The sequence below is a fragment of the Ovis aries genome, chromosome 1 (genome assembly GCF_016772045.2).
Source record: "Ovis aries strain OAR_USU_Benz2616 breed Rambouillet chromosome 1, ARS-UI_Ramb_v3.0, whole genome shotgun sequence".
Taxonomy (NCBI): domain Eukaryota; kingdom Metazoa; phylum Chordata; class Mammalia; order Artiodactyla; family Bovidae; genus Ovis; species Ovis aries.
Window position 1 is genome coordinate 102,071,623 of NC_056054.1, and position 144,179 is coordinate 102,215,801.

General features: G+C 42.6%; 2 protein-coding genes across 2 annotated transcripts; both read right to left on the reverse strand.

Moving 5' to 3' along the window:
• Positions 1–13,156: 13,156 nt before the first annotated feature.
• Positions 13,157–18,457, reverse strand: TCHHL1 (trichohyalin like 1). The gene is made up of 3 exons (XM_015092250.4): positions 18,403–18,457; positions 17,404–17,559; positions 13,157–16,705 (listed from the first exon to the last, which is right to left on the reverse strand). Exons 2-3 carry the CDS (start codon positions 17,539–17,541, stop codon positions 14,237–14,239), a joined length of 2,607 nt encoding a protein of 868 aa, XP_014947736.3. The 5' UTR covers positions 17,542–17,559; positions 18,403–18,457; the 3' UTR covers positions 13,157–14,236.
• Positions 18,458–37,801: 19,344 nt separating this feature from the next.
• Positions 37,802–87,747, reverse strand: LOC101120969 (trichohyalin). Its single transcript, XM_060396929.1, has 5 exons — positions 87,699–87,747; positions 86,275–86,432; positions 82,574–85,525; positions 43,698–43,862; positions 37,802–43,111 (listed from the first exon to the last, which is right to left on the reverse strand). Exons 2-5 carry the CDS (start codon positions 86,410–86,412, stop codon positions 38,828–38,830), a joined length of 7,539 nt encoding a protein of 2,512 aa, XP_060252912.1. The 5' UTR covers positions 86,413–86,432; positions 87,699–87,747; the 3' UTR covers positions 37,802–38,827.
• Between the last annotated feature and the right edge of the window lie 56,432 nt (positions 87,748–144,179).

Genomic DNA, 144,179 nt, shown 5'->3' on the forward strand with positions numbered 1-144,179 from the left:
TCTCACTGTTTCCATTGTTTCCCTATCTATTTGCCATGAAGTGATGGGACTATTGGAGAAGGCAATGGCACCCCACTCCAGTACTCTTGCCTGGAAAATCCCATGGACAGAGGAGTCTGGTAGGCTGCAGTCCATGGGGTCGCTAAGAGTCGGACACGACTGAGCAACTTCATTTTGACTTTTCACTTTCATGCATTGGAGAAGGAAATGGCAACCCACTCCAGTATTCTTGCCTAGAGAATCCCAGGGATGGGGGAGCCTGGTGGGCTGCCGTCTGTGGGGTTGCACAGAGTTGGACACGACTGAAGCGACTTAGCAGCAGCAGCAGCAGCAGATGGGACTATGGCATGCCATGATCTTAGTTTTCTGAATGTTGAGTTTTAAGCCAACTTTTTCACCCTCCCCTTTTATTTTCATCAAGAGGCTCTTTAGTTCTTTGCTTTCTGCCATAAGGGTGGTATCATCTGCGTATCTGAGGTTATTAATATTTCTCCCAGAAACCTTGATTCCAGCTTGTGCTTCATCCAGCCTGGCATTTCTCATAAGGTACTCTGCATATAAGTTAAATAAGCAGGGTGACAATATACAGCCTTGACGTACTCCTTTCCCAATTTGCAACCAGTCTGTTGTTCCATGTCCAGTTCTTTTTCTTGACCTGCATACACATTTCTCAGGAGGCAGGATTCTATGCCTAGGGAGCCAAAATCAGAGATTTGGAAGGAGCTCAGGGTGGGAGGTCAGGAAACCAGTGGCAGCTGACATAGGGCCATTGGTCCAAATGCACCCCTCCTGTGCCACAGGATGAAGAACCTTGTATCTGTCCTTGCAGCAGACAGATACAGCAGTGGGCCAGATATCATATGATGAACATACTTAAGCAGAACCAAGGAGTATGTGTTGAGTCTGAAACAGGGGAAGATGGTCCCACACAGGATAATAAGTCCAGCACAGGCTTGTGGGCTCTTTATCTCTTGGTAATGAAGTGTTTCAAGGCCAAAGGTCTGTTCTTGTGTAGCTGAGTGGAGGTTGAAAGACTGTGTGCCCAAGACTGCCTTTCCTAACAGGAGCTAAGTGGCCTTGGAAAAGTCATCATATTTTGCTGGGTCTCACTCAGCCTTTCTGCAGACTATGAGCTGACCTCTTTGTCTGAGGGTAAGGAATCCCTAGAAAGGAGTTCCTAACCTGTGTGGAGGACTAGTTGGTGAACTTCCTGAGATTTTATGCAACTTAAAAAAAATTTATTTTGCTGCACCAGGTCTTGGTTGCAGCATGTGGGATCTTTAGTTCCAGCATGCCAGCTCTCAGTTATGGCATGTGGGATCTAGTTCCCTGACCAGGGATTGAACCCAGGCCCCCTGTGTTGAGAGCCCAGAGTCTCAGGGAAGTCCCTATGCAACATTGTTAACAGAGGCATAAACAGAAGCATGGAGAGGTTAAGTAACTTGCCCAAGAAGATACTGTAAGTAAGTGGCAGACCTAGGGTTGATTGTTACCTGGACACAGTCTGACTCCTGAGTCCATAATCTTAACCACATCCCTTTCTGCCTTTATCCTTCATTTCCTCACTTCTTGAGCTTCCCTGATAGCTCAGTTGGTAAAGAATCTGCCTGCAATGAGGAGACCCCGGTTCGATTCCTGGGTCAGGAAGATCCGCTGGAGAAGGGATAGGCTACCCACTCCAGTATTCTTGGGCTTCCCTTGTGGCTCAGCTGGCAAAGAATCAGCCTGCAATGTGGGAGACCTGGGTTCGAACCCTGGGTTGGTAATATCCCCTGGAGAAGGGAAAGGCTACCCACTCCAGTATTCTGGCCTGGAGAATTCCATGGACTGTATAGTCCATGGGGTCACAAAGGGTTGGACACGACTGAGCTTCTTTCGCTTTCACTTTCCTCACTTCTCAGATACTTCTTTCCTGGTATTTTGAGGAAGAAGTGCTGATTTTTATTGACCTTTCCCATAATAACTAGTAGGAGTAATGCGCCTTGATGGGTATAGACACATTTTCAAGTGCTTTATGGGGAAGACTTGCTGTCCTAGGATTCAGTAATCACTCATGAAGATATGCCACTCTCTCAGAGACCCCTCAATTTAAATTAGTTATCCCTATTGATTTTTTTCTTATAGCACTCATTGCAGTTTGTAATTATGCATTGTTTTGTGTTAATTTTAAAAATGACTCTCTTCCTCTTTCAGACTCTACACTCTCTGAAGTCAAGAATTATGTCTGTTTTGCTCATCATTCTGTACCCTGTATACATAGTTCAGTAGGTGATTAATTATAGACTTGATAGATGAACAAAGTGCCTCCTATGGATTTGGACTACTGTGAGTCCAATGACAAATAGTAAATAATACACGTGTATTGAGTATGTACTAATGGCAGGTAGTTTACTGGGCACTTTCATGCATATTATTCCATGTATGCTTCTCACTGAAGTATAACATCTAAGTCATAAGTGTGTACTTGATGAATTATCACAAGTAGACACTCCCATGTAACCACCACCCAAATCAAGAAATAGAGCATAACCAATGCCTTAGACTGGAGTAGGAAGTGGCAGTCACTCCAATATTCTTGACTAGAAATTTCCATGGACAGATGAGCCTTGTGGGTTACAGCCATGGGGCCACAAAGAGTTGGACACAACTGTGTTATTGAGCACACACAGTGTCCTAGAAGTTATTCTCTTGCCCATATTCAACCCCTCCCTCCTGTCTAGTAGTACCATTATCCTGACTTCTAATACCTTAGATCAGCTTTCCTACTATTTGAACTTTATGTGAATACAGTCATTTAGTATGAATTTTTTGTGTCTGGCCTTATTTTACTTGACATCATGCTTATAAAATTATTCTACGCTTGGGAATCCTCCTGCACTATTGGTGGGAATATAAATGGTGTAGCCACTGTGGAGAACCATATGAAGGTTCCTTTAAAAACTGAAAATAGAGTGACATGTGACCCAGCAGCCCCATTCCTGGGCATGGATTCAGAAAAAGACCAGAACAAATTAAAAAAAAACAACATGCATCCCAATGTTCATGGCAGTGCTATTTAAAATAGCCAAAACATGGAAGCAACCTAGATGTCCATAGACAGATGAATGGATAAAGAAGATGTGGCATATATATATATATATATATATATATATATATCAGCTCAGTTCAGTTCAGTTCTGTCGCTCAGTCGTGTCCGACTCTTTGCGACCCCATGAATCGCAGCACGCCAGGCCTCCCTGTCCATCACCAACTCCCGGAGTTCACTCAGACTCACGTCCATCGAGTCCGTGATGCCATGCAGCCATCTCATCCTTTGTCATCCCCTTCTCCTCCTGCCCCCAATCCCTCCCAGCATCAGAGTCTTTTCCAATGAGTCAACTCTTCACATGAGGTGGCCAAAGTACTGGAGTTTCAGCTTTAGCATCATTCCTTCAAAAGAAATCCCAGGGTTGATCTCCTTCAGAATGGACTGGTTGGATCTCCTTGCAGTCCAAGGGACTCTCAAGAGTCTTCTCCAACACCACAGTTCAAAAGCATCAATTCTTTGGTGCTCAGCTTTCTTCACAGTCCAACTCTCACATCCATACATGACCACTGGAAAAACCATAGCCTTGACTAGATGGACCTTTGTTGGCAAAGTAATGTCTCTGCTTTTGAATATGCTATCTAGGTTGCTCATAACTTTCCTTCCAAGGAGTAAGTGTCTTTTAATTTCATGGCTGCAATCACCATCTGCAGTGATTTTGGAGCCCAGAAAAATAAAGTCTGACACTGTTTCCACTGTTTCCCCATCTATTTCCCATGAAGTGATGGGACCAGATGCCATGATCTTCGTTTTCTGAATGTTGAGCTTTAAGCCAACACTTTCACTCTCCTCTTTCACTTTCATCAAGAGGCTTTTAGTTCCTCTTCACTTTCTGCCATAAGGGTGGTGTCATCTGCATATCTGAGGTTATTGATATTTCTCCTGGCAATCTTGATTCCAGCTTGTGTTTCTTCCAGTCCAGCGTTTCTCATGATGTACTCTGCATAGAAGTTAAATAAGCAGGGTGACAATATTCAGCCTTGATGTACTCCTTTTCCTATTTGGAACCAGTCTGTTGTTCCATGTCCAGTTCTAACTGTGGCTTCCTGACCTCCATATAGGTTTCTCAAGAGGCAGGTCAGGTGGTCTGGTATTCCCATCTCTTTCAGAATTTTCCACAGTTGATTGCGATCCACACAGTCAAAGGCTTTGGTATAGTCAATAAAGCAGAAATAGATGTTTTTCTGGAACTCTCTTGCTTTTTCCATGATCCAGTGGATGCTGGCAATTTGATCTCTGGTTCCTCTGCCTTTTCTAAAACCAGCTTGAACATCTGGAAGTTCACGGTTCACGTATTTCTGAAGCCTGGCTTGAGAATTTTGAGCATTCCTTTATTAGCGTGTGAGATGAGTGCGATTGTGCGGTAGTTTGAGCATTCTTTGGCATTGCCTTTCTTTGGGATTGGAATGAAAACTGACCTTTTCCAGTCCTGTGGCCACTGATGGTTTTCCAAATTTGCTGGCATATTGAGTGCAGCACTTTCACAGCATCATCTTTCAGGATTTGAAACAGCTCAACTGGAATGCCATCACCTCCACTACCTTTGTTCGTAGTGATGCTTTCTAAGGCCCACTTGACTTCACATTCCAGGATGTCTGGCTCTAGCTGAGTGATCACACCATCGTGATTATCTTGGTCATGAAGATCTTTTTTGTATAGTTCTTCTGTGTATTCCTGCCACCTCTTCTTAATATCTTCTGCTTCTGTTAGGTCCATACCATTTCTGTCCTTTATTGAGCCCATCTTTGCATGAAAAGTTCTCTTGGTATCTCTAATTTTCTTGAAGAGATCTCTAGTCTTTCCCATTCTGTTCTTTTCCTCTATTTCTTTGCATTGATCGCTGAGGAACGCCTTCTTATCTCTCCTTGCTATTCTTTGGAACTCTGCATTCAGATGCTTATATCTTTCCTTTTCTCCTTTGCTTTTCAGTTCTTTTCTTTTCACAGCTATTTGTAAGGCCTCCCCAGACAGCCATTTTGCTTTTTTGCATTTCTTTTCCATGGGGATGGTCTTGATCCCTGTCTCCTGTACAATGTCATGAACCTCAGTCCATAGTTCATCAGGCACTCTATCTATCAGATCTAGCCCCTTAAATCTATTTCTCACTTCCACTGTGTAATCATAAGGGATTTGATTTAGGTCATACCTGAACCACTAGACCATTCAGGTATGACCTAAATCAAATCCCATATATATATGTATATATATATAATGGAATATTACTTAGCCATAAAAAGAATGAAATAATGTGATTTGCAGCAACACGAATAGACCTAGAGCTCTACTGAGTGAAGTAAGTCCCACAGAGAAAGATAAATAGCATATGATATCACTTATATGTGGAACCTAATGTAATGATACAAGGGAACTTATTTATAAAACAGAAATAGACTTACTAACATAGAAAGCAACCTTATGGCTACCAAAGGGGAAAGAGTGGATAGAGAGAGATTAGGAGTATGGGATTAACAGATAAATACTACTAAATATAAAATAGATACACAACAAGCAACATGGGCTTACTATATAGCACGGGGGATTGTATTCAATATCTTGTAGTAACCTATAATGGAAAATAATCTGAAAAATAATATATGTGTGTATGGTGACTCACTTTGCTGTACACCTGAAACATTGTTAATTAACTATACTTCAATAAAATATATATTAAAAATTACCAAACTTAAGAAATTTTGTTGCAATAATTTTTCATTATTGATGTATAATTGATACATAGCATTATATTTGTTTCATGTATACAACATAATGACTTGATATTTGTATATTGTAAAATGACCTGCCTCTTGAGAAACCTGTATGCAGGTCAGGAAGCAACCGTTAGAACTGGACATGAAACAACAGACTGGTTCCAAATAGGAAAAGGAGTACATCAAGGCTGTATACTGTCACTCTGCTTATTTAACTTATATGTAGAGTACATCATGAGAAATGCTGGGTTGGAGGAAGCACAAGCTGGAATCAAGATTGCCGGGAGAAATATCAATAACCTCAGATATGCAGATGATACCACCCTTATGGCAGAAAGTGAAGAGGAACTAAAAAGCCTCTTGATGAAAGTGAAAGAGGAGAGTGGAAAAGTTGGCTTTAAGCTCAACATTCAGAAAACAAAGATCATGGCATCTAGTCCCATCACTTCATGGTAAATAGATGGGGAAACAGTGGAATCAGTGTCTGATTTTGTTTTTTTGGGCTCCAAAATCACTGCAGATGGTGATTGCAGTCATGAAATTAAAAGACGCTTACTCCTTGGAAGGAAAGTTATGACCAACCTAGAGAGCATATTAAAAAGCAGAGACATTACTTTGCCAACTAAGCTCCGTCTAGTCAAGGCAATGGTTTTTCCAGTGGTCATGTATGGATGTGAGAGTTGGACTGTGAAGAAAGCTGAGCGCCGAAGAATTGATGCTTTTGAACTGTGTGTTGGAGAAGACTCTTGAGAGTCCCTTGGACTGCAAGGAGATCCAACCAGTCCATTCTGAAGGAGATCAGTCCTGGGTGTTCATTGGAAGGACTGATGTTGAAGCTGAAACTCCAATACTTTGGCCACCTGATGCGAAAAGCTGACTCATTGGAAAAGACCCTGATGCTGGGAAAGATTGAGGACAGGAGGAGAAGGGGATGACAGAGGATGAGATGGTTGGATGGCATCACCAACTCAATGGACATGGGTTTGGATGGACTCCAGGAGTTGGTGATGGACAGGGAGGCCTGGCATGCTACAGTCCATGGGGTCGCAAAGAGTTGGACATGACTGAGCGACTGAGCTGAACTGAACTGATCACCATAAGTCCTATCACCACACGTAATTACATAATTTTTTTCTTGTGATGAGAACTTTTAAGATATACTATCTAAGCAACTTTCAAGTGTGCAGTACTGTATTATTAACTATAGTCACCATGTTGCACATTACTGCTGTAGTTCTTTTAGTGTCCTTGCTGTATAATAGTCCTTTATGTGAATATAGTGCAAATTACTGGTTGATTCTTAGTTGGTGGGTCTTTTGTTTATCTCTTCTTTGGGGCTGTTATAAATGATGCTACTGCGAATACTTTTGAATTTGCCTTTTGGTACATTTCTGTTCAGTTGTATACTTGGGATGGAATTACTTGGCCAGAGGGTTTGCGTATATTCAGCTTTAGTCAGTATTGCCCTACAGTTTTCCAGAATGCTTGTTATATTTATTTATGCTCCTGCTACTGATGTGAGAATTCTAGTTGCTCTGTCTTTCTGAATGCACTTGGTATCATCACTTTTTAATGTCAGACATTGGCATGTGTGAGTGGTTTTCACTGTGGTTTAACCTGGTACTCTTCCCTGGTGGCTCAGACGGTAAAGCGTCTGCCTGCAATGCAGGAGACCTGGGTTTGATGCTTGAGTGGGAAAGATCCCCTGGAGAAGGAAATGGCAACCCACTCCAGTACTCTTGCCTGGAAAATTACATGGACAGAGGAGCCTTATAGGCTACAGTCCATGAGGTCGGCAAAGAGTCGGACATGACTGAGTGACTTCACTTCACTTTTACCTGGTACTCTAATGAGATTCAGTACCTTTTCACTGGCTTTTTTGATATCTTCTTTTCTGAAGTAACTATTTACATTTTGCACCGTTTTTTAGAAAAGAAATTAGGTTGTTTGCTACTTATTGACAAAATTCTACTCTTTTTTTTTTTTTTTAAATCCCTCACAACAGCTCTGTGAGTTGGCATAATGACATCTTCCAGGCAGATACTGAGGTCAAGGGATTGAATATGTTGTCCAAGGACACATGGAGTATTAGAGTATAAGAATTCTTCTTTATGTCCAGTGGCTTCTAATTTATTTAGTTAGGGAAGTAACACTCAGAGAACAATTAATAATACTAGCGAGTAAGTATTAAAATATTAATCTGGGTCTTGCAGGCCATGAGTGATACAGTAGTTAAAGATCAGTGGTAGAGGTAAGGTTTAGTCTAGGATTTTAAGGACAGTTATGAGTGAGGAATAGAGAGAAAATGAATATGTGTTTCAGGAAAGGTAAACCACAACAGCAGAGGCACGGAGACAGAAATAGTAATATGACCAGCACCTTGCCTTTGATTTTAAAAATTAACTAACTTTTACATTAATTAAATGTAGTGTAACGCTACAGCCTGCCAGGCATCTCTATTCATGGAATTCTCCAGGAAAGAATACTGGAGTGGGTAGCCGTCCCTTCTCCAGGGGATCTTCCCAACCCAGAGATCAAACCCAGCTCTCCTGCTTTGCAGGCAGACTCCTTACCATCTGAGCCACCAGGGGAGCCCAATTATAATTAGTTAATTTATTGAAGTATAGTTGATTCGCAAAGTTTAAGGTATACAGCAAAGTGATCCAGTTATATGTATATTCTTTTTCATATTTTTTCATTATAGATTATTATAAGATACTGAACATAGTTCCCTTTGCTATACAGTAATTCTTTGTTGTTTATCTATTATATATATATATATATATATATATATATATATATATATACTGTGTATCTTAGTCCCAAATTCCAAATTTATCCGTCCCCTCTTTCCTCATTGGTAACCATAAATTTGTTTTCTACATCTGTGAGTCTATTCTGTTTTGCAAGTAAATTCATCTGTATAATTTTTTTTTTTAGATTCTATATATAAGTGATATCACATTATATTTGTCTTTGTCTGGCTTACTTCACTTAGACACCTTGCCTTTGAATAATTCTTTGTAGGACTTTATAATTTAGTTATCTTATGCAGGACTGTATCTTTCATGAGGGCAGGGCCCATGCCTGTTCCATTCACCAGGGTTTAAGGAAGACTCTATTGAGATACTGTAGTGGAAGTGTACTGCCTGGAAGACAAGCCAGATTACTGGGGAGTGGTTGGCAATCTCAAGGATTATATCTTGTGAGCACTTGCATAGATTGGGTTGGAGTGCAGTCAAATCTGAACACGGTGAACTGAGACTTACCAGTGTGTAAGAGGTAATAATAACTTGGGTCAAGGATATGTTCTTAGAGGGAGAAAGTCCAGGAATAGAAATATCTTATTTCTATAAAGAATCTGCTATCTGGATGAGAAAGACCCACAAGAGAGGAAGGAAGGACCAGTGGAGTGAGCATTTCGGGGGCGGGGGGCAATTATCAGTGTCAACTGCTGAAAACATGGAGGTTAGCAATCTTTAGGCTTGTTGGGTGAAGAGCAATATCATCTTCAAAGGATGTAGGATGGTGGGAAAAAAAAATTGCCCTGTGTTAGAAATAGCATGGAGGTCAGAAATAGTGACAGATAAATGGATGGTTGCTAGAATAAAAAGAGGATGTTTAAAAGCTGTTGTTAGTTTTTTGATTTTTTTCAATTAGGAGAATAAATAAAATATGCTAGTACATAAAATATCCAAAAATAGAGAAATTTAGAAAGAAGGGAAGAAGATAAATTGTAATTGTCAGGAAGAGATGAGCATTGTAGATATCTAGATATATTTCCTCTCCATCTTATATAACTATCTTTAAATATAGTTGATATTATACTGAAAGCACAGATGTTGTCCTGTTTTTCCATGTGAGGAGTTTTCTGTATGAATTCAGATGCTTCATAAATGCACATTCTAAAGACTATGTAATAACCATCAAGGGTTAGTAATTTATATAACCTGCTGCTGCTGCTGCTGCTGCTGCTAAGTCCTTCAGTCGTGTTCGACTCTGTGCGACCCCATAGATGGCAGGCAGCCCACCAGGCTCTGCCGCCCCTGGGATTCTCCAGGCAAGAACGCTGGAGGGGGTTGCCATTCCCTTCTCCAATGCATGAAAGTGAAAAGTGAAGGTGAAGTCGCTCAGTCATGTCCGACTCTTTGCGACCCCATGGGCTACAGTCCACCAGGCTCCTCCGTCCATGGGATTTTCCAGGCAAGAGTACTGGAGTGGGTTGCCATTGCCTTCTCCATTATATAACCTACGCCCCTATTATTAGAAATTTGATTTTCTCTACTTTTTGTTATTGTAAACAATGGTGTTGTGAACATCTTTGTGAGGAAAATTTTTTCTATTAAAAATTTTTTCTTGTATGAAAAACGAAAAACCTCGAATAGCCAAAGCAATCTTGAGAAAGAAGAATGGAACTGGAGGAATCAACCTGCCTGACTTCAGGCTCTACTACAAAGCCACAGTCATCAAGACAGTGTGATACTGGCACAAAGACAGAAATATAGATCAATGGAACAAAATAGGAAGCCCAGAGATAAATCCACACACCTATGGACATCTTATCTTTGACAAAGGAGGCAAGAATATACAATGGATTAAAGACAATCTCTTTAACAAGTGGTGCTGGGAAAACTGGTCAACCACTTGTAAAAGAATGAAACTAGAACACTTATTAATAGCATACACAAAAATAAACTCAAAATGGATTAAAGATCTAAATGTAAGGCCAGAAACTATAAAACTCCTAGAGGAGAACATAGCCAAAACACTCTCTGACATAAATCACAGCAGGATCCTCTATGACCCACCTCCCAGAATATTGGAAATAAAAGCAAAAATAAACAAATGGGACCTAATTAAACTTAAAACTTCTGCACAACAAAGGAAACTATACGCAAGGTGAAAAGACAGCCTTCAGAATGGGAGAAAATAATAGCAAATGAAGCAACTGACAAACAACTAATCTCAAAAATATACAAGCAACTCCTGCAGTTCACTTCCAGAAAAATAAACAACCCAATCAAAAAATGGGCCAAAGAACTAAATAGACATTTCTCCAAAGAAGACATACAGATGGCTAACAAACACATGAAAAGATGCTCAATATCACTCATTATCAGAGAAATGCAAATCAAAACCACAATGATGTACCATTTCATGCCAGTCAGAATGGCTGCGATCCAAAAGTCTACAAGCAATAAATGCTGGAGAGGGTGTGGAGAAAAGGGAACCCTCTTACACTGTTGGTGGGAATGCAAACTAGTACAGCCACTATGGAAAACAGTGTGGAGATTCCTTAAAAAACTGGAAAGAGAACTGCCTTATGACCCAGCAATCCCACTGCTGGGCATACACACCGAGGAAACCAGAAGTGAAAGAGACACCTGTACCCCAATGTTCATCGCAGCACTGTTTATAACAGCCAGGACATGGAAGCAACCTAGATGTCCATCAGCAGATGAATGGATAAGAAAGCGGTGGTACATATACACAATGGAGTATTACTCAGCCATTAAAAAGAATACATTTGAATCAGTTCTAATGAGGTGGATGAAACTGGAGCCTATTATACAGAGTGAAGTAAGCCAGAAAGAAAAACACCAATACAGTATACTAACGCATATATATGGAATTTAGAAAGATGGTAATGATAACCCTGTATGCGAGACAGCAAAAGAGACACAGATGTATAGAACAGTCTTTTGGACTCTGTGGGAGAGGGAGAGGGTGGGATGATTTGGGAGAATGACACTGAAACATGTATAATATCATATTAAGAAACAAATCGCCAGTCCAGGTTCTATGCATGATACTGGATGCTTGGGGCTGGTGCACTGGGACAACCCAGAGGGATGGTACGGGGAGGGAGGAGGGAGGGGGTTTCAGGAGGGGGAACACGTGTATATCTGTGGTGGATTCACGTTGATGTATGGCAGAACCAATACAATATTGTAAAGTAATTAACCTCCAATTAAATAAATTAAAAAATAAAAATAATAAAAATAATAGGTTTAATAATTAAAGATTATTAATTGGCTATCTTATATTTCTGATTACAAATGTAGTATATTTTAATTATAAAAAACTTGGAAAATGAAGAAAATGTCAGAACAGAAAATAAACATTGTTTGTAGTTGTCCTACTTAGAGATAACTACTGTTGGAATATTGGTCTCATGCTCTGCCTATTCATTCATTTATTAATCTTTGAATGGAATCATTATCTACTATTTTATAATCATTGAAAGTTTGGTATTTTATGAACCCATCCTCATTTAATTAAATAATATGTTACCTCATAATTATTAATGGTTTTTGGCATTCCACAGTATCTAGTAACCGTAAGTTAATTTATCATCCTTCTGATGATGGATATTTAGGTTATTTCTGGTTTTTGCTATAGGTGGTGCAGTGGTAAAGAATCCTCCTGCCGATGCAGAAGCCGCGAGAGATGCGATCCCTAGGTTGGGGAGATAACTGGGGGTAGGAAATAGCAACTTGCCCCAGTATTCTAGCCTGAAAAATTTCATGGACAGAAAAACCTATTGGGCTGAGGTCGCAAAGAGTTAGACATGACTGAGCAACTAAACACACACACACACACACACACACACACAAAATATGCTATGAGATATTTTATGCATATTATTGAATTTCTTTCTGGGAAGGTTGTGCTTATTTATACTTCTATCAGTTGTATTTCAGAGTTTCTGTTTCCCCACACTCTCACTTTCACTGTGTGGTTATTAAAAACAAACAAACAGACAAACAACCTATACTAACTTGATAAGCAAAAAAGCCATTAAATTTACATTTTTTTGTAGTCTAGTGAAGATTTCATACATTTATTGGTCATCAGTATAGCGTCTTGGATTAATACATTATTCATAACCTTTGTCATTTTTGCGGTCCCAGATGTATATTGCCAAGTTGTTTGCCAAAAGAACTGATTACTTTATGCTCTAGGATACATTTTTCATTTTTGTGAATTGTCTTGAGTCTGTTTTTCATTTAAGGTATATTTTTTCAGGTAGGGATATACCTTCATGTTTGAAGGTAGAATGAAAAGATCTGAAAATGTTGGAAGGGGAAGAAGTTTAGGGGAATTATAGATTCCAGAGTGGAAATGCAAGAAAATTGAGCCTTGAAGGAATGGAATGCAATGGAGATGGGGTGTTATTGCCACAGGAAATGTTATATGATGACTATTTTATTTCTTTCTTAGGTCATTACTAGGCTCTGTGAACATAATCCTTTAATTAGTCATTTAAAAAAACAGAAATCACTAAGATTGTTTTTGTTTCTGATCAGTGCCTCCAAGGCTAGGTGGAGAATGAAAGAAAAAAATGAACCAACAAAAGATATTGCTCACCCGGTTATTTAATTGTTAATTTTAATACAATGCCCTCAGAAAACCATATGGATAAGCATTTTGTAAAATTAGTGCATGGTTGTTTACAAGAACATCTTACAGAATCAAGTATATTTTGGATTTGTATTCTCTCTCTTCATAATTATTCTGATTGCTTATTTGAGCCAGAAACTGTGAAAAGGATATCTAGAGGAATAGAATTTAATGAATTTACTCAATAAGTAAATGAATGAGTGAATCTATGGCATAGATTTAGTTGCACTTGGACATGAGCAAAGAGTCAGCAATCTAGTTTAATTGGGTGTTAGGAAATCATAATGATTTTAAGTTATGGTGATAAAGGATTATTTTGAGGGATAAAATTTTTAGATAAATTTGAAATTTATGTAGGAAATGTCATGATGCACAATAATGCATCTATGAATTAAAGATACTTTACAAGACAGTAGCACAGCCTCATACTTTCTACTGTCACATTATAAAAAAATCAGTGAATCAATTGAAGAACTTGATGTTTATTGAAGATTTGGAAAAGATTTTTCTATTTTTAATAAACAGGTAAATTGTGATAAATGGTTGCATGGGAAAGTCTGTTTTTGCACTTGGAAGTAGATTCATGTGGTACAATGTTTGTTTGGTATGCCATTTCTTTGCTGGTAGCTTCTGCTGATGAATATTTTATAATTTTCTCTTGTAGAAATTTAGGAGGACTTCCCTGGTGGCACAGTGGTGAAGAATCCACCTGCCAATGCAGGAAACTTGGGTTCAGTCCTTTGTTCGGGAAGATCTCCTGGAGAAGGAAATGGCAACCCACTGCAATATTCTTGCCTGGAAAATCCCATGGACGGAGAAGCCTTGCAAGCTACAGTCCATGGGTTCGCAAAAGAGTCGCACATGACTTAGAGACTAAACAACAACAACAGCAGAAATTTAGGAAGGGGATTTAAGGGATTATTAATCTTCATCTGAATGTGTGAGTATGAGCATTGAGAGTGACTGGGAGGGAAGAAGTCTGGGGCTTGTTTAGATGTATGAGGTTCCTTGGAACTTCTCGTGGGATGGTGACAATGATTCATTGCTTTGGAGTGCTTTCTTCCTGTTGTGGTTCTAGTTCCCCTCTTTGAGGGTGACTCTGCTTATCTTCCAAGGTCTGGGGAGCTAATATTTGCTGTGCACCAGTAGGATCCTCATCAGGCAGAAACTCCCTGATGTACTTTTGTAGTGCTTGTCTGTCAATAAAAAAGACAAGACAGTCTGAGCTGTCATTGGTGAGGGATGCACTCAACTGGTTTCTGCAGATCTCTGGGCTTGATACACTGGCTGTCTGAGCTTGATTTTGATGCTCCCCTTGGGTTACGTCTGTTTGCTGCAGCATCTTCTCCTGCGAGACCTCGTACAGGGGACCCGAATGTTCTGCACCTCTCTCCAGCAAACAGAGCTCTTGGTCTCTTTGCATCCTCTCTTCAAGGCCTGACTCAGAGACTGAAGGATCATGTTCTTTCGTAGATAGATTTTGTTCTCCTGCCACCTGTTGGGGGCTTTCAATCTCCTCCTCCAATGTCGCAGGGTGTGTCTTTTGGGAGACTGCATTGTTCTCATCCAGACTTTTTACTAAATCCTCCTGGGTCTCTAGGGCTCCATCTTCCTCTTCTTTGGTACTTGGGCTCTGGACCTTTAGCTCTTTTCTACTGTCTTTCTTTGTGGGGAGTTGCCTTACAGAAAGCTGGTTAGTGAAGCCTGCATTTGGAGCAACCGGGATCTCTGGCTCCAGGGACTTTCTGTTTTCATCTCTCCCTATGAACACCTGTGTGTTGGGGTGTCCCCTGGGCTCCACAGCTGGGCCTAGACCTGTGGTCCCTGAGCCCTGACCCTTGTGCTCCTGTGCGTGTTCCTCCGTGACCCGCTCATCCTCTCCTCTGACTGCCAGCACTGCCTCCTGAATTCTCTTTTCCTCACTCAGTGCTAAGTGTTTCTGAGTTTCTGGGTTATTACTGTCACTTCCTTGCACAGACCCTCTGAATGGGTTTGCTTGACTTTGGGAATCCCCTTGCACAAACAGATCACTTGTCTCTGAGTTGCTGTCACCATCCTCTGTAGTCAGGCTGTTGGGGGTTTCAGGAGACCTCTCATCATTCTGTGTGGCCACTGGCTCAGGACCTTCCCCCTGGTAGTCATCATCTTCCTTGACCAACTTATCATGAATCTTGGTGATCATCTTATTTTTTTCTCCAGATTGGTTCTCAGGTGGGGTCAACTCCCGTGTTCTTTCTCTTGTTCTTGATGTCCCTTCTGCTTCAGGGGCATTTTTACTGTTCACAAGTGCTTCTTCTGTGCCTTCCTCAGCATGTCTTGCCTCTTCTCCTGGGCTGATGGCTCCTTCAATTTCAGAATCTTTCTGTTCTCCTCCTTCTGAGTTTAACTCATGTGTCTCAGAATCTTCTCCAGCATTCTTTTTTTTCGATGATTCCTGGAGTTCATGATACTTCTTATCTTCTGTTGGCTCTTCCAGAGCTGGTGGCTGAATTTTTTCCTCAATTTGTTTCTGCCCTACTGTTTGATGGACCTCTGGACCTCTTACATCTTTCCTTTCTACTCTAACCGTGGGTGTTTCTGGAACATTTCTGTTATCCCCTTGGACTGACAAGTCCCTTGTTTCATATTCTTTTTCTTGTATGGGTGGTTCTGGAGTCTCAGCTGTTCTACTGTCATCCTCGGGAGCAGCTGATTTCTGTGTCTGAGATGGTTTCCAAGCAGCAGCTTGTTTTGGCAGGCTGATATGGTCTGAACTGGGCTCATCTTTTCCCTGTACTGATGATTCTTGTGCTTTAGGGTGTTCCTTAACACCCTTCTCTCCTGCCTCTTCCTGATCCTCAGATGATCCACCTGGCCTCTGTGTGGTTTCTCCCAGTGGAGAATGCAGGATTCCCAAGCTCCCTTCCTGTTCTCCAAACCATTCTCCTGTCTCAGTGCCACTTCGTTTCCTGGCTAGTATATCTCCCTTCTGGAGACTCTCCTTATTCTGTCCCTCCCCCTTTGTGCGACTGCTGATCTGTTCTGATCCTGCCATTGGCTTACTTGTCTCAGGTTGGGTTCTACTGTCACCTGTTGCTGATACATCTTGGGCCACTTTCTGGCTCTGTTCATCTCCTTTCAGATGTTGGTTCTTGGAGTCACTGTGTTCAGACGTTTCTACTGGTAGTTTGTGAGCTGTGGTATGTCCCTGTGGGTCCACCCTATTGTGTTCAACTGCTCTCTCTTCTTTTAGGCTGAGATGAGTTGATGATGCCGTTCCTGAAGGAAGCACCACTTTGTCTTGAGTTTGTGAAGTTCCTTCTGTCCCCTGGTCAGTTCCATTCATCACCTGAAGACCCATACCATGTGGCCTCCCGTCTGGTTCCGAGTTTAGTAATGACTGTATGTCAAGGTAACAGAAATTCAAAAAGCTGAAGATTGCAAGAACAAATTCATCAAAGCTGATGGCACCATTACTGTCAATATTCAGAAGATTCAAGTTGCTCTCCACAGCATGGGTGGCACATGGCTGCATGGAAACACAATGAAAAATCAGCCTATTTATATGTGGTCAAGTGCCCTGAGTGTCTGCATGTTTTCCAAGAACCCTCTTTTTTGATTCTATTCCTCGTGAACTTAGGAAATTTCCTCCAAATGTGTGTTTGTGTGTGCTTAGTCATGTCTGATTCTTTGTAATGCCATGGACTGTAGCCAGGCTCCTTTGGAATTTTCCAGGCAAGAATTCTGGAGTGAGGTGCCATTTCCTACTCCAGGGGATCTTTCTTACCCAGGGATCAAACCCATATCCCTTGTGTCTCCTGCATTGGCAGGTGGATTCTTTATCTCTATCGCCACCTGGGAAGACCCTCCCCAAAGAAGGTTGATTCTGGTTACCATTTTTGATCAGAGAACTATCATTAAGAAGGAGCATTCATATCAATTGTGAGTTGCATTTGGATACATCTAAGCTCATGACTCCTCTCAGATGCCTACTTTACAGAAGCAATAGTCCCAGTGTTGAAAACCTCATTTCCTCCTAGAATTAATGACCAAGCAATTGCACAGAGTAGGGAAATGAGATTGAAAAAAAGTTTGTTCAAAAGTCAGTGGGTACTGAGAGCTGGTAACCAAATGTAAAATGGCGAGGGATTACATATGCCCATTTCGCTTGTATTTTGGAGAAATGGCAAGTGGAGAAGAATTTCCATAGCTCCATGAGCACTTCACCTGAAAAATGTCCTCAAATTCGCTCTGGATGAGCTGTTGCAGCTCTGTGCAGGTCAGCGTCGCTGCGCCACCATCCTCCCTGGCGTACTTGTGGAATGTCTCAATTACACAGAGGATGTCTCTCAGGAGCTGAGGCATCTTTACAAACTCAGGAGACTGTGGGAAAGAACAAACACAACCCACTTTCTAGGGTAGGTCCTTCAGGAAGGAGATACCAGATCGCCCTTCCTTCTGTCCCTCCCCCAGCTCCACTGACATCATCTGTTCTATTCTTTATCTTAAAATTTATGCCAGATAATGTGGTGAGATAGGATTTTTGCACAGATAAACATTAGAAGAGATACTTCTCCCTACCCTGCAGAAAATAGAGACACTCATGTGTTCAGAGAAAGCTTTATTGTAAAAGGAGAGTAGAAAAAGAACTCAAATGTAAGTACTAAAATGTACAAATGAAGCCAACAGAGTGGTACTAATCATTTCAGCATCATCTGAGACTGGCCACCTGTTTTCCTCCCACCTTGGCTCAATCTAGCTCCTCATTGTAGCAAAGTATAACTTTTAAGTTAGGAAAAACTTCCAGAGGAAAGAGAAGTAACACAGAAAATCAGCCTCCATTTATGCAGGCCAAGCAACATGTTTTTGCCAAGAAGATGTGGCTCCATGAACTCACTGGTAAAACAGAGTCTCGACCCCTTAGTCATTACTCATCATTTAAATGATCCTATATTTTAATATAGGTCTGAGTCCTGTGTCTTATTAAATTGTATTCATACATATGTCATACAAATAGTTTATAGTTTTTTTAAAACGAAAATGATCTATGAAATTCCTGAGGCAAAAAATGCAACTGGAGCTCTCAGTTTATTATTAATAATTGTCAACCTAGAGTTAAGAGTGTATTTCTTCTGAAATTCTCATACATTCTCATACAATCTCATACAAGAATAGCAGCTGAGATTCTAAATATGGTCAAGCAGATAGATAGTCTCTGAGACTTACCTTGTTCTTGAGTGAGAGCAAGTGGAATGTGGGGCAGTGGCTGTGAGCTGACAGGAGGTGCTCAAACCTTTTATTGAGTCTCTAATTGCACAGTTAGGAAGGAGACACCCTCCGGGTCTAAAGCCCTGATTCATCACCACCAAACCCAGTCTCCCCTCCTTCTCTACTCTCGGCTTGTTTTATTTTTATTTTCTTCTTTAGGCACCTTCAGTTAAATAATGGTTTTAGACTCATCTGAAGGAAGGGGAAAGGGTATTTTCTTGTTTCATTTATTGGCTTTTGCAGGTTATAGTTTTGGGGAATCTTTGGGGTGGTTGTTGGCTGTTTTTCTTAACCTAAAGACACACTTACATTTCTGTTTGACAAATCACAGGGCTGGCAGGGACCTCAGAAGTCATGATTCCTCTTTCTTCCCACAGGATGGACTGTATCTGACCTAGCCTGGACATATGAGTGTCAATCATGTGTTTAAAAATAGAGGCTCCAGTTCACCATATGACAAAAGTGGAGATACCAGTTGAATTAGATGTTTCTATGTTCTGTTCTCCTTGCCCAAAGGCAGCATTAGGAAAAAATCTGAGTGTGCAGAATTTTGCTTACCTAAGATGTGCTATTTTAAAAATGTGATTGATATCTACTCTTTAAAGGCACTTTTACAATCCAAGGAACTTAGAAATGAGCATCCATATTACTGTGTTCTTTCTGTTAAAGGGAAAGGGAGACAGAAACCATCAGGCTGACAGGTAGGAGAGAGCCCAAGATGCTAAGGTGGCAAATTTGGGATTACCTCCTATATCTGCATCCCTCTTAGTGGAGACTACTTAATTAACAGGAGAATTGGGTTCAGCTTTTTTGATACTTAAAAAGAGAATAGAGGATGTTTCAAAACATTCTTTTCTGCTTGCAAAAGGATTTTAGAAATAGATTCATGTAAACAAGTGTAAAGGACAAAGACCAAGATAATGGAAAGGTTGAGATAAAGATAATTATAAGAGAAGATTGAGGCTAAGGCAAGCATTGATATTGAGCAAAACCTTGTTCTGATTTTCTTGATAAACAAGGCAAGTACAAGGGAGAATGTTAAACATAAACACGGCAAGCAAGATAAACAAGGCAAGAATGTTGGGGTGAAAAAAATCCACACTGATAGTTTCTACCTATAAAAAGTATTTCTTAGCATTCTCCCCTAAAAGGGAGAAGAATTCTACTGAGAATTGGGATATCATGCAAATGTCATCTTAATTCTGATCAGTCAACATCCCCTGAGTACCAGCTGTTTCTCAGACACTATGCCAGCCACTGGGGTATTTTAAGTTGAGTAAGTTTTATATCCCTGTCCTGGAGTTCAGGAGCCAGCCTCATGAGAAAGGATTCAAGGAAACAGTTATGTTCAAGGCTGTATTGAAGACTTGGGGGAGGAAGTATAACTGTTTTGAAATATTTGAAGAATTTCCATAGGGATGAGAAATGAGGAGGGACAGAAAGGAACTAATGTTCATTGAACACTTATGACCTGTCAGGTGCTTACATGGGCAGTTTTACGTAATCCTCATTGTCCTTTTGGGTAGTCATTATCCTCTTTTAACAGATAAGGAAGTTTAACTCTTAGTTGTTAAGTAACTTGCATATGGTCACGTACCAAGTAAATTGCAAAGCCTGAATCAGAGTTGAAACCCTTCTAGACTAAATTTCTCTGAGCCTGTGATGTCTCCATCATCTTGAGTTCCTTATTCTGTGTAATGCCAGGGAATAGAACTAGAATCAGTGGTTGAAACTTTCTACAAAGCAGACTTTATTGACATGTACACACTGCTATATTTAAAATGGATAGCCAACAAGGACCTACTGTATAGGACAGAGAAATCTGCTCAATATTCTGAAGTAATCTAAGTGGAAAATAATTTGAGAAAGAATAAATACATGTATATGTATAACTGAATCAATTTGCTGTACACTTGAAACTAACAATATTGTTAATCAACTATGCTGCGCCTGCTGCATGATTGCTTCAGTTGTGTCGGACTCTGTGTGACCCTGTGGACTACAGTCCACCAGGCTCCTCTGTCCATGGGGTTCCCTAGGCAAGAGTACTGGAGTGGGTTGCCATGCCCTCCTCCAGGGGATCTTCCTGACCCAGGGATCAAACCCAGGTTTCCTGAATAGCAGGCAGATTCTTTAGCACTGCACCATCAGGAAAGCCCCTAATCAACTACACTCCAATATAAAATAACATTTTAAAAAAGCAGACTTAATTCTTAAGAACTTTTTAAGGGGTAGTTGTCTGATAGTGGTATAGGCTGCCTATAAAGTAATGAGATTGCTGTCACTAGACCTATTTAAAAAGAGGTATTATCATAATCCACTGACCAAGTTTTAGGAGAAATCCTGCCAAAGGAAGAGGTGAGGCTGAAGTGGCTTACAGTGAAGGACACAGAACTCTTCCAACTCTAAATGTCTATGGTTTTAGGTTACAGTTTCTATTTGGAAAATCAGCGTTGGATATGCCTTGTCTTGGCGTCGTCCTCTTTGGGTTGATTGTGTCTGGGACTCTCTGTGCTTCCTTGGACCTGGATGTCTGTTTTCTTTTCCCAAGTTAGGAAAGTTTCAGCTATTTTGTCTTCAAATAATTTTTCTGCCCCGTTCTGTCTCTCTTTTCCTTCTGGGACCCCTACACATGAATGTTAGTATGCTTGATGTTGTCCCTGAGGTGTCTTAAACTGTCCTCATTTCTTTTTACTTTTTATTCTTTCCTTCTGTTCAGTGATTTTCAGTGCTCTGTCTTCCAGTTCACTCATCTGTTCTTCTGCATCATTTAATCTACTGTTGACTCTTTCTAGTGTATTTTTTATTTTAGTTATTGAATTTAAAATTTTTCAATTGAAGTATAGTTGATAAAACAAAATAATGCCATTTAAAGCAATGCAGATGCAAACAGAGATGATCAGTTATTGTATTCTTCATCCTTGTTCCTCTTTATATTTTTTAACTTTTTGTTAAAAACCTCTAACTTCTCACTGTGTTCATCTAGTCTTCTCCCAAGTTCTTTGAACATCTTCATGATCATTACTTGAACTCTTTGTCTCTACTTCACTTAGCTGTTCTTCTAAGGCTTTATCTTGTTCCTTTTTTGGAAGTCTATCTTCTGTTGCCTCATTTTGTCTAATTTGTTGTTTTTGTCTCTGTGTTTGGTAGGTTGGTTATGTTTCCTGATGTTGGAGAAGCAGCCTTTTGTAGGAAATGTCCTATGTGTCCAGAGGCACACTCCCCTCTGGTCATCAGAGCTATGTGCTCAGAGGTGTCCCTATGTGGGCTGCATGGATCCTTCTGGTGTGACAGGTGACTGCTATGGGTGGTCTGGTAGCTGTTGCAGGTCCTTGGTCTGGTTGGCCTTGCCTTGTGTGAAGGCTGCCACAAGCTTGTTGGCAGTGTGTCATGAAGCAGCTGGCTATAGAACCCACTGGTTGGTAGAGCCAGGTTCTGAAGTGGGTAGTTGTGGGGCCAGGGTTCCTAGATCCAGTGTCAGCAGCTTGCTGGTGAGTGGGGCCGGTTCCTGAGACCATCTTGGCTGTTGGGTCAGGATGTTCCAGAGCTAGTGCTGGCCCACTGACAAATGAGGCTGGCCAAGGGGTCCCAGCACTGGTGCCAACAGGCTGATGAGTGGGACTGGATCTCGGAGCTAATAAGCTAGAGGGAGGATTCCAAGATAGTGCTTCTCAGCACCAGTGTCTCTGTGTTAGAACAAGCACCCCCAAACGGCTGCTGCCAGTGTCTATGTCCCCAGGCTGTGCTTCAGTTGCCTCTTGCCTCTCTGGGAGGCTCTTTAAGACCAGCAGGAGGGTCTGATCCAGGGTCATGTCAAGTTACTGCCTCTGCTGTGGGTCCTGGAGCATGTGAAATTTGGGATGTGGTTATTAGCAGTGAATTATCTATTTCCCACAGCTGTCTGGCTCTCCTGAAAGTAAGCCCTGCTAGTCTTAAAGCTCTATGCTCTAGAGGCTCATTTTCCTGGTTCAGGACCCTGGGGCTAGGAAGCCTGACATGGGACTGAGACCATTTGCTCCTTGGAGAGAACCTCTACCATTCTGATTATCCTCCTGTTTGTCAGTTGCCTACCCTGTCATTCTCATCAATAATTGTCCTGTAAATAGTTGCAATTTTGGTGTGCTAGTGGAAGGAGGTGAGCTCAGGGTCTTCCTATTCCACCATCTTGGCCACTCTCCTTCCCCAGAATGTGTTTTGAAGCAGTGATGGCAAATCTGACTGTCCAAACCTGGGAAACTCTGCACTCGGAATTAGTAGGAATAAACAAGGTGGGGGTAAGAAGTAGGGCTTTAAACAGGAAAGTAATTGAATGTTTATGTAAGGAACTTACGTCTCAGCAGTCATTCCCATACCCTTCCTCCAATTTAGAACATAGAGCGTAGACATTTGGTCATATATTATTCTGTCTTCCTAGCAAAACCCTACATGACTGGTCTCTAAAGAAACTGAACAAACTTTCATAAATGTAGACTCCTTGAGGGCAGGACTCTATGTCTACTTTTCCACTTTATCTCTAGAAGCTGTAAGAGTACCTGGACTATAGTAGATGTTTTGCCAATATCTGTTGACTCAATAGACTGAAAGCTAAAGTGTCTAGTACAAAAATTAATGCTCCAGGAAAACGTTGTCATTTGTATTGAGGGGTGGGATTGAGTGCAGTCTGATGGCCGTTTACTTGCAAATTGATAGGCTTCTCCTCTATCCTGCCATAAATTTCCATTCAAGGAAGAGAGCTGGTGTGTAAACAGACCTACTTATGCAAATCAGAAGATTTTATTGATATAAAGGGGTAAGTAAGAACATTTAGGCATATGAATAAATCCCGTTACCTTTTTCAGGGGATCTTCCCAACCTAGGGATTGAACCCAGGTATCCCACATTGCAGGTGGATTCTTTACCAGCTGAGCTATGAGGGAAGCCATGAATAAATCAGTAGCACAAAAGAGAAAGAAGGAAATAAACAGACAAACTGACCCCAGAGGAAATAGATAACAATTCAGGAAGTGAAAGAGAAGTTAAAAATGCTAATTAATATCTCTTAAGAGATTAAATGAAACTAGATTAGGATGTTCTGAATATCAATCAGAAAACAAAAATAAGAGAATAAAAAGTATTTTAGATTAATTATAACTCTTTAGATGAACAAAAAGCAATAGAACTAAGAACTCAAGTTGACAAAAACTTCTAGAATAGCATCATCTAACAGAACTTTAGATATTTGCACTGTCCAATTTGATAGCCACTAGTTATATGTAGCTCAAAATATGACTAGTGTGACTGGGAAACTAAATTTTAGATTTTATTTCATAATTTTAAATTTAAACACAAATGGTCACATTTGGCTCATGACTACTACATTGGACAATATAGTTTTAAAATATAAAGTATGGAAATAAAAAAAAATGTAAACAGTGGAAGAGAAGAAATATACATAATCAACTCAGGAGATCCCACTATCAACTAATAGGAACCTCAGAAAGATAAGACATAAAAAAAGATTAATATGTCAAGGAATGAATAGATTTTGTAGAGACTTCAGATCTTAAAAGAGCCTCAAAATATTCCTCTACATATATCCTTGGAAATTTTAGAACACCAAGGAGGAGAAAAAGAAGGGTCCAGTATCTTGCCCAAGGCTACAAAGCTAGTAAGTGGTAAACCCAGTGTTTGCTTTCAGGCAAACTTGCTACTATGCTTGTGTGCTTAACATAACAATGTAGACATTCCCAAGTGTTAGAGTCTGTATGTGTAAAAGGCATGATATGTTTGGTTGTGGTTAGCAGACCCAGTTATTGTTAAGGGTGGGCTTCCCTGGTGGCTCAGACGGTAAAGAACCTGCCTGCAATGCAGGAGACCCAAGTTTGATCCTTGGGTCCAGAAGATCCCCTGGAGAAGGAAATGGCAACCCACTCCAGCATTCTTGCCTGGAGAATCCCATGGACAGAGAAGCCTGGTGGGCTATAGTACATGGGGTCGCAAAGAGTTGGACATGACTGAGCGACTAATACCACCAACACCAGAAATGTAAAAGTGTAAGTGATACTGTCAAAAGTTGCTAGAAAAAGAAACATACTTTTATTGGAAAGGTAACAGGAATTAGAATAATGAAAATATTAAATAATGACAAAGGGAGAGAAGAAGAAAGGTAGTGAAATCATTTAAATCATCACCTCTTATAGTGGAAATATCATTTAAAACTGATAAATTTTATGCAAGAAGTTACTGCCAGAAAAATCTTAAATATATATTTAAGAGACTTTTTTCTCTGAGGAATGGGACTGGGGTTAAAAAGATTTGAGCCAGAATGATTCTTATAAACTGTCAATCTGGTTTATCATTCCCCTGCTTAAAAAGACAATAATATTTTGTTGTTCTCAAGATAAATACAATATGGCTTACCAAGCCCTTGTAACCTTTCTAGCCTTATCTCTTACCATTTATCCCTGATATTCTAAGTTCTGCTGCTGCTGCTGCTAAGTCGCTTCAGTCGTGTCCGACTCTGTGCGACCCCATAGACGGCAGCCCACCAGGCTCTGCCATCCCTGGGATTCTCCAGGCAAGAACACTGGAGTGGGTTGTCATTTCCTTCTTCAATGCATGAAAGTGAAAAGTAAAAGTGAAGTCGCTCAGTCGTGTCCGACTCTTTGCGACCCCATGGACTGCAGCCCACCAGGCTCCTCCGTCCATGGGATTCTAAGTTCTAGTCAGATTTAATTTGACTTCCTTGAACCCATAGTACTCTCTTGCCTCCAGTCTTTGAATAAGAATTTCCCTCTATCTGGAAAGCTATTTCTTTTCCTCTTTGTGGGATAGATTCCTAACTATTCTCAAGTTCCAGTTTAAACATCAGTTCCCTTGGGAAAACTTTTCTTGATCCTGCTAAACAGAGTAAGAAGATATTGCTGTTCTCATAAACTGTGTTTTCCTGACCTTAGCACTTAGAGCAGAAAGTCTGACACTTGTTTCCTTCTCCCACTTCTAACCATCTTCTCTCCTCACCCATGGTCAGAAATGAAATCTGGGGATTGGCTTGGTCATGACCAACTCATGAAACTAATGTGAGGACATTTTGTAAGGTGCTCCATGGAAAAAGGGAGGTACAGGAAAAAGGGAGGTACAGGCACTCAGCATAATAAGGTCAATGTTATTATTTGATAAGAAATAGATTCAAAGTAATGGTAATAGGAGGAGTAAAGTTGATTCATTTACCAGAGAAGGAGGCTCTCAAAATGAAAATAATCTTCATGCTCATGAGTTGTATTTGAATTCAAATGCTTATGAGAAAACCAGCCAAAGCATGAAATGGGAATCTCACCATTGCTTCTCACTACATCCCCCCACCCCACCCCCAGCACCATGAGACCACCATCCGCCTTTCCCTTGACCTACCCGTGCATTCTTACCCGACTAGGGTCATTGACAGATACTAAAACTAGTGAAGTGAAGTCACTCAGTCATGTCTGACTCTTTGCGACCCCATGGGCTGTAGCCTACCAGGCTCCTCCCTCCATAGGATTCTCCAGGCAAGAGTACTGGAGTGGGTTGCCATTTCCTTCTCCAGGGGATCTTCCCGATGCAGGGATCAAACCCAGGTCTCCCGCATTCTAGACAGATGCTTTAACCTCTGAGCCACCAGGGAAGCATCAGAAAAAATTGAGGGGGAAGAATCATGAAATTCTGTAATGCCCAACATTGAGGAATTTTCAGTATATAAGAAAGGACTTAGGGCTTCAATATTCAGAAGGGAGAGATGGCATTTTAGATGGGGATAAGAGGTCTTGGACAAAAAGAGCTATTATGGTTATATTCATTCATTCATTTACCAAATAGTTATTGAATGCCTACATTATACGTCTAGTTCTCACAACTCCTTGAACCAAGTTTCTTTGCATGCAGTTCAGAAGGCTTCATAGGCCCCAGGAACTTTTGAAATTCTAGGCAAAATTTTGAGAGTGTTTATTTTTCTAGCAAGACAGTCCACATATTCCATCAGCATATCATAGAACTCTATCACTCTTTGTCTGTTATGGAAAGAATATACAAAATAAAGAATCCCAAGTTGTAGTCTCTGTTTTCAAGATATTTTCAATTTGGCAGGTGAAGCAAGTATAAAGCCAGCTAAGGTAGAATATTATAATCAATAAATGAGGAGTAAATATAAAAAGTCTTATGATCAATGAAGAGAGAGATCATGTCTGTTGGGGAGATTAGGAAAGATTTAGGGAAAAGGTGGGACTAAACCTGAGTAGAAATTATCTTAATTTAAACTGAATAGAAATTATCCAGGTAGACAGAGAAGAGACAGGCATTCCAAATAGATAAAATTATGCTAATAAGTCTCTAAAGTAAGGACAGTTATAGGATGTCCTAATTATGACAAATAGTCTAGTCTGGTTTAATACACGGTTAGCTCTTGGAGTGTTGTGGGGGTCAGAGTATAAAAGGTGGCTTATCTCTAGAATATGGAGAGCCTTAAGGCCAAGCTGAAGACCTCAGATTTTATCTTTCAGAAAATGCCAATTTTTAAAAAAAGGGGGAGTGATGACAAACAAATCAGAATTTTAAAATTTTTGGTGATTTGAGTGCTTGCCATTGATGTCCTGAGGGTTCAGAAAATGATAACCTACTCAGAAATCTTCCCTGGTGGCTCAGACTGTAAAGTGTCTGCCTACAATGCCTACCATGCAGGAGACTCGGCTTCAATCCCTGGGTCAGGAAGATCTCCTGGAGAAGGAAATGGCAACCCACTCCAGTATTCTTGCCTGGAAAATCCCATGGATGGTGGAACCTGGTAGGCTACAGTCCATGGGGTCGCAAAGAGTCAGACACGACTGAGTGACTTCACTTCACTTCACTTCGCTCAGAAATCTACCTCTTGGGTTAGTTCCAGATTATTGCATGTGACTGTCAGCTCTTTTACTAACAAGTAAACAAGTGCTTATTACATATTACACAGATCACAATCTTCAGCAGATTACAGTCCCAGTACACTTGCTGAACAAACTCATAATTATATGACTGAATGAAAATATTAGCAATGTGTAGTTAGTGCAAAAGATGGAGCACAGATGGCTTTATATTTAACTAATGGCCACTGACTTTTAGTTTGAGTGGAACCAAGTTCCAGGACTTTGTTTTCTCAGAAAAGAGTGGGATTAATTAAATGCATATGTAAATTTCATAAATGAGGGGACAATAATTTTGGGTAGTACTAGGATCACAGAAAATGGGGGTAGTTTAGAGTCTTCTCCCTCATTGAACAAACCTGGGATGATAAGAAGGTGCTCTGGAAGAATATGGGAAACAAATGAGAGATCAGTTCTGACTGGATAGAAAGAAAAGAACTTTGATGCTGAAATTAGGGTCTAATGATCACCTTCATTAGTTAATTCTTTTCCTTGTTTTCTGTTAGCTAAAGGTAGATGTTGGGATGAGGGATTATTTGAGTTGCTTTGAGAGTAAGCAACATTTGAATAAGCCAAATGTTAGAATAAAAGTAATTATTTTAGTCCTGAGGATAACCTTGGTGGTGGCTATTTCAGTCTCATAATTTGGAATATGAAACAGTGGAGGCCCAGACAACTTAAGTGGCTTGCAAGAGAACACGTGGATAGTAAAGTGAAGAAACAGACCGGAATGACTACTTCACCACTGTATGCACATTGCTTAGGATGCCTGGCACATAGGAAATGCTCACTAAATATTTGTCCAATTAATAGCTGAGTGAACCCCAGGCTTCTGATTCCTTGTAGCAATCGTTCCACTGTACCGTATAAACTAAGGGAGATTTAATTAAAAAAGAGTGTCTTTGAGCAAGCAGGACCTGGTTGTACCTGTACAATGTCAAAGGATAAAGATGATCACAATATAGGTAGATTTCCCTAGAAATATAATCTCATCTTCCATGGTATGTTTGTTTTCTAAGGCTGTTATCACAAAGTGCCAAAGACTGGTTGGCTTAACCAACAGAAATTTATTTTCTCAAAGTTATGGAGACTAGAAGTAAAAAGTTAAGGTGTTAGTCGAGTTGATTTCTTCTGAGAGCCATAATGGAAGGATCTGTTCCTTGCTTCTACCCTTGGCTTATAGACGGCTATCTTCTCCCTGTGTCTATACATCATTTTCCCTTTGTCTGTGTTCATTTTCCCCCTTCTTATAAGGACACTCAATATTCATATTGGATTAAGGCCCCACCTATTGACCTCATTTTAATTTGATTACTATTTGAATATTATATATCCAAATACGGTTAGATTCTAAGGCACTGAAGCTTAGGACTTCATCATTTGAAACTTTGGTGGGGGGACATAATTCATAAAACATGGAGACCAACTTTTCCATCACACAGCATAATAAACCCTCAACCCCATTTTCCACATCAGCCAAGGTGATGTTAATAGAGCTCCCAGTTTATAGTTCAGTTCAGTTCAGTCATTCAGTCGTGTCCGACTCTTTGCAACCCCATGAATCGCAGCATGCCAGTCCTCCCTGTGCATCACCGACTCCCGGAGTTCATTCAGACTCACGTCCATCGAGTCAGTGATGCCATCCAGCCATCTCATCTTCTGTCGTCCCCTTCTCCTGCCCCCAATCCCTCCCAGCATCAAAGTCTTTACCAGTGAGTCAACTCTTCCCATGAGGTGGCCAAAGTACTGGAGTTTCAGCTTTAGCATCATTCCTTCCAAAGAAATCCCAGGGCTGATCTCCTTCAGAATAGACTGGTTGGATCTCCTTGCAGTCCAAGGGACTCTCAAGAGTCTTCTCCAACACCATCAATTGATGCTCCAAAAGCATCAATTCTTTGGTGCTCAGGCTTCTTCACAGTCCAACTCTCACATCCATACATGACCACTGGAAAAACCATAGCCTTGACTAGACGGACCTTAGTCGGCAAAGTTATGTCTCTGCTTTTGAAAATGCTATCTCTGTTGGTCATAACTTTCCTTCCAAGGAGTAAGTGTCTTTTAATTTCATGGCTGCAATCACCATCTGCAGTGATTTTGGAGCCCCCCAAAATAAAGTCTGACACTGTTTCCACTGTTTCCCCATATATTTCCCATGAAGTGATGGGACCAGATGCCATGATCTTCGTTTTCTGAATGTTGAACTTTAAGTCAACTTTTCACTCTCCTCTTTCACTTTCATCAAGAGGCTTTTGAGTTCCTCTTCACTTTCTGCCATAAGGGTGGTGTCATCTGCATATCTGAGATTATTGATATTTCTCCCAGCAACCTTGATTCCAGCTTGTGTTTCTTCCAGTCCAGCGTTTCTCATGATGTACTCTGCATAGAAGTTAAATAAGCAGGGTGACAATATACAGCCTTGACGCACTCCTTTTCCTATTTGGAACCAGTCTGTTGTTCCATGTCCAGTACTAACTGTTGCTTCCTGGCCTGCATACAGATTTCTCAAGAGGCAGGTCAGGTGGTCTGTTATCCCCATCTCTTTCAGAATTTTCCACAGTTTATTGTGATCCACACAGTCAAAGGCTTTGGCATAGTCAATAAAGCAGAAATAGATGTTTTTCTGGAACTCTCTTGCTTTTTCGATGATCCAGGCAGATGTTGGCAATTTGATCTCTGGTTCCTCTGCCTTTTCTAAAACCAGCTTGAACATCAGGAAGTTCATGGATCACATATTGCTGAACCTAGCTTGGAGAACTTTGAGCATTACTTTACTAGCATGTGAGATGAGTGCAATTGTGCAGTAGTTTGAGCATTCTGTGGCATTGCCTTTCTTTGGGATTGGAATGAAAACTGACCTTTTCCAGTCCTATGGCCACTGCTGAGTTTTCCAAATTTGCTGGCATATTGAGTGCAGCACTTTCACAGCATCATCTTTCAGCATTTGAAACAGCTCAACTGGAATGCCATCACCTCCACTAGCTTTGTTCATAGTGATGCTTTCTAAGGCCCGCTTGACTTCACATTCCAAGATGTCTGGTTCTAGATGAGTGATCACACCATCGTGATTATCTGGGTCGTGAAGATCCTTTTTGTACAGTTCTTCTGTGTATTCTTGCCATCTCTTCTTAATATCTTCTGCTTCTGTTAGGTCCATATCATTTTTGTCCTTTATTGTGCCCATCTTCTCATGAAATGTTCCCTTGATATCTCTAATTTTCTTGAAGAGATCTGTAGTCTTTCCCATTCTGTTCTTTTCCTCTATTTCTTTGCATTGATCACGGAAGAAGGCTTTCTTATCTCTTCTTGCTATTCTTTGGAACTCTGTATTCAGATGCTTATATCTTTCCTTTTCTCCTTGGCTTTTCACGTCTCTTCTTTTCACAGCTATTTGTAAGGCCTCCCCAGACAGCCATTTTGCTTTTTTGCATTTCTTTTCCATGGGGATGTTCTTGACCCTTGTCTCCTGTACAATGTCACGAACCTCATTCCATAGTTCATCAGGCACTCTATCTATCAGATCTAGGCCCTTAAATCTATTTCTCACTTCCACTGTATAATCGTAAGGGGTTTGATTTAGGTCATACCTGAATGGTCTAGAGGTTTTCCCTGCTTTCTTCAATTTAAGTCTGAATTTGGCAATAAGGAGTTCATGATCTGAGCCACAGTCAGCTCCTGGTCTTGTTTTTGTTGATTGTATAGAGCTTCTCCATCTTTTGCTGCAGAGAATATAATCAATCTGATTTTGGTGTTGACCATCTGGTGATGTCCATGTGTAGAGTCTTCTCTTGTGTTATTGGAAGAGGGTGTTTGCTATGACCAGTGCATTTTCTTGGCAAAACTCTATTAGTCTTTGCCCTGCTTCATTCCTCATTCCAAGGCCAAATTGCCTGTTACTCCAGGTGTTTCTTGACCTCCTACTTTTGCATTCCAGTGCCCTATAATGAAAAGGACATCTTTTTGGGGGTGTTAGTTCTAAAAGGTCTTGTAGGTCTTCATAGAACCGTTCAACTTCAGCTTCTTCAGCATTACTGGTTGGGGCATAGACTTGGATTACTGTGATATTGAATGGTTTGCCTTGGAAATGAACAGAGATCATTCTGTCATTTTTGAGATTGCATGCAAGTACTGCATTTTGGACTCTTCTGTTGACCATGATGGCTACTCCATTTCTTCTGAGGGATTCCTGCCTTCAGTAGTAGATATAATGGTCACCTGAGTTAAATTCACCCATTCCAGTCCATTTTAGTTTGCTGATTCCTAGAATGTCTACGTTCACTCTTGCCATCTCCTGTTTGACCACTTCCAATTTGCCTTGATTCATGGACCTGACATTCCAGGTTCCTATGCAATATTGCTCTTTATAGCATTGGACCTTACTTCTATCACCAGTCACATCCACAGCTGGCTATTGTTTTTGCTTTGGCTCCATCCCTTCATTCTTTCTGGAGTTATTTCTCCACTGACTTCCAGTAGCATATTGGGCACCTACTGACCTGGGGAGTTCCTCTTTCAGTATCCTATCATTTTGCCTTTTCATACTGTTCATGGGGTTCTCAAGGCAAGAATACTGAAGTGGTTTGCCATTCCCTTCTCCAGGGGACCACATTCTGTCAGACCTCTCCACTATGACCCGCCAGTCTTGGGTTGCCCCTCGGGCATGGCTTAGTTTCACTGAGTTCGACAAGGCTGTGGTGGCTGCCTGGGCGCAGGAGGGCCTAGAGGTCATCCCACGCTGAAGGTCAGGAAGGGCAGCAGGAGGAGATACCCCTTATCCAAGGTAAGGAACAGGGGCTGTGCTTTGCTGGAGCAGCCATCAAGAGATACCCCACGCCCAAAGTAAGAGAAACCCAAGTAATGGTAGGTGTTGCAAGAGGGCGTCAGAGGGCAGACACACTGAAACCATACTCACAGAAATCTAGTCAATCTAATCACAGTAGGACCACAGTTTATAGTTAATAAGAGTCAGTTCTTAGGCAGGTTGATAAGTCCGAGGTCCCCGAGGAGGAGAAAGGGGTCTAGGGCTCTCAAAGCGGAAATAGGGGTCTGGAATTCTCAAGGAGGTAGAAAGGACAAACATCTTTTTTTCTCTACATTCCTTAGTCCTAGTCACATAAAATGTTTTTTTTTTTTTTTTTTCTCTTTAAGCCAGGAACTGATGATTACACAACAAACAACTCAGTTTAAACTCCGTACTAAGGATTATGTAAAAACAATGTATCCTGCTTGAGGACAGTTTCTCCTTCCTGAAAACCTTCTGGCTAATCCTGTTATCTTAAAATGTAAATTATGGGAGTGGGTCTAGTAAGATTTTTACAACCTTGAGATATTCTTTTGATTTATTATAATAACTAGTTAAAAAGTATATAACTCTCTTAGTTAACACTAGTGAGGGGGACATTCTCCATCCCCCTTTTGATGTCTGTGTCAGAAGCTTTCTCTGTCCCTTTTTATACTTTAATAAAACTTTGCTATACAAAAGCTCTTGAGTGATCAAGCCTGGTCCTTGGTCCCGAAGTTAAATCTTCTTCGGAGTTCAGGAATCTGAAGCTGTTCACCTTAAGCTATCAGTTAAGCAGCCAATTTCCCAAAAGCCTCAAGGTTCTTCCCATGCATGTTCATTATCCTGGTGGAGCAGGAGGGTTGCCTCCCAGCATGTTCTCCTGTCAGCATGCTAAAATAAGAGCCATGGGGCATAGGCTGGCTGATTTTTTTTAAAGTACATGCTATTATAATTGTGAAACAATTGTGAAACAATACTTTCTTCTTTGGAAATTGGCTCTTTCCTCATCTTGTGAAGTGCTGCAAGAAGTGTGAAGGACTTTAATTATTTTTATCATGGTTATTATGTTGAACTGTTACTTAGAAGCATCCTGGGGTTGGAATTTATAAGGAGGCTCTGGAATGAGTGTCTACTGAGAGGACCCTGGGGAAAGCCAGTGAGGCTCTTTCCAGGGTTTCTGTGAAGATTCTTAGTAAGTAAAAGCATACACTTAAGAGGAAAGTACTTTTGTATTTAGAAATCATTTGAAAGAGATGGCTCTCCAAGATAGTACCAGGGGATTCCCAAGATTTGTCTTTAGTGGGCATCTGCTATTTGTGTTAAAGTGAGAGAGAAGCTCTTGCTCCTTGAAAAAAGTGCCACCTTACTCTATCAGAATGATACTCAGGAGCCATAGGCTTAGCTTTCTTGTCTCCACCATTGACCAAAATGTTGTGTCTACCTTAGAAAATCTTCTCAACCATGACCCTCAAAATTAGAAATGGTACTTCTTGGATTTATTCCTAGTTACCAAGGTGTGACTATTAAATATAGATTCCAGCAGGTGGAACAGGGGTATTTGGATCTTTAGATGGCAGTCTGATGCTTTTGGCCTGATTATTAGTAAGCACCTTCTGACTAAGTCACCTCATGGATTGTGTTGCTTAAATCAAGAGGTCATTTAATTTTTGTATTGCCGAGCTGAAGTTTCAGGCCATTTTCTTCTGTTGACTCATCAGACGTCAGAGACCAAGAAGCTGCTGTGTTCTTAAGAACGAAATATTAACAAATACTGGAAGTACTATTATTTGTCATGAGCAGTGTGTCACCACCAGAAAGTGTTACTAAAAGGTATGTGAGATATGGCTGCTTGCTGCTTAAAAGCCAATAAACAGGCCAGGTTTGTAGAAAGTAAAGTTTGCTCTTTTTCAGATTCTGGCAACTGGCAGTGGGGGTGGTGGACATCTGTCCAAAGGCCGACTGCCCCCACTGGCAACCAATGGGGCAAGAGCTTTTATAGACAGAAGTGAAGGGTGAGGGGAGTATACGCAGAACAGCACAGTCATCTCTGACAGTCATCTTCAAATTGGCATTGATGGTCTGACCAGCATCATGCTGGTTGTTTTAGATATAGTTATCTTCAATTCCAGGATCCATTTGTTTCCATTTCTTTGAGGCCAGTTGTCAGAATTGTGGCACCTTATGTCATGGCTAAAGTCTGGTCATCATGTAGTTAACCTCTCTACCTGGTGGGGATTTTGGTATCTATAATACAGCTCACAGGATATGGCTCAGAATATTATCTAAAACTCTTGAGAAGGAATTAAAGGTCTTTGACTATGCTTCAGTTCAGTCACTCAGTTGTGTCTGACTCTTTGTGACCCCATGGACTGTAGCACACCAGGCTTCCCTGTCCATCACCAACTCCCGGAGGTTACTCAGACTTATGTTCATCAAGTGAATGATGCCATCCAACCATCTCATCCTCTGTCGTACCCTTTTCCTCCCGCCTTCAGTCTTTCCCTGCATCAGGGTCTTTTCCAATGAGTCAGTTCTTCGCATCAAATGGCCAAAGTATGGAAGCTTCGGCTTCAGCATCAGTCGTTCTTATGAATATTCAGGACTGATTTCCTTTAGGATGGACTGGTTAGATCTCCCTGCAGTTCAAGCGACTCTCAAGAGTCTTCTTCAACACCAGAGTTGCTGCTGCTGCTGCTAAGTCACTTCAGTTGTATCCGACTCTGTGTGATCCCATAGACGGCAGCCCACCAGGCTCCCCCATCCCTGGGATTCTCCAGGCAAGAACACTGGAGTGGGTTGCCATTTCCTTCTCAAATGCATGAAAGTGAAAAGTCAAAGTGAAGTTGCTCAGTCATGTCCGACTCTTAGCTACTCCATAGACTGCAGCCTACCATGCTCCTCCATCCATGGGATTTTCCAGGCAAGAGTACTGGAGTCGGGTGCCATTGCCTTCTCCATACCTGAGTTAAAAAGCATTAATTCTTCAGCACTCAGCTTTCTTTTTAGTCCAACTCTCAGATCCATACATGACTACTGGAAAAATTATAGCTTTGACTAGATGGACCTTTGTTGGCAAAGTAATGTCTCTGCTTTTGAATATGCTGTCTAGGTTGTTCATAGCTTTTCTTCCAAGGAGCAAGCATCTTTTGATTTCATGGCTTCAGTCACCATCTGCAGTGATTTTGGAGCCCAGAAAAACAAAGTCTGACACTGTTTCCACTATTTCCCCATCTATTTCCCATGAAGTGATGGGACCAGATGCCATGATCTTAGTTTTCTGAATGTTGAGCTTTAAGCCAGCTTTTTCACTCTCCTATTTCACTTTCATCAAGAGGCTCTTTCGTTCCTCTTCACTTTCTGCCATAAGGGTGGTGTCATTTGCATATCTGACATTACTGACATTTCTCCCAGCAACCTTGATTACAGCTTGTGCTTCCTCCAGCCCAGCATTTCTCATGATGTACTCTGCATCAAGTTAAATAAGCAGGGTGACAATACACAGCCTTGACACACTCCTTTCTGGATTTGGAACCAGTCTGTTGTTCTATGTCCAGTTCTAACTGTTGCTTCTTGACCTCCATATAGATTTCTCAGAAGGCAGGTCAGGTGGTCTGGTATTCCCATCTTTTTAAGAATTTTCCACAGTTTGTTGTGATCCACACAGTCAAAGGCTTTGGCATAGTCAACGAAGCAGAAGTAGATGTTTTTCTGGAACTCTCTTGCTTTTTCTGTGATTCAATGGATGTTGGCAATTTGATCTCTAGTTCCTCTGCCTTTTCTAAATCCAGCTTGAACATGTGGAAGTTCTTGGTTCAACTCAGCAGTGGCCACAGGCCTGGAAATGGTCAGTTTTCATTCCAATCCCAAAGGCAATGCCAAAGAATGCTCGAACTACTGCACAATTGCACTCATCTCACATGCTAGTAAAGTAGTGCTCAAAATTCTCCAAGCCAGGCTTCAACAATGCATGAACCTGAACTTCCAGATGTTCAAGCTGGTTTTGGAAAAGGCAAAGGAACCAGAGATCAAATTGCCAACATCTGCCTGGATCATCGAAAAAGCAAGAGAGTTCCAGAAAAACATCTACTTCTGCTTTATTGACTATGCCAAAGCCTTTGACTGTGTGGATCACAATCAACTGTGGAAAATTCTGAAAGAGATGGGAATACCAGACCACCTAACCTGTCTCTTGAGAAATCTGTATGCAGGTCAGGAAGCAACAGTTAGAACTGGACATGGAACAACAGACTGGTTTCAAATAGGAAAAGGAGTACATCAAGTATTGTCACCCTGCTTATTTAACTTCTATGCAGAGTACATCATGAGAAGTGCTGGGCTGGAAGAAGCACAGGCTGGAATCAAGATTGCTGGGAGAAATATCAGTAACCTCAGATATGCAGATGACACCACCCTTACTGCTGAAAGTGAAGAGGAACTAAAAGCCTCTTGATGAAAGTGAAGGAGGAGAGCAAAAATGTTGGCTTAAAGTTCAACATTCAGAAAACTAAGATCATGGCATCTGGTCCCATCACTTCATGGGAAATAGATGGGGAAATAGTGGAAACAGTGTCAGACTTTGTTTTTCTGGGCTCCAAAATCACTGCAGATGGTGACTGCAGCCATGAAATTAAAAGATGCTTACTCCTTGGAAGAAAAGTTAAGACCAACCTGGATAGCATATTCAAAAGCAGAGACATTACTTTGCTAACAAAAGTCCGTCTAGTCAAGGCTATGGTTTTTCCAGTGGTCATGTATGGATATGAGAGTTGGACTGTGAAGAAAGCTGAGCGCCAGAGAATTGATGCTTTTGAACTGTGGTGTTGGAGAAGACTCTTGAGAGTCCCTTTGACTGCAAGAAGATCCAACCAGTCTATCCTAAAGGAGATCAGTCCTGGGTGTTCATTGAAGGACTGATGCTGAAGCTGAAACTCCAATACTTTGGCCACTTCGTGTGAAGAGTTGACTCATTGGAAAAGACCCTAATGCTAGGAAGGATTGGGGGCCGGATGAGAAGGGAACAACAGAGGATGAGATGGCTGGATGGCATCACCGACTCGATGGACATGGGTTTGGGTGGACTCCGGGAGTTGGTGATGGACAGGGAGGCCTGGCATGCTGCGATTCATGGGGTTGCAGAGTCGGAGATGACCGAGTGACTGAACTGAATTGAAGCTTGGCTTGGAGGATTTTGAGCATTAACTTTGCTGTCATGTGAGATGAGTGCAATTGTGTGGTAGTCTGAACATTCTTTGGCATTGCCTTTCTTTGGCTTGGGATGAAAACTGACCTAATGATTACCTTATTATTATTTGGTCTCCTTTGACTGTTGTCCTTTGTTTCTATGTGTTCTCATTTCTCTGATTAAACTTCTTTGACCAAAGTTTTCCACAGGCAAAAGGCAGGACATGTTCCATTTCAAAAGAACAAAGACAGCTGCAGAGTCAAGAATAAAAATACTTGGAAAAAGAATCCTAACTTGAGCGTGGAAATATTATAACATTCACTCTAATAGAGAAAAAAGTGGTTGTGGAGAATAGTTTTTTTTTTTCTTTTTCACAATTAGACATCAATAATAGTAACCAAATACCCTTAAATGACTGGAAAGTTATGTCAGTTCCCAGACCATTAAATCTTGAGTTATGGTTTGATGCACAGTTAAAACAGACAAAAATAATTGCCAAAATATTTATTATTAATTTTTTACACAGTCCAATTATTTTAACATGTCTCCAAGGTAGTATCAGTAGGGCTCAAAGGATTGTGGGCTGACAGGGCTTGTCAAAGGTCCTCAAGGGACTTGCCCTTCTGTCCACAAAACTTCCCTTTTCCCCACCCCCAAATGCTCTGTGATCTCTTGTTGGCTCTAGAGCAAGACAGATGTTTACAGGATCCTGAGCAGGTCCCTTCTCAGCTAAAATTAACAAAGGCAGTAATATTCTCAAGCTCATCCAAGACTGGGGGAAAGGAACTGAATGCTACAGACTACAGCAGACATGGTTTTAAAGTTTGAACTCTGGAGTTGTTTGAGAAACGCCTTGCTTTTTGCTTCATGATATTTTAAGTATTTATGGAATTAAATGGAAAAGAAATCTAATTCCAAGTCTTAAAGATAATTCTTCCAATTATGGGCTGAATTCAGAGACTTTTTCTGGAGAAGCCATTCTTCCTGCACTATTCAGGGGTTCTTGGAAAAATTCGGTCCCCTTGCAGAATCTGTGCTAATTATGCCACAAAAAGTGGGAGGCTATTTGGAGATAAATATTAACATAATTTAGGCCCAGGAAGAAATATCAACTTGAACATAAAAAATATCTGAGCTCTCTATAAGATGGATCAACAATAAAAAAGCTGACCCATTCTTTTGAATCTCAAATGGACACAATATTTTTGTTACTTCTGAAAGCAATGAATGAACGTGTTTCCCAAACAAAATTCCTTAAACAAATTAAATGGCTTTTATGTTTTTTAAAAATGCACACCAAATCTGCACCAAAGAGCAAAGACATCCTAAAGAACTATTTAAGGAAGAATAAAAGGCAGAAGTACAAAGCACATGAAAAAGTATAGATTAAAGATTTTGTAAAAAAGAGTTAGTCTAACACCAGAGTTTTCCCACAACCAGAGTCATTTGGTACTCAGTGATTCTCATTTTCCTTTGCTCGAAGCTTCGGCAGATGTCGGGATTTGGCAGCATCTCCTAAGGGCGGTACTGAGACCTCTGCTCTTGGATGTACTCGTAGAGCGGACTGGAGCGCACTGGGGCACTGGCAAACTGCCGCTTGCCAGCCTCCAGGACCTGCCGGCGGCCCTTGTCTTCCTCCCACACTTGGCGGCGGCTCTGCTGCACGTCGCGCTCTTGGCGACGCTTCTGCTCCTCCTGCTGCTGGCGGCGGAGCTGTTCTTCTTCCCGGAATTTCCTCTCCCGCTCCTGGCGGCGTCTCTGCTCTTCTTGCCTCAATTCTTGTTCCTGACGACGCCTCTTCTCCTCCCTAGCAAACTGCTCCTCCGCCCGGTACTGCTGGTCTAGCTGCTGCCGGCGCCTCAGCTCTTCCTGCTCCTCGCGGTGCAGCTGCTCTTCCTGCTCGAGGAACTTCCTGTCCTGCTCCTGGACGCGGCGCTTTTCTTCCTCTCGCTCGCGCTGGAGGCTCTGCCCTTCCTCGAGGAATTTCCTGTCTCTCTGCCTCTGACGTCGCTGTTCTTCCTCTTGCTCGGCGCGCCTCAGCTGTTCCTCCTGGGAGAAGACCCCCTCAAGTTCCTGACGGCGCAGCTGCTGTTCCTCCCTTTCTCGCAGGAGGTGTTCTTTCTCATGGAACTTCCTGTCGCGCTCCTGGCGGCGGAGCTGTTCTTCGCTTTCTTTCAGGAGCTGTTCCTCCTCACGGAACTTTCTGTCGCGTTCCTGGCGGCGCAGCTGTTCTTCCCTTTCCTGCAGGAGCTGTTCCTCCTCACGGAACTTTCTGTCGCGCTCCTGGCGGCGCAGCTGTTCTTCCCTTTCCTGCAGGAGCTGTTCCTCCTCACGGAACTTTCTGTCGCGTTCCTGGCGGCGCAGCTGTTCTTCCCTTTCCTGCAGGAGCTGTTCCTCCTCATGGAACTTTCTGTCGCGTTCCTGGCGAAGTTGTGGCTCGCGCTCCTGGCGGCGCAGCTTTTCTCTTTCTTGCAGGAGCTGTTCCTCCTCACGGAACTTTCTGTCGCGTTCCTGGCGGCGCAGCTGTTCTTCTCTTTCTTGCAGGAGCTGTTCCTCCTCATGGAACTTTCTATCGCGCTTCTGGCGAAGCTGCGGCTCGCCCTCCTGGAGGCGCAGCTGTTCTTCCCTTTCTCGCAGGAGCTGTTCTTCGCGGAATTTTCTATTTCGTTCTTGGCGTAGCTGTTGCTCGCGTTCCAGGAGGCGCAGCTGCTGTTCCTCTTCGCGGAACTTTCTGTCGCGTTCCTGGCGGCGCAGCTGTTCTTCCCTTTCCTGCAGGAGCTGTTCCTCCTCACGGAACTTTCTGTCGCGTTCTTGGCGGCGCAGCTGTTCTTCCCTTTCCTGCAGGAGCTGTTCCTCCTCACGGAACTTTCTGTCGCGTTCTTGGCGGCGCAGCTGTTCTTCCCTTTCCTGCAGGAGCTGCTCTTCCTCACGGAATTTTCTGTCTCGTTCCTGGCGGCTCAGTTCTTCGCGGAATTTTCTATCTCGCTCCTGGCGTAGCTGTTGCTCGCGTTCAAGGCGGCGCAGCTGCTGTTCCTCTTCCCGGAACTTTCTGTCTTCTTCCAGATAGCGTATTTTCTCCTCTCTTTGCCCTTTCAGCAGCTGTTCTTCCTCTCGGAATTTCCTGTCTCGCCTTTCGGTTTCCTTCTGCTGCTCTCGCTCCAGCAGTTGTTCAGCTGGAAATTGGCTGTCACGCTTTTGCCGGCTCCTCCACTCTTGCTCGCGTTCTCTTTTCTCTTCTTGTTCATCCTGCAGGGGGCGCAGATCCTGCTGGAATTGACTCTCCCGCACCCAGGAATCATCCAGTTGCCGGCTCTTTTCTTTGTTCTCTCGGTGTTTGGAGTAAACCCTGCTATTACGAACTTCGTTTTGGTGCTGATCATCATCCCGGAATTGCCTCTTCCTGTCCAAGCGCTGCAGCTCCTCCTCCTCTAGCTGTCTCTCGAGCTCCTGGCGCCTCCTCTTCTCACATTCCTCTCTCTGCAGCTGCTGCTCCTTTCTGTGCAGTCGCTCTTCCTCCCGCAGCAGCTCCTCTTCCCGATATTGTCTTTCCCGCTCTTGGCGCCTCTTCTCCCTCTGCAGCTGCTCCTCTTCCCGCTGCAGCTCCACCTTCTCTAGATACTGTCTCTTCTCGCGATCCTCTCTCAGCAGCTGCTTCTCTCTCTGCAATCGGTCTTCCTCCTGCTGCAGCTCCTCCTCGAGATACTTCCTCTCGCGCACCTGGCGCCTCTTCTCGCGGTCCTCTCTCTGCAGCTGCTCCTTCTCTCTCTGCAGTCGCTCTTCCTGCCGCTGCAGCTCCTCCTTCTCGAGATACTGCCTCTCACGCTCCTGGCGCCTTTTCTCTCGTTCCTCTCTCTGCAACTGCTCCTCTTCCTGCAGCTCCACTTTCTCTAGATACTGCCTCTCGCGCTCCTGGCGCCTCTTCTCGCGTTCCTCCCTCAGCAGCTGCTCCTCTTCCTGCAGTCGCTCTTCCTGCCGCTGCAGCTCCTTCTCGAGGTACTGCCTCTCGCGCTCCTGGCGCCTCTTCTCGCGTTCCTGTCTCTGCAGCTGCTCCTCCTCCTGCAGCTCCACTTTCTCTAGATATTGCCTCTCGCGCTCCTGGCGCCTCTTCTCGCGTTCCTGTCTCTGCAGCTGCTCTTCCTCCTGCAGCTCCACTTTCTCTAGATATTGCTTCTCGCGCTCCTGGCGTCTCTTCTCGCGTTCCTGTCTCTGCAGCTGCTCCTTCTCCTGAAGCTCCACTTTCTCTAGATATTGCTTCTCGCGCTCCTGGCGCCTCTTCTCGCGTTCCTGTCTCTGCAGCTGCTCCTCCTCCTGCAGCTCCACTTTCTCTAGATATTGCCTCTCGCGCTCCTGGCGCCTCTTCTCGCGTTCCTCTCTCTGCAGCTGCTCCTCCTCCTGCAGCTCCACTTTCTCTAGATATTGCCTCTCGCGCTCCTGGCGCCTCTTCTCGCGTTCCTCTCTCTGCAGCTCCTCCTCCTCCCGCAGCTCCACTTTCTCTAGATACTGCTTCTCGCGCTCCTGGCGCCTCTTCTCGCGTTCCTCTCTCTGCAACTGCTCCTCCTCCCACAGCTCCACTTTCTCTAGGTATTGCTTCTCACGCTCCTGGCGCCTCCTCTTCTCGCGTTCCTCTCTCTGCAGCTGCTCCTCCTCCCGCTGTAGTCGCTCTTCCTCTCTCTGCAGCTCCACTTCCCGATACTGCCTTTCTCGTTCCTGGCGCCTCTTCTCCCGCTGCAGCTTCTCCTCTTTAAGCCGGAGCTGCTCTTCCTCCCTCACCTGCTCCTGTTGAGCTGGCTTGGCGTACAGTGTGTAGCGGCGTCTCTGGCTTTCCTCCTCTAGTTGCCACCTCCAGTTTTGGTCGTAGCGTTGCTCTTGCTTGAGTCGTTGCCTCCCCTGGTCTTCTTGAAGGCTCTGCACCTCCTCGCGGATCTGCTGCTCCTGCTGTCTCTCAAGCAGCTCCTGCTCCTGGCGGCGGCTCTGCTGCTCTTGCCTGTGGGGCCTGGAGTAGACTTTGCGCTGACGGGCGTCGGCCTCGCTTTCTAGCTGCCACTGACACCTCGAGGTGCGGCTCTCGCCCCGCTCACTGATCTCTTCCTGCGTCGCCTCATCCTGCTCTTGCCTTAGCTGCTGCTCCCGTCTTTCCTGCTCCTTGCGCCGCAGCTCCTGCTCCCGCCTCTCCTGCTCCAAGAGCCGCTCCTCGAGCCCGCGCTTCTGCTTTTGCAGTTGCTGCTCTTCCTCCAGACGCTCCCTCTGGAGCTCCTGAGTCTCCCGCTTTTGGAGCTGCACTTCTTCCTGGCGCTCGCGCAGCTCTCCTCTTTGCCGCTGTTGCTGTTCCACCTGGAGGCGCTGTCGCTCCCGTTGCTCCTGCCTCTCGAACCTTTGCTCTCGGTTCAGAAGCTCCTCCAGCTCCCGACCCTTGGGCCTTTGCTGCAGCTCTTCCTCCCCACCATACTCTTCTTGTTCTCGCCTTTGCAGCCTCTGCTCACGTCTTACTTGCTTCTCCCTCAGCTCCTCTTCCTCAGCGAGCTCCTCCAGTTCCTGCCTCTTCAGCCTGCGTTCTTCTAGTTGTCTGTCCTGGGGCTCGAATCTCCTTTGGTCTTCCCTCCTGCGATCTTGTAACGGGTTTGCCTTTCTCTCACACTTGGCTTCTTTCTCATTTAGCCCCGAGGCCTGGCCGAGAGCATAATAACAAGCTGCAGCCACTTTGAAAACGATTGCGAGGAATTCATGGAAATCGATTAGCCCGTCACGGTCGCGATCCTGAAGTTCCAGGACTAGGTCTACAGTTTCTGGGTCGTGTGGTTTCTGAAAAAGAAATAAAAACTTTTACAATGTGCTATTTACAGGTAGTAAACTTCCACACACACACTGTATATTTTATAATATGTTGGTACTCAAAAGACATTAAGAACAATTAGAGAAACAGTTGTATGGAGTCTTGTACGCATGTAAAAGGTGAACAACCTAATTTTAAAGCACACATTCGTTGGAAATTTTTGCATCTTATTTAATGCTGATCAAAAGAAAACAAGTTATAGCTGGGTAAATAAGAATGAATTCATCCTCAAGAGAGAAAGCAGTGGAAATTTATGAAGATTTGCAGCAGCCATTTCTGTCTGAAATAGCCAGTATGCTGATTTGATTTTTATCCCATGTTTGAAAACAGAACAAAACATTTGCAGAAATGCCATTTTACTAGAGAAGAGCCTGATTAAATAATTATGTAACTAATTAATTACCTTCAGGCTCAGACATAAATGGGGAATATGGTGTAGAACTGTCATGGCAATAAATGAATATAAAGTCACCATTCCTTGCTCTGGTCTCTCCTGAGAAGAAATTTCATAGCTCTAAATCAGTAGAGAAATTTCCTTTTCTTGTTATTTCTTACCCGAAGGATTTCTCCAAATTCCCTCTCAAGGAGATTCTTCAGGTCTTTCTTGCTTAGTGTTGTCCCATCACAATCATGTGAGGCATATTGATTGAAAATTTTAGTGATATTAAAGATGCTTCTCAGAAGTGGAGACATTTTTTCTTCCTTCAAGTTCCAGTAAACCTAGAACAATAAAATTGGATTCAGAGTCAAACTCTGTTTCTGATCTTGGGGAGGCTTTCTCCACAGTTTCAGGCAGATCCCTAAGTAATTTGACTTTACCAAAGTATTTTCAACTGGGACTTTCAAAGCATTTTATCTTTGAATATGGCTCAGTTGGTAAAGAGTCTGCCTGCAACACAGGAGACCCTGGTTCTATCCCTGGGTGGGGAAGATCCCCTGGAGAAGGAAATGGCAACCCATTCCACTACTCTTGCCTGGAGAATTACATGGAAAAGGAGCCGGGCAGGCTACAGTCCATGGGATCACAAGGCTTCGGACACAACTAACTGACGTTCACTTTCATGTAGTGCTTATAAAAGGGAAGAGATCCTGAAAAATTTCAAGTCAGGGATGCATCTCAGGCTATCCTGTAGTTAGTTTTTGGTTTTCTACCCAGTTTGTATTATCCATATCCTTTCTCTTTCTTCCTATTCCCTAGTGTTTTTCAAATCAGACAGTGAAGATTGTAGATATTTAGATTTGATAGGTTACTACTGATAAGAATTTTTCTCTAAAATTGAGCAAAGAGGATAGGTGATAACCAAAAAGTGAAGGATCTTAAAATGGATAAAGTGAAGTTGCTCAGTCATGTCTGACTCTTTGCGACCCCATGAACTGTAGCCTACCAGGCTCCTCAGTCCATGGAATTTTCCAGGCAAGAGTACTGGAGTGGGTTGCCATTTCCTTCTCCAGGGGATCTTCCCAACCCAGGGATCAAATCCTGGTCTCTCGCACTGCAGGCAGACATTTTACCATCTGAGCCACCAGGGAAGCCTGTAAATTGCCTGTGCCATGCAGTGCTGTCTAAAATGGATAAGTAAACCTAATTGTAGCAGCAAAACATCTGGTGGTAACTGGAACAATAAAAAGGGCATGTGGGTTATTTCCTAACTGTATATAGTCCTTTAGAAATCTAGAAGTATAATTCGTAAGTCACCAGCTCTTAAGTACTACTTCCTAGTCAAAGGTGGTATTGTAATATTTATATATATCAATTCAGAAAACAAAGTTCATGTTATTAGCCTTAATTCTTATGTATTACAAGTATTCAATCATTGTAAGTTTCTGTTAGGTGCTTTCTGACTGGCTGCCAGATTTGGTGAGTCAGACTGAACCTGGAAAGCTGGCTTCTTTAGTTGCTTCTCAACTTCAATACCTCAGGTGCCATAACCACATGAACATAGTCCATATTGGGTAGAAGCAATAAATAAAAGAGAACTGAGGGCTGGCAAACTTTTTTTAGGAAGATGAGCCACATCAGTCATATATGACCATCCTCCAACTCCGACGTCCGAACAAACTTATAGAGTTAAGTGCTCTATAGAGAGATGACATGGAGTTAGTAGGAATTAGGTATATCTGTTGGAGAAGGCAACAGCAACCCACTCCAGTACTCTTGCCTGGAAAATCCCATGGACGGAGGAGCCTGGTAGGCTGCAGTCCATGGGGTCGCTAAGAGTCAGGCATGACTGAGCGACTTCACTTTCACTTTTCACTTTCATGCATTAGAGAAGGAAATGGCAACCCACTCCAGTGTTCTTGCCTGGAGAATCCCAGGGATGGGGGAGCCTGGTGGGCTGCCGTCTATGGGGTCACACAGAGTCGGACACAACCGAAGTGACTTAGCAGCAGCAGCAGCAGCAGGTATATCTGTAAGATACTGATGCCATCTGTCACATAGACCCTCCTTAACCACTGCCCCCCAACATCTACAACAGCTGGAAAATGAAGAATCATACGGAAGAACATGATCCCACCGAATGGGACTTACCCACTTCACCAGAGGAAGAGGTCAAGTGCTCGCTGACACTGCTGGCAGGTGTACTGAACAGCTGGGAGCTGGGCCTTTTATAGAGGTTTTAATTGTGCCCCGAAGAGCAACTTAGAAAGGAGACACCCACTCTGTGGGATGGCCTGATTCATTCCTAAACAAGCCCAGCTCCACCTCTGTCTCCACGAATGACTTGTTTATCTTGCTGTTTGCTCACGTAGCTCTTTGGCACGAGGTTCACAGACCATTCCTCTTGACAGAGTACTGGCTCCACCTAACATGAAAGGATAGAATATTTGGCAGAATCTCTAATTTTTCTTAACTGTTAAAATTAAATAAAGAAATTCATGTTCAGAATCTTAGTTAATTGGAATTTCATTACAAAGTAGTGACCTGTAAACCATTTACTTTATAAAAGATATAAATTCTAGGCTGAGGTTAAACAAAAATTTTGGCATAAACTAATGAGACCCAGATGATTTCTTTCCGGGATATGACAGTCCATGGGACTGCCTGAGGCCATTCTAGGTCAACAAGAGTTTTTAAGGAACTAGTTTTAATTTCTTCTCTAAAAATGCTGGTGGGAAAACATTTGCATCTATATTCTTTGGTCTTATGATTTTCCTACAGATTGGAGATCATGTCCTTAATAAATAATTTTGAAGGGTACTTAAAAATATGTTTTCATCAAATTGTTCATAAGAGAACTTGAAATCTGTGAAATTTTATTATTAGTGATATTCTATCTAAATGAAATTTGCTCATTTCTGTTCTCATTAGCATACTGATGCACCTGGAGGAAAAGAGCTGGTGTAATGCATTATTGCAGATATAATCATCTTGTTCAGCCCCAGTTACTGATGATTATGACACCTAAACACTTGAGTCTGGTTCTCGTGGAAGCACATTAAGGTAATCAGTCATTCTGACCCATTATGTCTGTCAGGGCTTTCTCAACTCTGGCGATTATTTGCACATGTCAGCATTATTTTATTGTAAGAACCTGAATTTTATCCCTGGTTGATTCTCACCCTTACATTTCAGCCAGTATGAAACTTTGGTTTGTAAAAGGTTCATGGAGACTATTAAATGATTCAGTGGTTTTTGGCATTTCTCTCTCTTCCTTTGTCCAACAGAGGCAAGTATAGGTTTTCTGAATTTTGATGAGATTTTGTAGGATCCTCCAATGGAATATGAAGATTTGGGACCTAAGTCCTGATGGCTGTATTTTAATGTTCAAGTTGGTCTGAATGATAGTGATCTTGAATTCCATTCGTCCCTTCCCTTGTTGCTATCCTGGAAGTGGGGTGAGGAGGAAAGTGGAATTGATTGGCAATGGGAAGACAATTGTAAGCCTGGCTCAATTCTTCATCCTTAAGGACATCAGCTTCAATGTCTGTGATCTAAGGGTTCTCTTAGAACTGTCACCATTTCTTGAACTCAGCAAACTTGATGTAGCAGCTCCTTAGTGAAGAATTAAGATATCTCTTTCTGACTTCTATTTAGGGTTTTATAGAGTTCTCTTTGGAGAAGGCAGTGGCACCTCACTCCAGTACTCTTGCCTGGGAAATCCCATGGACAGAGGAGCCTGGTAGGCTACAGTCCATGGGGCCGCTAAGAGTCGGACACAACTGAGCCACTTCACTTTCACTTTTCACTTTCATGCATTGGAGAAGGAAATGGCAACCCACTCCAGTGTTCTTGCCTGGAGAATCCCAGGGACAGAGGAGCCTGGTGGGCTTCTGTCTATGGGGTTGCAGAGTCGGGCACGACTGACGCGACTTAGCAGCAGCAGCAGCAGCAGCAGCAGCAGCAGCAGCAGAGTTCTCTTGATCTTTGAATTCTAAGATGGAATCATCATGACCACTATATACACTGTAACCACAAACCATCACAGAACCTCTATATCTCACAGAGGGTAATAGCCGTTTTTATAGGTGTCTTTCAAGTAATTCCCTCGACAAACCTTGCCTTATGTCTGATTCTGTTTTTATCTGCCTGTGTGATCTGTTACAGGACCTCAGCCCAGGTGGTGGGATGCATTTGTATAATTTCATTACACTCCTATAGTCAATACACACAAAAAAGGACTGGACATTTATTAGGTTCTAAGAGAATAAAGGGGACATATTAATAATCTAGTGGATCTTCCCTATAGCTCAGACGGTAAAGAATCTGCTTGCAATGCAAGAGACCCGGGTTTGATCCATGGGTCAGGAAGATCCTCTGGAGAAGGGAATGGCAATCCACTTCAGTATTCTTGCCTGGAGAATCCCATAAGCAGAGGAGCCTGGTGGGTTATCGTCTGTGGGGTTGCAAAAAGTTGGACATGACTGAGCAACTCACACGTCAATCATCTAAAATAGTTGAACAAGCAGAAACAAATATAGAAGCAAACCCAAAGGGAAGATGCTTCTGAACATCCTTGAGAAAGTTGCTGCAATTGCATTCACAGTAACAGAAAAAACCCTTCACCATTCTGTATGACTCTAAACCTTAAATTCAGTGGTGGCTCTCTTCAGTTCAGTTCAGTTGCTCAATCATGTCCGACTCCTTGCGACCCCATGGACCATAGCTCACCAGGCTCCTCTGTCCATGGGATTCTCCAGGAAAGCATACTGGAGTGGATTGCCATTCCCTTCTCAGTTCAGTGGCTCTCTTACCCAGTTTGTTTTAAGTCAGTACAATGTGAGAGAAAATATTTAAAAACCTGAACACCTAAGAGAACACCTAAGAGAACTAGCCTCTCTTCCTTGCTGTTCTCAGTCCATTATCAGAAACACTGTTCCGTTCAGTTCAGTCGCTCAGTCGTGTCTGACTCTTTGTGACCCCATGAATTGCAGCACACCAGGCCTCCCTGTCCATCACCAACTCCCGGAGTTCACTCAGACTCAGGTCCATCGAGTCAGTGATGTCATCCAGCCATCTCATCCTCTGTCGTCCCCTTCTCCTCCTGCCCCCAATCCCTCCCAGCATCAGCGTCTTTTCCAATGAGTCAACTCTTCGCATGAGGTGGCCAAAGTACTGGAGTTTCAGCTTCAGCATCATTCCCTCCAAAGAAATCCCAGGGTTGATCTCCTTCAAAATGGAGTGGTTGGATCTCCTTGCAGTCCAAGGGACTCTCAAGAGTCTTCTCCAACACCACAGTTCAAAAGCATTAGTTCTTCAGTGCTCAGCTTTCTTCACAGTCCAACTCTCATATCCATACATGACCACTGGAAAAACCGTAGCCTTGACTAGACGAACCTTTGTTGGCAAAGTAATGTCTCTGATTTTCAATATGCTATCTAGGTTGGTCATAACTTTTCTTCCAAGGACTAAGCGTCTTTTAATTTCATGGCTGCAGTCACCATCTGCAGTGATTTTGGAGCCCCCAAAAATAAAGTCAGACACTGTTTCCACTGTAAGCAGGTTCAAATGCTAAACTTTAAAATTAGATTTGATATTCTCCTAATGAAATAATCCTCATTGTTATATAATGTTCTTGTATTTAAGAGTATCATTAGTTTACAATATTATTTTAAAAGGACCTCCTGACATAATGCTTAGATAGGAAATTATTTTCTTTGCTTTCTTGTTCCTTAAAATGTTGGTAAATGTCAGAGAATGTAGAAAATTATCAATTCCTAACTTATTCATTCATTTTATTTTTGAAGACCAACTTGGAATCCTTGAAATGTGGCAATGTCACTCATTGTGGTTCATTAAAAATGTTTTTTTTTTTAATCACCTGAAGATCTCTATATTCTTTGTAGGCAAAAAGTCTCTTTATATTTATTTTATAGACTGGAGACTGAGAGGTCAGAGAATGTCACCGACTGGCCCAAGAATGATCCAAGTGCCTGCGCTCAGTTCTGCAAAAATGTTCCTCTTTATCAAGGGTTAATGATGGTAAGTTCAGAGCACAGCTGCAGTGTTGTACTGTTTCTTGGCTTTGAGATTTGAACTCTTTAAGAGGAATTGAAAAGAGATTATAAACTTTATATCATTCAGATGCTTTATAATTATTAGATCAATCATGAAGCCTCATCTGTGCTAAAATCTTTGTGTGTGGAGCTCTGTTGGAGTAACAGACAGAGAACTGAGATGGTCTTAGGTTTTTCCAGAGATAGAGACCACAGAACCCATTTTCTCGACCCAGAAAAAGTAGATAATATATTTGACATTCTGTGTCATTCTAGCAGAACCTGGGTCTGTCTTGGCCTTATTGGAAAAACCACCAAAATGAAAATTTAGGTAAAACAGTGAAAATTCTACTGTCATCCTCAGTCTAATGGGCTTCTCCAAAACCCAGTGTGAGCCATGATGTGGATTCTGGGAAAATATCTAAGTAGGATAATTTTAGATGGCTTTAAAGAAAGTAAGTTTCATTGGTAAGTTCTCTAAACATTTCTTTAGTGAAGACATTTTTTTAAAAAAATTGTATGGTAAACCTTTCAAATTTTCCTGTTGTTTCTTTTTATTCAATGACCTATCCCCTGGAACCCCACCTCTGCCAGTCCAAAACCTAATATATTTTCTCTGAGGCCCCACACAAGTTCCATCTACTCCCAAAACCTTGCTTGACCTTTATACATAATGATCTTACAATTGAAATTTTTTTCCAGAGCATGCTTTAGTTCAGTTCAGTTGCTAAGTCATGTCTGACTGTTTGTGACCCCATGAATCGCAGCACACCAGGCCTCCCTGTCCATCACCAACTCCTGGAGTTCACTCAGATTCACGTCCATCGAGTCAGTGATGCCATCCAGCCATCTCATCCTCTGTTGTCCCCTTCTTCTCCTGCCCCCGATCCCTCCCAGCATCAGAGACTTTTCCAATGAGTCAACTCTTCGCATGAGGTGGCCAAAGTACTGGAGTTTCAGCTTTAGCATCATTCCTTCCAAAGAAATCCCAGGGCTGATCTCCTTCAGAATGGACTGGTTGGATCTCCTTGCAGTCCAAGGGACTCTCAAGAGTCTTCTCCAACACCACAGTTCAAAAGCATCAGTTCTTCGGTGCTCAGCCTTCTTAGTCAGCATCATATAACCTAGCACTGGTTAATATGTAATTTCCATACTTTTCTCTAATTTAATGAGTGCTTGTTTTGTCTTCTTCATTAGGTTTTAAGTTCCTTGAAGGCAATGCTGTATCTATTATTTCTACTAAGTGTTTAGTAAAATCCTTGCTGATATGGAACAGTTTTATTGCATTACAGCAGTTTAAATGGCCAGCAAGTCAGAATGAGATGAGTGGCTTGATTTGAGATGGAGTTCTGGCAGTTGGGGTGGTGGCTTGGGGATGAGGGCATACACCATAATGGGAGTCAGCCCTCCTCTGGCCTCTCTCTAGTTTCGCCACTTTACAGGACAGATGACAGAGAAGCATTACTCCATCCCTTTTGGCCTTCCCCCCCGTGCCCATCACTTCACCCCCTGTTAAACAAGAAGCTGATATGAATCCCTTCCTCAGAGGGGGAGCTGTGATAATTACAGCTTGTAAAGCATTTTGTGATTCTTAGATATAACAGGGCTAATTATGATCATTAATAATTCTTAATTTTTATCTTCTTCAAGGTAAATTATCCATACTTTAATTATACCCCCACCCTGGTGATAATTATACCTGAGAGTCAGCAGACGCTTTCATCTTACATCATGCGTTACATGGTGATGGGGCATGAGTGCTCACAGAGAGCGCTTCCACCTTGGGCCCTCTCCTGATGGCACCCAGAGGAGCGGAGGGTTCTTGGCTTTCTTTGTCATCATGCTGGCCATAGATTGGCAAGTGATTTGTTTAATCTGTTCTGTAATTGTATCTTTGTCTTAACCAGCAGGACAGAGCTTTGGAACTTGTCAAAAGACACACTGAATGGGAAATACAAACTTAATTTTTGTAATATGGTGAACATTCTCTGCATGAAGGAAGCAGATGTTTTTGATCAGACTCTGGAGACTTTCTGATATCTGTTATAAAAACGTTCACAGCTACCATGTGAAAGAAGGACCATAGTTCCTCAAAGGTAGAGGTACATGTGACATTCTCTATTCTGGGACTTAGATCTGTTTCTGATAGAATGGTAAGTCACTCTTTGGGATGAGATAAGAGGATATAAGTCTAGAGAACTTCAAAAATTATTTTGAGAGAGAGGTTTTGTTTCAGACAGCAAAGCATAACATAAAGGAGATTAGGAGCTGAGGCTTCACACTCAGCAGATGTTTTAGGTCATGGGACTAAAAGTCATGGCCTCTCAGATGTGGAAAAGAGCACTGTCAGCACAGGCACTGCCAGTCTGGCTTGGAATGTTTTCTCCAGGCGCTAGTGTTCAGTAATCACTGTGTCATGATAAATTTATTGAGTCCTAATCTCAAGTGTTTCAGTGTCCTGAATCACACCTTATGTCTGACAGAAGGATGGCGATGCAATGGGGATGGAATGGGGTTCAGGTGATGATCAGAATTTTTAGTGGCTTTCATCTGACCCTTCCCTTTCAAAGGGGCTCATGCTTCTCTGGATTCCACCTTCCCCTTCCTCTCCTGCATCCTTCTTTTAGTTGCTTTCCTTTCCTCATTTCTTTGTGTCTTCTCCTTTAAAAAAATTCATTTTCTCCATCCCATACTCAAAGACACTCTGGTAGAGAAATAGGATCGGGTTGAAGGGACTTCTTGAGGAGGGCACAAGGTAAGGTCCCCTTGCTTCATGTGAGAATCTGAGTGAGTTCATAGCATTAGTGGAGGAACTGAAGTCAGGCTGTGTGTGCATTTCTCTGTTCTTCCTGCAGTAGCCTCTTTAGGTCCATAAGCATTTACTGAGTGCTTCCTATATAACAGCATCCCTAATTCTACTCCAGGAATGGTGCAAGGCACTTCCTCCCAGAAGGTACTCCAACCCTGCCCCGATGGAGTGGGACATATTGTGATATGAAAGTTTTAATTCCAAAGATGAGGCAATATTTGTTTGTATTTGCAGCTACTGTATGCTAAAAATTTTTCTCTAAAGGGCATACAAAAAAAAAAAAAAACAATAACAGTGGTTACCTGTAGGGAGAGAGGTGGGGAAGTATCTTTTTACTGTGTATTTTCTTATACATTTTGATATTTGAGCATGTGAATGTGTTACCTATTTAAAATGTAAATACATTAAAAAGAAAAACAAAAGTTTAATTCCAAGAGAAAAGAGATGAAACAAAGAGAAGATAAATAGCAGAATAGTATCAGAGATTTAAAATTTTATTCTAAGATAAAAAAGAGCAGACATAGGAGAACTTCTAGGAGTCAATGTTTCTAGAAACAAGAGTATATTTTCTTTACTCATTTTATATTGTACCTGATAGAATGCATGCATGCTTATTGCTCAGTCATATCTGACTGTTTGTGACCCCAAGGACTGCAGCCCATCAGGCTCCTCTGTTCATGGGGTTCTCCAGGCAAGTATACTGGAATGGGTAGCCATTCCCTTCTCCAGGGAATCTTCCTGACCCAGGGATCAAACCTGGGCCTTCTGCATTGCAGGTGGATTCTTTATCATCTAAAGAATCTCAGGATTCTTTAAGCCACCAGGGAAGCTCACCTGACAGAATATTCAGAGAATTTTTTTTTTAAAGTGCAGTGAAACTAAATACAATTTTAAAGCCTTTAAACTCACTAAAGTGATTGTACATAAGCTTTTTAGCTATTCTGTCAAATGTAATTGGAAATTTTCAAATATTTTTCTTTGAGGCTTTTCCTTATCTGCAGATGGAAAGTAGATGCTGCTTCTCTGCGTGACTGACTAAACTCTATCTACCCCTGGGCTCAGTTGACTTGCTGTCAGCTTTCAGCTGAGGGTTCTTCAGTAAAGTCTCATCTATAACCACATTGTTTGAGAGCATTTCCCAAATTACAAGAAAAGTGCTTCTGGCAGCACAACTTGGGTCTTTGAATTGAATCACTTCCTCTATCAATTCAGTTGCTCAGTTGCATCCGACTCTTTGTGACCTCATGGACTGCAGCATACCAAGCTTCCCTGTCCATCACCAACTCCTGGAGCTTGCTCAAACTCATGTCCATTAAGTTGGTGATACCATCCAACTGTCTCATCCTCTGTTCCCTTCTCCTCCTGTCCTCCATCCTTCCCAGCATCAGGGTCTTTTCCAGTGAGTCAGCTCTTCACATCAGGTGGCCAAAGTATTCGAGCTTCAGCTTCAGCATCAGTCCTTCCAGTGAATATTCAGGACTGATTTCCTTCAGGATGGACTGGTTGGATCTCCTTGCAGTCCAAGGGATTTTCAAGAGTCTTCTCCAACACCACAGTTCAAAAGCATCAATTCTTCTGTGCTCAGCTTTCTTTATAGTCCAACTCTCACATCCATACATGACTACTGGAAAAACTATAGCTTTGACTAAATGGACCTTTGTTGGCAAAGTAAAGTCTCTGCTTTTTCATATGCTGTCTAGGTTGGTCATAGCTTTTCTTCCAAGGAGCAAGTGTCTTTTAATTTCATGGCTGCACTCACCATCTGCAGTGATCTTCCTCTATAGGTGTTACAGATGTGGAATAGTTACAACTTCTCATAGGGCACAAGTTAGTTTTTCTGACATTAATATAATCTTCTCTTTCATTGCCAGTATATTTCAAAATTAGATCTTGGGGTCCCTTTTGTACATTCCAGGGTGCATAAATTTTTGAATGTCTCTGACTGGAAGTCCTGGAATAGTGATTGTGATTCATATACCCCAACCTGTCCCATGAATATCCACGGTGTCTTGTGTGCATGCATGCTAAGTAGCTTCAGTCAGGTCCAACTCTTTGTGAATATGGACCATAGCTGTCAGGCTGCTCTGTGCATGGGATTCTCCAGGCAAGAATACTGCAGTGGGTTGCCATGTGCTCCTCCAGGGGATCTTTTGGAAGTTGCATCACTTATGTTTCCTGCATTGGCAGGCGGGTTCTTTACTAGTGCCACCTAGAAAGCCCCCCACAGTCTCTTACTATGCAGCTAATCAAAACTTTCACTAAACTTCCTGTTAAATGGAAGGTACTACACTAGGTTAAAGGGAGCATTATAGCACTGGCAAAGATACCATCCTGGGCATTCAGGGAATATGAAGTAATTGTAAAGTCTGGTTATAATACATAAGCGTTCTACAGGTTAAAGAAGGAACGTACCACTGCTGGTTAAAGAATCAGTTTGAGAGGGGTTTTGGGAGGAGATGGGGCTTATTCAGCATAAGTTGAGTGGATATCAAGCAGGTCAAGTGGGAGGCATTGCAGGCAATGTGAGGCAAGCTGGGAAATAGGAATGGGTAAAGTATATTTTAAGAAAAGATGGCTGACCTGTCAACTATCGTGGAGAGTTTATTACTCTCCACTATGGTGGAGATAAATGGCTATGTCTCCTTGGTCCTTTCAAGGAGTGACCTTATAGAGAGACGTTTGTTTCAACCATCCATCCATCAATTCATTGAGGAAGGAGTTGAATATAGTAGGATGTAGGTTCCACGAACCTACATATCTGTTTTGTATGCTGCTGTATTTCCAGTGCTTTGCATGAAGCAAGTACTCAGGAAATATTTGTTTATTGAAATAATGATAAATTACATTTATGTGTTATACATAAGATGACATAAAAATTCCATGATCAGAAAATAATCCTAAAAGAGTGCAGAAGAAGTCACTTTTTGATGGCAGATTAGGAAGAAGAGGGTGGGTAGAAAAAGAGTATGTGAGAGAAGTCTCAATGGACCATTGATAGGAGAAAGGACACAATTTTATTATTTTTTAAATCTCGGTCTGTGTATGGAATAGGTGGCTGGATTGTCAGGACACAAGTGGTGGGAGTAAGGATGAGGAGGGCAAGAGTAGTGACATTAAAATGAAGATCCTAGTTCTTTCTACCTTGGGCTGTGCAGTGCTTTCTTTTGAATATTAAAACCAAAGGTTGTACATGAGTTCCCAATCACACCCATGGCCGATTCATGTCAATGTATGGCAAAACCAATATAGTATTGTAAAGCAAAATAAAGTAAAAATAAAAATTAAAACAAACAAACAAACAAAAAAAACCACAAAGGTTGTGAAAAAGAAATTATTTTTGCCAAGGGACTGGTTTCATATCTATATCTTAAAAAGAATTCCAAGAGTACCACCTGAGTCACTTTGAGCTTCCTCTGCTGTTATTATGCAAATGAAGACTTGAACAAGCAGAATTTGCTTCAGTGAGGAAAACTCCCTGGGGCACCAACCTAGGCAGGCTAAGTGGACTGGTTTTGTCCATATGTAGACAATAATTCATGAAGGAAGTCTCATCTTTTTAATCCAAGCATCTGCCATCGTTTAGCTTAATCTTCTGCATTCAGCATCATATAATCAAATCAGTCTAATCAAAATTTAAAGCAATTTTTAAATTGTAGTACAGTTGATTTACAATGTTGTGTTAGTTTCAGGTGTACAACAAAGTGAATCAGGTTTACATATACATATATTCACTCTCATTTAGATTTTTTCCCCATGTATGCCATTATAGAGTGAGTGAAGGAAAGTCTCTCAGTCGTGTCTGACTCTTTGCGACACCATGAACTGTATAGTCCTTGGAATTCTCCAGGCCAGAATACTGGAGTGGGTAGCCTTTAACTTCTCCAGGGGATCTTCCCAACCCAGGTGCCCTGCACAGGAGGCAGATTCTTTGCCAGCTGAGCCACAAGGGAAAGCCCCATGCCATTATAGAGCTACATGTAAAAGAATGAAATTAGAACGTTCCCTAACACCAGACACAAAAATAAACTCAAAATGGGATTAAAAACCTAAATGTAAGGCCTAAATGTAATACTATAACACTTGTAGAGGAAAACCCAGGCAGATCACTCTTGGACATAAATCGTAGTAAGATCTTTTTTGATCTACCTCCAAGAGTCATGAAAATAAAGACAAAAGTCTAAATCAAAATTTATTAAGCATTGGTCCAGGTACTGAGAACACAAACATGAAGTACTGATACCTCTGTCCTACATCTCCAGTTCAGTGGGGGCAGTGACAGAATGGTGAGAGTCTGTTTTTGTTTTTGTGATCATCACCATCATCACGGTTGCCATCACTGGAAACCATATGTGATAGTAACTGCTGTCTGTTATTTAGTTCTTAACCAATCCTTTGTCGTAAGCATGATTATTTTCATTTTATAGATGGGGAAACTGAGACTTTGAGATGTTAGGCGACTTACCTGAGTTCAAAGAAGTTGGCAAGTGGCAGAGCTGGAATTTGAATCCTGATCTACTTGGATTCTGTATGGGTACCCATACTCTGTACCATCAGTACTATTGCTTTAGTCCTTTGCTGCCAGTGTGGAGGTGACAGTACTTTGATATGGAAAGTGCCAGTTATAAGATCTCTTTACCACCTCCATCATAGTTCAGCTGACGCTTTGTCCCCTGTGATGTGATTAGGACCAACACATGCTGCACAGTGGGGCAGTCCTTTGCAGTGGGGGTCAGTTTTCATGCAGGCGGTCTCCTCAGTCATAGTTATACAGAAGTTCATGATCTTTGATAGGAGGTTGGGAAAATCTTGTCTCCAGTGAAACGTGATGCTGATTAGACCAAGATGACTTGGCTTCAGCTATGTTTTTCACTTGACAACTTGGTATGAAGAAGCCAGACTTGGCCAAGACCAGTTTGTGCAGCTAAAGGAGGCACTGGGGGTGAGAATGTCCTGTTATCAGATACCAGAGCAGTGACTACTACTTGTCATGTGCAGACCTTGCAGAATTCCAGACACAGCTTGATTATAATTATTAAGATTTTATGGGACACTGAATGTATTGCAAAGCGTTTTACAGTCTTCTTTTTATGAGGTGTCCCCCATCCAGCCTATTCTGATGAAAGGGCTGCTGTCTCCACTTTTCAGATATGGAAACAAGGCCATGTCGAGGTTAACTTCTCTGCCAGACATCACTCAGTGACTGAGCTGGGCTTTCAACTTGCTGATTTGGTCAGATGTGGTCTGCTCCTTTGGGCCAATCTGTTGATGTGGGAACCATGGAAATTTAGAGCTGATGAAATAATAATACCTTGGGGGTCTGGAAGGTATTGATAGTAGGCTATATTCTTTGAAATTTGATTTGTCTTCAGTGTGAATTTTGTTTTTCATGGCCAGAATTTGATGAATCAAAAGTAGAAGAGCTCAGTCATTCCTATTCCCCTTCTGAAGTTCTCCCTTTTTTAATGTGTTAACTTTTCTTCTGTTCTCCATGAGAAGAAGTTAGTCTTAAATGCATGATTTCAAGTTTCAGGCACTTAGAGAAGGGTCCAGGTGGTAGGTGGTTAAGATCATGCTGATTACAGCCCACATGGAAAGCTCAAGATAGCTGTCTTTTGCTTGGATATGGCATTATGATACCTTTTGATTAGTCAAAGTACTGGTTTCAAGTATTTAGGTACTTGAGGTGCTATCATTAACTAAACTTAGGAATCAGGGGTTAAGCAAATTGAAAGAAGTTATTTATTTATTATTCTTATACAGCAGCGCTTCTCAAAGCCTCATGTGTATTGTGAGTTTCCAAAGGAGGACTCCAGTGTAAATGTATCTGAAACTCATGGGCCATCAACTCCAGTTTTTCCCCTTGACCTATCCTCTTGGTAGTGACATTCCATAGAATATCCCTGTGGAAACTCGAGCTGAGAGATTCTCCAGCATATTCCATTCAGACAGGCAGCGCTACATTCCCTTCCTTCTTTATGTGGCTCTTCGTGGGGGTTCATTTTGTCCTGTGGAGTTATGGGAAGAGAGGAAATACTCCCTTAAGAATTTTCATGGGAAACAGGTGAACTATCTTCCTTAACGCATGAGCCTTCTAGACATGAGCTTGTACCCAAGACCAGGAAATGAACCAGACATCTTCTGAACTGAACTTTTCTTTTTGGCCCTGGTCATTATGCCACCTGTAATGTAATAAGAGAGTTTTGATTACAGGTTATGTGTTTGGATGATAGTTACTATAGAGGTCTTGGGAGCATAGATCAAGTAGATTGTATCAAGTAGATACTATGAGCAATATCTTAAAATAATTTATACCAATAATTTTTTAGCATACTAAGAATAGCCTCGTTATCTCCACCAAATTTCTTTCCATAACTGTGTATTTGTATCTTTTTCGTACATAGTAGGGTCAGGGTGTAAGAATGTGTTATCTTTGTGCTCATTTGCTTCAGTTGTGTCTGATTCCTTGTGACTCCATGGATCGTAGCCTGTCAGACTCCTCTGTCCATGGGATTTTCCCTGCAAGAATACTGGAGTGGGTTGCCATGCCCTTCTCCAGGGGATCTTCCCAACTCAGGAATTGAACCCTCATCTTCTGAATCTACTACATTGCAGGTGGATTCTCTTACCCTTGAGCCACTGGGGGAAACCCCAGTGTCTTCTTTAGGAAAAGTTAATTTTTAGGTAGATTATGGCTGCTTACATGGTAAGTTGGGAGCTGTGGAGAGTCCCTGTTGTGGGCCCAGCTCAGACTTTGGTCTTCTCTATAACCTTAGGTGAGTCAAAGTCTCTGGGCCCTGGGTGTCTGTCTATGAAATTAGGATAATGACTCCCGCTTCCTCCCTCCTTCCTGGGGATGAGGGTGGTAGACCAAGTGAGATCATAAATGGTGAAGAGCTTTGAACTTACAGAAAAAAAAAAAAACAAGAGAATTTTTAAGGACCTCCATGTTCTTTTCCTTCTTTTGACATCTAAATATAGAATCCTGTGAGCGGAGCCAGGAAGAAAGAAGTGAGGTCAGGAAGAAAGCCCTGTGTGTGGAACTACCCAGTATGTAGAACTTCCCAGCGGCCTTGACCAGACTCCTGTTTTCACAAAGTGTTACGTGGAACATTGCCCTCCTTGAAAACACTGTCAAATGTTGTGAGGTTTATGCTTTTTATGCCTTGTCTATCAGTTGATAATCAGCTTTTGTTACTGTGGGATATTCAGTCTGGTTATTTTATGTATTTCTACAATATGTCAGGATTCAGGTAAAATCTTTTCATTAAACCTTGTCAGACACCTGCTTGCTGAAGTTCAGACACATTTGCTGGATATTCATCCTGTGGTTGGCTTTTTTTAACTGTGTGCTCAGGAAGTCTAGGACAGGTGCCTTAAGCTGTTCTTTTACTGAGATCATCAGATCTGGCATCTCAGTAGCCTTTTGCTGTGAGGAGTCCAAACCTTTTCAGCTTTTTGCTGTGCTTATATTTTTACAGTGCCCATTTTTCCTGAGGACAGATGGAGGCAGAACTTGGAAGGACTGGCCGGAGGCCACAGGGTGACTCATGAGCACAAGATGGATGTGAGTGAGAGATTCTCCTCCCCTAATCTCACTTCCAGACCCTACACCATCCAGCCCATTTCCTCCCATGAAGTTGCCTGCTTGGAAATCGGGTTCCAAGGCTTTCTTGTTGCCTCCTGCCATCCACTGTGAGTCTTTGATGTATTTCATTTATCTAAGGCACCATTTAGCCCATTATCTCCTGTGGTTCTCACTCAGTAGCAAAGAATTTCCCACCTCTCTCTTTTCTACTTAAGCCCTAGTATAAGTCTTTGTAAGTACAGCTCTGTGTCAGAGCCTGGGGATAATATCTTACAGGTGTAAGTGCAGAATGGTTAGGAAGGGAAACTATAATTTATAGAATGCCTTCCACTTGTCATGCTCTCTACTAGATACAAAAACAACACAATAAACCCTTGAGTGTGGTATTCATATTTTGCAAGTGAGGAAAACAAGGCATAGAGAGGCCAAGCGACCTGCCCAAGGTAACATGACAGTATACTTTCCCACTATGCTGTACCCCTTTGGGTTTTACTAAAAACTCTTTGGTGGTCACACTTTCTGATATTCATATAATTTTAGTTTCTTATATTTTATAGTGATTTATGCCTTTAGAAAGTTTTCACAGATTTGATTTTGTTTTATGCTTGAAACAGCCTTATGACATAGGCAGCACAGGTAATAATATTACTGCTTTTTAGATGAAGATGCTGATATTCATGAGGTTTAGTGATTTGCCCAATATCTCACCATCTGATGACCAATCTATACCATATAATCTATTATCAAAATATTCTTCTTCAAATACTACTTTTATTATGCACTTTTTGGATTGAACAGCTTATAGTGGCTGCCTATTGCTAAATATACAGTTGTCAGTCAGTTGTTTCAGTCCTCCTTGCCAGCCGACCTTCTCCATCCATCCATCATTCATTCAAAAGCCTTAATTATATACTTGTGATGTGCAAAGAACTGGGGATACAAAGAAAAATAGTACATGGCCTGGCCCTTGAGGAGATTACCTTGTGGTCAGGAAGTCATGCAGGTCAACCCATTATGTTAATCCAGGATAATAAAGGTTATGATAGTGTTGTCATGGGAACACATGGAAGGGGCACCTCACCCAGACAGTGGGCTCAAGGAGGGCAGCTTAGAGAAGGTGCAGCTTGTGCCCAATCCTGTGGGACAAGTTGGGTGTAGGGTGTGAGATAGGGAGGGATAGAGGTGAGGTTGGGAAGGTAAAGCAGGGGAGATCAGGAAAGACTCTGTATGCAAAGGTAAGGAATTTAGACTTTATCCCATGGACTGTGGAGAACCATTATAGGATTTTAGGCAGGAGATGACATGATGACATAGATAGATTTGTATTTTAGAGAGGTCACTGTGGCAGAAGCATTGAGAATAGATTGGAAGAGGGCTAGATAGGAGATAGCAAAGTCATTTAAGTATCCACCACAGTGAACTAGATGAGAAATGGAGGCCTGACCAAAGGTATTTATAGTTGGGCTGAAGAAAACATTTGAATCAGAAAGATTTTAAGAAGTAGAAATCCGTAAGTCTTGCTGGCACATTGGATATAGTAGATGAGGAACAGGAAAGAATCAGGAGAAGGTCTGGGTTTTTGGCTTGAGCAGATGGACAGAGAGTGGGACTGTTTTCAGGGAGAACAATGTGAAAGGAAGAGTTCCATTCTGAGCACATGGAGTTTGAGGTGCCTGTGAAACACTGGGACAAAGAAGTCCAAGAGGTGATAAGACATACAGGTTTGGAACTCAGGAGAGAGATCGGCTGGAGATGGGCTTGGAAGCCACTGGCAGAAGTGCAATGACTGTCCCCTCAAGGAGAGATGGGACTGACTGGGGAAGTGTGTGGTACAGTGGTCCTCACCCTTGGCTGTGCATTAAAACTATCTGGAGGAACTTTTTAAAAAAAAGTTTTAATTGAAATATAATTGATTTACAACACTATATTAGTTTCAGCTATACAACAAAATGATTTAGTAATGTATATATATATTCTGTTTTATCTTTTTTTCCATTATAGGTTATTACAAGATACTGAGCGTAGTTCCCTGTGCTATATAGTAGGTCCCTACTGTTTATCTAATTTATATATAGTAGTAGGTATATTTTAATCCCAAGCTCCCAGTTTATCCATCCCTTTATTTCCTTTGGTAACAATAAATTTGTTTTCTATGTCTATAAGTGTTTTGTTTTGTATATAAGTTCATTTGTATCATTTAAAACATTACACATATAAGTGATATCATATGATACTTGTTTCTCTCTGTCTGATTTACTGCACTTAGTATGATAATCTGTAGGTCCATCCATGTTGCTGCAAATGGCATTATTTCATTCTTCCCTAAGGTTGAGTAATATTCCATTATGTCTATCTGCCACACCTTCTTCATCCATTCCTCTGTTAGGGACATGTAGATTGCTTCCACGTTTTGGCCATTGTAAATAGTGCTGTCATGAACATTAGGTTGCATGTATATTTCTTTGGATATATGCCCAGGTTTAAGATTGCTGGACCATATGGTAACTCTATTTTTAGTTTTTTTTTTAAAAAATTTTTTATTTTTACTTTATTTTACTTTACAATACTGTATTGGTTTTGCCATACATTGACATGAATCCACCACGGGTGTACATGCGATTCCAAACATGAACCCCCCTCCCACCTCCCTCCCCACAACATCCCTCTGGGTCATCCCCGTATTTTTAGTTTTTTAAAGAACCTCCATACTTCACTCCATTGTGGCTCCACCAATATACATTCCCATCAACAGTTTAAGAGGGTTCCTTTTTCTTGGGGGAACTTTCAAGAATCCAGATAGCCATGGATCACAACATGCTGCTGCTGCTGCTGCTGCTAAGTCACTTTAGTCGTGTCCGACTCTGTGCGACCCCATAGACGGCAGCCCACCAGGCTCCCCCGTCCCTGGGATTCTCCAGGCAAGAACACTGGAGTGGGTTGCCATTTCCTTCTCCCATGCATGAAAGTGAAAAGGGAAAGTGAAGTCGCTCAGTCGTATCTGACTAGTAGCGACCCCATGGACTGCAGCCTACCAGGCTCCTCCGTCCATGGGATTTTCCAGGCAAAAGTACTGGAGTGGGGTGCCACTGCCTTCTCCGGGATCACAACATAGACCTGTAAAATTAGAATTTCTGGGAATGGACTCTAGACACCAATGATTTTTTAGAACTCTCTTGATGATAAAGTGGCCACTAAGGTTGAGAAGCACTTGGCATAAGGAAGGAAGAGTGAGAAAAGGTGACAAAAAGGGAGGAGAAGCTCATGAGGGAGCCTAAGAACTTTCCTGAGAAGTGGGAGAAGCTGGATAGAAGGGGATTATGGATGCTTAGGGTGTGAGAGCTCAAGAAGAAAGGAGTGAGTACCCCTCTTCTACATAATCTTCAGTCACTTCCTAAAGTGGCCCTTTCCTTAGGTACGTGCATACTAAGTTGCTTCAGTTGTGTCTGACTCTTTGCGACCCTATGGACTGTAGCCCACCAGGCTCCTCTGTCCATGGGATTCTCCAGGCATGAATACTGGAGTGGGTTGCTATGCCCTTCTCCAGGAGATCTTCCCAACCTAGGGATCGAACCCACATCTCTTATGTCTCCTGCATTGACAGGCAGATTCTGTACCACTAGAGCCACCCGGGAAGCCTTCCTATAGGTACCTACTCTGTTTCCTATCTCCTGCATTTAATACTGCACAGATGCTTATCTGTGTCTCTATTCAACCTCTACCTGATGTCCAGGATTCCTGCCCTTTTCCATTTCATGTCAGTCCGCGTCCATTCCGTGTATCAATATGAGACTTGGTTCAAAGCTCTTCCTCCAAAGATCTGGTTAATTTTATAAGGTTTTGATTATTCCTATTTAGAGAGTCCCTTATGCATTTAGTTGTTTATCAAAGATGGCCAGCTGTGGAACAGTGCAGAGTCCTGGACTTAGACTCTGTGGATCTGGGTTCAAGTCCTGGCTCTGCTGCAAGTTAATGTTTAGAACTTTCCAAGGATCTAATTAGAGCTCCTTAGTTTCCTTACCTGCGAGGTATTTAAAGTTATAATTACTTTGAAGAATTGATAGAAGTTTTATGTGGGAGAATATAAGAGAGCTATACATGTGTTATAGCATCAGTTCAGTTCAGTTCAGTCGCTTAGTCGTGTCCGACTCTTTGCGACCCCATGAATCAACAGCACGCCACACCTCCCTGTCCATCACCAACTCTGAGAGTTCACTCAGACTCGCATCCATCAAGTCAGTGATGCCATCCAGCCATCTCATCCTCTGTCGTCCCCTTCTCCTCCTGCCCCCAATCCCTCCCAGCATCAGAGTCTTTTCCAATGAGTCAACTGTTCGCATGAGGTGGCCAAAGTACTGGAGTTTCATCTTCAGCATCAGTCCTTCCAAAGAAATCCCAGGGCTGATCTCCTTCAGAATGGACTGGTTGGATCTCCTTGCAGTCCAAGGGACTCTCAAGAGTCTTCTCCAACACCACAGTTCAAAAGCATCAATTCTTCGGCGCTCAGCTTTCTTCACAGTCCAACTCTCACATCCATACATGACCACAGGAAAAACCATAGCCTTGACTAGACAGATCTTTGTTGGCAAAGTAATGTCTCTGCTTTTGAATATGCTATCTAGGTTGGTCATAACTTTTCTTCCAAGGAGTAAGTGTCTTTTAATTTCACGGCTATAGTTGCCATCTGCAGTGATTTTAGAGCCCCCCAAAATAAAGTCTGACACTGTTTCCACTGTTTCCCCATCTATTTCCCATGAAGTGATGGGACCAGGTGCCATGATCTTCATTTTCTGAATGTTGAGCTTTAAGTCAACTTTTTCACCCTCCTCTTTCACTTTCATCAAGAGGCTTTTTAGTTCCTCTTCACTTTCTGCCAGGCTTCAGCAATAGGTGAACTGTGAACTTCCAGATGTTCAAACTGGTTTTAGAAAAGGCAGAGGAACCAGAGATCAAATTGCCAACATCCACTGGATCATGGAAAAAGCAAGAGAGTGTTATAGTATAGGGTAGTATAATTAATTTTTACACTCATCAGTAGTTGCTTTGCAATCACCCCAAAGTCTGTATGTGTGTTTGTTTGATTTTCTAACTGGATTATAAACTCCTTTAAGTTTTAACTTTAAAAGCATCTGTTTTGTTTCTTTTCCGCCTCCCTAAAAGTGGCTTAGTGGGATATTGAGATTCTGAGGCAAGCACACATTTGTAGGCTCATGCTGGTTAACCAAGTGCAGCATCCCTGAGAATGTTGCTCCCAGGTAACAGAACTTCAGGATCATTGCACAGAGACCAAGAGTTAGAAGACAGCCTGCACAGACATGGGAATATCTTCTGGTCCAGATCTGCAGGCTCCAAACACGTAAGAGATAAGTCTATGTGTGTGCAGGAAATGGGAAAGGATCGAGGTAAAATCATCTGATGGCTCTCTTCAGCTTACTCTGAGGAAAATCCAAATCCTTCAGCCTACCAGACATGACTCTACAGAATGACCTCTCTGACCTCATCTCCTGTGATGCTCTCCTTACTTATTTTGCTAATCGCTTTTACCATTCTCTGAACATACCCAGCAACATGCTGCCTCAGAGCCTTTGCAGCTGCTGTTCCCTCTGCTTGGAATGCTCTTCTCCAGATATTCATTGGTTTCTTTCCCTTACCTTATTTAGGTCTATGCTCCAATATTACTTTCTCAGGAGACCTACCCTGATCACCTTATTTAAAATTGTGATGCTCAACATTCTTTATCTTCCTGCATTCCTTCCCCCCACCATGTTATCACCTGTCATTATCTGATGTAATATGAATTTTACTAATTTATTTCCTATTGTCTCTCCATTAGGATGTAAACTCTACAAGAACCATGTTTTCTGTGTCTTTTAAACTACTGTATCCTTGGAGCCTAGATGATTCTTGGAACATAGTAAGTACTCAATATTTGTTGATGAATGAGTAAATTAGGAAATGAATAACTTTTGCTTATCAATGGCCAAGATATTTTGAACTGGTAGAGACTCATTTAAGTCAAGGTATCTAGCTTTTTTTCCTTACTCTAGTTTCTTGTTGGCTTCTTTATAAGGTTTTATTTAATCAAATTATCATGAAAACTCATTAATTCCTATGGGGCAGTGGCTCTTTAGCCTTTTGGCTTTTGTTTGTATTCTCTTAAAAGGAATAAATCCTAAAGAGGAGTTCTCTGAATCTTAATTCAAGCTCGCTCCTCTTACATCTCCTGAATGTGGTCCCTGGCCTTCTGAAAATTCCTACCTGCTTTTGGAAGAAATTTTCTAAAAGTAGCCAGTTCTTCCTTTGAACTTCAAAGACAAGAGGAGAATTAGAAAATATGGTTTATATATATGTCAGTTTAACTCTCTGATGAGATTGATAGTGTTGGAAGTACAGATGGTTTCTAAAAGAGTTGGATGAAATTTCAGAAGCTAAAGCACAATGAGCTACTAGTGAAGGGGTATTTGAATGTGTGTGGACACTATTCTTTCTCTCTACTGTTTTCAGAGCAAGCATACAACCATGGCTGTGTGAATCATTGATCCCACTCAGGAGAGCAGCTGCGATGCGATTCTAAAGCCCTTTGGTTCTGTGCTCAGACACACGAAGGGATTAAATGTGAGGTTTGATTTCTTTTATTTCTTCTCTGACTCACCACAAACTCATCCAGCTATACCACAGGTGAGAGTAAGGCACAGAAGTGACAAGATCTCAGAGCTTTTTTTTTTTTTTTTAAAACCAGGTCCTGACCGAGGCTGTGAAACCACTTGGCAAGAAGACCAAGGTAGAGATTTCTGGGTTATCTGGGAGGTTGCACCCTTACATTATAGAATCATAGACCTGGATCATCTAGTTCAACTTGGAAATCATCTAACTCAAATCTCAGTTATTGTAAAAGTTCGTCTGCAGTTATCCTGACTAATGATCATGCAGTCTTTTCTTAGGCAAGGTTAGTGATGAGGAGGGTTCTACCTCCTAAGGCAGTGGACTCTGGGTACTATTAAAATTGAAAGAGAATTTCTTTTTAACTTGGGTAAAATTATCTTCTTTTTAACTTGTGCCTCCTATTGGTTCTAGTCTTACTCTCACCAGCAGTGTAGAATTATCTCTTATTCTATGTGGCAGACTCAGATAGTTGCCAACGCCTCTAACATCCTTTGGGCTTCCCAGGTGGCCGTAGTGGTAAAGAATCTGCCTGCCAATGCAGGAGACCCAAGAGATGCAGGACTGATTCCTGGGTTGGGAAGATCCAGTGAAGGAAGAAATGGCAACACACTCTAGTATTCTTGCCTGGAGAATCCCATGGTCAGAGGAGACTGGCAGGCTACAGTCCATGGGGTTGCAAACAGTTGGACACGACTCAGCGTCTGAGCACAGCACACAGCTAACATCCTTTAAGATTTCTTTAGGAGAAAAGTCTTCATTACACTCCTGTGGAAGAATTCCAGATTGCAACGCCTGTCAATGTCTGGTCTGAGCTGTGCAAGGCAGAGAGTTCTATTTCCTTCTATTAATTTAACCTAAAATACTTTAAGGCATTTTAAAAATTAAAATTAAAAAAACTTTAATTGTGATAAAATACATATAACATAAAATTGCCGTCTTAATTATTTTTAAATGTTTAGTAGTGTTAAGTACGTTCACATTGTGTACAACCAATCTCTACTACTCTTTTCATCTTAGAAAACTGAAACTCTGTCCCTTTTAAAGTGTAATTCCCCACTTCCTTCTCCCCCTGGATCCTGGCAGCCATTGTTCTACTGTCTTTTTCAATGAATTTGACTACTCCAGGTATTTTATATGAGCGGAAGCACACAGTATTCATCTTTCTGTGACTGGCTTATTTCACTTAGCATAGTGTCTGTAAGGTCTTCCTTGGTGGCTCAGAGGGTAAAGCGTCTGCCTGCAACATGGGAGACCCGTGTTCTATCCCTGGGTTGGGAAGATTCTTGGAGAAGGAAATGGCAACCCACTCCGGTACTCTTGCCTGGAAAATCCCATGATCGGAGAAGCCTGGTAGGCTACAGTCCATGGGGTCACAAAGAGTTGGACACGACTGAGCGACTTCACTTTCACTTTCAGTGTCCTTAAGTTTCATCCATGTTGTAGCAAGTGCCAGAATTTCCCTCCTTTCTAAGGGTGAATAATATTCCATCATTTATGCATTCATCCATCCATGAATACTTGGATCGTTTTTATCTTTTGGCAAACGTGAATGTTTCTATAACACTAGTGTATAGTTATTTCTTCCAGACCTTGTTTTCAGTTCTTTTGGGTATAAACCCAGACAGGCAATTGCTGGATTATATGATAATTATATTTTTATTTGTTTTGAGGAACTGCCATACTGCTTTGCATAATTGTTTTTCAGTTTTACCTACATAATGATATTGCACATGGTCCCAATTTTCCCACATCCTTGCCAATACCTGTTGTTTTCTGTTTGTTTTTTTTTAATTTAAATTTTATTTTTTATAGTAGTATTTTATATCCTAATGGATATGAGGCGGTATCTCACTGGGCTTTTTAAAACTTTTTTTATTTTTCGACATGTACACACCACTGTATTTATATGTGTATTTCTGGCTGCACTGGCTTTCCATCGCTGCATGCGGGCTTGTTCTAGTTTGGAGAGAGGGGCGCTCCCTGGTTGTGCACGGGCTTCTCACTGCAGTGGCTCCTCTTGCCGCAGAGCACAGGCTCTAGTGCACAGGCTTCAGTAGCTGCAGCTCAGGTCTCAGGTGCGGCTCTCAGGCTCTAGAGCATGGGCTAGTAGATGTGGGGCACAAGCTTAGTCGCTCAGCGGCATGTGGGCTCTTCTCTGACCAGGGATTGAACCCATGTTCTCTGCCTTGGCAGGCAGATTCCTATCCACTGCACCACCGGGAAGTCCTCCTTGTGCTTTCTTTTTTAAATATTTAATTTAAGAGTAGTTGCTTTACAGTATTTTGTTGATTTCCGCCATACCTCAACATGAATCAGTCATAGGTGCTTTTGATTTGCGTTTCTCTAATGATTAGTGAGGTTGAGCATCTTTTTATGTACTTGTTGTCTGTTTGTATACCTTCTTTGGAGAAATGTTTCTTCAAGTCTTTCACACACTTTAAAAATTAAAATATAGTTGACTTACAGTGTTGTGTTAGTTTCTGGTATACAGCAAAGTGATTCAGCTATGTATATAGACGTAGTCTTTCAGGTTCTTTTCCAAATCTTTTTCAGGTTCTTTCCCATTGTATGTTAGCAAGTATTAAATATAATTCCTTGTGCTGTACAGTAGGACCTTATTGTTTACCTGTTTTATGTATATAGTGGTGTGTATCTGTTAATCCCAAGTTCCTAACTTATCCCTCCCCTCACCTTTTCCCATTGGTAACCATATCTTATTTATTTTTTGGCTGCACCGGGTCTTCATTGCTGCATGAGAGCTTTCTCTAGTAGTGAGAAGAGGGAGCTACTCTTTAGTCACTGTTCACCGGCTTCTCATTGTAGTGGTTTCTCTTGTGGAGCACAAGATCTAGGGTGAATGGGCTCAGTAGTTGCAGGTTCCGGGCTACAGAGTGCAGGCTCAGTGGTTGTGCTGCACAGGCTTAATTGCCTCATGGCATATGGGATCTTCTGGGATCAGGGATTGAACCCGTGTCATCTGCATTGGCAAGTGGACTCTTAGCCATTGATTCACCAGGGAAACCCTATTAGCTTGTTTTTTATCATATACTTTTAGATTGGATTGTTCGAGATTTTTGTTGATTTTTAGGAATTATTTTTATATATACTAGATATTAATCTCTTACCAGATATATGATTTGCAAATATCTTCTCCCATTCTATGGATTATCTTTTCACTCTGTTGACTTTGTCCTTTGATGTGCAGAAGTTTTGAATATTCATGTAGTACAATTTATCTATTTTTACTCTTCTTGCCTTTACTTTCGGTGTCATGCTTCAGACTGTTTTATCTTAAAGCAATCACAGTTTCCTGCTCTCCTGTTATGATTACAATCAATGAAAAGCCCTGATCAGATCTGTTATGCCTACTGCTGTTAAGCCTGGGGACTGTCATTCTACCTTCTCAACATTTGTTTCTCTAAAGTCTACTCACCCTTCAGTTCAGTTCATTTCAATTCAGTTCAGTTCAGTTGCTCAGTCGTGTCCAACTCTTTGGGTCCCCATGGACTGCAGTATGTCAGGCTTCCCTGTCCATCACCAACTCCTGGAGCTTACTCAAACTCATGTTCATTGAGTGGGTGATGCCATCTAACCGTCTCATCCTCTGTCATCCCCTTCTCCTCCTACCTTCAATCATTCCCAGCATCAGGGCCTTTTCCAGTGAGTCAGCTCTTTGCACCAGGTGGCCAAAATATTGGAGTTTCAGCTTCAGCATCAGTCCTTCCAATGAATATTCAGAAATGATTTCTTTTAGGGTGGACTGGTTGGATCTCCTTGCAGTTCAAGGGACTCTCAAGTCCATCACCACAGTTCAAAAGCATTAATTCTTTGGCATTCAGCCTTCTTTATAGTCCAACTCTCACATCCATACATGACTACTGGAAAAACCATAGCTTTGACTAAATGGACCTTTGTTGGCAAAGTAATGTCTCTGCTTTTTAATATGCTATCTAGGTTTGTCATAGCTTTTCTTCCAAGGAACAAGCCCCTTTTAATTTCATGGCTGCAGTCACCATCTGCAGTGATTTTGGAGACCAAAAAATAAAGTCTGTCACTGTTTACATTGTTTCCCCATCTATTTGCCATGAAGTGATGGGACCAGATGCCATGATCTTAGTTTTCTGAATGTTGAGTTTTAAGCCAGCGTTTTCACTGTCTTCTTTCACTTTCTTTTTTTTTTTCTCCATTAAGAGTTTTAATTTATTTTTTATGTATTTATTTATTTATTATTGTTAAAAATTTTACTTCAATCAAATATAATTTAAGAAACCTATGAGAAATAGTCTATTACATTTACCTTTTTCACAGCCTAGTCTTTTTTTTTTTTTTTTTTTTTTACTTTACAATATCGTATCTTTCACTTTCACCAAGAGGCTGCCATAAGGGTGGTGTCACCTGTGTATCTCAGGCTATTGATATTTCTTTTGGCAATCTTGATTCCAGCTTGTGCTTCATCCAGTCTAGCATTTCTCATGATGTACTCTGCATGTAAGTTAAATAAGCAGGGTGACAGTATACAGCCTTAACATACTCCTTTCCTGATTTGGAAGCAGTCTGTTGTTCCATGCCAGTTTTAACTGTTGCTTCTTGACCTGCATACAAATTTCTCAAGAGGCAGATCAGGTGGTCTGGTATTTCCATCTCTTTAAGAATTTTTCACAGTTTGTTGTGATCCACACAGTCAAAGGCTTTGGCATAGTCAATAAAGCAGAAGTAGATGTTTTTCTGGAACTCTCTTGCTTCTTTGATGATCCAATGAATGTTGGCAATTTGATCTCTGGTTCCTCTGCCTTTTTGAAATCCGGCTTGAACATCTGGAGGTTCGTGGTTCACATACTGTTGAAGCCTGGGTTGGAAATTTTGAGCATTACTTTGTAGCATGTGAGATGAGTGCCACTGTGTGGTAGTTTGAGCATTCTTTGGCATTGCCTTTCTTTGGGATTGGAATGAAAATGGACCTTTTCCAGTCCTGTGGCCACTGCTGAGTTTTCCAAATTTTTTGGCATATTGAGTGCAGCACTTTCACAGCATCATCTTTTAGGATTTTATCAACTGGAATTCCATCACCTCCACTAGCTTTGTTGATAGTGATGCTTCCTAAGGCCCACTTGACTTCACATTCCAGGATGTCTGGCTCTAGCTGAGTGATCACACCATCGTGATGATCTGGGTTGTGAAGATCTTTTTTGTATAGTTCTGTGTATTCTTGCTACCTCTTCTTAATATCTTCTGCTTCTGTTAGGTCCATACCATTTCTGTCCTTTATCGTGCCCATCTTTGCATGAAATGTTCCCTTGGTATCTCTAATTTTCTTGAAGAGATCTCTAGTCTTTCCCATTCTGTTGTTTTCCGCTATTTCTTTGCATTGATCACTGAGGAAGGCTTTCTTATGTCTCCTTGCTATCCTTTGGAACTTTGCACTCAAATGGGTGTATCTTTCCTTTTCTCCTTTACTTTTCAGTTCTCTTCTTTTCACAGCTATTTGTAAGGCCTCCTCAGACAACCATTTTGCCTTTTTTTTTCTTGGGGATGGTCTTGATCCCTGTCTCCTGTACAATGTCATGAACCTCCGTCCATAGTTCTTCAGGCACTCTGATTATCAGATCTAATCCCTGGAATCACCCTTAAAGGCCAGGCCAACTGATTCTTCCAGCAAGAAACCCTCTGTCTAGCATTCCCCACTGGGATAGAGTTTTTTTTCTCTTGGTCCTTGTGCTTGATTGCAGGCCTCTCAGAGTGTTCTATGGATTAAGCGTACTGATTTATATACATTACACCTCTCAGTAGACTGTGAGCTCCTCGGGGGCAGGGATAATTTTGCATATCTGTGTCCTCTACAGTACTAGCATTGTGCCCTGTGTTTAGCAGTTCTAGCCCAGACTGGTTGACATGGCAGTTACATTCTGTTCCACAAATTACGGTACTCATTGAGTAGGCTCTTTTCATTGGGGTAGATAGAAATCAAATAATTTAAAACATGGATTTTAGAGGTCAAGTCTGGATTTGAATTTTGTTCTTGTCACTCACAAGATGCATGACTTTGGGGGAAGTTCTTTAATCTCTCCATGCCTTGGCTTTCTCATCTATAAAGTGGATAAGATGAAAAGCACCAAATTTACTAGGGTTTGTGAGAGGATAAAGCATGTGAGCACTCAGCATTGTCCCTGGGGACGCACTCAGGGGAAGCTAGTGATGTGCTCAGGGAGAGTTAGTGATGGCTATTATTTTTTTTTACCTGTATCTGCAAACAATTGTTAGTTCTCTTAGACCCATCACAAGGTGTTGTGATTGTCTTCCTGCTGCAGAAATCGTGAATTCTTGATGACAGACACCCTGCCTCTGTATCCCCCAGTGACCAGCACAGTGTCCAGCAAACTTAAGTCATCAGTGTTCGTTGGGTGAATGAATGAATCTGAGACTTTTGAACAGCAGCCCCCACCTTATATGTATGGAAATATTGCTATTATTAGTAGGTATCACACTGTGGGGTCTTATAAATGCATACTATCAATGATTTATTTGGTTTTAGGGAAGTATGTGGAAGACAGTGTGAAAGACAGACTTGTAAATTATGAACTTTAAAATAAGCAGAATGAATTAGAATGCCACAAGAGGATTGATAATACTAGGAACAGACAGGTGGAGGTGGCTCAGATGGTAAAGCATCTGCCTGCAATGCAGGAGACCTGGGTTCGATCCCTGGGTTGGGAAGATCTCCTGGAGAAGGAAATGGCAACCCACTCTAGCACTCTTGCCTGGAGAATCCCATGGACAGAGGAGCCTCGTAGGCTACAGTCCATGGGGTAGCAAAGAGTCGGACACGACTGAGCAACTTCTTTCACTTTCACTTTCACTTTCAAGGTAGGTGTGGGGGATGGCTTTATGGAGATGACGTTTGAAGTAAGATTTTAAGAATGAGTACAATCTTGGTTAAATAAATCCACCTGCTTGTTTAAATCCTAATCAACCACTAAAATCTAAGATAGATGCTTCCTCTATCCTGAAGATACTTCTTTTGCCCCACCTGCACATATCTTCCCTCTTTTGAGCATCCATGGTGCTTTCTTTCTTATCATCTTACCACCTGCAGTTACAGTACTTAATCTACATGAAGTGATCAAAAAATTTTGTGCATTGAATCATAGCATCTTTACTTACATGCAAGGGCTTCCCTGGTGGCTCAGAGGTTAAAGTGTCTGCCTCCAGTGCGGGAAACCCTGGTTTGATCCCTGGGTGGGGAAGATACCCTGGAGAAGGAAATGGCAACCCACTCCAGTATTCTTGCCTGGAGAATCCCATGGACAGAGGATCTTGGTAGGCTACAGTCCACGGGGTCACAAAGAGTCGGACACGACTGAGTGACTTCACTTCACTTCACTTCACTTACTTACATGCATAGCTCAGCCTTTGCTCTAACCCTGACTAGTCTGAGCTCTTTTAAGGCAAGGGTTGTATCTTTGCAGTTCTCTAGTGCCTAGAATGGGGAAGGAAATGGCAACCCACTCCAGTGTTCTTGCCTGGAGAATCCCAGGGACGGAGGAGCCTGGTGGGCGGCCATCTATGGGGTCACACAGAGTCGGAGACGACTGAAGTGACTTAGCAGCAGCAGCAGCAGTGCCTAGAATGTGCCAGGTACCATGTCAGGTACTCTGCAGATCCTTACAGCCACCCTATGAAGAAGATATTATTATCAGAATTTTTAAATGAAGAAACTGAGGATTAAGTAATACAAAAGTTGAGTAGTTGGGTCAGGATTGGAACTCACTTCTGTTGGACTCCCAAACTGCTGCTCTTAACTGAGTGGCTACTACATGATGCACTGTACAGTTGGGGGGGATAGCTGCTGTAGTAGAAACTGGTGACCAGTACATATGACAAGAGTCTTACTTGTTCACTGGGCAGAGGGTGCCAAACTGTGACCGGATTAGCATTTGTCATTTTTTTTCCTAGCCATCTAAGAACACAGGGAAATCCCCTGGTCAGAGGAGCCTCTCTGTCTACAGTGCATGAGGTCTGGAAGAGTCAGACACTGCTTAGCAACTAAACAGCAGCAAGGACACAGGGAATCCAGTGATCAGTAGGTGGCGCTAGAACCCCATATGATTGTATAATTTCTCCAGTTTGCTTCCAAAGTATAGTGCGAAGTTGTCTAGTTAAGTTGGAGTCTAGGTGGCATATTGGGGTATTGTTGGCAACCAGGTTGCAAATGTAGACTGCAGCCAGATCACAGAGGGCTTCTGTGAGCATTCAGTTGACACAAACACTTATTGGGCATGCACCATGATCAGCCAGTTTGTGTGCATGCGTGCCTACCTTGCTAAATGTTACAGAGAAAAATCAAGGCATGCAGGTAACAAATTTCATTTCAAAGTACTATGTGATAAATAAAAAATACTATGTGAAAAATCAGATCAGATGGGCACTGTCTATGCCACCCCACTAGGGTTGCTTTATTATACTTTACTATAGAGGGCTGCAAACTCTGAGTTCCTGGCCCCCTCCCTGCCATATACACACTTTATTCAGAGGCATCTTGGTTGTTCCATCATCTTCAAGCCTTCCATGTTGGAAACTTGCTTCTCTCTCATTGCCTTATATGGTAAAGGAGAAGGGTAGAGCAAAATCATTTTGAAGCGACCACTGTTTTTGATGTAGAGGGTACAGTGGCAAACAGGACAAACAGAATCCTTGTTCTTGTGGGCCTTAAGTTCCAACTGAGGGAAGATGACTATAAACAAGGAGTATGAAAACAATGTACCAGATATGAAAAGTGCTGACAATAGTGACAAAAAGAAGAGGATGTAGTTGAGAGTGATTGGAAGACTATTCTTTAAGATTAAAAGTTAGAGAAAGCTTCTCTGAGGAGGTATACTCTTTAGCTGATACCTAGATGAAATAGGAAGGCAGCCATATAAATCGGGGAGATGCCCATTCCAGACCAAAAAAAAAAAAAAAAAATTAGCTGCTCTAAATAGGAACCAGCTTATCCTACCAGAATCAAAGAAAGAAAGAAGGCCAGAATGGTTGGTGACTGTACAAGAGAGTGTCGAAAAATGAGGTCTGGAAGAGACCCAGCGTAGAAAGGCCCTGGGAAGAATATTGACTGTTATCGTCAGCGTGGTGAGAAACTGTCAAGAATTTTAAGCAGGGGAGTGACATGATGTGGTTTACATTCCGCAGAGGAGTAAGGACTTGCATCAGGAAGCTATTGCTGTATCCCAGGAGAGAGATGGTGGTGATGGGGGTGTTAGGACTAGACATGGCAGTGATGGTGAATTTGCTGCTACTGCTGCTAAGTCGCGTCAGTCGTGTCCGACTCTGCGCGACCCCATAGACAGAAGCCCACCAGGCTGCTCTGTCCCTAGGATTCTCCAGGCAAGAACACGGATGGTGAATTTGGGCCACCCTATATTTTGAGACAGAAACAAAAGGATTTGCTGATGAGTTTGATTTGGGAGGAAGGAATGATTACAACAAAGTATATACCTTAGGTTTTTGCCTGAGCATTGTAGATGGTGCTACCGACTTACTAAAATGGAGGACATTAAAGGAGAAACAAGTTAAATTGAGAGTTCTGTTTGGGAATGCTAAGACTGAGATGCTATTTAGAGGTCCAGGTGGAAATGCCAAGTAGATTATTGGAGAATATGTGAGCCTGGAGTTTAAGAAAGACGTTAGAGATGAAGATTGGAGATCCTCAGAAATACTGACACATTTAAAGCCAAAGGACAGGATAAAATAGCCCATAGTTAGAGGAGAAAACAGCTCAGGAGTCAGTCCCAAGGGGGAAGAAAGTTGGGCTGCAGTGAAATAAAGAACAATTTTCTGCAGGGGAATGATGTCCCTTTGTAATTTAGTTATATTTGGAGGAAGCGCTGTGAGTTATCTTCACAGTTTTCCTGATTTGCTGAGTTTGAGAATAGATGGTGCTTAAGAGGGACAGTCTTCATTTTCAGTCGAAAAAATTTGGAAGGTTGCTCTATGGTTTAGATCCAGACAGCTGCTTTTTTTTTTTTTTTTTTTTTTTAAATTTTGCTGATGGCAGAGCCTACTTCTGGTTAGCCTGTAACACATTAAAATGTTTCTCCTCCCTCCTTTCACTCCCTCTTAAGGGCAGACCCCCACTCTCATCTTTGGTTTTGGGCTCAGCTTAGATAGCCCTGCAGTCTGCCATGTTCCAAGGTCTGCATGGGCTTAGATTGTACCTGTGATGGGGAAGTTCTACAGATCAAGTTCATCTAGTTCAATTCAGTCGCTCAGTCGTGTCTGACTCTTTGAGACCCCATGGACTGCAGCACCCCAGGCCTCCCTGTCCATCACTGACTCTTGGAGCTTGCTCAAACTCATGTCCATCTAGTTGGTGATGCCATCCAACCGTCTCATCCTCTGTCATCCCCTTCTCCTCCTGCCTTAAATCCTTCTCAGCATCAGGGTCTTTTCCAGTGAGTCAGTTTTTTGCATCAGGTGGCCAAAATATTGGAGTTTCAGCTTCTGCATCAGTCCTTCCAATGAATATTCAGGACTGATTTCCTTTAGGATTGACTGGTTGGATCTCCTTGCTGTCCAAGGGACTCTCAAGAGTTTTCTCCAACACCATAGTTCCAAAGCATCAGTACTAAAGTGCTCAGCTTTCTTTATAGTCCAACTCTCACGTCCATACATGACTACTGGAAAAATCATAGCTTTGCCTAGATGGACCTTTGTTGGCAAAGTAATGTCTCTGCTTTTTAATATGCTGTCTAGGTTGATCATAGCTTTTCTTCCAAGGAGCAAGTATCCTTTAATTTCATGGCTGCAGTCACCATCTGCAGTGATTTGGAGCGCCCCAAAATAAAGTCTGTCACTGCTTCCATTGTTTCTCCATCTATTTGCCATGAAATGATGGGACCAGATGCCATGATCTTAGTTTTCTGAGTGTTGAGTTTTAAGCCAACTTTTTCACTCTCCTGTTTCACTTTCATCAAGAGGCTCTTTAGTTCTTCTTTGCTTTCTGCTGTAAGGGTGGTGTCATCTGCCTACCTGAGGTTATTGATATTTCTTCTGGCAACTTGATCCCAGCTTGTGCTTCACCCAGTCCAGCATTTTGCATGATGTATTCTGCATATAAGTTAAATAAGCAGGGTGACAATACACAGCCTTGGCGCACTCCTTTCCCAATTTGGAACCAGTCTGTTGTTCCACGTCCAGTTCTAATTGTTGCTTCTTGATCTGCATACAGATTTCTCAGGAGGCAGATCAAGTGGTCTGGTATTCCCATCTCTTAAGAATTTTCCACAGTTTGTTGTGATCCACACAGTCAGAGGCTTTGGCATAGTTAATAAAACAGAAGTAGATGTTTTCCTGGAACTCTCTTGCTTTTTTGATGATCCAACAGATGTTGGCAATTTGATATCTGGTTCCTCTGCCCTTTTGAAATCCAGTTGGAACATCTGAAAGTTCTCGGTTCACATGCTGTTGAAGCCTGGCTTGGAGAATTTTGAGCATTACTTTACTAGTGTGTGAGATGAGTGCCATTGTGTGGTAGTTTGAGCATTCTTTGGCATTGCCTTCTTTGGGATTGGAATGAAAACTGACCTTTTCCAGTCCTGTGGCCACTGCTGAGTTTTCCAAATTTTTTGGCATATTGAGTGCAGCACTTTCACAGCATCATCTTTTAGGATTTTAAATAGATCAACTGAAATTCCATCACCTCCACTAGCTTTGTTTGTAGTGATGCTTTCTAAGGCCCACTTGACTTCACATTCCAGGATGTCTGGCTCTAGCTGAGTGATCATACCATCATGATGATCTGGGTTGTGAAGATCTTTTTTGTATAGTTCTTCTGTGTATTCTTGCCACCTCTTCTTGATACCATCTGCTTCTGTTAGGTCCATACCATTTCTGTCCTTTATCGTGCCCATCTTTGCATGAAATGTTCCCTTGGTATCTCTAATTTTCTTGAAAAGATCTCTAGTCTTTCTCATTAAGTTGTTTTCTGCTATTTCTTTGCATTGATCACTGAGGAAGGCTTTCTTATGTCTCCTTGCTATCCTTTGGAACTCTGCACTCAAATGGGTGTATCTTTCCTTTTCTCCTTTACTTTTCAGTTCTCTTCTTTTCACAGCTATTTGTAAGGCCTCCTCAGACAACCATCTGGCCTTTTTGCCTTTTTTTTCCTTGGGGATGGTCTTGATCCCTGTCTCTTGTACAGTGTCACGAACCTCATTCCATAGTTCTTCAGGCACTCTATCAGATCTAATCCCTTGAATCTATTTGTCACTTCCACTGTATGATCATAAGGGTTTTGATTTAGGTCATAGCTGGATAGTCCAGGAGTTTTCCCTACTTTCTTCAATTTAAGGCTGAATTTGGCAATAAGGAATTCAGTTCATGATCTCAGCCATAGTCAGCCCCTGGTCTTGTTTTTGCTGACTGTATAGAGCTTCTCCATCTTGGGCTGCAAAGAATGTAATCAATCTGATTTTGATATTGACCATCTGGTGATGTCCATGTGTAGAGTCTTCTCTTGTGTTGTTGAAAGTGAGTGTTTGCTATGACAAGTGTGTTCTCTTGGCAAAACTCTTGTTAGCCTTTGCCCTGCTTCATTTTTGTACTCCAAGGTCAAATTTGCCTGTTACTCCAGGTATCTCTTGACTTCCTACTTTTGCATTCCAGCCCCCTATAATGAAAAGGACATCTCTTTTGGGTGTTGGTTCTAGAAGATCTTGTAAGTCTTCATAGAACTGTCCAACTTTAGCATCTTCAGTATTACTGGTTGGGGCATAGACTTGGATTACTGTGATATTGAATGGTTTGCCTTGGAAATGAACAGAGATCATTCTGTCATTTTTGAGACTGCACCCAAGTACTGCATTTTGGACTCTTGTTGACTATGAGGCCTACACCTAACTCCGTCCTTATATTAGCTGTTTCTCTCCATCCCAAACATCTGTCCTGCCAGTTTTCCTCTCATTTTCTGCTAAGAAAACTTTGTGGCTCCTACTAATAACAGAAAGAAAAAATCCCAGATAGAAAGGCTTCATGGTAGATTTTGAGGTCCTCCATGATCTAGCTCACTTTGCCCTTTCAGCTTTGACTCTCTGTAGTGTCTGTTTGTATACCTCTTGCTTCATCAAACTTTCCTGGGCTTTCCTTTGCTATATTTACTTGTGCTGTTTCCCAGCCTGGTTGCCTTAATTGCTCCCATTCTTTACTGCCTGGCTCACCCACTGAGAGCCTCCATGACCCCTGAGTCGCTTCCAGATTTTGAGACCATTCACCCTGGTTTATTCTCCACCCTCTACTTTAGCTTTCTGGGGCGAGTCTAAGTTGTGGAAAACATTTGTGAAGAAGACCCATCTTACCTATGAACAATTATGCCATTTAAACAGCAGCCAGCATATGGGCCTCCCCACTGAGCTTAAGTCCCAGGACAAGCTGTGACTTTTCTCATCCCCTCTCTCCTAGGATCATGGCCCTAGTTTAGATGCTTTCCTGATAAAGCCTTTTAAAAACCTTTTCAAGCAGAGCTACTCCCTTCTTGGTGTCATGACAGCAATTTTCTTGTACTTGGGACATTTTTGTCTTATTTAATGGTTTTTTTGCTGTACACATATTTCTTGCTATTAGATAGGAATCTTCTTCAGGAAACAAATTGTTGTTATGAGTTTTTATATCCTTCCTATGGTGAAGATGATCTGATAGTCCTCAGTATCCATTCTTATCTACTTCTGTGTTTCCTAGACTCCCTTATTTTAGAGTTCTAGATGTGAATTACATTTTATCAGGTGATTTTACATGATATTTGGAAGATACTGTGATTTGGGTTATTTCTGTTGGCAAATAAGGTTATGGAGTCATGGATGTTGATAGGTAATTTCGGCAGTAATGTGAGGCCACTTCTGGATTCCAGCTTTCTCATTCCTTAACTGCAGCACTGGTGATGTATTGAACCCAATAGTTCCAGAAATTGCTCCCCATTTTTCAATGATTCAACCCATATAATTCTGGGCACTAATTCCCCTTTTGATTAAAATATCCAAAGAGGTTATTTTTCCATTCACTTACTGAATAAGGGTCTCATCAATTTCCCTTGTCTATTACTGCATAATAGATCAGAAAGCCCTAATAAATTTTCAGTTGAATTTATTCTGAAGTCAGACTAATTTTCTCCATCTGCCTATCTATTCAACAAATGATGAGGGCCACTAAACTTCAGTGGAGGCACTAAGTGCTAAGTAGTATAAGTTTGAGTGAGATATGGTCTTATTTCCAGGTTGGTAGAGGAGATAATTACTATAGTGTAACAAATGATATCACAGGAATGAGTAAAAATTTAGGGGAAGGAATGCTTGGAGTATCCAGGGAAGCTGCCCATAGGTGTGATATTTTAGCTGGGACACAGAGGATGCTGAGGTTTTTGCCAGACTGAAAGAGGGGGGAAGGTATTCCAGGCTGTGGAATTGTATATTAAAAATATGAATTATGGAAAGTCTATGGTATACTAAGAAAAAGTATTAAATGCTCCTTGGAGGAGTCTTTCATGAGATTAGGCTGGGTAGGTCATCTGGTTAGATTGTGGAGGTCCTGGGTGCCATGCTAAGGAGTATGAACTTTATTCTCAGGTCACTGAAGAGAAGGGAGGTTAAGGTGGTGGAATGGAGAAGTGGGAAGAGATTTAAGAGGTGTGGTGGATGTTGAGTTGGCAAGACTTAATGATCACTTGCGGGCTTCCTTGGTGGCTCAGATGGTAAAGAATCTGCCTACAATGCAGGAGACCTGAGTCCAATCCCTGGGTCAGGAAGATCCCCTGGAGAAGGAAGTGGCAACCCACTCCAGTATTCTTGCCTGGAGAATCCCATGGACAGAAGAGCCTGGTGGGCTACAGTTCATGGGGTCGCAAAGAGTCAGACACGACTGAATAACTAAGCGCGCACACACACAATGATCACTTGAATATGGAGCTGAATGAGTGGAAGGGGTCAAATTTGACTCCTCTGCAGGGGAAGGAACTGAAGATGATGTTTAGATAAGTTCCTTTTGACTCCTTGTTATTTGTTTCTTATTGATTCTTATTTTTTTAAGTGCTCAGGAGCTCAAAGAACAAAGAGATCTTAAAAGTGGAGAAATGATTTCTTATCCTTGGAAAATGCCCACAAGTGAAGATAGGATGGCCCCATAGTGAAGAAGGAAAAGAGTCACTGAGGTTGATGCTCACCAATCATTTATTGGGTATTTTAATACAATTCCATAGACTTTCTCATGAAAGGTTTTCAGGCTCCAGGAACTAGGGATCAACAGTGTTGGCTTGTTGGAATCTGCAAACAGATGAAATGTTTGCTGTTTCATGTGATCAGAAACTAAAAGGCATCAAACTGGAATCAGTCCAATCAGCTCTCATGATAGCTCAGTGGCCAGTCTTGATGAGGGGTAGAGACATGGGCATGGGGGTGTTGTGGACGTCTAGCAGCCTCTCACTGTATTTCATTTTAGTGTAGGCTACGACGCTTGCAATCCTTGATGGTTTAGCCACAAGAGCTCTCTAAGTCCTGGTGTCCTCTCCTCAGGTTATAATGTGTATCTTCAGAATGCCTTTCCTGTTTCTGAACTTTTGAGTGAAATTCCTACCTTTCAATGATCCAATCCTGTCCCACCTATGCAGAGAACAAACCAGGAAATGATTTAAATCCCCAAATTAATCAAAATTGGGATCTGATTATTTCACCCAATTTACCACTCAGATTTTACCCAACCAGAGCACTCTGGAATTGCTGATCAAAGAACTGAAATGCCCTAGAAGTGAATACTAGTTCCTAAAAGCATCCTTGTGGTTAGATAGAGTAGAGGAGAGAATGAAGATACACGTTTTAAATTTCTTAAGCAGAAGTAAGGATGGACTTGATGTGTAGATTTCTTCCTTGGCTTCGTGTTGCTTTAGCTCTTGGTGCAATGCACAGCCTAGTGCCAAACCCCTTTCTGCTCTTGTACGTAGTCATAGAGTGGATTGGGAGCAATAGTTGCCTTGATAGGGTGACTTCCACCCTGTTCTCTTCTTTGGGGCCTCCCAGCATTCTGGGTTGGATGGAAGGCCAGGTCACTGCGTCTTCCTTGGGAGCTTGGACTCTGGCCATCTTCATTCTTATGGAGTTTTTCTCTGTTGGCATATCCTTGCTGGGTCCCTTGGGACTGTTGATACTGGGACTGTTGATACTGGGACTCTTGATACCTTTCTTTATCCTTATGGGTTTGCTGATCCTGTTGTTGTCGACAGTTTTGATCCTCTTCATGGGTTTGCCTGTCTCGTGTCTGATGGGTCTGCTCATCTTCATGGGTTTGCTTGTCTCGTCGCTGATGGGTCTGCTCGTCTTCACGGGTTTGCCTATCTCGTCTCTGACGGGTCTGCTCATCTTCACGGGTTTGCCTGTCTCGTCTCTGACGGGTCTGCTCGTCTTCACGGGTTTGCCTGTCTCGTCTCTGACGGGTCTGCTCGTCTTCACGGGTTTGCCTGTCTCGTCTCTGACGGGTCAGCTCATCCTCACGGGTTTGCCTGTCTCGTCTCTGACGGGTCTGCTCATCTTCATGGGCTTGCCTGTCTCGTCTCTGATGGATCTGCTCATCTTCACGTGTTTGCCTGTCTCGTCTCTGATGGATCTGCTCATCTTCATGGGTTTGCCTGTCTTGACTCTGACCAGTCTGCTGATCCTCACGAGTCTGCCCGTCTTGTCGCTGATGGGTCTGCTCATCTTCATGGGTTTGCCTGTCTCGTCTCTGACGGGTCTGCTCATCTTCATGGGTTTGCCTGTCTCGTCTCTGACGGGTCTGCTCATCTTCATGGGTTTGCCTGTCTCGTTTCTGACGGGTCTGCTCATCTTCATGGGTTTGCCTGTCTCGTCTCTGACGGGTCTGCTCATCTTCACAGGTTTCCCTGTCCCATGTCTCATATGGAGTTTCCTGACCCTCATGACTCTGTCTACCACAGCTTTGGTGGTCCTGCTCTTCCTCTGCCTGGTGGCTCTGCTTCTCACCATGACTCTGCCTGGTCTGGGCCTGTCTGTGGCCCTGCTCACTACTGTGTGACTGCCAGTTTCTCCCTTTGTGACAGGGTGGCCTTTCTTGTTGAATTTGTGCTACTAGTTTGTGTTGAGTATCCTCTTCAGACTCCCATGCCTGGCGACTATTCTGCTGCCCTTCCCTAGTCTGGGATCTCTGTCCCTGATTTCGGTTTACTTCCTGCCCTTGAGTCTGTTGACTTGGTCTTCCTGGCCTTCCCGATTGCTCAACATGTGAGTCTCTGCTTGTTCCCTCACTCCCTTGGAAGTACCTATTTTGCCTAGTTTCCCCAGTCTCTGACTGACCATATTGAGAGTTCACAGCTTGTCTGTCTGTCTGACTATATCGAATGCTCAGGCCTTGTCTGTCTGTCTCACCGTAGTGGGAAATCTGGCCTTGTCTGTCTGTCTGACCATAGTGTGAGCTCAGGCTTTGTCTGTCCGTCTGATCATAGTGAGAGCTCAGGCCTTGTCTGTCTGTCTGGCCATCGTGAGAGCTCAGGCCTTGTCTGTCCGTCTGGCCATAGTGAGAGCTCAGGCCTTGTCTGTCTGTCTGGCCATAGTGAGAGCTCAGGCCTTGTCTGTCTGTCTGGCCATAGTGAGAGCTCAGGCCTTGTCTGTCTGTCTGGCCATAGTGAGAGCTCAGGCCTTGTCTGTCCCTCTGGCCATAGTGAGAGCTCAGGCCTTGTCTGTCCGTCTGATCATAGTGAGAGCTCAGGCCTTGTCTGTCTGTCTGGCCATAGTGAGAGCTCAGGCCTTGGCTGTCTATCTGGCCATAGTGAGAGCTCAGGCCTTGTCTGTCTGTCTCACCATAGTGGGAAATCTGGCCTTGTCTGTCTGTCTGATCATAGTGAGAGCCCAGGCCTTGTCTGTCTGTCTGACTATAGTGAGAGCTCAGGCCTTGTCTGTCTGTCTGGCCATAGTGAGAGCTCAGGCCTTGTCTGTCCGTCTGGCCATAGTGAGAGCTCAGGCCTTGTCTGTCCGTCTGGCCATAGTGAGAGCTCAGGCCTTGTCTGTCCATCTGATCATAGTGAGAGCTCAGGCCTTGTCTATCTGTCTGACCAGATTGAGAGCTCTGGCCTTGTCTGTCTGTCTGATCATGACGGTAACTCTGGCCTTGTCTGTCTGGCCTTGTCTGGCTATAGTGAGTGCTCAGACCTTGTCTGTCTGTCTGGCCACAGTGAGAATCCAATTCTTGCCTATTTCTCTGACCACAGCCTGATTTCTGACCCAGCCTTCCAGACTGTTCATTATAAGAGCCTGATTCCTGTTGGTTTGTTTGGCTATACTGAGGGTCCTCTCTAAGTCTTCCAGACTGGCCATAGCTTGACTGTTGTCCAAGCCTATCAGATTGGCCATAATGAGAATCTTGAAGTTGTTCCTCATACTTATTTAGGGCAAAGACATAGCCCTGTCTTTCAGGATTGCCACTGCCAGATTTATTACTCAGTCTTTGACCAGAGCTGGAGTCCTGACCCTGTCCCTCAGTCTGCCCATAGTGGGAGTCCCTGTCTGGTCTCTGAGTCTGCCCGTAGTGGGAGTCCCTGTCTTGGCCCTCAGACTGATCTTGGTGGGTATCCTGGCTTTGTTTCTCAGACTGACTGTGGCAGGAATCCTGCCTTTCCCCCTCATGCCTCCTCCTGTGTTGTCTGCCTGTATTTCTTGGAAACGTATGGCCTTGTGTTCCCTCCTGCTTCCTTTCTTGCTGAGAGGTTCTATCTCCATTTGATTCATTATCCAGCTTATGATAGCAGGCTTGGGCCAACTGGAACACCATCAGGAGATATTCATGAAAATCAACATGCTCATTTCTGTTTCTATCCAAGAGGCTCAAGATGGTTTCCACAGTCTCTGGGTCATTTGGTCTCTGTGCAAAGATAAAACAAGCAAAAAAATCAGATGTTCGCTTATGGATAGTGTCAGTATCTGTGCCCCAGTCCATTTAGTCCTGCATAAACCTTCGATTGAGAACCCACTAATCTAAAGTGGCCCATGCTTGGTTCTAGTCTTTGATAAGCTGGTTCTCAGAATCTCATCCCTTGCTGGACCAATGGGAGCATGACAATAGGGATAGATACACTTATTTAAAATCGGCTTCATTAATAATTACTTTGAATCATTTGAAGAAGCTATCCCATTCCATCCCGTGCTATGTTGTAATTGTTTGTTCATCTGTGTTTTCTAACCACACTGTGAGATCCTGGAGGGAGGGGAAGCTGGTTTTATTCATATTTGTATCCCCAGTGCCCAGAATGGTGCTGGTAGGTAGTAGATGTTCAGTGACTCTTTACTGAACAAACGAATGAATGAGATGTGTGGACAGCACTTAAATATGGAAATCAAGGTACAAATCTCAGATTTTCTCCTGAGAAATGATTTCCAGCCTGAAGCTGTACTCCCTCTTGTTTGAATAAAAATACAAGGAGGTGTGTGTGTGTGTGTGTGTGTGTGTGTGTGTGTGTGTGTGCTGGAAGAGAACTACTAAGGAGCTGCCTGAAATTCTTTTAGTTATAGGGTAGATCATGAACAAATGAAACAAAAAGCATGACGTTTTAAAGGCAGGCATCACTGTAATTCACACTTGTCTCCATGGGGCTCAAAGTCTGAGCATCTTACCCTGAGGATGTCTCCAAACTCAGCCAAGAGCAGCTGCTTCAACTCTTCCTTGCATAGTGAGGTGGAGTCCCCATTCTCTTTGGCATATCTCTGGAACACCTTAATCACGGTGAGTATGCTGTTCAGGAGTTCGGTCATTTTGGCAAAGATGGAGGAACCTAAAAGAAGAAACATTATATTGTCTGTATTTACAATGAAGACCAGGAGACAGCATTTCCAGAGGAAAAGTGGCCCCTTTCGGTCAGGGAAAAAAGTTTAAGAAATGACAGAGCTCATTGTTAGCTATACTCTTTACTCTCTCTGACCCACAGTCAGACTCCAAATATCATGTGTTCAATGGAATAAAAGTGAAAACTATGTGTCCCCTGCTATAGAAAGAGATGATATCCTAGAATACAAAATATTATAAGGATTTTATACGCTCTGTCTTCTACTTCAGATGGGACTTGCTTGATTGAAACGCTCATATTAGAACAAAAAGGAAGGGAGATTAGGAAGGCCATAGAGGTAGGGCCAGAAGCCAGTATGATAAGGCACAATTTTCTATCAATGACCAGCACACTGAAGAGGGCACTCAATAGGTCCTTCTGAAAAGGCCTCAGTCTTCTGATGAGCTTCACTTAGGTGGGAAAGAAGGCTAGAGGTCTCTTGCCATGTGCCAAGGAAGCTTTCTGAGAGACTAAATTCCAGCAAGTGCTTCTGGCCTGGATAGTCATGTTGGAATATTATAAATATATTGCAAGCAGAATAAGTGGATACAAAAACTGTTCTAGATAAAAATAGCAAGCTAAATTAACTGCATAGGTGAGAAGAAATATGTACAGTCAGATAGGTTTACATAGCCATGTTGGGAGGCTGGAGTCTTCTGGAATCTCCATCTCAATAATATTTCTTCTATGATGTAAAAATTCTAGTTACTGAGTTTGCAGGCCTCTAGACTGAAGTCCTAGCGGCAAAGCACACTGGATTTCTAAAAGCATGCCATTGATGCCTCTAGGGATAAGTGACAAATGATGAATTGCAGGACACAAGCAGAGTCCCTTATGGCAATTCATTGCAGTGATACTTGAATATTATTGTGGTCCCATGGTCTGGGGCCTTGGCCCTAATGAGCCCTAAACTCTTGGGTCTGGCCTAATTTACACAAAAAGGAAATGCTCCGCTATGGGGGACTAATTTATCCACCGAGAGTTCTAGTCCTTCATTTTGGGATGCCTAGGACACAGAAACAATGGCATGTGTATTTTACAGACTCAGAAGTACATCCCTCTCCCCGTCCCTGTGAGCTATCATATTCTCAGATAGAGGCAAAAAAGGAAGCAGGAAGGTACCTAAGGCCACAGGGTACCTCCCCAGCCCAGCACGTCACAGCCCCTACCAAGAGGCTCTTGGATTCTGCTGTTGCTTCCCCATGCATGTCTTACCTGCTTGAGGAGGTATCAACAGAAGATTCAGAAGCCGGAGAGGATACTGGACACCTGCAAACCCATCCTATTTATAGGGGTTTTAATTGTCCTACTAGACCATCCCAGGAGACACCCATTCTGTGGCAGAACCTGAATCACTCTGGGCCCAGCCCAGCTTGACCTCTCCCTCTGCAAACCGTTTGATTTATTTACTTCCCCCATTTACTCATGAAACTTGTCATCACAGTAGGTGACACTGTTCAAGTCTTGGCCCCATTAATTAGGGGAGTGTATGTGGAGGCATGCATGCAGCTGCTGCTGCTGCTGCTAAGTTGCTTCAGTCGTGTCCAATGCTGTGCGACCCCATAGACGGCAGCCCACCAGGCTCCCCTGTCCCTGGGATTCTCCAGGCAAGAACACTGGAGTGGGTTGCCATTTCCTTCTCCAGTCATGCCTGCAGCAGGGGTCCCAAAAGGCAGAGGCATGGGCCAAGTACATCCTTAGCGTGTGTCACTTATCAAGACTAATGGAAGGCAGCAGTCAAATCATACCAAAGAAGGATGCTAATCAGATCACAGCACAAAAATCTGACTCTAGGTGGAGAGCCAGGACATAATTATTGGAAGAGATTTGTTTCAGGTTGTTTTGCTAATGTTGGTGTGTGTGTGTGTGTGTGTGTGTGTGTGCGTGTGCATGCTTGGTCATGTCTGACTCTTTTCAACCCCATGGACTGTAGCCGTCAGGCTCCTCTGTCCATGGCATTTTCCAGGCAAGAATGTAGGAGACAGTATCATCCTCCTTCTCCAGGGCATCATCTTGACCCAAGGATTGAGCCCATGTCTCCTGCATTGGCAGGCAGATTCTTTACCACTGTGCCACCTGGGAAGCCCAGTGGAAGTGGATATGTGTATTTTAATCTATTGATCTATTTTTAATATTTTTTACATTTCTTTTTTTAAAAAAATTATTTATTTATTTTAGACTGTGCTGGGTCTTCATTGCTGTGCGTAGGCTTTCTCTAGTTGCTGTGAGTGGGGGCTTCTCTTTGTTACGGTGCCTTGGCTGCTCATTGTGGTGGCTTCTTGTTGTGGTGCCTTCTCTTGTGGCGCCATGGGCCCCAGATGCTTGGGCTTCAGTAGTTGTGGTACATGGGCTTAGTTGCTCTGCAACATGTGGGATCTTCCTGGACCAGGGATCAAGCCTGTGTCCCATGCACCGGCAGGTGCCTTCTGAACCACTGGACCACCAGGGTAGTCCCTTTAAAATTTTTTTCATTTAACAGCTCTGGAGGCTAGAGGGAGAATTAGATATATGACCAATTTTGTAATGGAGGGATGTGATGATGGTGGAGTTGCCACCACCGGATACTTTTAAATTCTTGCTAAAAAGTTAGAATTGAAGGACAATGTCGAAGTTCATGATATCTGTGAATATATACTTGTCAGAGACCTGAGTCTCTGTTCTCCATCTCTGCACCTGTGACATGCCAGCAATGTCTCAAAACAGGAGATTCTTAGTAAATATTTATGGAGTAAATGAACTATTGAATTATGGAGGCATTTGAAAGTCTTGCGTAAAAAAGAAATTTAGAGTTACCTCTCCTTGACTTTTTCCTAGGTATCTGTATCTCAATCAGTTTTTAGTGATGACACTTGCTATTATTCACTGTGTGCTCAGGATTCTGAAAAGGAATCACAAAAGAACAGAGATATTTTGGTCCAGTTCTAGTAAAGTACCTTCACATACAGAAGGATTTTGAACACAAAAAGCAAGACAGGAGAAGTGCTGAGTGTTAGCAACCCCAGGAGCATATGGAATCATCATGGGCTGAGCCTAGGCTTCCCTTAGAAGGTGGGGGTTTATGTTGTTCCTTGAAGATTCAGGTGGGCATGAGAAAATGGAGAAATCCTGGTGGGAGAAGGGAAAGACCAAAGGTACAAAGGTGAGAATTCATAGGGTGTGTTTGGATTAGAGTGAGTTGGTGAGTCTGGCTAGAGCAGAGGATATACAAAAGAGTAGAATTACAGAATTTTGGATCTGAAAGGAAATATAGTCTTAGCCTCCTAATTTTACAGATGAGGAAACTGAGATCCAGATAGACTGAGTGACTTTGCCAAGGGTCTCACAGGGCTTTGGCTAAAGCCAGGCCTGGAATCCTCATTTCCTTACCCAGCTCAATATGCTTTCTTACATGTTCTCTGAGGCAGCTTTGGAGTCTGCTTTCAGGTTTATTTTGATGAGAAAATGGGGAGCAGAGAACATTTTAGTCGAGAAAGTGACATGATCAAAACATTGTTTGAGGGAAGGTGGTCAGTTAACCTGACTGTGATGAGGTTGCCGGCTATCTCCCTCTAGACTGTGCTGTCTAGGATGGATTGGAAAGAGGAATGTCCAAGAAGGGAGACCAGTTAGGGGTTTGTTGTATGACCCATGTGGGAAATGATAAAGGCTTTGACCTGGATGCAGAGGTTCAGAATGATAGGGAGGTAGCGGATGATAGGAGAAGAGGGCAGAAGAAGGAGAAGAGGACATTAGAGGATGAGATGGCTGGATGGCATCACTGATGCACTGGACATGAACTTGGGCAAACTCCAGGAGATGGTGAGGGTCAGAGAGGCCTGGCATGCTGCAGACCATGGGGTTGCGAAGAGTCAGACATGACTGGGCGACTGGACAACGACAACAGCAACAGCAAATGATAGAAGGAAAGATGGGATTTGGGGACATTAGATAAAGGCAGGGAAGGTGGAGAACTCAGGAGATAGGGAGCTCCAAATCTTCAAGCCTGTGTAACTGGCGGGTACTAAAGAAATGTGACCTCTGAAGTGGGCCGAGCAGGGTGGAAGATTCCGCTCCTTCACTGACATTCCTGCACCCTCTGCTGCTGGAGTTCTTGCAGAGCTGGTCACAACTTTCATATTGAGAGCTGGGTCATGTAAATATTCTCCTTCTGCTTTTGTGTCTCAACTTATGAGTTATGTCTCCTCTAACATGTCTATTAGAACCAAAAACTTAGAGAAGTTTTGGTGACCCCAGAGATAAGTAAAGGGAGTAGAGGTGAAGTGAATAGAGGTTAAAGACAACAGCTACTGTGACAGAAAGGGGCAAAGTTGAGGCTCCTTTCTGTTGGCGTCTTCCAGGGCTCCCTAGGAACTGTTTCTTCTGGTTAGATGAAGAGTTCTCTGCCTGATGTTGTAGTTGAGAGAGAGATTATGTTCTTAACAGTAAGATCTGCTATGTCTGCATGCACTTAACACTTAGGAAGTTCCTATAAGACAAGCAGATAACTGTTTATGTTGCTCAATCACTTAATCAGTGGGGATTTGTGAGAATATGGAGAGCCATTTTGTAGGCATTGAGATAAAAGACACAGTCTTTGTCCTTAAGTGAACTTTTAATCTCATTGAAGGATGGGAAACACAGGCTCCTTCTCTGCAGTGAAATTGCTCCTGTCATTGATAAGAGTATTGAGAGAGGTTAGTTAGAGGGAAAAAAAGAAGAATGCAAGGGCTAGAAATAGCACTTATTTGAAGAAATCATGGAACAGACTGGGTCATTTGGGGCAAATCGCTTAATCTCTTGGTCTTGAATTTCTTTGTCTACTAGAGGAGAGTGTTGGACTGATTTCTAAACTTTTTTTGTGGCATTAGCATTCTAAGATGCTGTGATTGCAATCTTAGAATTAGTAGGGGCTTCAGAGGTTATGACAATCCACTCCAGTACTATTGCCTGGAAAATCCCATGGACAGAGGAGCCTGCTAGGCTACAGTCTATGGGGTCGCAAAGAGTCAGACACGACTGAGCGACTTCACTTTCACTTTTCTTTCAGAGGTTATATTTTAACTTTACTCTGTTCATGAATTTGATAAAGGGCTAAGAACTCTGTGTTCCTCAGTCTTCCTCTGCAGGAAACTAGAGGACAGTTATGGTGTTCTGTTACTTAGTGTTGTAAATTGCATGAGGACCAATGCTGTTTCTATTCATTGTTTTTCAATGTGTTTTGCTTCTTTTATTTAAATTCATGTTGGAATGTTGACATGTTGTCTCAAAGGCAAGATGCTTTTAAACTGCAGTTTATTGCGCTAGGGTCTATGTTAAGCATTTCACATATGATGTCTTGTTTAATTCCACAACAACTCCATGAGGCAGGGATTATCAGTTTTCAAACAAGATAGCTGAGGTTCAGAGAGGGATAAATAATTTGCTTAAGGTCCTGCAGCTTCTTCTTGATTCCAAAGGCCTTGTTGGCAGTCTCTGTGTAACAGTGTTTCCATTGGAACAGGACTTCATCTACTCTCCAATGAGAGACATAGCTTTCCACAAAACTGAAGTGAGTAAGAACAAAGTAACTTCTTAATAACATGCTGTGAAGGAATCCAACCTTGCAAGGGGAACCTCCTCATGCTTAACCAGTCAAATATTTATTTTCCTGTGCTTCTCCAGTACCTAAATGGTACTGCACTGCAGGAACTTGTAATCGATTGGGGGAGACAAGATGGACACTTATATTACACAAAAAGTTTCCTTCTGACTTTATAATGGACAGGGTGGGATTGAAGAAGTTTCTCCAGTAGCCCCTTTCCTACAGCTTGTGACCCTATTGGAAGCCTTTCGTTTTGATTTCTTTGGGATGCAGAAGTGCCCAGTGGGTGTGACAGGCACTATTTTGAGATAATAGAGTTTTTCAGGGAGTCTCCTTGGCCTATTTTAATCAAATCATTAAGGATAATTATCATGGAACTCTTAGACTTCCTTTTTCCTCCTGCTGAGATGTTGGGTGCATATTTAATGAGATGAAATCTACAGGATCTGGAGGATGACTGTTCATATTACAAAGGAAGGTCCCTCCATGCCTGCTTAGCCCTTTGGCATTAAGCCAGTAGATAAACGGCAGATGGGGCAAATGAATACCTCTCCACAGAGAGGAGTGGGACTAATTAATAGACATAAAACTCTTTGAGATTTCTTGATATTGAACGGTCATTTATTATCATCTGTATAAGTAAGTTCTCATTTAAAAATCTTTCCTGGCAGATGAATTACCCTTCTGTTAATTACAGGCCATTTTCCCTGTTAGTGACATCTGTGAGGGTCAGTGGTTTTTTAAGATAACACCAGCCTCAGCAATATTTCCACCGTCAGAAAATGTGTTATGAATCAAAGGAAGGAGGTCTAGGGTTCCTGGGGGTCTAATGCACAGGATTTAGTCTGGAGCTGGGCTCCCCCATCGCTAGCTAATAGCCTAGCCTTGTCTTTTACTATAGGATTTGTTTTTGGATATAAGATCCCGTGATTCAATGTCTCAGGTCATATTTTCCCCCAGTGAAATGATCTAGAAAGTGTCAGAAGCCATTGCTGAGCACAACCCATGGCATTTTAGGTACTCCCTGCTGCTGCTGCTGCTAAGTCACTTCAGTCGTGTCTGACTCTGTGCGACCCCATAGACAGCAGGCCACCAGGCTCCCCCGTCCTTGGTATTCTCCAGGCAAGAACCCTGGAGTGGGTTGCCATGTCCTTCTCCAATGCATGAAAGTGAAAAGTGAAAGTAAAGTCGCTCAGTCATGTCCAAGTCTTAGCAACCCCATGGACTGCAGCCTACCAGGCTCCTCCATCCATGGGATTTTCCAGGCAAGAGCACTGGAGTGGGGTGCCATTGCCTTCTCCGAGGTACTTCCTAGGTCATGATTAATGATGCCACAGGCCAAAACAGATGTCTTCAAAGTTGGCCACATGTGGCAGAATTTGGGTCATTTAGGTCAGGTTTCTAAGGGTTTTTTTTTTCTCCCCCTTTCACTGAAGAGCTTTATTAGGATGTAATTCAATTCACACACCATACAATTTACCTATTTAAAGTGTATAGCTCAATGTTTTTTAGTACTATGCGACCATCACTAAAATCTAGTTTTAGAATATTTTCATTACTCCTAAGGAAACTGCGTCCATTAGTAGTCATTCCCTGTTTTGCCCTCTTCCATCTCATGGCAGCCATTGATCTACTTTCTATCTCTACAGATTTGTCTATTCTGGAAATGTCATATTAATGGATTCATGCAGTATGTGGATTTTTATAACTGGCTTCTTTCATTTCACATGCTTTCAAGTATCATCCATGTTGAAACATGAATTAGCGCTTCATTCCTTTTTAAGGCTAATGTTCCACTGTATGGATAGTCTGCATTTTGTTTCTCCATCCATCTGTTGATAGGCATCTAGGTTGTTTCTTCCTTTTGATAATTATAAATAATGCTGCTATGAACATTTTGTGTAAAAGTGTTTGTGTGGACATGTGTTTTCAGTTCTTTTGGGTGTGCCTCTGAAGGTGGGGTTGCTGGGTCGTATGATAACTGTATGTTTAACTTTTTGAGGAACTGTCAAACCATTTTGAGTTGCTTTTACAAAACTTTCTAGAGAGAGATTGTTGATTTAGGTCTTGGCTTGAAGATGCCAACAGGATAAGCCAGCTTGGCTGAGGTACACCTAGGCAGAGGCAAGTGATTCAAGTTACTGCTAAGGCTCTGTAACTCCCAGGTGTCTTGTGCAACCTTGCAACCCAGCAGCCACCAAAGAACCCACAGTTGTACACACCTGATAAAGATTTGTTGACCAAAGGAATGAATGTGTCCTGAGGTAAAGTGGGAGTGGAGGAAATGGGGTGGGGAAGGTAGGTAAGCATATTTTCTGTGAACTGTCAATCCTATTTTAGGCATTACTAGCAATTCCTTTGGGGTCCCCTGAGTGCTTTCAGTTCCCCACCCCTACCGTTCCACCCCTTGAGTCAACTCCATCGGGATGGGAAGAGATGAGTTTGGAGAACCTGTGTATGTAGAAATCAGGACTCAGGCATTTGCCTATTTTGCTTTGAAGAACAGTCAGATTTAATTTTTTAAGACTTTGCGTGTATTCGATAACATATAGTAGTTGTCTTTCTGAGTCTCACATGTCACTAATCATAATAATAGTTTTCCCTGTAGCTTTTCCTGTTCCCTCACCTTGGTGCCTCAGTGAGCCCTTGGACTGAGAATTGGAGGCCCAGGGTTCTCATCAGCCCTCCATACTCACTTTTGCTATGAACTTGGAAAAGAGGTTTCCATTTGGTGACTCAGTTTCCTTATTTATAAACAAAGAGGTGGGGAGGTTGGAAGTCGTGAGTGGGTGAACTGGATATCTTCCCAGCTCTGCACGACTGCTCCCTTAGGCCTTTTTGCAGTCTCAGATCTGTCCCAACTCCCTGTCTCTCTCCTCCTCCCCTCCATTCCTGCCGCTGCTCAGGAGAGGAGCTCGTTACTCTTTGCTAGGATTGTTGTGTAGCTATCAACACATCTTCTTGCCTTCAGTCTCCCACTCTAATTTATTTTTTAACATGATCCCTAGAGTGATTTTCTGTTCTCAAGAAGGCTTACCGTTTTCCAAAAGAATAAATGGTTATGATTTTTCCATCAGAATCAAATCCAAGATTCTTAACATGCTCTTGGAGGCCCTCCATGGCAAGCAGATCTCTGTGGTTTCACGTAGTCTGACTTCTTTCTAACCACAAGGGACTTCTTGATGTTCTCTCACGAAATCTTGCACTTTCCCTTTGTCTGTCTTTATTCACACTGCTCCCTGTTTCCATCTATCAAAGTGTTGCCTATTTTAAACACATTTAAATACTTACCTTTTTTATAAAAAAATTTCCAAGTCTTCCTCATCAGCACTCTCTTCTCTGTCCCCTCCCCCCACATTGTTGCCCTTTCAGGGTGTCTACAGGATTCTCTTTGGTATTCTGTAGGTGGCTTTGCCCTGTCTGCTATCTCCTTAGACTTTGAGCTCTCTGAGGGACAAGATGGCCTGGTAATCCCTCTGTGTGTCTCCCACAAAGTCTGCTTTGCCATCACAAGAGGGGTGTTGTTTAAGTATGAGACTGGATGCTTTTCTCTGGCCCCTGTGCACCTAGTAGAGTAGGATTTTGAAACCTACAGTTGAACCCTAATTCAGCGTGGTCTTTTAGCACTTTCTGCTGTTTCCCATGTGTAGTTCTTCTCTCTGAACTAGATAATGAATTTCTGAGGGCAGAGACCTTGGGTTCCCGTCCTCTGATGCCTCCCATGTGCCCTGCTACAGTGCTAGACCCCAACGTGTGGCTGAATGGATGACTTTCCACCTCTACAGGTCTGTGCTCCATGGGGAGTTCTGATTTGGGATTTAGAGCTTGTTTGCGGTTTGACTCTTTGGGGTGAAGAGAATATTTTGTGAAAATTATAGCTCCTTACAGAGCATGGAGCAGGTAAATGAGTTTGGAAGCCCACAGTGGTAGGCTCTGATGAATTCAGAAGGTCTGGAAATGACAAAGGACTTACACAGGGAAATAACAGAACAGTTTTGGTTTCCTTAGAAATAGCTGGATGCTGTGGTTTCCAGCTGGGAAGATGGGGTCAGTCTGAGGCACAGCCCAGCAGCATAGCTCTCATCAGTAGATGAGTGTGTCTGTGAACTGGGCAGCATGTGCATGGGGTCTGGAGTAGGGAAGCTGAAAGCAGTATTGCGCGAGAGTCAGACTCCTCAGGCCTCCAGAGGTCATCTTGCTGCATGTCTGCCACATGTGTTCAATGCCCAGGTCATCCTTGGCAGGTACCAATCCTAAAGCTCCCTAGAGGGGCAGATTTCCCACTGTCTCCAAGAAACTCATGCCCGCGTCCCATTCCCTCAGCTGTCGGGAGCAGTAGGATGCTGGATCAGGGTCCTGAGGGTGCGTGAAAAGAAAAGCAGGTGGTTGAAGGAAGTTATTGCAAAGGCTTCAGTAAAGGGAGGAATCCTTATGAGGCTTTTGCCAGCAGAGCAGAGAGAGAGTATTAGAGGTCACTAGGGGATGACCTAGGGCTTTCTTTGGTGGAGATTATTTGGAAGTTGGGAGGGATGCTGTCCCCAATCCACTGTGATTTATTACTTAGTCCCCAAAGTAAGGGCAGTTGACACTTGAATAATATACCTACCTGTCATGTCTGCCTAACAAATTCTTAACATAGTTACGAAACAAGAAGGAAAGATGGAGGGGTTAGAGGCCAAGTTCAAATTTTCTTCATTGACTGATTCATTCATTCATCATCGACTAATTCATTCATTCATCGTCTTGACAAATGTTCAGTAAGAAAGACATACCCACTAACAATAAAAAAGGATTCTAAGGAGAGGTTATGGCAGAGCTGGGGCCAGGGTTGGGAGAGGAGCAACATTTTATCATCATTAATTCTTCCCACAGAGATATGGATTGACATATACACACTACTATATATCAGATAGGTTACTGATAAAGACCTACTGTAGAGCATAGGGAATCCTGCTCAGTACTCTGTAATGACCTCTATGGGGCAAAAAAATCCAGAAAAGAGTGAATATATGTATAACCTTTCACTCTGCTGTACACCTGAAACTAACACAGCATTATAAATGAACTGTACTCCAATAAAAATAAAAAAAGAAAATTCTTCCCCTGCAGCAGGATTAGCCTAGACAAGCTCTGACTCTCTCTTGGCTCAGCATCTATGTCCCAGCAGCCTCCCACCCTTCTCTGTGCCTCAGCCATGACTTGGCTCAATTACCACACCACTGTGCCATTAGAGTTCTGCCTAATCATCCCCCTTTCATCTCCAACCTCTTTATTGTGGTCTCAGATGCTCTACGTGGCCCCAGTCGCCCTGCAGGAAAGAAATCATTAGCTTCTTGCAGCATCCAGAAACAACAGCACCTTCCTGTCCCAGGAGCAGAGGGGAAGGTGGCCACAGTTCAGGGATTAGGAGAGGAAAAGTGGCAGCAGAAGGAGGATTTTGTTGTGACATGTTGCCTAGGCTAGTCAAAGTCAGTCGGAGCCTGGCTGCCTATCTGAGCATCTCTCATCTATTAATCTGTGCAGCCTGCCAGCCATTCCTGCTGGTATGTAAAAGCAGAGGTTATAGCCCCCTCAACAGGGGCCTTTGGAGCCTGACTCTGCTGTGAGGAGGTAGGTTTGCAAAGGTGAGTGCAGGAAGGTTCCCTGCTTTCTGGAAGGATCAGAGCCCTGGCTTCCTAAGCCTGTCAAGTTCCATAGAACAAGCCATTTCCAGTAGCTAGAGCCTCCCTACCTTTGAAAAGGGAAATATTAAGGCCTAGGAGAGACCATGTGATTTTCATAAGGTCTCAAGGGAATTCAGTGGTAAAGTGATGGTTAGAATCTCAGCATTCTAATACATGTAACGTGGAGTCTTCCTTGTTCTGAGACTCTTCGTTCTGCTCTTTTCTCTAGTCAGCCCCAGGCAGAAGGGATTCAAGCAGGTCTATTTGGGAATCCCAGTTCTGCTCAGGATTGTTGTAGGAATTAAATGAGCTCAAGTATGAGGGTGTCTAATGTAGCGCTCAGGACAGGGAAGGGTGTGGTCAGTGGGTACTCTCCTTCCCTTCCGAAGTGTCCCAGCCCTTATCATCACCTTCTGGAAACTCATTGGGCATCAGAGGTCCTGACCAACTTGGGGACACTCCTGAGTTTATTTAGGTCTCCATTTACAGGATGTGTCAGGAGCTCAAGTACTTTATGGGTAAGGATTAATTACTACAATGATTTAATATATTAGCCACCCACGTGGTGAGATACTGCTTTAAACTACTCTGTTTGAGAAGCAGTGGAGGAACTTTGTGAAGCTGTTTTAAGCTACACTTGCACCTTTGCCATAACCTGTTCCTTCATGATACATTCCCACAGCCACCTGGCATTCCTGGTAAGGCTTGCGCTTTGTAGAGAGCAATGCATCTTGCAGAAGAGAGGGGGGCAGTTTCCACCATGGAAGGATCGTGAATGGGAGGTGGGAGGAGAGAGGGAAGCAAGGACAGATTGTTTCTGTCATTCTCTCAGTGACTGTTATGATTTTAGTGACCATCTCTTTAGTCCAGAAAGTGGGCTGGAAAGTGACATGAAATTAATTTGTAGGCAAATGCAAAAAAACCCAAAATACAACAACAACACATTCAGTGAAAAATATTTAAAGTGTGAAGCTTGTAAACTGCACTGTAGAGGAGAAAAGCCAGACCTGGTGTCAGAAGATCTTGCTTCCAGTCCTGGGTCTGCGGAATATCAGTTGTTCAGCATGGTTAAACTTGAAGAATTCGCTCCAGGACGGACAAGGGAGGATGGGGGGTGGAGGGGGGGGGAAGGGGGCTGTGGACCTGTGTGCTACAGGAGGTGTTTACCCACCCCTTCATCGGCTCATGCTGATTCGGGTGTTACTCGGTCCCGCCTTGTTACACTCTGGGGTTTCCCCCACCAGGCCGTGCCTCCCCACGTGGGGGGTCCAGTCTCAGACACCAGGAGAGGGGAGCATCTCCTCTTCACATGGAGCCCTTCCTGGGAAAGCAACCTTTGCTTGCTTTTGTTATCAACTCCCCATCTATGTCAGTGTCCCTCTGCCTCGATCTTCCCAGAAAGCATGAAGGTTGGTCCATAATGGCAGGCCAATATTTTAATTCTAGGCTTATCTCAGTAGACCCCATACACATCTTTTCTCTTATCACTCAGTAGATGTTTAGAATGTGGACATACAGATGCTGGTCTTTGCAGGGTGTCTTGTCTCCATTCCAGCGTGGAGGGTAGTGAAGACAGAGTGGACTCTGGAGGAATGTTAGCTGCTTTCAACATTTCTTTCTGTATGTAAAGGCACAATCCTTGGTGTGTGATCAACTTGACACCAGTGGCTACTGTTATGGTTATTACTGTTACTAAAACCAGCCCAGATTATCCACAAGAGCAGTGGGCTCTGAGCTGTTCATGTGATGCAGGAAGGGGGCCCAGGAATTCCTTCACTGCTTCTCGAGGCTGTGCCTCCATGCAGGTGTGTTTGGGCTTGTACCACATCACCACGTCTGCAGTGCTCGGCCTCTGTGTGGCGCTCCAGCTGTCTGTGCCTCTCCTCCCTGCTGAACTGTGGCCCTCCCAAGGGCTCAAGGGCTCCATCTCTGGCGTATTCCTCTCTGTGTCCCTCCCTCATGGCACAGTGCCTAGCACAGAGCATGTTCTTAGGATAAATGAAATAAAAAGGAGACCCGAATGATGGATGTCACTGATATGTGTACTGCAAATGAACCATAGGACTACTCTCAATCTCCCTGGTGCCAGAGCCAGATGGCCTGGGGTCTGAATGCTGGCTCTGGAGATTATGAGCTGGGTGAACCAGGCAGTGACTGGCACATAGTAAGCACTCTTGCCTGGAAAATCCCAAGGACCGACGAGCCTGGTGGGCCGCAGTCCATGGGGTTGCTAAGAGTCAGACATGACTGAGTGACTTCACTTTCACTTTTCACTCTCATGCATTGGAGAAGGAAATGGCAACCCACTCCAGTGTTCTTGCCTGAAGAATCCCAGGGATGGGGGAGCCTGGTGGGCTGCCATCTCTGGAGTCGCACAGAGTCGGACATGACTGAAGTGATTTAGCAGCAGTAGCAGCAGCAAGCACTCAGTAACTTCTATGGTTTCTTTTTTTAATCATCATTATAATTAAGAGGTTTTGGTGGACCAGTCCCTGAAATAGATGAGTGCAATTTTGGACTCTATACCTTATATGGTATGTTCTAAGTCACTTCAGTTGTGTCTGACTCTTTGGAGCCTATGGACTGTAGCCCTCCAGGCTTCTCTGTCCTTTGGATTCTCCAGGCAAGAATACTGGAGTGTGTTGCCATTTCCTCCTCCAGGGAATCCTCCCAGGGATCAAACCCTGTCTCATGTCTCCTGCATTGGCAGGCAGATTCTTTACCACTAGTGTTACCTGCATACCTTAACTAAGAAATAATTTCAAAATCTTAGGAAAGGTAACTAGGAAGTGATGATAAGAACCTCCTACCTCATGGCATCTGTAATTGCTGTTCCCACTGGTTGGAATCCTGTTCCCACAGATTCTTCATTTTTTCAGGTCTCTGCTCAAATGTCACCTTATCAAAGGAGGCTTCCTGGTTGCATGGTAGAACCCCTCCCCACCCCTACCCTGCTAGTCATCATCTTCTATTTCATTACTCTGATTTATTTTTCTTCTTAGCAATTATCACCTGGTTTATTGCATATTTTCTCATTTATTGTCTTTCCTCCTTACTAGAAAGTAAGAACCTTATAATCCGAGGGTCTAGAAAACTGCCAGTCATATGGTGGGTATCCTAAATCATTGTTGACAAAATTGAATGACAAAATTAAGTCTCTTCATTTAGAGAGGATAACAGCAGGGAACAGGTTACATGGAAGACCGTAGGTTAAGAAAGGCCTATATTACATGAATATAGCCATTCCACAAACACCTGATAGAATAAGGAAGTCCCCATACCTGAAGGCTCGAGAAAGGTGAGAGAAAGAAAAAGAAGTTCTGCTTTATACAACAGACCATAATTTCAGGGGACTCCTTGCTCCAACAAATGATGCTAGCTGAAGAATAAGAATCCATTCATAGATTTCTGGAAGCTCTGGTACTGTCCTTAGCCATCTGGAAGCAGAAGTTTCCATACTTTTACTTCATTTCACTCCTGTTGCCTTTGTTAGAAGTAGGATCTTGGGCAAATGCACACAGGGCTGGTTTCTGATTGACTGTTTAAGATGGATACTATGTGCCAGTGCAATGAAAGAGAGAGGCAATAGGCAAGGAGTAAGTGTTGTTGAGAGCAAAGAGGATGGAGGGAGGGTCAGAAAGAGACAGAGTGGGGAACACCAGATCTACATTGCCTGTGGGTCCTTGGGAATGGGAGACACAGGGAAGAAACCATGGAGGAAGTGTTCACATTTGAAAAGTTTGGGAATTACTGTGAGAGCAGTAATTAGGTTGGAGAGCAGTTCATTTGTTCCATGATTCTTTCATTGAACCAACATTTATTGATAACCTACTGTGCATCAGACACTGTTCTGGAAATGAGGGTTACATCAGTGAGTTCCTGACCTCATACAGCTTGTACATTCTAGGATGGGAAGAAATATAATAAATACATAAATAACATATGTAGTATGTTGGTTGGTGCCAAGTACTATGGTAAGTACAACTCTGGGAGATGGTGGGGGACAGGGAGGCCTGACGTGCTGCAGTCCCCGGGGTCGCGAAGAGTTGGACGTGACTTGGCGACTGAACAACAACAACGCTATGGACAGAAATAAAAAAAGGGAAGGGATGGGATGTGCTGGGATGGTGGAGTGGGGGCAAGGACAGGGTATGGTTTGTAATCAGGTGGCTGGGGAAGGCTGCATTTGATGGTGGCCTGAAGTTTCTTGTCTGGCCCCAGCCAGAGGCCAGACATTTAGCCACATGCTTCTCAGTCTCTTTTCTCTGTGCATCAGTCATTAGTGTTTCCTCTCCCATCCAAGTCCTTCCAGTTTATTCAGTAAAGCTTAGGCTCTGGGGACACACTGTGAACAAGATGGATGCCTTGGTGGACCTTTCAGTCCCGACACCGTGAGGGGTGCTATGTTAGGACACTCTCAGGGCCCTGAGGCAGCACAGAGCAGGGAACCATCTTCTCCAGAGGGTGTCAGAGAAGGCTTTCCAGATGAGATGGGAGGCTGAGTCAGTGTGGCCTCTCTTCATTTCCAGTCCTCTATCCTGGCCTACGAACAAAGCTAGTGGAGGTGATGGCATTCCAGTTGAGCTGTTTCAAATCCTGAAAGATGATGCTGTGAAAGTGCTGCACTCAATATGCCAGCAAATTTGAAAAACTCAGCAGTGGCCGCAGGACTGGAAAAGGTCAGTTTTCATTCCAATTCTAAAGAAAGGCAATGCAAAAGAATGCTCAAACTACCACACAATTGCACTCACCTCACATGCTAGTAAAGTAATGCTGAAAATTCTCCAAGCCAGGCTTCAGCAATACATGAACCGTGAACTCCCTGACATTCAAGCTGGTTTTTAGAAAAGGCAGAGGAACCAGATATCAAATTGCCAACATCCGCTGGATCATGGAAAAAGCAAGAGAGTTCCAGAAAAACATCTATTTCTGCTTTATTCACTATGCCAAAGCCTTTGACAGTGTGGATCACAATAAACTGTGGAAAATTCTGAAAGAGATGGGAATACCAGACCACCTGACTTGCCTCTTGAGAAATCTGTGTGCAGGTCAGAAAGCAACAGTTAGAACTGGACATGGAACAACAGACTGGTTCCAAATAGGAAAAGGAGTACGTCAAGGCTGTATATTGTCACCCTGCTTATTTAACTTCTATGCAGAGTACATCATGAGAAACGCTGGACTGAAAGAAGCACAAGCTGGAATCAAGATTGCCGGGAGAAATATCAATAACCTCAGATATGCAGATGACACCATGGTTATGGCAGACAGAGAAGAGGAGCTAAAAAGCCTCTTGATGAAAGTGAAAGAGGAGATGAAAAAGTTGGCTTAAAGCTCAGCATTCAGAAAACGAAGATCATGGCATCTGGTCCCATCACTTCATGGGAAATAGATGGGGAAACAGTGGAAACAGTGTCAGACTTTATTTTTTGGGGCTCCAAAATCACTGCAGATGGTGATTGCAGCCATGAAATTAAAAGACTCTTACTCCTTGGAAGAAAAGTTATGACCAACCTAGATAGCATATTCAAAAGCAGAGACATTACTTTGCCGACTAAGGTCTGTCTAGTCAAGGCTATGGTTTTTCCAGTGGTCATGTATGGATGTGAGGGTTGGACTGTGAAGAAGGCTGAGTGCCGAAGAATTGATGCTTTTGAACTGTGGTGTTGGAGAAGACTCTTGAGAGTCCCTTGGACTGCAAGGAGATCTAACCAGTCCATTCTGAAGGAGATCAACCCTGGGATTTCTTTGGAAGGAATGATGCTAAAGCTGAAACTCCAGTACTTTGGCCACCTCATATGAAGAGTTGACTCATTGGAAAAGACTCTGATGCTGGGAGGGATTGGGGGCAGGAGGAGAAGGGGACGACTGAGGATGAGATGGCTGGATGGCATCACTGACTTGATGGACGTGAGTCTGAGTGAACTCCGGGTGATGGTGATGGACAGGGAGGCCTGGCGTGCTGCGATTCATGGGGTTGCAAAGAGTCAGACACAACTGAGCGACTGAACTGAACTGAACTGAACTGATCCTGGCCTTCTGCCAGTTCCTTTCTCTGTTGAATGTCTCCCCAGATTTCGAGTTCCTCCCCATCTCACCCTTCTTGTTGTCTTAGGCTTCATGACTGATTCTTTCTTGGCCCCTATTTCCCAGTTAAATGAGGATAATAGCTGTTGCCACCCTTATGCTCCCATGAATGCAAGGGTGTTTTAGAAGATTAAGAGCATTTGGGGATTAAGGACAGTTGATGATAGTTTAAAAGCTTTTAGCTCCTGAATTAGGGCATCTACCTGACACAATGCATTGTTAAGCCTCACAGATTTCCCTATGGCCATACTTCTGTTTCTTTGTAGGCTCAAGTTGGGCATATTTGGGAAATCTGGGCATAATTGCTTGGGGTGTTAAGTCCCTGTCCCTGGGCCCCACCCCCTTGTAGGGCCTTGTAACAACAGAGCTCAGGAATGTGGCAAGGGATGTGGCAGGTGTCAGGGAAGTTTGCTGAGGGCCACCCACAGCCATAGCAGACACAGTGCAGGTGCCTCAGTAGCTGCTGTGTCCCCTGACCAGGGTTCTCACTGGTCAGATGGCCGTGCACAGGGGGCCTTCCTAGGTATGGATCTTCTTAATCTGACCTAGTTCCTATTTCTGACTCCATTTTCCCCTTTAGAACTCTCCTGCTGTAGTTGTGTCTTTGCTGAGCCCTGGGCCCATCTCCACACCTTTTCTCAGTTGTGAGTCCTGAGAGAAGAGCCAAGGAAGCCAGCGAGTGACTCAGGAGCTCTCTGCAGGTATACCTCATCTTTATCATCCATGATGGCAGTGGCCATTATTTGTTGAGCATCTGTGAGCAGGGCATGGTGCCGGAGAACAAGGAGGTAAAGGACATTTTATGATTTCAAAGAGATTATAACTTACTTTAGATAGCACAGCAGAGCACAGCATACTCCAGTAATTCAGTTCAGTCAGTCGTGTCCGACTCTGTGACCCCATGGACTGCAGCATGCCAGGCCTCCCTGTCCATCACCAGTTCCTGGAGTTTACGCAAACTCATGTCCATTGAGTTGGTGATGCCATCCAACCATCTCATCCTCTGTCGTCCCCTTCTCCTCCTGCCTTCAATCTTTCCCAACATCAGGGTCTTTTCAAATGAATCAGTTCTTTGCATCAGGTAGCCGAAGTATTGGAGTTTGAGCTTCAGCATCAGAGTTTGAGCTTCAGCATCAGTCCTTCAAATGAGTATTCAGGAATGATTTCCTTCAGGATGTACTGATTGGATCTCCTTGCAGTCCAAGGAGCTCTCAAGAGTCTTCTCCACCACCACAGTTCAAAAGCATCAATTCTTCAGTGCTCAGCTTTCCTTATAGTCCAACTCACATCCATACATGACTACTTTCTTTATATACAGCTTTCTTTATAGGTCAGCTCTCACGTCCATACATGACTACTGGAAAAACCATAGCTTTGACTAGATGGACCTTTGTTGGCAAAGTAATGTCTCTGGTTTTTAATATGTTGTCTAGGTTGGTCATAACTTTTCTTCCAAGGAGTAAGCGTCTTTTAATTTCATGGCTGCAGTCACCATCTGCAGTGATTTTGGAGCCAAAATAAATGAATGAATGAATGAATAAATAAATAAATACACAAATAAATAAAGTCTGTCACTCCAGTAATACTTTCTGTAATTTCTGTATTTCCAGTAAGACTCCAGTAATATTTTCTGGTGATAGGAAGTATAGGCCTCAGGGGGCCAGGATTCTGATGCCCTGTTTTGTTTTGTTCTCTTCTCAGTCTCTTGAAATGTACATATCCTTCAATATCCACACCCAAGGAAACACCCTTGAATCCTTCTTTGACCTCTCCCTGAGGTCACAGGGGGAGGCACACCTTTGCATACACCTTTGGTTCAGAGCACCATCTACCACTGGAGAGAATCTTCAAGCTGTGACAAACCAGCATTGCCTACCTTGAATGCAGCGGTTTTCAAATTGTGTTACTAGAACCTGTCATGGGCTAAGGTGAGGGGGCCTGATGGGAAAGACCCTTCAGCTTATACCCATCCAACAAACTTCTTTTATCTTTAAGACATCCTAAGCTTTGCTTTGGGCTTCCCCAAAGACTCAGCAGTAAAGAATCCACTTCCAATTCAGGATACCTGGCTTCCATCCATGGGTTGGGAAGATCCCCTGGAAGAGGGCATGGCAATCCACTCCAGCATTCTTGCCTGGAAAGTCCCTTGGACAGAGGAGCCTGGCGGGCTGTAGTCCATACGGTTGCAAGGAGTCGGACACAACTGAAGTGAGTGAGCGTGCACGCACACAAGCTTTGCTTTGAGGAAGGGATTCTGAAGTCAGTCTGAAAACCACAGCATCAGATTTGATTTGCTTATAGTGTGGAAATGGAGGCCCACTGTGTACATGATGACGCAGAGCTTGGCAGTGCCGGTGTCAGTACCTGAGGCCTATGCTTCCTATTATCAGAAAGTATTAGTGGCGTATGTTGTGCTCTGCTATACTGTCTAAAGTAAGTTATTGTTTCTTTGAAATCATAAAATGTCTTTTACCTCCTTGTTCTCTGGCACCATGCCCTGCTCACAGATGCTCAACAAATACTGGCCACTGCTGCCTCGGTGATGCTAAAGATGAGGCGCACCTGCAGAGAGCTCCTGAGAGCCACTCCCTGGCTTCCCTGGCTCTGGCCTCTCTAGCACGGTGCTTTTGGAAGTCGATGGGCCATAAGTCCAGGCAAGGCATCTCAAAGGGGTATTATTGCTCCCCAAGCTGGAATCAAGATTGCCGGGGGAAATATCAATAACCTCAGATATGCAGATGACAACACCCTTATGGCAGAAAGTGAAGAGGAACTCAAAAGCCTCTTGATGAAAGTGAAAGAGCAGAGTGAAAAAGTTGGCTTAAAGCTCAGCATTCAGAAAACGAAGATCATGGCATCTGGTCCCATCACTTCATGGGAAATAGATGGGGAAACAGTGTCAGACTTTATTTTTTTGGGCTCCAAAATCACTGCAGATGGTGACTGCAGCCATGAAATTAAGAGACGCTTACTCCTTGGAAGGAAAGTTATGAGCAACCTAGATAGCATATTCAAAAGCAGAGACATTACTTTGCCGACTAAGGTCTGTCTAGTCAAGGCTATGATTTTTCCAGTGGTCATGTATGGATGTGAGAGTTGGACTGTGTAAAAGGCTGAGCGCCAAAGAATTGATGCTTTTGAACTGTGATGTTGGAGAAGACTCTTGAGAGTCCCTTGGACTGCAAGGAGATTCAACCAGTCCATTCTGAAGGAGAACAGCCCTGGAATTTCTTTGGAGGGAATGATGCTAAAGCTGAAACTCCAGTACTTTGGCCACCTCATGCAAAGAGTTGACTCATTGGAAAAGACTCTGATGCTGGGAGGGATTGGGGGCAGGAGGAGAAGGGGACGACAGAGGATGAGATGGCTGGATGGCATCACTGACTTGATGGACGTGAGTCTGAGTAAACTCCAGGAGTTGGTGATGGACAGGGAGGCCTGGCGTGCTGCAATTCATGGGGTTGCAGAGTCGGACACGACTGAGCGACTGAACTGAAATAAAGCTGTGCTTTTGGTTGTCTGCTGGGTAAACATGAGCAACTCTGCCCTTATTCCTCCTCCTTTGAGCACTGGCCTGAAAGTGACTCAATAGGAAACCCAAGCTTCCAAGCTGTGTCCTTGACCCCATGCCTGTACTTACCTTTCTTCTCTTCTCCATCCATATTCTTTTAACATCCACCTCTTCCACATAGCTGTTCTAATTCCTTAAGCCTCCAAGTAATCTTCCTTCTCTAATAATAATACTTTAAGCTATTATTTATTGAGGTTTTTAGACTCTACACCAAGTACTTCATATCCATTGTCTCATTTGATGCTCACAAGAAGCTTATGAGATAGATAATATTATTACAGGGAAGTAAGGCTAAAAGTTGTTGAATAATCTGTATGAAGTTGTAGAGGTAGTAAAGAACCAGAGCAAGATTTAAACCCAGGCAGTCAGACCCCAGAACCTATGGGCTTAACATTGCAACCATAGTGAGCTCCGATTAGTTTAGAGCTGGTCGTATTATGTATCATTTACTCATTGATGCCTTCTCCAAATATTTATTAGGCACCAACTACATTCAAAAGACCGTTGTTACTGTTAAGAGCATATGTTAACAGTCCTCATCCTCTTAGTGTCTGTATGTGTCAATATAATCCTCAAAATTTGACTGCACCCCCTTGAGAGCGGCTCCCATTTCCTGCGTCTCTTCTATTCCCACCTTCCTTCCCCACCTCATTCACATGCTTAGCAGGGTGCTGGGTTCAGATGCTCGCCTGATTCATGAACTTGATTTCCTTACAGCGTCCACAGTCTGGGACACGTGTGATGCATCCTCAGATCAGTGGGGAGCTTAGACATTTTCGGGTCCATTTTACCTGACCCCAAGCAGCCCTGCCTACAATGATAGCATTCTAGGAAATACCATCATCTAATTTAGGGGTTGGCAAACTGTAGAAATGGGCCAATCAGTTACTGCTGCCTATTTCTGTAAGACCCAGGACCCAAAGCTGATTTTTTTTTTTTTCAATTTTTAAGTTACTTTTTTTTATTTTTTAAATTTTAAAATCTTTATATTACTCATTACAAAACAATCAAAAGTAGAATACTATTTTGTAACACATAAAAATCATGTGAAATTAAGTTTTAGGTACATAAAAAGCTTATTGGAACGTGGTGATGCTCATTTGTTACATATTGTTTAAGGTTGCAGTTGTGCTGTGGCAGCGTCACGCCCTTGCTGGATATGCTACCAACTACCGTAGTGCAGTTACACCTTGACAGTGTCTCTAGTGCCACACTTACCGTTATACTGTAACATTTTATTTTATTTTTTATTACCAACACACACCCATCATGTTAAAGCAAAAAGGGAGAGAAAAGTAGACTTCAAATGTCACATTTTTAAGGCACTTTTAAGCTTCCCCAGGGGCTCGGTGGTAAAGAATCAGCCTGCCAATGCAGGAAACCCAGGAGATGTGAGTTCCATCCCTAGGTTGGGAAGATCCCCTAGAGGAGGAAATGGCAACCCGCTCCCATATTCTTGTTTGGAAAATCCCATGGACAGAGGAACCTGGTGAGCTACAGTCCATAGGATTGCAAAGAGTCGGACACGACTGAGCATGCACGCACCTAAGTGAAGGGTAGGGTTTTACTTTTTGACTTGCTATAGGCTTAGAGGGTAGAGTAGTACATTTATTATGCAGTGACGCAATAGCTATGCTAATAATACGATATATTTGGATGTGATCAGACTAAATACTCGTCACAGTGTTCCTAACTTATAGGAGGCAGCAAGTAGAAAAATTAAGATTTAAAATGAAATATTTTTTCACAGCAGAATTTCTCAACAAAAAATGAAAGAGAAACAGCATCCAAAGTAAGTTTCTGAGTGGCTCATCTGCTAGTCAAGTGAGGAAAGCTGTTTACCCATGTTGAGCTAATTAAGTCATATTCAGTTGAAGCAGGTAAAGAAATATGTCCAGAGAAAATAAACTTGCTTAAGAAGACTAGGCTTTTGGAAAAGATTGAGGAAATAACATTAATATTCAGTTAAAAACAAAGCGAATAATTTTGAATGCTTTTCTGTTGTTCCTGAGTGTTGATGGATGTTTCTGATGCTGCTCAATTGTTTATTTGAGGAGTAGATACTGAGTTTGAAGTGACTCAAGAATTAGCCTCTGTGAATAGTCTGTGGAACAACTACCTGCAAGAATCTTTTCAAAGTAAATAAAATACTAATTCCTGAAGTGTAATCTGCTAAACTATGTGACAACTGATGGTAAAAATACATGTGGAGAAGAAAAGGGCTGAGTTAGAAAAATTTTCAAGCTTGTGAAAATGTATTGTTAAAGCCTGTGACTAATTATGGTGTTATTCATCAGCAGATAACTCTGAAAACTTGAAATCTTTCACGTTATGAAACCACTGGTGTCAATGGTGAACTTCATTTGTTCTTACAAGCTTAGTCATGCTCACTTCTGGGATTTTGGGGTCAGAAACCGAAGCTGAATACCTTCACTTGCCCTGCCACACAACAGTTCAATGGCTTAGCAGTGGCCATATTTCATTGTGATGTTTTGGGTTCAGTCTGAGATTGAAATTTTTATTGAATGAGAAGAATCATCTTCATCCACTGTTTTGGAACACAAGTGGTTTTGGAAATTAGCTTTTGTGGCAGACTTGATAATGTTTCTTAATGAATTTAATCTAAAGTTACAAGGGAAAACAGTGCTTAGCTATGAAACTTATGCTGCAGTAAAGTTATTCAAAGACAACTAGCATTGTTAGAATCATAAGTAATGTCATACTGTTTTGTGGGCTTCCTGCTCTGTCCAAAGTTTAAGTAAGAAATTGCATTTTCATTGCCACACATATTAGTAACATATTTTCTGAGTTCAAACTACATTTTCAGCAGCATTTTCCTGGACCTCAGTGCAAGTGTAAAGGAAATTTCTGTTTTTCAAAATCCATTTAATTGTGCAATTCAAAAGCTTTCTCCTTAATCTTCAACTGATAGGAGTTACTCTCTATTATGATATTGTGTTTTAATGCAAATATCAAGAAATGAATCTAGTAGAAGTCTATTAATATCTTCTAAAAAAGATGAATGTGCTCAATTCAATTGATATTTGTGGATTGATATCAGTATTTGGAAATATGTATCCATGTGAGAAAACATTTTAAAACATATAAAATCTCATGACATGTCACAACAGCAGATGAATATTTGTAATTGATTTTGGGTGATGGGAAAAAATAACTTTGAGCCTCAATTAAATGAAATATTATTCCTTAAAAAAAAGAAATATTATTCCTTAAAAAGGAATTGCAGTTTTTCTCATTGGGTTTCCCAGGTGGCTCACTGGTAAAGATTCCACCTGCCAATAAAGGAGACATAGGAAACATGGGTTTGATCCTTGAGTCAGGAAGATCTCCTGGAGGAGGAAATGGCAACCCACTCCAGTATTCTTGCCAGGATAATCCCATGGACAGAAGAGCCTGACTGGCTACAATCCATGGGATTGCAAAGAGTCGGACATGACTGAGCACACGCTCAGTACTAGTAGACCTATATTACAAAAAATTGTATTCAATTATTATTTTTTATATTTTGAATTTTATCAAAAGATTGTAGAAACTTGTTTTCCCTGTTGTTATATATAAAAAAGTATGCGATATACTTTCAGCCCACAAATGCCTAAAATATTTATTATCTGGATTTTATATAAAATGTTAGCCCACCCCTAATTTAATTTATACTGGAACTGTCCAGGGACAAGATAAACAGGCAGATAGACAATAACCAAAGATCCTATTTTCTTAATCTCAGTTAATACTTAAATCCTTAGTGGAATGAACATAACGAAACAGAAACAGACTTAAAGATACAGAGAACAAACTCTTTGTTATTAGAGAGAAGAAGGGTAGGGAGGAGCAAAGACGATAAAGGGGATTAAGAGGTACAGACTATTAGGTATAAAATAAATAAGTTACAAGGACGTAATGTGCAGCACAAGGAGTATAGCCAGTATTTTATAATGACTTTATGTGGAGCATAATCTATAAAAATGTTGAATCACTATGTTGTACACATGAAAGTAAAATAATATTGTAAGTCAACTATATTTCAATTTTCGAAAGTCTTTAGTTCTGAAATTTATCTGATTTCTTTTTGTGCTGTCACATCATCAGCAAGGTCATCAGGTCATTGTGGGAATCAGTTTTAATTTGTTCTGAGTCAGTTCTCTGCAACAGAGTAATGAAACTCTTTATTTGCAATAAAGAAGCCCAAGCATTCAATAAAGAAACCCAAAGCTTTAGTGGCCTGAATTGGCTCAGTTGGTTTTTGGTTTATGGGAACTGTCGCCCTCTGAAGCAGACAAATGCCTCTAGGGATGGAAAAGGCAGAGGTTGAGGAAATCCTCTGGAGTGCTTGATGTGGTTGTGCAAGGGAGTAAGTTCAGAGGTTTTGGACATACCTGGGATGTTGAAAGAGAACACAGGGGCCTCTTGAGAGGGGATAGAACCCTGGGCTCAAGGCAGGGATCAGGTGTGGCCTTTAGCTCAGCTCAGCCCTGTCCCTGGGTCAGAGTTGATATTTCTTCTGTCTTCCTTCAGACCTCTTTTGTTTGCTCTTTGCATATTTGTGTTCAAGAAGGGAGGCGGTAACACTTTATTAGAGATGAGGAAAATGAAGCTCAGAGAAGCTAAGTAGGTAACCAAAAACTTAACTGACATAGTCAGTATAAGGTGGAGTGAGGACTTAAAAACCAAGAACTCTGCCTCCCAATGCAATTCCTTTGCCCTCTGACTAGCACTATGCTGGACATGGCTGATTGATCAGAGGGTCTCCAGAGGACTTCCCTATTCAAAAGATATTGTGCTGCAAACCCAGGGTTAGTTTTGCACATTGCTTTCTTGAGGCACCCTCTTTCAAAACGCGAATTGGCATATTAAAGCTTTAATGCTCTTTTTTTTTTAAAGACTTTTTTTTTTTTTTTGCCATGCCATGTGGCTTGCGAGATCGTAGTTCCCTGACCACGGATCAAAACTGGGCCTTTGGCAGTGAAAGAAGAGTCTTAACCACTGGACCATCATGGAATTCAAGACATTAACACTCTTTTAAGTAAGTTCTTTTCTTTGTTTACTCACATCTAAGACAAGAATGTTTGTGTTAGGAGTTTTACAAGCAGAGATGACAAGGGTTCTGAAAAGGTAAGTGAGGGATGCTGAATTTAGATTTTCCCTTCTCATAGTTTTGCTTGGAGCCCCATAGGACTCATGTCACATGAAAACTTGTTCTTCTCCTGGGGGAAGAAGAAATTAATCTGGACTCTTCCAGGTAATCTCAGCAGTTGGTCTGTTGTCTGAACCTCTCACAAGGTGCAGGCCTGTCCCGGTGCCCTTCCCCATGGCGGTGTCCAGCCTCTGTGTGGCCATTCCCTCTGATGGAGGAGGCCCTGGGAACTACCCACACCTGGGCAGTTACAGCCATGGGGAATATCCATCTGCTTGGAGCTATAAAGCTACCTGGGAACTCTGTTCCTTGGCTTCTATTCTGCCTTCTAGAACAATGTAAATCAGGGCCCATCAGATTCTCCTTCAGGTGATTTCAGAAAACAATTGTCCAGGCTTCCTCTTGTATCTCCTCTTCTCTGTCTCTATCTCTTTTGTTCTTTAATTTTTTGTGTATGATAGGATCTCCAGAACACTTACAATCCTGGCTGCCAGCTCTGGTCACAGCATAATTTATCAACTCCTCTCATAAAGCTGGCACTCAGAACTGATTGGTCACATTCATTCATGTTTGTCTATTCAACAGACATTTATGTGGGCTTGCTCTATGCTGAGTCCTGGGCACATGTCTGGGGGATACAAGATCAGATTCAGTTCATGGCTTTGTGGTGCTGATTAATTCTCAAATAATAAAACTCATTCTCTCACCTCTAGTCTGTCTATCACACCCCCTTTTCTTCTCTTTGAGGAAGACACAGGCAGAGACAGGCCAAAGTTTCACAAAAAGAGTGTTGGGAAAGGCTCTGGATGAGTTTTGAGGCAGGGCTCTGTTGGCTCAGCCAGTTGTGGGGAATGCAATGTCTGGGCGGCAGTTTTTCACAGCTATCAAAGTCTTCCCCTCAGAGCAGTGAAACTACATTTCTCTTTAATGTCTTCCCTGGCCCTGGAGCACCAGCTTGAATCAAGGCTGGCTCAGTTGTCTTAGGCTGGCCCACTGGCTGATTCTCAGAGCTCTGGATGCCCACTGTGGCAGTAGATGGTGCAGGTCAGTGTGGCTCCGCCTGCCAGCCTTAGAGTAGTGACGGCCTGGGCACAGACTGCATGGCAGTGGTGAGGCAGAAACCTGCTCTCCTTCCCCAGGCTCAGGAATAGCAAGAGACCAACTGATAACAGTATTATTTTTAGTCTTGTTGCTCATGTTTCATTGTTGTTTTTATTTTTGTGTACTTATTGTTCTGACCATGCACAATCTAAAGAAGAGTTTCATCTCTACAGACACCCTGGGCCTGGGAGCTCACCCAAGTCAGAAGAAATGAGAGGGCATTATGAAAGAGCCAGACCTGAAGAGTAGCGCCTCCCCCAGGTGACAGAGCTGGAGCTGGGGCTGGTGGCAGGATTCTGACTTTGAAGAGGATGAGACACATTGGTTTGAGAAGGCTGAATGGCCTCTCAGCCTGAGTTGAATGGAGGTGAATTTCAACCCATTTCGCACATGGTGGGCTTAGGAGCATGGGGCCCACCTCTAGTGTTCCTTCTTACCCGAGGGACTGCAGACCTGGCTTTGGAGTGTGACCTGGTTATTAGAGAGGAAGAGGGTTATAAGGTTGAAATAGCTTAAGATCAGGGCCAAAATGAATAGACCCAGAATGTTTGGGAGAGAATGAAAGTCAGAGTGAGGGTGATATGATGAAGTTTTAGGTTCTTGCTGGGCCTTGAATTCTTGCTTTGCAATCTGTTTGTCCTCCTAAGCCATGGAGCAGTTTGGAGCTGGGCTGAGCACTAACCAGCCACTCAAACCTGGGTTCCACTGGACAGTCTTCTGCTGTCCACTGCCAAACCATGCGTCCTTGGGCTAAGTACTCCCCTCTCTGTTCCAGCTTCCACTTTTGTTGACTCACCAGCCAAAGAGGGGATGTCTGAGTGTCTGTGGACACCTGGTGGCAGCTTAGAGGAATTAAAACCAGGTCATCAGAGAGTGGAGCTCTGTGTACATTGCACAGGTATGTTCATGGGTCCCAAAACACTGCCTGGGTTTGGAGGCTAAGTTAGTCAATCTGATATCAGTCTGAGGGTTTCATCCTGGGAAGATGCTCCTGTTTTATAACTCAGATTTGTCTAGAAATTTATCCTTGTTGCTTGCCAAACTGCTCACATTTGGTTTAGTTTGACTATTCTTTCCCATGACTTCTTCCCAAGTGGGGCTAGTGGTAAAGAATCTGCCTGCCAATGCAGGAGGCACAAGAGACACAGGTTTGATTCCTGGGTCAGGAAGATCCCCCAGAGTAGGAAATGGCACCCTACTCTCCAGTATTCTCACCTAGAAAATTCCATGGGCAGAGGGGCTTGGTGGGCTACAGTCCATGAGATCACAAAGAGTTGGACACAGCTGAGCACATGGGACTTCTGTAAACAATTTCCTTTCTTGGTCCCACAGATTTTATTCTAGAGGTAAAATGCTTATGGTTCTGGGACTAACTCAGCGTGTGAAATATACCAGAAGTATTATGGTGCTTAGCAAAACTTCCAAGTTCCTATTATCATCCTCATTTTATAGATAAAAATCTGAGGCATAGAGAGAGGTTAAATGACCTACCTGAAGTCACATAGCTAGTCAAAGAGAGGGAGTAGGTTTGAACCAAAATGGTCTACTACAGATCTCTACCTTTAAGTTTGAATAAACCACTGATGGTTTGACATTCATGTACGTTTCTTGAGGGATCCTGAAAAAGCTCTTCAGTCAGTCAGTCAGTTCAGTTGCTCAGTCGTGTCTGACTCTTTGCGACTCCATGGACTGCAGCATGCCAGGCCTCCCTGTATATCACCAACTCCTGGAGTTTACTCAAACTCATGTCCTTTGAGTCGGTGATGCCTTCCAACCATCTCATCCTCTGTCGTCTCCTTCTCCTCCTGCCTTCAATCTTTCCCAGAATCAGGGTCTTTTCCAATGAGTCAGTTCTTTGCATCAGGTGGCCAAAATATTGGAGTATCAGCTTCAGCATCGGTCCTTCTGATGAAAGAATATTCAAGACTGATCTCCTTTAGGATGGACTGGTTGGATATCCTTGCAGTCCAAGGGACTCTCAAGAGTCTTCTCCACCACCACAGTTCAAAAGCATCAATTCTTCAGTGCTCAGCATTCTTTATAGTTCAACTCTCACATCCATACATGACTACTGGAAAAACCGTAGCTTCGACTAGGCTAGTTTGTTGGCAAAGTAATGTCTCTGCTTTTTAATATGCTATCTAAGTTGGTCATAACTTTTCTTCCAAGGAGCAAGCGTCTTTAATTTCATGGCTGCAGTCACCATCTGCAGTGATTTGGAGCCCCCCCAAAATAAAGTCTGTCACTGTTTCCATTGTTTCCCCCTCTGTTTGCCATGAAGTGGTGGGACCAGATATTATGATCTTAGTTTTCTGAATGGTGGGTTTTATGCCAGCGTTTCACTCTCCTCTTTCACTTTCATCAAAAGGCTCTTTAGTTCTTCACTTTCTGCCATAAGGGTGGTGTCGTCTGCATATCTGAGGTTATTGATATTTCTCCTGGCAATCTTGATTCCAGCTTGTGTTTCTTCCAGCCCAGCATTTTGCATGATGTACTCTGCATACAAGTTAAATAAGCAGGGTGACAATATACAGCTTTGACATACTCTTTTCCCAAACTGGAACTAGTCTGTTGTTTTAACTGTTGTCTAGTTCTAACTGTTGCTTCTTGACTTGCATACAGATTTCTCAGGAGGCAGGTCAGGTGGTCTGGTATTCCCATCTCTCTCAGAATTTTCCACAGTTTGTTGTGACCCACATAATCAAAGGCTTTGGCATAGTCAATAAAACAGAAGTAAATGTTTTTCTGGAACTCTATTGCTTTTTTGATGATCCAGTGGATGCTGGCAATTTGATCTCTGGTTCCTCTGCCCCTTCTAAATCCAGCTTGGATATCTGGAAGTTCAGGGTTCATGTACTATTGAGGCCTGGCTAGGAGAATTTTGAGCATTACTTTGCTAGCGTATGAGATGAGTGCAATTGTGTGGTAGTCTGAGCATTCTTTGGCATTGCCTTTCTTTGGGATTGGAATGAAAACGGACCTTTTCCAGTCCTGTGGCACTGCTGAGTTTTCCAAATTTTTTGGCATATTGAGTGCAGCACTTTCACAGCATCATCTTTTAAGATTTGAAATAGCTCAACTGGAATTCCATCACCTCCATTAGCTTTGTTCATAGTGATGCTTCCTAAGGCCCACATGACTTTGCATTCCAGGATGTCTGGCTCTAGCTGAGTGATCACACCATCATGATGATCTGGGTTGTGAAGATCTTTTTGTATAGTTCTGTGTATTCTTGCCACCTCTTCTTGATGTCTTCTGCTTCTGTTAAGTCCATACCATTTCTGTCCTTTATCGTGCCCATCTTTGCATGAAAAGTTCCCTTGGTATGTCTAATTGTTTTGAAGAGATCTCTAGTCTTTCCCATTCTATTGTTTTCCTCTATTTCTTTGCACTGATCACTGAGGAAGGCTTTCTTACCTCTCCTTTATATTCTTTGAAACTCTGCATTCAAATAGGTGTATCTTTCCTTTTCTCCTTTGCCTTTAGCTTCTCTTCTTTTCACAGCTATTTGTAAAGCCTCCTCAGACAGCCATTTTGCCTTTTTGGATTTCTTTTTCTTGCGAATGGTATTGATCACTGCCTTCTGTACAATGTCATGAACTTCTGTCCATAGCTCTTCAGGCACTCTGTCTTACTCCAATATGTTTTCCATTGAGGGTGTATAGTTGTGTAATGTTTAGCATCAAGCATTTCCAATTTCTTATAGTACCTATGAAGGGTGACATTAGAGAGAATTTATTCACTGGATATTTTCATTGTCTTATTGAATAAAAGTGGTAGAGAGGCTAGAAGGAATTGTTGCATTCTGCCACAGAATGTCAATAAATCACATCCTACCTCCTGCTCTATTTCTTGACAGTGTTAGAACATTAAGCAGGAAGAAAATACAGTAGCCAGAATGCTTCTTTCTTACTGATAGTCATTCAGTTATAGGCCGTGGCTCTAGATCTGTTGCTGGGGATTACTCGTGACTCATGGTAGACCCCATGGTTAGGCAGAGTTACCCACCTAATGGCAGTCCTGGGCTTAGGCAGGCTTCCTTGAACTTATGTAGGTCCCTGCTATGCCATGGAGGATCTCTGTAGCTCCTAGTAGAAGGATAGCAGACTTGAGTCAATTACCCTTACTAAATTTTACCAATCAGATAAGTCTTTCTACCATTTCAAGGGCAGAGACAAAAACACGTGGAAAGAGGCCAGACATGGGGAAAGGCACTCACATCCTCCAGAGACCTTAGACATCTTGTTGTCTTGCCCCCTTATCCTATAGATACAACAGAATTCCATGGAGGGAAAGGACTCAGATAAGCAAGTGTTGCAAGGTCATCAGGGAGCAGAGCCAGGAAACTATATATCCTGACCTGAGTCCAGACTCCACCTACTTTGCACTATTTAGTTCTCCTCCAGGAAGAGTGAGCAGTGGGAGTGCTCTAAGACCTGGTGTGCAAGGGCCCTAGTGGGAAGGGAAGGAGGACGGAAGCCATGAGGCCACGGTGCCTTGTGAACAGAGAATAGAGTGACCCCCTCAGCACTTCAGAGCATCAAATAATGGAGTCAAACTTTCTTTCCCCTGCTGTCCTCCTCACAGTTCCACCTAGGTGGACGCTGGAAAGACTACTTGAGATGACTCACTCTATTAGGTTCCAAATTGGGAAAAGAGTACGTCAAGGCTGTATATTGTCACCCTGCTTATTTAACTTATATGTAGAGTACATCATGCGAAATGTCAGGCTAGAATGAAGCACAAGCTGGAATCAGGATTGCCGGGAGAGATATCAATAACCTCAGATATGCAGATGACACCACCCTTATGGCAGAAAGTGAAGAACTAAAGAGCCTCTTGATGAAAGTGAAAGAGGAGAGTGAAAAAGCTGGCTTAAAACTCAACATTCAGAAACCTAAGATGATGGCATCTGGTCCCATCACTTCATGGCAAAAAGATGGGGAAAAAATGGAAACAGTGACAGACTTGGTGATGGACAGGGAAGCCTGACGTGCTGCAGTCCATGGGGTGGTAAACAGTTGGGCCCGACTGGATGACTGAACTGAACTGAACTCTACTAGGATTCTTCAGTGAAACAGAGCCAATAGGATTCATATATATGTGGGAAAAGTTTTGTTGTAAGATATTGGCTCAGGCAGCTATGGAGGCAGGCAAGTCCAGCATCTTCAGCTTGGAGACCCGGGAGATCCCATGGTACAGATGAAGTCTGAAGGCATTTCACTGGTGAATTCCCTCTTGCTCAGATCATTGTCGTTGTTCAATCATTAAGTCATGGGTGACTCTTTGGGACCATACAAACTGCAGCATGCCAGGCTTCCCTGTACTTCACTATCACCCAGAGTTTTCTTAAACTCATATCCATTGAATTGGTGATACCATCCAACCATCTCATCCTCTGTTACCCCCTTCTCCTTCCGTCCCCAATCTTCCCCAGCATCAGGGTCTTTTCCAGTGAGTTGGCTCTTTGACTCAGGTTGGTGGGTGTTTTTATTCTATTTACAGCTTCAGTTGATTGGATAAGATCTACTGATGTTATGCATAGCAACCTGCTTTATTCAAAGTGCACTGATTTAAATGTTGAAAGTGAAAGTCGCTCAGTCGAGTATGACTCTGTGACCCCATGGACTATACAGTCCGTGGAATTCTCCAGGCCAGAATACTGGAGTGAGTAGCCTTTCTCTTCTCCAGGGGATCTTTCTGACCCAGGAATTGAACCGGGGTCTCCTGCGTTGCAGCCGGATTCTTTACCACCTGAGCTATCAGGGGAGCCCTTTAATGAAACATCCATGTAGTATTTATTCAATTATTTCCTTTAAGTCAATGTTAACCTCTCACTTAAAAAAGTTAGCCTCAGGGCAAAATAATATTCGAGAAAAGGGGTTGTTATACTAGTAATTTCTTTTTAAAACACTCAAGAGTAAATAATTCAAGAATTTCAAAAAAGCTTACGTGGCACCTAAAACCATCTTGCATCCTCCTTTTGGGAAACAGTGTCAACAGAGCTGCAGTTAAGGAACGAGCCTGACGCCCCGCCTGACCACCAGGGGGCACACTTGCCCGCCGTCCCAGAAGCCCCGGGCTTTTATTCTATCCTGAGGTGCTGAGCCCCTTCGCCTGGAGGGCTGCCACGGTGCTCCCAGACCCGGGCGCCATGAGAGGCCCAGAGCTGAGCCCTGGGGTGCCAAGACCGCTCGCTATCCTGAAAGGGCTGCTGGGGTTCGTAGGGGAGGTAAGGCCGGGACTCTGGCACAGCGTCCTCCCAGATGCGGAGGATCCTTGAAGCAGAGCCTTCTTCACCAAGGAGGAGGTGGGAGCGAGCGGGGGTGGTCAGGCAGCCCAGCTGCCTCGTGCACTGGGGGTGTGTTTGGAAAGTGCGAGAGGCCCTGCTTCAGGTATCTGCTTCAGAGACACTGTGTGTGCGTGGCCTTGTCTGACCCCTGGGAAAGTAGAGAAGGCTACTTCCGGAAACAGTGTCAGGGTCTGGCTGACTCAGCCAAGTGAGGCTGTTGGGAGCATCCTAGGGTCACATGGCCTTCTGGGGAACATCCACCTTCTTCTGAGGTGGCCAGGATGAACTGAGTGGCGTTGGGATCCAGAGCCCAGGACTGAGGTCGTGCCTGGCTTGAGGGGAGGCAACACCATGCCTTGATTTCTCTTATCAGTATTTTAATTTAAATGGTTTCACTACTTTGCTGCTGCTAACTCGCTTCAGTCGTATCCGACTCTGTGCGACCCCATAGACGGAAGCCCACCAGGCTACCCCGTCTCTGGGATTCTCCAGGCAAGAACACTGGGGTGGGTTGCCATTTCCTTCTCCAACGCATGAAAGTGAAAGGTGAAAGTGAAGTCTCTCAGTCATGTCCGACCCTTCATGACCCCATGGACTGCAGCCTACCAGGTTCCTCCGTCCATGGGATTTTCCAGGCAAGAGTACAGGAGTGGGGTGCCATTGCCTTCTCCGTTCAATACTTTATTTAAGTGAAAAAATTTATTTGAAAAGGAAACTTTCTTCATCTATAAAATGGTAGTCATGGTATGTGTGTCAACGGACTGATGTACAGATAAAACAAATTAATACATGAAAGTTCTTTAAACAGTACCTGACATTTAACAACTCAGTATGTGGTACTGACTAGGAAACACTGGGACATACAGTCCTTCAGAGGAGGTTTTAACTCTCTCGCAGAAACTTCCCTGATAGCTCAGACTGTGAAGGATCTGCCTGCAATGAGGGAGACCTGGGTTTGATCCCTGGGTTGGGAAGATACCCTGGAGATCGGAATTCTCCAGTATTCTTGCCTGGAGAATTCCATGGACAGAGGAGCCTGGCAGGCTACAGCCCATGGGGTCGCAGAAAGTTGGACATGACTGAGTGACTTTTACCACCATTCCAGAAACTTTTGGAAGCTTCTGATTTGCAGTCTAGCTTTCTTCTTTTTTAATGGGTAGCCTGAGTGTCCTCACTTGCTGAAAGGAGAAGTTCCCTGCAACTCCATTCCCTACTGGAAATTCATCAGGTTAATTGCTGAGGTAGCTGCTAAGTAGGATTGCCAGCAGATGGCCCTAGTGCACCGCAGTTGCGTTTGCCTTTTGGGGTTTAATGTAGGGATGTTTGAGGGTGTGGGCAGATTTCTTACTGTAGTTTTTTCCTTTCATCAAATTTTGGCCTGTATTTGATTCATTATTCAAATATTTATTGGATTCTTATTCTGTTCCAGATGCTATTCATAGACTTGATATATATCAATGAACTGGAACAGAGAAAGAGCCTTGCTGTTCATGGAACTTACATTCTAGCTGGCAGCAGTAAATGTAATAGATAAATGATACAGTATGTTAGAAATGTTACGGAAAAGTGTAAATCAGAGTGTGTGTGGGTGAGGTTGTTGAAATAGGCTGGTTGCAGTATTGAATAGGTTGTCTAGGATAGGGCTCATTAGGGCGGTGAGATTTGATCAGAGTCAAAAGAAATGAAGTTAGCCAAACAGAGATCTGGGTAAAAAGTAAGTATATTTTTATTTGAAGCAGTTACATGTGTGCATGCTAAGTTGCTTCCATTGAGTCCGACTCTTTGCAGCCCTATGGACTATAGCCTACTAGGCTCCTCTGACCATGGGATTCTCCAGGCAGGAATATTGGAGTGGGTTGCCATGCCCTCCTCTGGGAATCTTCCCAACCCAGGGATCGAACCATCTTGCATCTTTTGCACTGGCTGGCAGGTTCTTTACCACTTGGAAATTCCTTGGAGCAGTGACATTTACCCTAATTGAGGCTCAGAGAAGTGAAATGACATGGCTGAGGTCGTACAAAGCTGAGGTTGCTTACAAAGGTGGTATAGTCCCTCCCAATTTCTAGCTCCATCTTCCTTTACCACTCTTTGTTTTCCACGGTGTTGGAGATTTCCTGTAAACCTGCAGTTATGTCTTTCCTCCAGCTCCTCTCTATCCCGGTTTGTCAGTCTTTCCCATACTCTGTATAATAGTACATTTTTTCCTTAAGTGATGACTTAGATTGGCTTGGCATATTTCCGCAATTGGGTAATACCAAACTTCTCTGTGATCTTTCTTTTTTATGTAATCAATAAATATGTATTTGCTTCATGCTGTGGAGGATAGAACTGAGGCATGGTCCCTGCACCTAAGGGACTAATAATCTATCCATAAACATGTTTGACCTTTATTTCTTCTCTAGTATAGATACTTTCCCCAAACAAGTCCACTGATGATCTGTACCTACAGCTTAACCTTAGAATTGAGTCAGGTTATCAGACTTGGTCACCCAGTCTTGGTATATAGGTTCTTGAACTCTGCCCTAGATTCCTTTTGTTGCTAGTTGATGCATGATGTCCCTGGTTATCCCCCAGTCACAAGTTCTGCACTACCTGTAACCTTTTTTCAGACCAGGTCTGTGAGACCAGGCTTATGCTTTATCCTCTACTCCTTGGCTTTGAATACATACCCCACCTAGACTTTTAGTCCCTCACCAGAACTATCTCCTTGCCACCTATATTCACAATTTTAGAAATCTCTGCAATCTCTTGATTGGAGATTTTACGTCTTCCTGTTTGGAAATTATGCTTCTTGGACACTGCTCTGTAGACTTGTGGACTTGGAGACTATTCTTGGTTCCCTGAACTGCCTCTCTGAGCCTGAGTTATTTCTCTCAGCCTTTGGCCCTAAGAACTCTGGATGTATACTGAATTCAAGTTTGAAAGAAGACACAACTGCACAGAATCTTTCTTTCTTTTTTCTAATCTGCTTTTATACAGAGTATGGAAAAGACTGCCAGACAGGGATAGAGAAGAGTTGGAGGAAAATAAAGAGTATGATGCAACATATGAATCTGTGCTCTTCCTTTGCCCCAGAGTGAGTGTGAAGACTTTTTTTTCTTCTGAAAAGAAAGGCATCAGTTTGTTTTCTGAATAAGACCTTGATCAGGGTAAGCAGTTCTTTGTGTAGCACATGGCACTCACCCCAGAATTAAAGGAGTCCCTTTAAATGCATGTTTCCAGTGTCAGCAAATAGTTTTCTCTCTCTAATGTGGGCATCCTACAGCTAGGTGACATGTGCTTTTGTTTGTATCACTAAGGTGATTGCAAGACTTGTAGAGAGGCCCTTTCATTCTGTGGAGGTTAAACATGGTTGGCATGTCTTGGCATGAGTGAGTGGGCTGAATTTCTCCTACCCCAAAAGTGGCATTTGCAAGTTCCATCCAATTATTCCTCTTCCTTTCCTGGATACCTGCTGGTCTTCCTCTTTACCATTCTGACTTGTCATTTCTCTATTCTGTCTTGAAAAGAGTTAAGTCTTAGGATATGATTTTACCTTGTTCATTTGGGTTCATCTGGACTCACCTGAAATCTCTTCATACATGACCTCTGTCTCCATTTATCCTTTGACACTTTCCCACAGGTGTTTCCAGAGCTAAAACCACTTCCTAAACCAGAGTCATCTCTTTGTTGACAATATTCTGAAATACCTCTATCTGCTCCCTTAGGTGTGCGTGTGTGTATGTATAAAATGTAATTTTTTAAAAACTCACATGGTTAAACCATTACTGTACCTTATTTACAACTTCTTCACTCACTGTTATGTTTAAATAATCAATATGTACACAATAGTTCATTCTTTTAAAGTATTCCATAGCATTGCAATATAAGGATACTGTGCAGTTTATTTATCCATTTACACATTCTTCATTACAAGCAGTGCTGCATCAGTCTCATAAATATCTTCTCACACAAGATAGTCAGTGTAGTGCTTTATAAAAAAATTGCCACATTATTCCCGAGTGACTGTATTGTTTCACTTACCCACAGGAAAACACTTGGTGTTGCTATTATTTTAAATTTTAGCTGTTCTAAGGGGTTTGTAATAGTACTCATTATGTTTTCATTTGCATTTTTAGATAACTAATGACATTAAGCATCTTTTCTTGTGTTTATTAGCCATTTGTGCATCTTGTCTTCTAAGTGTCTGTTCAAACTTTTGCTCATTTTTTAAATTGAATTGTTTGACTCATTATTTGGTTTAAAAATTTCTTTATATATTCTGACTTGTTTGTGAAGGATTGGACCTTGGAAAATAACTATTTGAGTTAGTTCCTTGTCTGACTGCTTGTGTGTGAGAATGGAATGAAACAGAAATGAGACAAATCTCAGTATTTGATCACCATTATTTATTGTTAGTTTTAATACAGTTCAATTATTTGAACCCAAAGGCTTGAAACAAATATGTTACAAATCAAAGCAAGAAACTACATAGCCATGGCACATAGTCTTCCTTTCCATATGAGTATAAATGATATTTTCCTATGTGGAAAAGCCAGTGAAATATAGCAATAGTTTGGAACCATTGTATTTCCTTACTATTGCTTTTCCAGAGTTTTTAAACCTGAAACAGATTGTTTTGAGTTGGTGAGGGTGGAGCAGGGAGGTCTTTCTTGATGAAACCAAGTCAGAGCCCACATTTGGATCCTTTCATCTTGAACTGACTCTTCCCTGCTCTTTAAGAAATATGCTCTAACACACTGGTTGTGAAGAAGCACCATCTGTTTTAATGTCTCTTGTTAGCTTACTGATTAAAGATGCACCTAAGAATAAAGGCTTGGTGGTTTGATAAGCAAAGAAACTACCAGAGCTTATCTTTACTTTTAGGGCCTTCTCCTTTCTGCCACCATCCAGTATGGGGCACGCCAAGAATTGTGGTCCATGTTGCTATAAGAGAAGCTTTGGTTCCAGATATTCCCCTCATTATCTGCCTGGCAAACTCCTATTCGTTTTTCAGACCTATCTTTGATATCCTGTAGGTAATCTTACTTGAGATGCTTGAGAGAGTATAATTGTATCCCAATTATTATTTGTAAGATCAATCACACTATATTATATTCTCTTAAAATTGTGTTACTAGGTAATTAATATTTAATATAAAATTTATAGAATATAGACAATCAAAGAAAATGAAAATATAACCTGTAATCCTAATACCCAGAGATAGCTGCTGTTGATTATTTGGTGGATGTCCTTTCATGCATGCTAAGTTGCTTCAGTCATGTCCAACTCTTTGTGATAACATGAACTGTAGTCAGCCAGGCTCCTCTGTCCATGGGATTTCCCAGGCAAGAATACTGGAGTGGGTTGCCATGCCCTCCTCCAGGGTATCTTCCCCACTCAGGGATCAAACCTGTGTTTCCTTTCATACACACAAACATATATATTTGTCCTTGTGCCTGTGTCACTTCTAGACTATGAGCTCCCTCAGACGGTAAAGAATCTGCCTGCAATGCAGGAGACCTGGGTTTGATCCCTGGGTCAGGAAGATCCCCTGGAGAAGGGAATGGCTACCCATTCCAGTATTCTTGCCTGGAGAATTCTGTGGACAGAGGAGCCTGGTGGGCTACAGTTCATGGAGTCGCAAAGAGTCAGACACAACTGAGCGACTAACAGTTTCACTCATATGATTCCTATGTTACTTACAGACACAGCACATTGGTTGTCACATTAAGGTCCCCCTAAGTGTTTGCCAAATTGAATTGAAAGAGGAGTAAGGATCATGACTGCAGTGATCTGCATTGACCACTACTATTTTTTCATAGGATTAGGATCTGCCCTTTTTCTTCCCGTGTTTACCTCAGAGGACATGATTTCACATGGATATAAACTGAATCATATGTTAAAGGTCGTCCTTGAGGACCTTGCTCTCCACACCATCTGTTGTAAATGTATAGCACAAGTCTCACTGAAGCTGGGTGAAGTCACATAGGCTTACAACTTATACAGTATGATCATCAGGGATTGGGAAGGAGTGGTAGCAACTATTGGGAAATGATAAATTATATGATTCCAAATTCAACCATTATTAGGCTGAATGCTTTGTTCTAAGTGTTACTCAGAGGGCTGCAGAGTCAGTATCCATTCTGTGGCCATGTTTCCTCTGGATGCCTGATTTGGGCCAAGTTGTCACGCTTCATCAGAGGTGTGACTGAGACTGTGGAATTGCAGGGGAGGTGGAATTTGTTGAGGGCTAATTTCCTGCAGGAGCTGGCTGTCACCACAGAGGGAAGAAAGCATTGTGGGTGAAACATGTTTTTGGGGCCAGTGCTCTCCTGCAGGAGGGGTTGGCAAGCTTTTCTGTAAAGGATCAGGTATTAAATATTATAGGCTTGTAGACCAGATGGGCTACTCACCTCTGCTCTTACAGCATTAAAGGACTGTATAAACAGACGAGCACTGCTGTGTTTCAATAAAACCTGTTGACTGACCTGACCCTTAAATTTCATAATTTCATGTCACAAGTTTTTTTCAACTTAAAATGTGGAAAGCATTTTTAGCTTATGAGTTGTATAAAAACTAATGATGCCCTGCTGCTGCTGCTGCTGCTGCTAAGTCACTTCAGTCGTGTCCGACTCTGTGTGACCCCATAGACGGCAGCCCACCAGGCTCCCACGTCCCTGGGATTCTCCAGGCAAGAACACTGGAGTGGGTTGCCATGTCCTTCACCAAGGCATGAAAGTGAAAAGTGAAAGTGAAGTTGCTCAGTCATGTCCAACTCCTAGCCTACCAGGCTCCTCCGTCCATGGGATTTGCCAGGCAAGAGTACTGGAGTGGGGTGCCATTGCCTTCTCTAATGATGCCCTAGATAGGACCTATGGGATGTAGTTTGCCATCTGCTGGCCCTCTTTATTTGCTTCTCAGGAAGATGCACAGGTGCAGAGAATCTAGAGGGAACAGAAGGGCTGGAATGTGTGGGACATCAGGCCACTAACTGTTGGGAGAGAAATAAAGTTGGTGTATGTGAGGTTACAGGAAAGCGAACAAGTGACCATGAAAGGGAGGTAAAGTTTGACTTGGTTAAAGGAAAAAACTTTTAATGTTTGTGTTAGCTGAAAATGCAGTGAGCTTTTTGGGAAGTTGGCTGAAAATTCAATGAAGTCTTTGCATAGTAGTTAAATTTTTTGTCAGGGGATATTAAAGGAGCTTTCATGTATTATGTAAGCAGTTTTAATCCTTTCAGTGTTTTATTTTCTGATTTTCCTCCAAAATCAACAGCCAGTGTTTGCTGAGCTTAATTCTCAGTTTGTGTCATGAAAAAACAGGTATGTTGAGTGTGCCTTTCGGCCTCTTGTCTACTATTTGAGAATTACTAATGCAAGAATTGTAGCAGATTGTCACAGCAGTCCTTTTGAAAACCGAGATTCGTGATTTTATCAGAATAACTTCTCCACATTAACAGGGTGGGCATGAAATCTCCCTCCCCAGTCTGCCATTGGTTTGGTTGCTGGTTTTCCCCTTGGAGGTGACAGGGTTCAGGAGAAGAGATTTCTTAAGACATGTGGCATGTTCTAGGTTTTTCAGTGCCTTATATGTTGGTAGAAGAAAGGAAATTATGTTCCCCTTTATGCCAAGCACAGTGCTCTGTGCCCTTATGTACATCATTCTATTAATCCTCACAATTAGAGAAAATATGAAACTTGTGTTTAGTCACTCAGTTATTAAGTGGAGAAGGAAGACTCACATCTGTTTCTTTCTAAGAATAACTAGGGAATGGGGAACTCTTCCTATCTTGGGTAAGGAAGGATTTGGGGAACAGTTCATGAGGAATCTAATTTTGACTTAAAAAAAAAATAACCAAGAAACAAATAAGACTGGTGAGGATAAACAGTGAGTTTTCTTCCCACCCCTGTTCACATATTCACTCTTGTCTGCAAGGTACACTGTTCTCGCCATCAACTGGGCCTGAAATATGCTAGGGAAAGTCTCTCTGCTTGTCCTTTCCTCTCCTTTTTCCCCATCTCCCCATGAAGTTTCTGAGAGCTCTTTGTAGTTTAGAATCTATGAATGAGGAAACTGTAAAAATAGGGACAGAATAAGCAGAGAGTGTTGCTGGTCATGATTGGGATATTCAGTTCGTTCAGTTCAGTCGGTCAATTGTGTCTGACTCTTTGTGACCCCATACACCACAGCACGCCAGGCCTCCCTGTCTATCGCCAACTCCCGGAGTTTACCCAAACTCATGTCCATTGAGTTGGTGATGCCATCCAATTCTTTGATGCTCAGCTTTCTTTATAGTCCAACTCTCACATCCATACATGACTACTGGAAAAATATAAATGGAGTCAAAAGAAGTCAGCTGTAATATAAAACTGGCCAAGAAGCCTTTCTTCTCATATCCTTCTCTTCAGGTGTAAGGGTCATTTTTTCTAACTCAAAATAATAAAAATGGATCTGATATAACTTTATAGTTTATCATGGTTTATTTGGGAGTTGGGCCAGGCACCGTGATCTATCTTTCGGCTCCAGACTCAGGCCCTGGAATAACTGCTTAAGGACTGACCTTCCTATTCAGTTGCTTCTTTGTCTCAGTGTTCTCTCTTTTTCCTTCAAGTTCTCACAAATGCCCTAGTTAGTTGGATTCCAGAGCTCATTCTTATTTGTATCCTCTTATTATTATGACCAACCTAGATAGCATATTGGAAAGCAGAGACACTACTTTGCCAACAAAGGTCCATCTAGTCAAGGCTACGGTTTTTCCTGTGGTTATGTATGGATGTGAGAGTTGGACTGTGAAGAAAGCTGAGTGCCGAAGAATTGATGCTTTTGAACTGTGGTGTTGGAAAGACTCTTGAGAGTCCCTTGGACTGCAAGGAGATCCAACCAGTCCATTCTGAAGGAGAACAGCTCTGGGTGTTCTTTGGAGGAAATGATGCTAAAGCTGAAGCTCCAGTACTTTGGCCACCTCATGTGAAGAGTTGACTCATTGGAAAAGACTCTGATGCTGGGAGGGATTGGGGGCAGGAGGAGAAGGGGATGACAGAGGATGAGATGGCTGGATGGCATCACTGACTCGATGGACGTGAGTCTGAGTGAACTCCGGGAGTTGGTGATGGACAGGGAGGCCTGGCGTGCTATGATTCATGGGGTCGCGAAGAGTCGGACACGACTGAGCGACTGAACTGAACTGAACTGAACTGATTCTGTCAATGTCTTTCACTAGTGTGTTTCCATCTCCTTAACTTGCTGTATGATTCTCTTACTGACATGGCCATTTATAGCCTGTGTCCCTTAGTTCCTGGCTTCCCTTGTAGCTCAGCTGACAAAGAATCTGCCTGAAATGCAGGAGACCCCGGTTCAATTCTTGGGTTGAGGAGATCCCTTGGAGGAGGGCATGGCAACCCATTCCAGTATTCTTGCTTGGAGAATTCCCATGGACAGAGGAGCCTAGAGGGCTACAGTCAATGGGATTGCGAAGAGTCAGACATGACTGAGCAACTACATTAGGCTTTCTGCATGCAGACCTGGTCTGTCAAAATGAGCAGATGGGAGTCCTCCTTAGGGGTCCTCCAGGTGTTACAGAGGTGGCACAAAAGACCTACTAGTATGGGAAAGAGCAGAAAGGATGTTGGAGCTTCAGATATAGGGGCAGTAAGCTGAGACTTTGGTTGCTGGGAGTCAGATCCAGAACTTTTAAATTTTAGTGTGTGTGTGTGTGTGTGTGTGTGTGTGTGTGTGTGTGTGTATGTGTGTGTGTGTGTGAGAGAGAGAGAGAGAGAGAGAAAGAGAGAGAGACAGAATGAAAGGAGGGGGCAGGCAGTAGGGAAGAGGGACTGGAAAAAGAGGGAATGTAATGAATGTAATGAGTGTAAAGCTGATTGGGTCTCAGTTTCCTCTCTGACCTTCTAACCAAACACTTGAAGGCTCTGTCTATAAATTCAAGGTATTGCAGTCACAGTGATCTGGTGATGCTATAAGACCTAATAAATCACCTTTAAGAGTCATGTGTAATATCAGATTTGGCACAGATATCAAAATGAGTGCTCATATGTAACTCTAGTTAACTCCACAAATAAAATATTTTAAATAAAATCATTAAAATTTAAACTTATACTATTATCAGATGCTAACCAAGGAAGACAAGTATATACTATCCTTTTAAATAAGATTAACACTTAGTGGAAGGATTAAAGTGGAATTGATAAAGTCATGATGATAATGGTTCCTTTGCACATGGCTCTATTTATAGACTGGGAGTGTGGTATAATAAAAACTTTCTGTTTGCTTGCTTCCACTGTTACTTGTTGTCTCAGAGCTGCCATTCTGATGAACATCTTCATCTGTACCTTGCACTGTCCCTAAGTTGACTTTGCCCAGATACTTGTCTATGCCATCCATTGAGGTGTCTGACCTTGATGAGACCCTGAATGTATAAACTGCTTAGTGACTGGCCATAAGTGGATTCACATTTTTTTCTTAAACTGGATTTGGACCACCCATGGGTTTGTTCTGACTGCATCTCTGAATCTTATGATTGCCCTTCATTATCACTGGCCTGACCAATACTGGATCCATGATGTTTTCTTGTTCTGAATCTAATCTGTGTAAATAATGATTGCCTATGATATGACCCAATTTGTCCATAAATAGATCCATGTCTTTATCTTGTGATGAAACCTAATCACCTTGGTAGACCCTGCTCACCTATGAATAAATGTCCACTCTTGACAAAATACAGACCTATTTCCAGATTTCCTACAGCTTGAGTAATCTCCTTCTCTTGTGCCAGACCCAGATTCCTATGGCCATTTCTCAGGCATATCGTGGGAAGGGGAATAGTGTCTTTCCCTGTTTTCTGACTGTCCTTCAGTATCTCTGACTATAACTGGATGCTCCTTGTCTATTGATAATGGACTCAGTAATTGATGACTTAATTATTAAGACTGAGTAAATGATGATTGTATATGAGTATATCTTGAGTGTCCACAGCTATGTCTTGTTTGCCCATGGATAAATTGTTTACTTTTGGATCTGGGCTGTTCATGAGTAAGTCCAGACTGACTTCCAGTGCTTTTATGTTCTTGGTGAGACTCTGAGTGTCTAGATCTCTAGTCTTCTGACTTCCTGTTTCTCAACTGTTCATAATCATACTCAAACCAGGCACAGACTGATGTTGACTTTCTGTATGTCTCCTGATTGTGTGTTATGAGTACTGTAACTGGACCCTCAGTAGACATTGCCTTAACTTGATCCAGACCTTGTATGTGCAGATTGTCTATAAGAGTCACTATAGATACCTCCTGATTGTCCATAGCCATGTCTTTCTGTTATACTACATCATATTATCCTTGGGTGGACCCAGAATGTCCTTGAATTGCTATCTGGCCGTGCTGACATCCTGAATGTCTAGACTTGTCTTCTAATTCTCCATGGCTGGAACCTTGTCTTCCTCTTGTGTTGGACCAAGATTGCTCATGACTACACTCAGACTGACCACAAGTGGAAGCTGTCTAGTCAATCTCCTGATTGTCCACCACAATCACTAAATGGACTATAACTGGATGCCTATTTTCTGCTGACACTGATAGCAGGCTGTGTGAATGTAGACCTTGAATGTCCATTGCATTCTCTTGATTGTCTGTGGCCAGGTTGTTGTCTCTTTTTTTCTGCTGGATCTAGATTTTTTAGGGGTTAATGCTGGTTCTCCATCTGAGTCTCCTGATTATCACTCACCTCCACCAGGTGAAGGTGACTAATAATCAGATTCTTGTTTATTTGTATTAGTTCCAGACTGTGTTAGTGGTGATTGTCTAGGAGCAGACTCTAAACATTTAACACTATCTTCCAGGTGTTCATGGGTGTTTCTGTGTCTTTCTGTTTTGCTGGCTTTAGCTTCTCCATGATTAGATCTAAACTGTCCATGAATTTATGTGTGGCTGCAACTGGCGCACTAAGCACAGGAAGCTGCGAATGGAAGCGCTGCCAAGAGGAGCTGCCCCACGTCCGAGGTCAGGGGCAGAAGCCGGGAGGACCCCAAGCCCGAAGGACGATGGCCGAGAGGAGTTACCCCACGCCTGAGGTCAGGGGCAGCGGCTGAAAGTGCCAGGCTGCGACGGCACAGGAACGGCCGAGAGGAGCTACCCTGCGTCCGAGGTAAGGGGCTGCAGCCGAGAGGAGCCACCCCATGTCCGAGGTAAGGGGCGATGGCCGAGAGGAGCCACCCCATGTCCGAGGCCAGGGGCGGTGGCTGAGAGGAGCCATCCCGCACGTGAGGCCAGGGGCGGCAGCCAGAAGGAGCAACCCCACCCCCGAGGCCAGAGGTGACGGCTGGGAGGAGCAACCCCACGTCCAAGGAGCGGTGGCTGCGCGGGAGCAGGAAGGCCTAGAGGAGCCATCCCACGTTGAAGGTCAGGAAGGGCGGCAGTGAGTAGATACCCTCATCCAAGGTAAGGAGCAGCAGCTGCGCTTTGCTGGAGCAGCTGTGAAGAGACACCCCACGCCCAAGGTAAGAGAAACCCAAGTAAGATGGTAGGTGTTGCGAGAGCACATCAGAGGGCAGACATACTGAAACCATAATCACCGAAAACTAGTCAATCTAATCACACTAGGACCACAGCCTTGTTTAACTCAATGAAACTAAGCCATGCCTGTGGGGCAACTCAAGACAGGCGGGTCATGGTGGAGAGGTCTGACAGAATGTGGTCCCCTGGAGAAGGGAATGACAAACCACTATAGTATTCTTGCCTTGAGAACCCCAGGAACAGTATGAAAAGGCAAAATGATAGGATACTGAAAGAGGAACTCCCCAGGTCAGTAGGTGCCCAACATGCTACTGGAGATAACTGGAGAAATAACTCCAGAAAGAATGAAGGGATGGAGCCAAAGCAAAAACAATAGCCAGCTGTGGATGTGACTGGTGATAGAAGCAAGGTCGATTCTGTAAAGAGCAATATTGAATAGGAACCTGGAATGTTAGGTCCATGAATCAAGGCAAATTCGAAGTGGTCAAACAGGAGATGGCAAGAGTGAACGTCGACGTTCTAGGAATCAGTGAACTAAAATGGACTGGAATGGGTGAATTTAACTCAGATGACCATTATATCTACTACTGCAGGCAGGAATCCCTCAGAAGAAATGGAGTAGCCATCATGGTCAGCAGAAGAGTCCGAAATGCAGTACTTGGATGCAGTCTCAATAATGACAGAATGATCTCTGTTCGTCTCCAAGGCAAACCATTCAATATCACAATAATCCAAGTCTATGCCCCAACCAGTAACGCTGAAGAAACTGAAGTTGAACAGTTCTATGAAGACCTACAAGACCTTTTAGAACTAACACTCAAAAAAGATGTCCTTTTCATTATAGGGGACTGGAATGCAAAAATAGGAAGTCAAGAAACACCTGGAGTAACAGGCAAATTTGGCCTTGGAATGTGGAATGAAGCAGGGCAAAGACTAATAGAGTTTTGCCAAGAAAATGCACTGGTCATAGCAAACACCCTCTTCCAACAACACAAGAGAAGACTCTACACATGGACATCACCAGATGGTCAACACCGAAATCAGATTGATTATATTCTCTGCAGCCAAAGATGGAGAAGCTCTATACAGTCAGCAAAAACAAGACCAGGAGCTGACTGTGGCTCAGGTCATGAACTCCTTATTACCAAATTCAGACTTGAAGAAAGTAGGGAAAACTACTAGACCATTCAAGTATGACCTAAATCAAATCCCTTAACGATTATACAGTGGAAGTGAGAAATAGGTTTCAGGGCTTAGATCTGATAGATAGAGTGCCTGATGAACTATGGAATGAGGTTCGTGACATTGTACAGGAGACAGGGATCAAGACCATCCCCATGGAAAAGAAATGCAAAAAAGCAAAATGGCTGTCTGGGGAGGCCTTACAAATAGCTGTGAAAGGAAGAGAAGTGAAAAGCAAAGGAGAAAAGGAAAGATATAAGCATCTGAATACAGAGTTCCAAAGAATAGCAAGAAGAGATAAGAAAGCCTTCTTCAGTGATCAGTGCAAAGAAATAGAGGAAAAGAACAGAATGGGAAAGACTAGAGATCTCGTCAAGAAAATTAGAGATACCAAGGGAACATTTCATGCAAAGATGGGCTCGATAAAGGACAAAAATAGTATGGACCTAACAGAAGTAGAAGATATTAAGAAGAGGTGGCAAGAATACACAGAAGAACTGTACAAAAAGATCTTCATGACCCAGATAATCACGATGGTGTGATTACTCACCTAGAGCCAGACATCCTGGAATGTGAAGTCAAGTGGGCCTTAGAAAGCATCACTATGAACAAAGCTAGTGGAGGTGATGGAATTCCAGTAGAGCTATTTCAAATGCTGAAAGATGATGCTGTGAAAGTGCTGCATTCAATATTCCAGCAAATTTGGAAAACTCAGCAGTGGCCACAGGACTGGAAAAGGTCCGTTTTCATTCCAATCCCAAAGAAAGACAATGCCAAAGAATGCTCGAATTACCACACAATTGCACTCATCTCACACACTAGTAAAGTAATGCTCAAAATTCTCCAAGCCAGGCTTCAGCAATACGTGAACCATGTACTTCCTGATGTTCAAGCTGGTTTTAGAAAAGGCAGAGGAACCAGAGATCAAATTGCCAACATCTGCTGGATCATGGAAAAAGCAAGAGAGTTCCAGAAAAACATCTATTTCTACTTTATTGACTATGCCAAAGCCTTTGACTGTGTGGATCACAATAAACTGTGGAAAATTCTGAAAGAGATGGGAATACAGACCACCTGACCTGCCTCTTGAGAAACCTATATGCAGGCCAGGAAGCAACAGTTAGAACTGGACATGGAACAACAGACTGGTTCCAAATAGGAAAAGGAGTACGTCAGGGCTGTATATTGTCACCCTGCTTATTGAACTTATATGCAGAGTACATCATGAGAAACGCTGCACCTGAAGAAACACAAACTGGAATCAAGATTGCTGGGAGAAATAGCAATAACCTCAGATATGCAGATGAAACCATGGTTATGGCAGAAAGTGAAGAGGAACTAAAAAGCCTTTTGATGAAAGTGAGAGAGGTGAGTAAAACAGTTGACTTAAAGCTCAACATTCAGAAAACAAAGATCATGGCATCTGGTCCCATCACTTCATGGGAAATAGATGGGGAAACAGTGGAAACAGTTTCAGACTTTATTTTTCTGGGCTCCAAAATCACTGCAGATGGTGACTCCAGCCATGAAATTAAAAGATACTTACTCCTTGGAAGAAAAGTTATGAACAACCTAGATAGCATATTCAAAAGCAGAGACATTATTTTGCCGACTAAGGTCCATCTAGTCAAGGCTATGGTTTTTCCAGTAGTCATGTATGGATGTGAGAGTTGGACTGTGAAGGTGGCTGAGCGCTGAAGAATTGATGCTTTTGAATTGTGGTGTTGGAGAAGACTCTTGAGAGTCCCTTGGACTGCAAGGACATCCAACCAGTCCATTCTGAAGGAGATCAACCCTGGGATTTCTTTGGAAGGAATGATGCTAAAGCTGAAATTCCAGTACTTTGGCCACCTCATGCGAAGTGTTGACTCATTGGAGAAGACTTCGATGCCGGGAGGGATTGGGGAAAGGAGGAGAAGGGTACAACACAGGATGAGATGGCTGGATGGCATCACCGACTCGATGGACTTGAGTCTGAGTGAACTCCGGAAGTTGGTGATGGCCTGGTGTGCTGCGATTCATGGGGTCGCAAAGAGTCGGACACAACTGAGCGACTGAACTGAACTGATGAGGAGATATGGAGAAGGCAATAGCAAACCACTGTAGTATTCTTACCTGGAAAATCCCATGGTTGGAGGAGCCTGGTAGGCTGCAGCCCATGGGGTCACGAAGAGTCAGACACTACTGAGCGACTTCACTTTCACTTTTCACTTTCATGCTTTGGAGAAGGAAATGGCAACCCACTCCAGTGTTCTTGCCTGGAGAATCCCAGAGATGTGGGAGCCTGGTGGGCTGTCGTCTCTGGGGTCACACAGAGTTGGACATGACTGAAGCGACTTAGCAGCAGCAGCAGCATGAGGAGATACTGATTGCCCAGAGCTGTCTCATGTCTGTTTAAGCTGTTTTTTCTTTCTAGTGTTGGATCCTGACTATCCACTTGGATATTCAGACTGACCACTAATGGATGTCTGTCTAGCCCTAGAGTCTATAGGGTTTATAGTGTTATCTCTTCAGTTTCTAAGACTGAATCCTAGTTTTTCTCTTGTATTTGAGTCCAACTATCTTTGTCTATACTGACTGCCAGTGGGTTTATTCTGACTTTTACTGTATCTTCAGATTGTATTTCATCATCATTGGTCTGAGTATAACTGTGTCCGTTGATGTCTGCATCACCTGGATCTAGGATATGTTAATGGTGCCTGTTTGTGAGTGGACCATGACGTTCTGGTGCTGCCTGTTGATTGTCCACAAGTGGATCTATTTCTTTCCCATGTGTTTAACAAAGTTTGGGTGGTTGAGTGGATAACCATCTTTGATGAGTTCCTGGCCTATCTTTTAACTGTCCATGGCTAGAGCCATCTTTTTCTTGCGCTAGATCCAGACTGTACATGCCTATATTCAGGTGGGGTTTGGGAATAGTCTATCCAATCTCTTTATTGTCCTTCATTATCACAGTAAAATTAGGGTTAGGGTAAAATTAGATCTCTACTGTTTGTACTGAATCTAGATTGCAGAGGTCAAGGACTGACTGTGAGAAATGTCCAGAGCTCTCTCTTAAACTGACTGTGGCTGAATCCATGTCTTCTTATATTGGGTCCAGATTCACCATATGTAGATCCAGATTGTCCATGGGCAAATGTTTGTCTTGAGGATCTTGCACTATCTTGTGATTGTCTGTGGCTAGAGTCTCGTTTCTTAATTTGTCAGATTTTGGTTATTTATGGCTATGTCCAGATTATTCATGTCTTGATGCTGACTGTATCTGAGTTTTCTGATTGTCTTTCACTATAACTAGGTTGGCTATACCTGGGCACCATTGTCTACTTGTATTGACTCCAGAGTCTGTAGGTAATGATTGGCTATAAGATGATCCTGAATGTCTGGAACTTTCCTGATTGTCCATGATTGGATTCATGTCCTCTTATCACTGACCCAGATTTTCTTGCATAGAACCAGCTAATCCAGAACTACTTATTTTAGCCTGTTGAGGTCTTGACTATCTAAAGTTGTTCCTTCTTTGGCCATGGTTAGAGTTTTGTTTCCCTTATGTCACTGGGATGAATCTAGCTGTACCCACTGACACCGAAGGCATGCTACAGGACTGGGTAGTGACTACCTAGTAGATATGTAGAGATGAAGGGTTGTTGCTGAACAACGCAAAGACACCAGGATTCTTGGCCTCCGGAGGAGAAGAATTCAATCTGGGGCCAGAGAGGAGGCTTGATCACTCAGAGCTTTTGTATAATGAAGTTTTATTAAAGTATAAAGAAGATAGAGAAAGCTTCTGACGTAGGCATGAGAAGGAAGCAGAAAGAGTACCTCCTTGCTAGTGTTAGCAATGGAGTTATATACTCTCCAGTGAATCCAAAGAATGTCTGAAGGTTGTCAAGACCTCACTAAACCTACTCCCATAATTTACATTTTAAGATAACAGGATTAGCCAGAAGGTTTAATCCAAAGACTGTCCTCAGGCAGGTTGCATTATTGTTATATAATCCTAAGGAATGTAGAGGAAAAAAAAAAAGTTTATTCTTTCTTCCTCCTTGAGAATTCCAGATCCCTGTCTCCTTGGGGACCCGTAGACTTCTTGTCAACCTGCCCAGGAAATGACTCTCTCAGAGATATATGGGAGAAAAGTAAGGGATAGAATTGTTCAACCTTAGATCAAGCAGAGCCAGCTAAGCAGACCAGAAGTAATGGCCACTGAGGGACAGGACTCCATGAGAATATGGTATTGTGGGAGCCAAGAGGAATAGAGGGGAAGAGGTCAATTGTGCTAAAGGCTAAGATATCAAGCAGTAAAATGAACATTGGCACATGGATGTTATTCAGCTGCCTTTTTGTATTTCAGGATGTGTGTAGGCATTCAAACCTAGCGTGACCACTATAAATAGAACCATAAAAGGCACCATCATCTATCAACTTGGTCAGACTGTGTTGTTGGAAATCATTCTTCTTTCCTCATTTCCTCAGTATACAATCCATTAACAAGTCATATTAACTTTCTCTTCAAAATATCTTCCATTCATCATTTTTCCATTTTCTCTGCTACCAACCCGGTCAATGCCACCACCATCTCAGCTATATTATGGCAGTTACTCTCCTTCTTTCTTCTTGCTTCATTGCACAATCTACTCTATACAGCAATCAGCTTAAAGTTAAAAAAAATGTAAATCAGGGTGGTACTGCCTTACTTACAGCTCTCCAAGGGCTTTCCATAATATTTAGAATAGTAGATAACTTACTTCTACCCTTTGTGATTGGATCCCCATTTGCTTTTCTGATCTTGTTTTGTACCTCTATTCCCTACCTCCCCCCCCCCCCTTTTTTTTTCCCATCAGGTTGAAGACATACTGAATTTTTCAGCTTGGGATATTGTGTCTGTTCAGCCTGTACCTTCCCAAAGACCTTGTTTTCTAACATGAATCAGTTCAGTTCAGTTCAGTCACTTAGTCGTGTCCGACTCTTTGTGACCCCATGAACTGCAGCACGCCAGGCCTCCCTGTCCATCACCAACTCCTGGAGTTCACTCAGACTCGAGTCCATCGAGTCGGTGATGCCATCCAGCCATCTCATCCTCTGTCGTCCCCTTCTTCTCCTGCCCCTAATCCCTTCCAGCATCAAAGTCTTTTCCAATGAGTCAACTCTTCGCATGAGGTAGACAAAGTACTGGAGTTTCAGCTTTAGCATCATTCCTTCCAAAAGAAATCCCAGGGTTGATCTCCTTCAGAATGGACTGGTTGGATGTCCTTGAAGTCCAAGGGACTCTCAAGAGTCTTCTCCAACACCACAGTTCAAAAGCATCAATTCTTGGGCACTCAGCCTTCTACACAGTCCAACTCTCACATCCATACATGACCACTGGAAAAACAACAGCCTTGACTAGATGGACCTTAGTCGGCAAAGTAATGTCTCTGCTTTTGAATATGCTATCTAGGTTGCTCATAACTTTTCTTCCAAGGAGTAAGTGTCTTTTAATTTCATGGCTGCAATCACCATCTGCAGTGATTTTGGAGCCCCCAAAAATAAAGTCTGACACTGTTTCCACTGTTTCCTCATCTATTTCCCATGAAGTGATGGGACCATATGCCATGATCTTCGTTTTCTGAATGTTGAGCTTTAAGCCAACTTTTTCACTCTCCTCTCCCACTTTCATCAAGAGGCTTTTTAGTTCCTCTTCACTTTCTGCCATAACCATGGTTTCATCTGCATATCTGAGGTTATTGATATTTCTCCCGGCAATCTTGATTCCAGCTTGTGTTTCTTCCAGTCCAGCGTTTCTCATGATGTACTCTGCATAGAAGTTCAATAAGCAGGGTGACAATATACAGGCTTGACATACTCCTTTTCCTATTTGGAACCAGTCTGTTGTTCCATGTCCAGTTCTAACTGTTGCTTCCTGGCCTGCATACAGATTTCTCAAGAGGCAGGTCAGGTGGTCTGGTATTCCCATGTCTCTCAGATTTTCCACAGTTTATTGTGATCCACACAGTCAAAGGCTTTGGCATAGTCAATAAAGCAGAAATAGATGTTTTTCTGGAACTCTCTTGCTTTTTCCATGATCCAGCAGATGTTGGCAATTTGATCTCTGGTTCCTCTGCCTTTTCTAAAACCAGCTTGAACATCAGGAAGTTCACGGTTCACGTATTGCTGAAGCCTGGCTTGGAGAATTTTGAGCATACTGATGGTAATTACATGGTTACTGATTCTTTGTTTTATGCATAGCTGACTTCTGTTTGTAATTCTGGTTTCTGCTCAATTGATGCCTCCTCAGAGTAACTCTCCTTCCTGCCTAGATACTCTTACATATTTACTTTTTAAACATTATTTATTTATTAATTTATTTTAATTGGAGGTTAATTACAATATTGTAGTGGTTTTGCCATACATTGACATGAATCAGCCATGGGTGTACATGTGTTCCCCATCCTGAACACCCCTCCCACTTCCCTCCCCATCCCATCCCTCTGGGTTATCCCGGTGTACCAGCCCTGAGCATCCTATCTCATGCATCAAACCTGGAGTGGCGATCTGTTTCACATATGATAATATACATGTTTCAGTGCTTTTCTCTCAGATCATCCCACCTTCACCTTCTCCCACAGAGTCCAAAAGACTGTTCTATACATCTGTGTCTCTTTTTCTATCTTGCATATAGGGTCATCGTTACCACCTTTCTAAATTCCATATATATGTGTTAGTATACTGTATTGGTGTTTTTCTTTCTGGCTTACTTCACTCTGTATAATAGGCTCCACTTTCATCCACCTCATTAGAACTGATTAAAATGTATTCTTTTTAGAGGCTGAGTAATGTTCCATTGTGTATATGTACTATAGCTTTCTTATCCATTTGCTGATGGACATCTAGGTTGCTTCCATGTCCTGGCTATTATAAACAGTGCTGAGATGAACATTGGGGTACACGTGTCTCTTTCAATTCTGGTTTCCTCAGTGTGTATGCCCAGCAGTGGGATTGCTGGATCATATGGAAGTTCTATTTGCAATTTTTAAAGTAATCTCCACACTGTTCTCTATAGTGACTGTACTAGTTTGCATTCCCACCAACAGTGGAAGAGGGTTCCCTTTTCTCCATATCCTCTCCAGCGTTTATTGTTTTTAGATTTTTGGATAGCAGCCATTCTGACCAGTGTGAGATGGTACCTCATTGTGGTTTTGATTTGCATTTCTCTGATAATGAGTGATGTTGAGCATCTTTTCATGTGTTTGTTAGACATTTGGATGTCTTCTTTAGAGAAATGTCTGTTTAGTTATTTGGCCCATTTTTTATTGGGTCATTTGTTTTTCTGGAAGTGAGCTGCAGGAGTTGCTTGTATATTTTTGAGATTAATTCTTTGTCAGTTGCTTCATTTGCTATTATTTTCTCACATTCTGAAGGCTGTCTTTTCACCTTGCTTATAGTTTCCTTCATTGTACAAAAGCTTTTAAATTTAATTAGGTCCCATTTGTTTATTTTTGCTTTCTTTCCGTTACTCTAGGAGGTGGGTCATAGAGGATCCTGCTGTGATTTATGCCAGAGAGTGTTTTGCCTACGTTTTCCTCTAGGAGTTTTATAGTTTCTGGTCTTATGTTTAGATGTTTAATCCATTTTGAGTTTATTTTTGTGTATGGTGTCAGAAAGTGTTATAGTTTCATTCTTTTACAAGTGATTGACCAGTTTTCCCAGCACCACTTGTTAAAGAGATTGTCTTTTCTCCACTGTATATTCTTACCTCCTTTGTCAAAGATAAGGTGTCCATAGGTGTGTGGATTTATCTCTGGGCTTTCTATTTTATTCCATTGATCTATGTTTCTGTCTTTGTGTCAGTACCATACTGTCTTGATGACTGTAGCTTTGTAGTAGAGCCTGAAGTCAGGCAGGTTGATACATTACTTAAAAGTTGTGTGGTGTCTCTCTTCCTGCTATAGAATGTATAAGCTCCTGGGACTTTCCTGGTGGTCCAGTGGTTAAGGATCCACCTCGCAATACAGGGGACACAGGTTTGATCCCTAGTCAGGGAACTAGGGGCAACTAAGCCCATGCATCACAACTAGAGAGCCTACATACTGCAAATAAGACCAGACATAGCCCAATACATAAATTAATTAATTAAAAAAAGAATATGTGAGCTCTTTGAGGGGATGATTTTGTCTGTCTTGCCATCTGCAGTAAACTTAGAACCTGGAACAGAGCCTGGCTCAGAGTAGGCACTTATGAACAAATGAATATATTCATCCATGTAGGGTGTCCTTCCTTAGCACATTGTTCACATTGTGCCCTTTGCACACTTAGCACATTGTTCTACATCTAGTGTGTAATATACTAAATTATAGTTGGCATTTTATGAAATTGTCTCATGTGATAAGTAATCTTTGTAGTTCATTGATTTTTGTATCTTAAGAGCTGATTCATCTTTGTATCTCTAGCATATATAGAATACCTGTTTGATAGTAGAATTCAGTAAATGTTACCTGAATAAATGAAGTCATTGAATTATAATCAGATGAATTATTGAACTAGAATTTTACCATCATTTGTCTAGATAATAGGGAATCACAGGATTGGTCTCCTGAGATCAGCTTCTATTTCACTGAAGACTTGTCTAAATTTTCATATGTCCCAAAGGTTTTAGGAGGACATAGGAGTTTCCTACATCTTTAGATTCAACAGTTCAGGAGGCAGTTTGACTCATCTGGTCCACAGTTAGACTTTTATGTTATTTAGATAAAGCTCTCTGAAGACAGTAGAGTCTATCAATGATGCAGACCCTCTTTTGGCCTCCCTTGTCTTATAGCTGTACAGTGAGGCTCTGCAAAGAGAGTACTGAGTGACTCAGAAAAGGTACTTTTCTCTCCTCAGTTTCCTTTCTGTGCAGAATCTCATGATAATAGGCAACTACTGTGGGCCAAGAATCACTGAGAAGAAATGGAGTGGCCCTTATAATTAATAACAGTCCGAAATGTAGTGCTTGGGTTCAGTCTCAAAAACAGCAGAATGATCTTGGTTCATTTCCAAGGCAAACCATTCAACATCACAGTAATCCAAGTCTGTGCCTCAATGACTAATGCTGGAGAAGCTGAAGTTGACTGGTTCTATGAAGACCTATAAGACCTACAAAACCTTCCAGAACTAACAACAAAAAAAGATGTCCTCTTCATCATACAGGATTTGAATGCAAAAAGGAAGTCAAGAGATACCTGAAGTAATAGGCAAATTTGGCCTTGGAATACAAAATGAAGCAGGGCAAAGGCTAACAGTTTTGCTGAGAGAACACACTGGTCAAAACAAATGTCTGTTTTCAACAATACAGGAGACAACTCTACATGTGAATATCACCAGGTGGCCAATACTGAAATCATATTGATTATAATTTTTGCAGCTGAAGGTGGAGAAGCTCTATATAATCAGCAAAAACAAGACCTGGAACTGACTGTGGTTCAGTTCATGAGCTCCTTTTTCCAAAATTCAAGATTAAAGAAAATAAGGAAAGCCACTAGGCCACTCAGGTATGACCTAAATGAAATCCCTTATGATTATACAGTGGAAGTGACAAATAGATTCAAGGGATTAGATCTGATAGAGTGCCTGAAGAACTATGGATGGAGGTTTGTAACATTGTACAAGAGGCAGTGACCAAAAACATCCCAAAGGAAAGAAATGCAAGAAGGCAAAGTGGTTGTCTGAGGAGGCTTTACAAATAGCTGAGGAAAGAAGAGAAATGACAGGCAAGGGAGAAAGGGAAAGATATCCCCAACTGAATGCAGAGTTCCAGAGAATAGCAAGGAGAGATAAGAGGGCCTTCTCAAAGGAACAATACAAATAAATTGAAGGGAAAAATAGAATGGGAAAGACTAGAGATCTCTTCAAGAAAATTGGAGATATTAAGGGAACATTTCATGTAAGGATGGGCAAGATAAAGGACAGAAACAGTAAGGACCCAACAGAAGTAGAAAAGATTAAGAAGAGGTGGCAAGAATACACAGAAGAACTATACAGAAAGGTCTTAATGATCCAGATAACCACGATGGTGTGGTCACTCATCTAGAACCAGATACCCTGGAATGTGAAGTTAAGTGGGCCTTAGGAAGCATCACTATGAACAAACCTAGTGGAGGTGATGGAGTTCCAGCTGAGCTATTTAAAATCCTAGAAGGTGATGCAGTTAAAGTGCTGCACTCAATATGTCAGCAAATTTGGAAAACTCAGCAGTGGCCACAGGACTAGAAAAGATCAGTTTTCATTCCAATCCCAAAGAAGGGCAATGCCAAAGAATGTTCAAACTAACATACAATTGTGCTCATTTCAAATGCTGGCAAGGTAATGCTCAAAATCTTTTAAGCTAGGCTTCAACAGTACATGAACTGTGAACTTCTGGGTGTAGAAACAGGATATAGAAAAGTCAGAGGAAACAGAGATTAAATTGCCAACATTCATTGGCTCATAGAGAAAGCAAGGGAATTCCAGAAACACATCTACTTCTGCTACAGTGACTACGCTAAAGCCTTTGACTGTGTGGATCACAACAAACTGTGGAAAATTCTTCAAGAGATATGAATACCAGACCGCCTTACCTTACAGGAGTCATGTG

Excerpts from the sequence above, each read along its gene's own strand:
- TCHHL1 (XM_015092250.4), bottom strand. The coding sequence starts at position 17,541 with ATGCCTCAGCTCCTGAGAGACATCCTCTGTGTAATTGAGACATTCCAC. Across the intron at positions 16,706-17,403 it reads AATTTGAGGACATTTTTCAG|CCATGTGCCACCCATGCTGT; the intron begins GTGAAGTGCTCA and ends GTTTCCATGCAG.
- LOC101120969 (XM_060396929.1), bottom strand. The coding sequence starts at position 86,412 with ATGACCGAACTCCTGAACAGCATACTCACCGTGATTAAGGTGTTCCAG. Across the intron at positions 85,526-86,274 it reads AGTTTGGAGACATCCTCAGG|AGACCAAATGACCCAGAGAC; the intron begins GTAAGATGCTCA and ends ATCTTTGCACAG. Across the intron at positions 43,112-43,697 it reads AATTTGGAGAAATCCTTCGG|AAACCACACGACCCAGAAAC; the intron begins GTAAGAAATAAC and ends TTTCTTTTTCAG.